Source organism: Nyctereutes procyonoides, unplaced genomic scaffold, assembly GCF_905146905.1.
Source record: "Nyctereutes procyonoides isolate TBG_1078 unplaced genomic scaffold, NYPRO_anot_genome, whole genome shotgun sequence".
Classification (NCBI taxonomy): domain Eukaryota; kingdom Metazoa; phylum Chordata; class Mammalia; order Carnivora; family Canidae; genus Nyctereutes; species Nyctereutes procyonoides.
The window spans coordinates 17,398,020-17,542,198 of NW_026575126.1; the positions used below are offsets into that span (position 1 = coordinate 17,398,020).

Below are 144,179 nucleotides of genomic sequence, written 5' to 3' on the forward strand. Positions count from 1 at the left end.
GAGGGTTTGCCAAAGGTCCCCTTGTCTTTTGGCTACACGTTCCATCTGATGGGCTGTCACCACGAGGAATTTAACACTGTCTTTACCTTGAGATAGCCAAGAACTAAGAGGATAGCTTTTAAGTACAAACTTTAAAAAATATATTAAATTCCAAAAACATGTTTCTTCCTTTCTCTTAGACCCTAATCACAAGGCCATAATAATACTTTGGTAATAGTTTTCCTGGAAAAGGCTCCTTAATTGTCCACTAACACGATCTTCAAAGTCCTCATCAATGTAAGTGAACATGTCTTCCTACTTTTCTAGAATTAGAGAGCCTATAGTTTCTGAGAAGGAACGATGAGGTGAAGGACCAGTTTGGCCAATGGGCAAAAAAATGGACTTTTGGGCATCTCATTTCCAAATTTCTATTCTCAGGGGAAAAACAAAACAAAACCTAAAAAACATTCCAGATTCTAAAGTATTCAGTCCTGCCATCAACCTTGCGTTGTGTTCATAGTCTTGCTTCTTCAGAAGCCCGTTCATCTAAACAGGGCCTTTCAACATCGTATTTCTCGAAATGCTTGACCTGATGAGCAGAGGCCCCAGGATATTAGCAGCTTGTGAGGGGAAATTCATGCAAAGAAAGAGCCAGGGATAAACGAAGCAGAGGTCTAAAATTTAGGTTCAGTGAGAAAAGTATTCAAGGGCTCTCAGGTGCCTATATTGATTTTTCAATTTTACCCAACATTTTATTGTCCTCTCAATTGTTACACAATAATTGATGGTGACCGCTTAATTAAATACTTAAGCTAATTTTTGTTATAGAGAAAACATAAAATATGAGGTTTGACTTTTAGAGTGTTCCTCCTCTGTTACTCATGTCCCGGTACCTGCCGCTATCAACAGTATAGCCATCAGGTAAGATGACAACACTCACCAGGCAGCAACTACTTAAATCTTTGGGTACTGTGTTGATGGCAGAAAGGAGAGAAGAGAACAGAGCACACCCAGCACCCCAAATGGAAACCTATAAAGAGACAGCAGATGCCACAAAGTGCAGTCCCCGAGCTTCTCTCTTGCCAAGGCTTCTGCTGTGTTCTGGATAAATACTGCCAGGTCCAGATAATGTGCCTTTGTTCGGGCCCAGACTCCAGGGCCTCTCCCGGAGAGCAGAGAACCCAGGCCTCCTCCGAGGTTGCCTGGGCAGCACAGACCCTGTGTTTTCCCATCCTGCCTGTCAACCAGAATGCTTGGGCCTCTGCGCAAATGTCCTGAGGCCCTGTGGAGACAGTGACTTTAAAAGATTTAAGCTTGTCTGAAAGAGAATAGCATATTTTCCAGGTTAAAAAAAAAAAAAAAAGCAACAACTAAAGGAATGGTACAGGTGAGAGAATCAAGGTTTAGAGAAGGTAAGTGCTTTAAGATCACACATTTAACTCGCAGCAGCATTAGAGCTAGAAATTGTAGGGAAATGGAAGTAAGGAAAGGAAATTGAAGTATATACCATGTGAGGAGCAGCTTGTGGCTCTCGTGTTTTCTTTTGTGATTTAGATCATCTGGTGCCTTCATTGTATAATGAAAATAAACCGCTTCTTGCTGACTCTCAAATGGTTCTGTGGCTGGGAGTGGTTAGAATTTTTCTGTCTTTCAATACATGGGAGAAATCTGTATCACAAATAGAGATGTGAACCCTGCTTTTTCTTGTCATGCTCAACTTCAGGAGAGCAGAGAATGTACCCCTTTCAAATGCTGCCGGACCCTAGTTCCTAGCCCAGTGCCTTTATGGAGACTCGATAAATAGGTTGCGAATGAAAAAATGGATACACGAACGAATAAGCCCGTGGAAGGGAAGCTCTTTACAGCAGAGATGTGCCTTACTTTACATATTTATTACATTCCTGTAAATGTATGTGCACGCCTGATTTTGGTAACTCACGTGATGGACTCTTTGTGTGATGCGTCAAGTTTGCATCTAAATTAGCGGTCTCCGTTCTTTTAAGTCATTAATGATTTGCACCAAACACATACAACCAGGAGGAGGGCTGTATTTAGGGGAACTTTCTAAAAGGAAAATCGGCTTCATGTGTTAGGGAGGACTCACAGCCCCTGGCCTATTTGTTTTGTGAGCTTGGAGATGTGTATGCAGCTTTGTTATTGTGGTCTGAAGAGCTGGACTCCTCTGTTCCAGGGAAAGGGAGAATGGACAGCAGAGAACAAAACGCCGCCCCTCTGGATGCTCTGAGGCCCTTCCAGGAGTCGTGACAAGTGATTAAGAGCAGAAGGGGGCTCCGCCTCAAGACCTCTTGCTCTCCGCTGCTCCCCTTGAACCCTGGGAGGCTTGGTTCGCCATCAATTCTGCACAAAGTGAGGCTGTATTTTTCAGCTGAGAGGCATTCGGGGGGACAGAGACGAACACCTTGGTACGTCAACCTTGAAGTACCACCTGGAGGGCGAGGGCCTCTCACAGTTTAATAGTGGACAGAATGTTATGGTGATGATCTGGGTCAGGTGGTGACTGAAGCAGTCACGGATCCTGAAACAACAGATGTCACAGTGACAGCTGTAATATCCAAGACTTATTTTTCTCCTTCAGCAGCAGAACCAAGTAATGGGTAACAGATCTGATCCTACAGAGGAAGCACCGCCTTTTCCTTTATGAGTTTGCTCACTTTGGCTGTACAATATTAACTCCTTATACCATATGTGCTAAATCTTAAGCAACCAAATGTTTCCTTAAGATATGAAATAAAGCCCATGATGCTGAAGGTAGGCTTTTAATAGATTTTTTTTTTTTTTAAGAATTTTATCCTGGCATTCCCATCACCAAATTCTCCTTGGGTTCCCCTGAGAAAAAGTAGCTGGCTTTTTTAGAAGCCTACTGGCAAATTGGTAGATCATTACTGACCAAAGTAGCTCTCTATCATCAGTATGAAGTTCAGAATTCCATGCTTCTACTTTTATTTATTTATTTTTTAAGATTTTATTTATTTATTCATGAGAGACACACAGAGAGAGGCAGAGACCTAGGCAGAGGGAGAAGCAGGCCTCCCGCAGGGAGCCTGATGCGGGACTCGATCCTGGGACTATCACGTGCTGAGCCAAAGGCAGATGCCCAACCACTGAGCCACACGGGCATCCCTGGAATATCATAGTTTTAAAGATGCCACTGAATGTTTTAAGCAGCTCAATACACTGGGCAGTCTATGAGACCATAAATTTCATTGATTTATAATGGATAGAGAGTAGCTTTACAATATTAAACAATAAACAGATAAAACCAAGTTAGCGTAACACCTGGCATAGTACACATTAAACAAGTGAAGGATGAGTGAGCCAGAACTGTTTCTGGAGCTTTAGGTAACTGTATCGTTACTCTTAAGTACTTATTACTTGCACCCCTCTTTTTCTACCTTTCTCTGTATACGCTTCCTAATTAATCTTGCTCTAAATAATATGACACACTGTGTTTTTTAATTTGTTTAGGTTTAAAATATACAGGGTGCAATAAAAGTAAATTAAATAGCCCAAATTAAAAGAATTATCAAAGAGAAGCTACAGAAAACAACATCTTTTAAACTAGACTTCCAAATGCCTTTCCCATTGGAAAAACAGCTCTGTGTTTCTTAATTCGTGTAGAATGGAGTGACTGTCCACTGCTGAGCATTTCTGTAGTTCCCAGTGTGAGGTCTAATACCTTCTTCTTGGGGCTGACCTACGAGCTCCTCTGTAACTTGCTGTCGCATTGTCACCTCATTCTCAAATTGCCCAGGGAGAGAGATGCATCTCGGCATTTCTCCTGCTACCTCATCTTACCTAGCTTAGGTAAGCTCTCTCCACAGCTACCCTCCCTATCAGTTCCAGACAAATTGGGCTATAGATCTGAATTATGATCAAGGGCTCCTGGTCATCCTAGAGTGGGTCACTCCCTGTGGTGGGAGTGAGGAGCAAATTGATGAAGACATAGCTTTCTGACAGTGATCATCATTCTCATGAGAACATTAATTTGAGCATCCGTTCTTTGTTGACCCCGGAACAGAGACAAGTAGAAAACACACGATGCTTCCTTAGAAAACTTAGATATGTACCAAGGAAGAGAACTAGCAACACAATTCAAGAAAACCCCCCAAATGGATGATCTGGAAGGTAACTGTTGGAACTGGGCACACATATAGGGGGATGGAGCAGCTGAGCACCTCTGGAAGATAGAGAAGAAAGTCAAGGAAGCTGAGGTCAGAATTCTATAGAAACTAAGCCATGAAATTCCAAAAGGGTTAATTCCATTTCAAACCACAGGAAAAATCCTGAAAGCAGGAGAAAAGATTTTTATATCCATACTCGGCCTATTCTAAACCAAGCAGTATGAGGAACTTCACAAGAGCAAGGTTGATCGCATATGATTGACAGAGTCGAAACTTTCAAATAATGTTGAAAAAATACCCGAACTTCTGGGAGTCTCTGACACCAGCCCCTCCTGCCTATCTGTGGGTGCCCCAATCTAATCATATGAGCGATTAGAACTAATGTGGCAGGTCACAGCCTAGGTGAGTCCTAGAAATATAACCAAACATGTAGTGTTAAGAAGACAGAAGGAGAAGTAAAAAAAAAAAAAAAAATCCTCAGTGGGATGAAACCCAATTTTAAGCCTCTAGAGCATAGAAAAGCCCCACTATTCATTAAGGGAGGTCCCACCAGCTATTTTCTCAGGCAGCTTGTATTCACATTAATGAATGAAAGAGAGAATTTTAATGTGCACCTCTGAGAGAAATAAGACCCCCAAAAAGTTCATTCCCCAGATCCCTCTGGGTTTTTTTTTTCCTTTTCCCTTTTCTAGTGCATAGTAATGAGGTTTCGTGGTTCTGTCAAGGTGGGGCAGGAGAGAGGTAGAGCAGGCTAGTCAGGTCTGCATTCACGGAGGCTCAACATCAGAGAGCTTCCCTTTATCTGTAACCTGGCCCTTTCTCCAGGGCTTCTAACTCAGACCAGCCTGGCCTCGGGCTCCGTCCAAGGGGACAGGGGAGGTGGAACCACAGCCCAAGCTTGATGGGCCAGAGGGAGCCCAGCCCACGTGGGGGAACAGCCTTATCACCCCTTTGGAAGAAATCTCCAAACACACCCCGACTTTGACTCTAGTCTCCCACTGCTTGATCCTGGTTTCCTTAACCTCCTTTCCTCCCCGCTCCAAAGCAGAGAATAAACTTCTTCGAGACATTCTAAGAAGGGCTTAATGCAGAGAGCCACAGGTCAGGATGTCAATCTTATTTGCCCTGAAATATCCCTGAACTTGTAGAAATTTATATTTGTTTACATTACAAATGCACTAAATGAGCTAATTATAGTGATCATAACTCACAATTAAAAACAAACACAGTTAGAAATTTCAAAGACTTTCAATATCTTTTCTTTAATCATTCACCTAGGCTCAAAATATGCATTTTTTAGATTAAAGCATTAAAGTCGCTAATTATATTCTCAGAACTAACAATTATTTCTTTACCCTTTTACTACCTTCTTCTGGCAACAAAAAAATGTCAGCACTGATTTAATTTTTTTGTTATTATAGGATTAAAAGAAGTTTCTAAAAACGCAATTAAATTCGCCCTATAGCTAGAGTAACTTGCCTATCAGCATCCGAAACCTCTTCTCTAAAACAACAGCATAAAAACTGATTCAGACTTTCTTGACTTTTGTGATACATTCCTTCGGTGATTATCTCCAATAACAACTCAACCGTTTTAATGAAACTCCCTGCACATCACGTCCTGGTGAAAGGTAGAACATATTAGATTAATAAAGAAAATGAAAGTTAAATTGGCTGTCGGAGTGTGAAGCCCTGCCCGTGTCATGCATGGGTTCTTCACCTTTGGGAGCCTAGTTCAACTTCAGCCCCAGGCCCTAAGTGAAAAGTTCAGTAGTCTTGAGTACGTCCCCACTTAATATATCACAAAATCAATTATTTTATGGTGGTACACTTGGTAACCTATGCTCAGATAGAATCAAGTTTTGTTCCCACTGGGGATTCACCAATTATCTATTCAGTGAATTATTTTCAGATAAAGCAGAAACACCTGCTGTCAGCAGAGGGAGTATCTGCCTAATATGGGTATCATTCTGAGCCTGACGTGTTATTGCATTTGTCACGTGCAGGATGGCACTGTGAGACTTTGGATGAATTTATCACATTACCGAGATGCTTGATGGGACATCGGAGCATGATTCAGTGCCCAAAGTTAGAGCTAAAATGCTGTAGCAAAGAGATCCAAAATGAAACCACAGAAAAATTGGGGAAGGGGGTAATCAAGTGTGCAGATACTGCACCTCATCTGTCTTGCCTGATTTCCAATAAGTCAGCACAAATAAAAATTGTGATAATTCAGCACAATTTCCTTTTACTGGCTATTGACCTGGGCCAGATTCAAAGTAGGAACCAAAGAAAGGCTCCACGGACTTTGATTCTGAGATTGGGGCAAAGGTCAGGCTTGAGACAGACGTAGTTTATGAGGGCTGCTACCCCTAACCATCCATTCAGGTTGGATTTAAATTCTTTAAAGGTCTCTCTTTTCTCTTTCTCAGAAGTCAGTCAACCTCAAAACACCAGTGACATTTATTTTTCACTTTTGCCCAATTAATAACAATATCTGAAAGTGAAACAAACCGCAAATACAACAAATAAAGTTTGTTGAGCTCTACAAGCTCACTTGCGTGTCAATTCCCAAAGAATTAGCACACAAAGGACCCATGATGAGGTCCACAGGCATGTATGGAACATCTACCCCCACAGGCAGCGCATGTTCTGGGTTGATAGGAAAAAAAGGACAGTGTGCTTCTGGCATGTTGCTGGTACCTTTCTGTGACCGTTATGGGCTTTACTGGAATAACCGCCTATCAGAAGCGCTACATTAGGAGCCATGAAGGCAAGTATAATTCCTTGGCTATGAACAAAGTTTCCAGAACCAGAGAGACTTGGATTCAAATCCTAGATCTACCCGATTATCAGCTGTGCTACATCAAGCATTTATTAAACTGTTTAAGCCTTAGTTCCCTTATCTCCAAAAGGAGAGTAATGGCCCATAGGGTTGTCATGAGGAGGATTATTATCAATATATGTAAAAGCTTTGCATGGTACCTGTCACATAGCAAGTGCTCTGAAATTTTTACTTGTTGCTGTGGTGGGGTGATTACTGTTACTGTCATTATGTTGCTGTTATATTATTAATATAGAAGAATACTGAATGATTCCCAGGACCAGTCTTTAAAATTCTTAGTTGGGAGGAGCAGTGAAAGGAACTGATAGTGACTCAGTTTTAAGCTGAAAGGAAAACAGACAATGGGTTTACAACGGGCATCAGCCTTGCTGCACAGATTCCTAAATCAGCTCTCAGTGAGCTTTGCTACTAGGAGGGAGAAAATAATCCAAAACGACAGTTGATGCAACAAGCTCTCATCTTTTAAAATGGAAGCCCCACCAGAGATGTAGACATACAACCCATCAGCTTTTGCTCTCTTGCTCTCTGTCCTGGCTCTGTTCTTGATTCCAGTTGCTGGCAAACACCTGAAATGCTATTGCATCTTTGAGAGAGAACTTGGCCTTCCTGATGACCTGGTACCTGCCATGCTCCCAGCACCCCATGGGCTTGGGGCATGGAAGAGCTTCACTGGGCCTCAACCCCACATGCATTGCTCAACCACCTCCTACCCTGTACCCCTTCCCATTTCAGCTTCCTAACTTTTTTTTTTTTGAGGCCAGAAAGTCTACTCATCCAAGAACAAGCCCTACTCTGAAACACCTCACCATGTCCTAGAGATGACTTGTGTAGAGAAAAATGAATTTGCTCTAGCAGATATAGTCATTCCCCAGGCCTTGACTTTCTTCTGAATCTCTGATTCTCAAACTACAGGCTTTTCCCTTCTGCTCTTCCCCTGCACCACTGCTGTCATTCTTTGATACTGTTCTCCGCCCTGGCTAATAACACCATGCGAAGGCACTGTCTCTTGGAGAGAGGGCCAATTTCCTTCCACTACATGGATAGACAATTAGAAAAGAGGCAAGTGTTAGTATAGACCTGATAGAAAATCATAGGACAAGCACAAGATGCTTATTCCTCAGAATAGAGTCAAGCAGAGTGTAAGTTTAAGAGGAACTTTAGGTAAATATCAATCCTGCCAAGTGGCCTTCCTGGCTGACCACCAGAAATGTTTGCCTCTCCCTTTAATTCGAGACTTAATAGAAAAGATAGTTGGATTGTTCTGATGTGACAAAATCTATTCATTATACAAATAATTATTCAACAATTATTTATTAATTTGTTCTTCTATAAATATTTATGCTACTGGTACTGAGCTAAATCCTGTGGGGGACGAGAAGCTAAGACATATACATGAGTATCTAGACTAGTGGTTCTTACCTGGGTGAGATTGTACCCCAAGGGGAGATTTGGCAACTTCCAGAGAAAAGTTTCGGGGTGGTGGGGGGCTGCTACAGGCTTCTGGAGAGTAGAGGCCAGAGATGCAACTAAACATCTTATAAGGCAGAGGAGAAGAATGCACCCACAGGAAAGGAACATCTGGCCTCAAATACCACAGCGCTGAGGTCTAGAAACCTGAGTTTTACGACAAGGCATTGCAAACTACATTCCTCGGAGAGCTGGAAGGAAAAGACTGTGAAGGAGTGAGGCCCTTCTGTCCAGGGGTCTAATCTAATCAGTCTGAAGATCTAAAGAAGAAAGTAACATTTGACTGTGCCATGAAATTTGGATGAGATTTTGAAAGGTGGAGATTATGGAGTTCCAGAAGATGAAAAATAGATTCCTAGCAAAGGGAAGAACAAGTATATTTTCAAAAATGTGTTAAGGTCTAAGGGGAGTTCTAATGGTAAAAAGCAGCTAGAACCATATGGAGAGTCAGATGGAAAGGCCAGAAGAAGAAGGTGACAACATTCTCAGTCTCAAATATCAGGAAGAGAGGATTTGCTTCTTGTCATCAGAGACGATCCACCTGAAGCCCCAAACTTGGCAAAAGTTAGAGCTGATATTAGGTCCTGGTGGGCACGTTGTTCTGTTATTTCAGAGTCAAATATATTTGGAGTTGAAACCTCCTTGTAGACAAGTTTTTCTCAGATGTCCATGTCTGACAGGAGGGGAAGCTGCAGCCCAGGGAGGCTCCATGAGCTGAGGACACTCGCAGCCAGTTATGCCACAGTCAAGCTGCCATTGACTCTTTGCCTAATTCTTCACCATGTCTCCATGTTGACTCCAGAAGGTGCATTTATAAGGCTGTGGATTGGGCTGGGTTGCCTGGTTATAGTCAGTCCTAGCACATAGGACTCCACATAGGCTACATGGAGAGGAAGGACAGCTAATGACTGGGGAGCAGAGTGCAGTGGTTCTCCACTGGGCTCTGAATGCAGTGGATCAGGATGTAGGGAGCAACCACCTCACTCCGATGTCTAGTTGCAGGCATTTCAGAATCACTCGAAAGTTTTTCTTCAGATTCAGCATATTCCCTTAGAGATTCTAACATACCACCTAAGGAATGTAGAGATTCTAACATTCCAAGTTGTTGAGTGGGGAAAAGACGTTGATAAACAGTACTATAGGTATTTTTTTTTAAGATTGTATTTATTTATTCATGAGAGACACAGAGAGAGAGAGAGAGAGAGAGAGAGAGAGAGAGAGAGGCAGAGACACAGGCAGAGGGAAAAGCAGGCTCCATGCAGGGAGCCTGACGTGGGACTCGATCTCAAGACTCCAGGATCACACCCTGGGCTGAGGGCGTCACTAAGCCACTGAGCCACCCGGGCTGCCCAGTACTATAGGTTTTAACAGAGAACCTAATATATTAGACTCCAAAGTGACTTTATAGTTCAACTTACCTGGATTCGTAAATTTGAGGACAATTTTAGTTCTGTATTATTTTTTTATAGTAAGCTTTATGCCCCAAGTGGGGGCTTGAACTCATAACCCTGAGATCAAGAGTTGCAAGCTCTACTGACTGAGACAGCCTGACCCGCTCCAGTTCTGTATTATTATTATTAATATAATTATTTCTGATCATATATTCTTCCAGAATCTTCAAAAATTCTACATGGTGTATTTATTTTAAAATGGATTGAACTTAATTTCCTTTTGAGCTCTCCCTTCTTTTATGAGGTAGTAGTCAATATCTTTCAAAGCATAGGAGTCCCTTTAGGGAAATAAAATAAAGAAAAGAAAAAAAGAAAAGAAAAGAAGAAAAGATAAAGAAGAGAAGAGAAAAGAAATAGGAAAAGAAGAAAAGAAAAGAAGAAAAGAAAGAAGTCCTTGGTGCTGAAAAAGTTTGGAACTGCTGAGTTTAGTGTGCTACCTATTTTTTTTCTCTATTAGGCCACATATAGTAACTGTCTTCTTTGTGCAAACTTAACCACAAAATTAAGAGCCAGATTACACGACCTCAAATATTGGTTCTGGCACTAGTTAGCTGTGTGACCTCAGGCCTACCATGTAACTTCTCTGTGCCTTATTAGAATGCCAAGATAATAAAATTAGCTAATATATGTAAACTGCTCATAGCAGTGCCTAGTTCACAGCAAGTGCTATTAAAGTATTAACTATCTTTATTTCTTTTAAAATAATTTGAGGCACCATTTGAGACAAAAATGGATTTTTCTTTATGTGTTACTAGTCCCTGCCTCTAGGGTTTTAGCTGAAGTCATCTTCCCTTCCTGTCCACACTGATAGTCTTCTCATTGGCAAGTGAGCAGTCGCTACAGTTCCAGGATACAGTTTCCCAGCCAGGGGCTCTAGAGTCCCCAAGATCCATGAGTTTATTACATCTCAAATCCTAATAGAGATGGTCTGCTTACTTACCACAAGGCTACACATATAGCGCCTGACACAGAGCAGGATGCCATTAATGACATGAATGGATTACAAATTCAGATTTTGTTTTTTCTGCTTTTGGATATAATTAGATCAGCAGTATGGTTATCCCGTTCTGCAAAGATCACTTTGTGTTAATGCATGTCTCATGAATAAAAACAAGCAAGTAAATTCATCATATCTCTAATAATATAGACCATTCAGTGGGCTAAATGTGATAAAGTAAGGATTCCATGTTGATAGGAGGGGCTAATCCAAAGGGTCCTCACTAACATAAAGCTTGGAAACTTCTGGAGTCTAATGTATTCTCTGAATTTCTTTCTCTGCCTCTAACTCTCTCTCTGTTTCTCTCTGTCTCTCTGTATTTGATTAAGTATCTCCATGAAATAACAAAAGCACGAAAGTCTCCAAAAAAGCAAGCCCAAGAGTGGAATGGGAAGCACTATGCCTGGCTGGTGCAGAACGCATGGTTGAGATGTAATCTCCTATGTGCAAACTTAACGTGCCAGTTGTTTTATTTAGGGAGGGAAAGGAGGGGGATGCATTAGAGAGAAAGTCCACAGCATAATTAGGAAACAATCAACACGTTTTTCTTGCTGTCCTAATTTTTTCTTCACTTTAAAATGCTCCATTGAGTTTAATTAAACTTGCCCTAGGCTTATAAGCCTAGCAAACTGGGGAACATTTTTTTTGAAACTCGCTTTCCTGTCAGAAAGGTTTTCTTCAAGCTGGCCCAGTACTGCTGAACTTCAAGGTTTCAGGGGATGTTAAAACAACTGCAACCAAATTAATGTAGATTATCTTTATTTTTTCCTATTGATTTGAGCAGAGGGGACGGGAAGCTGGGCACCGCCAAATAAAAGACTTCTACAAGGTTATTAAGGATGCTTGGTTTGGGAAGCAGGGGGTAGAAAGGTGATTTAATGTGGTTATGAAGAAGAGAGAAGGAGAGAGAAGGAGATGGAGACAGGGGGCCTGCCAATAGTGAATAATTACTGTTATTTCAATGGATTGCTATTAGAGATGCCATTTCTTCCCCTCTTTTGGATGTCAGCATCCAATTTGCTTTGGGGAGTCCATTCCATGTGGTCCCAGTGGGATAGATGGCCAGCTGTTTTGGTTTGCTCTCCACCAGAACCTGCTCTCCTTGGCAGGGGGTAGATGGGCATGTGATCATTCTGGACCAGTAAGACTGTCACCCTCTCTCCCTTTGGAATGTGGGTCTTGGTCAGAGATACACATAATCAGAAGGAGTTTTTGACATAAATCATTCTACTTCAAGGCCATGTAGAGTTTATCCATGGGCCTTTACTGAAATTCTTTATATTCACTTAGATTCCAGCCCTTATGACTCCTGAATGCTCAGTTTGGGGTAGGATTTTGAGTGGAGTATTTGCATTAGTTAAATTTTACTAGTTTATGCTAAGGTAATGAAAAACCTCCAAATCTCTCGGGCTTACAACAACACAAATTTATATTTCACTCATGTTAAGTGTTGCCTGCAGGTTGCCTGAAGCTCTGCTCCACATATTCTTCATTCCAGGTTGAAGGTACAGCTCCTGTTTGGGAAAGTGCCATTCTTGTAGCAGACAGAGGAGCACAAGGAGGATCGCAGGGTACCCACTAGACCTTCCACTTGGGAGTGGCATGTACGATTTTCACTTACTCTCACTTGGTTCAGGCACGCCTGACACTGGAAAACCTAGAAGCCTAATTCTCCTCCAGGGAGGGACCTGATAGGGAGAAACCAAAAGAAGAACAATAGATACTTTTGAACAATAATGAAATTTGAATCCCAGTTCTGCCAAGTATTACTGTGCAAATGTGGGGAAATTACTTAACCTCTCTGAGCTTCAGCTTTTCCATACCGATGTCTAGTCCCCTTTATTCCTGGCACATGAAAAACTGTGTATCCTGGTGCCCTTTTAGGTGAAAGGGATCAGCCAATAAAATGAGCAGAAGTGATCAGTGTTATTCTCAGGGTATGAGAGTGATAAGCCATAAAAAATTCTCCAGGTTCTTCATCTGCTGAGGCAAATGAGAAGACCACAAGTTCCGATTAGCACAAGTATAAGGTATTTGAGTCCCTGTCAGCTTGAGTGTATAAGTGAGTATGTAAAGCAGAATAGATTCCCAGCTATTGATTCAAGTTAGCCATGGTTGTGATACAAAAATGGCAATATTTTGTTATACCAAGCCATGGGTTTTGAGGTTAACTTGTGTCTTCAATAATACCTAGATTTTCCTAATTGGCACAGAAATTGATAGTGTCATTAAAATCATCAAATTTCCAGTATTAAATTTCTTCCTGCTTGAAATACCTAGAGTGCCTTCTGTTTCCTGCTTTGATCTAAATGGCGTAGGCACATAACCCAATCAGGAGATGATGGGAAGGATTTATCGCACAAAGTGATGCCTGAACTATGTCTGGAAGAATGAGTAGAACAACAGAAGAAAAGGAGAAAGGACATGCAAGACAGAGTTTATAGCATGAGCAAAGGCCAGATATAAGGTATAGCACAATAGGGATGTATATACAATTCCATCTGCTGATGTTATACTAAATGAAGTTGGAAGATAAATTAGAAATTGTGTACTCAGTTAAACCAATCAGAAAGAGAAGATCTTGTGTCTAAAATTAAGGTGCATGAAGTTAGATTACACAAAAACAATGGGAAAAGTCACTGAAGGAGACTAAGGGGGAAAGAGGACATGATCAAACATGAATTTTAGATAAATCCCTCCATCTGCTATATGAAAGCTACATTTGGGAGATTAGTTAGTGGAAAAAATGAAGACTAGGAAGCCATTTAAAAGACTATTTTGGTAGTACTGGGGAAACTTAATGAAAACCTCAATAAGAGAGTAGGGGACATCAGATTAGGGAACAAATCCCTGGATTCTGAAAATGTTCTGGATATTCAGCTAATAATACTTGTTAAACAATTGAATATGGTAGACAAAAAAGGCAGGGATTCAAGAATTATTCTCAGGTTTCTAATTTGGATGACAGGATCAGAGAGATCCCTGAAGCTGAGGGATACTATTGGAAAAGCAGATTTAGGTAATCAATTCAGTTTTGGATTTATTGATGTTGAAGCAATAATGGCATATTCAGATAGATATTGGTGGGAAAAAACCTGATATCTAAGTTTACACTTGGAAGAGTTTTAGACTGCAGATACAGATTGGTAGTTTTCAGAATCATCAGCCTGTAAGTGGCTGACACCATGGAAGCAGATGAGATCACTCAGGGAATTTTGGAAGAGTCATAGCCTGGAGGAAAACCAAAATTAAGAAAAGAATTAAGAAATTTCTCTAAAAGGAAAAGAAAGGGTCATGGAAAACCGGAGAGTATGGTGGCACAGAGTGATATGCTCTGGAACATTTCCACTGGAATTGACTATAAGGAAGATTGCAGTAGGATCTAGGAGGGTTAAGAAATTAAGAATGGAAAATATTTATTTCTTAAAAGTATAATAACAAGAGAGATATGCAATGGAAGAAAATTGTAAACAAGTTTATGAGATACAAAGAAGACATCCTTCTCCCACCCCCAAAAGTAGAATGTCCTTTAGGCAAAAGTGAGGAGAGATTGATTAAAGTCTCAGAGGATCAAGGGTCAAGGATAAAGGGGAAGGGTTGGCTTAGAACAGAAGAGACACCCATCCTATACAAATGTAGAAAGGGAGATGAGTCAATTGTGGCTAGAGAAAAATCCGCTGAGAAGGCTTAAGATACAACCTCACTGATTTTAAGACTATTAATGGCATAGTCCATCCTGGGTGGCTGCAAGTTTAGAGAGTGCCCATTGTAATGGGGAGGGGTAAAATAAAAGACAAAGTCTTTAGAGGTGAACAAGACAAGAAAGCACAAGTTTAGAATTTTTGCATGGATACCACACCTGGGCTTATGATGTCACTGAACTTGGTTGGGATGGAAAAGAGGACTATAGGGACTATTTCAAGTTCTTCAGTGACCCAAAGCTAGGGAAAAGTGAGTTAGTAAAAAGACAGCAGTGGTCTAACATCATGAATCTCAAAAAACTAGTGAATTTTACTGGAAAGTAAAAGAATGATGATTTAGAAGTCACATGAAAAATGAAAAAAAAAAAAAAAAAAAGCTGAGTCCTCTCCCAGTTTAACCAGAAGCATCCCAGCCTGGATGATAAAGCATGGTCACACTAGTGAAGGGGAAATGGATCTTTAAGGAACACCCAAGTGTCAGCTAAGAAAAGAGATGGGGGAAAAATTTTGTGTCTCGGTACAGGATTTAGCAAAGAAGTTTAATGGAGATATGTTTGTACAAGTGGTTCCTGGAGTCCTTCCATAACTGACCACTTCCTTTCCTTTTGCTCTAGAAATCTCAGTAGCTCATCATGGTCATTCCCTCCCTTCTCACTGTCTCCACCTCAAAGGCCTTCACTAATCTCTATACCTACCTGTCAATCTTTCAGAACCCAGTTTGAATCCTGCTACCCTTTATGAAACTTTCTCTGAATATAACAGCTTTTCTAGACTTCTTAATTCTGCAAACCACTATGCATTTTTTGGATATGTCAATGTGGAGTACATCTTTATATGCTGCTTATGAATCACTGTGTTGGCTTTGTTCCTCTAAATAGCTTGCAGGCTCTTTGAGTGCATGGTATGTATGGTGGCTATTTATTGTGTTGTTTGCTCTTGAGCATTCCATTCCTATTTCTTTTGAGGAACTGCTTTCTGCCAATCTTAATAATATAGTATGTTTCTATTGGGGATCAAAATTGTTACTCCAAGTGCAAAACATTCCATCCTATCTTTCCAATCACAGAAATAGCCAGGTGACCAAGGTTGGACCATTTACAATACTACATCCTTGTAGTCATAGTAATTTGTCTATAGGGCAACTAATAGAAAGTCTTCTTAAGGATTTTCCCAGTGGGAGCTTAAAGGAAAAAGAAGATCTCGTGTTTATTTGATATGTAAACCATTAGAGTCAACCTTCCTACATGATGGCAAGTATGCTTTGTGATGGTTAAGTTTACTTGCCAACTTGACGAGGCCACAAGGCACCCAGATATTTAATCAAACATTACTCTAGGTATCTCTGTGAGGTTGTTTTTGGATGAGAATAATATTTAAATCTATAGACTAAGTAAAGCAGACTGCCCTCCCTAATGTGGGTGGGTCGTTGTCCAATTAGTTAAAGACTCGCATAAAACAAAAAGGTTGACCCTTCTCCAAATAGAGAATTCTTCCTGCCTGACTGCCTTCAAAATGGTATTCCGGGTTTTTTTTTTCCTGCCTCCAAACTCCAACAGAAACCTTGGGTTTTCCTGGGACTTGAACCTATAGTCCATTGGAGTAGAACTACATCATCAGCTCTCCTGGTTCTCAGGACGTTGGACTCTGACCAGAACTAACATCAGCTTTCCTGAATCTCCACTTTGCCAATTCACCCAGCAGATCTTGGGTCTTGCCAGCTTCCATAATCCTGTGAGCCAATTCCTTACAATAAATCTTTTCACATATATATGTATGTCCATACATATTTATACATATATACACATATATTTGCATATCCATTTTATTGGTTCTGTTTCTCTAGAGAACTCTAATACACATTCCGTGGTAGGTGGAGAAAGAGAACCAAAACTGACATTCAGAAACAAGAGGCACAGAAAAAGAGAGATGTGATTTCAAAGCATCAAGACTCAAGTTTTCATTTCATTTCTAGTGTTACTGGTTCATGGCTATAGCATTGTTTCCTTTCATTCTGTGAGGTAACCCAGAATCTTCCAAAAAGTTTCCTTTGATGCTTTAACTAGCTTGAGTTGTGCTTCTGTGTCTTACAACCAGAAGAACCCTGACTAAAGCAATCTACGTTTTATAGTCTATATCCCTTTTAGCATCCAGGACTGTGCACATGGTTGTTTCAATAAAAGCTTGTTGATTGATCAGTTGATATTAGAATTATATTACTCTTTGCTCAGTTGGTAACTGCTGAGCTCCTGTTCTTCTCAATATTTCATTCTGAGCCCTATAATGAAGAAAATTTATCCAGACTGCTCCTAAGAGATAATCCAACTCTGAGAGAACAGGGCCACTGGCAATAAATAGCCTAGATTCACAAAGAATAAAACAGATTAGACTAACTAGAAACTTTTTGGCTGAAATCACAAAGATTATATTAGCTAAAGGGAATGTGGTAGATGATTATTTGATCTTGTATCTTGATAGTGCACATAGTAAAGTGCTGGGTACAGCATCTCATGAAATCTTGATAGCTAAATTAATTTAAATTGGCTGAATATGTAGATCTTAAATATCTGAATACAGCAAACATGGGATGAATATAATATAGGAAGGTGTCAGGTTAGAATGTGCAGACTGGCTAATCAGATAATGGAGGAATCAGTTTAACTCTGTTTTATTGGACCATCATCACTAATAGCATCTGAAGGGGTAAACAGCATGTTAATGAAATCTTCAAAGCATTGGTGAGAACATTAATAAATTAAACAAAGAACTTAAAGAGATATGAGAGATATACTAACAGAATAAAAGTTAGAACATTAGAGAGGAAAATATTCCTCAGATCACTTAGATCCCAAATGCTTAATTAGAAATAAAAAGGAAAGTGACTAAGTAAGATAAAGTTGTCTGATTTTAAAAAGAAGCTAGAGATCAGTGCTAAATACTTTGGAATGCAAGGTGATACCATAGCCCAGAAAGCAAATGTGGGTAGTGTAGTGTGCATTCAGCCTCATGATTTTATTAATAGGGAAAATATATATCTAATTTTAGGGTTAGAAATGAGTTTTAAAATACAGAATCAAAAGAACCCATAAAGAAGAGATTGGTCAGCTTAATAACTATAAATCACTAAGAGTTTATTATTAAAAACAAAATATAACAAGGGGATAATAATGATTACATCTAAAAATTTTCAAATCCCAAAAGAATAAGATAAATCACCCAAAGGAAAATGAAAAAAATTCTATGACAAAGAATACTCCAAAGACAAAAAATAAATGATAAATGTAATTTTTATCTTTATTATTGAAAAAAAGTCTGACATTTTTGAAAATCAACAGGTCTAGAAATCAAATACTTTTATTTACTGCTAGTAGGAATAGTATTAAGAGCTAACATGCATTCAGTGCTTAATATCACAGAGTAAATTTTACCCATGAGAATTTGGAGGGTAGGACAGGAAGTGTATATTAAAATAGAGTAAGTTAGTCTGCAATAACAAAGAGATCCTAGACTTCTGGTGGCTGATGAAAAGGAAGTTTATTTATTTATTTATTTATTTATTTATTTATTTATTTATTATAAGACTCTTGGGCAGATGTTTGGGTTGGTAAAGCAGCTTTTATCTGGTCATCCAAGAAACCACTCTCCCTGTCATCTTGCTCCACCATCCCCATGTTCACAGTCACTAGCTTCATCCAGTGGAAAGGAAACGGCATGGCGGGGAATGAATGAAAAGTCTTTATAGGAATTCCTGAAAGGAGCATGCAGCATTTCTGTTCACATTCCAGTGGAGAAACTGCAGTCATTCGACATCACTGAGTATAAGGGAGCTTAAGGAAACATAGTCTATGTGTTCCAAGGAGAGCAGAATTGGGCAGTTGACCGGTAGTCTCTGCCATAAGAACTGAAGAGTCAAGGTAATGAGCTAAAATGGAATTCATTCATGTGGTTCAAGGAGTGATCAGCTCGAGAAATAAATTAACAAGGTCACATTTATTAACTCATCAGGAAATCTCTCACAACACTGCCATTTGGTCCTCATAACACCTCTGTGAGATAAGTATTAATGTTTCCATAGGAAAATACAGGTCTGAAAGTCTTTTAAAAACTATCTTTAAGTCAGGCAGCTAGCAAATGGTGGAGCTGAACTCAGTCTGCCTGATTACATAGCCAGCTTCTTTGTTCTTAGTCTATACCACAAGGACAGAGTTAGCTGTTCTGACTTTCTCTACATTAACCACATAGAATCCATCAAAAACTTTATACTCAGGCATTCATTTTCAAGTCAACATGTAGTAAGAACTTGCTATTTGCTGGGCTCTGAACTAGTCAAATTAATATGCATTATCTCTCAAGCAACTTAATCACCCATGAGGAAGACACTTTTACCTCCCACTCTGTGTAAACTTGGCAAAAGTCACACAGCAAGTGGGCAGCAAATCCAGATTGCAAAAAGTGTAGACTCCTCACCATTAACACCACGCAACATCCACTCTCACACACATCCACTTCCCCGGTGAGACTTCATGGAGGTCAACTGTGTACACAGCACTGTGAAACTCTTCAAGAGATGGCCCAATGTACAAAACCTACTCTCTGATCCCAGCAACTTATAATTAGTTGGAGGAGACAAAACATATACATTCATGTGCACACACTGACTACACACACATAAAAAGCAGTGAATATGCTAAAGTGGTGAAAAGGGTACCAACAGTTCATTTTTCACAGAAGGACAAATTTGAACATACGTTGGAGATATAAGTGAAAGCTTTTTGGATTGAGGAAGAGATGGAATGGGTGGATTGAAAGAGACAGGGAGGCCCCAGAAGAAGACAGAGAATTCCAACACAGAAGGACATAAGAGCCTAGCCAAGGAGGCTGGTAACAGAGCCACTTTCAAGTCCCCTGGGTCACTATCTGGTCAGTAATGTTAGTTAAAACAAACAAGCAAAACACTTAACAATTACCAGTTAACAAGGTCTTGGCTCTGTTATTTTCCCTTCCAGGGTGAATGATCTAAATCCTAACTCAAAGCCTCCTCTGAAGGGCTCCAATTCTTGGTTTGAACTATCTTCCCCTCCCCCTTTTATATGAATGTGCAAATGTTATAATGCAAAGGTGAACTGAAAGCTCTTTGTCTTCAGAGACTAAAATATATTGCCCTAATATTAGTTGGTGATATTGCTCTTGCAATAGCTCAACAGCTGTTTTCCTATTAATATATGTGCAGTTTACTTTGTTTAGCCAGGCTTATACCAAGAGATCTAACTGGAAGGGAGAGTAGAGACCTCAGGGAGAAGGGAAGAAGAGAGTTCCCTGGCTCCAAAAAATCTTATTTTAGTGTGTCATCAAATTGCTTCCTGTCCCAGAAATGGCATGAATACATTAAAAAAAAAAAAACTTTGTCAGCCTTTTGGGGGTAGGATATGGGGATCCTTTTTCTTTACAAAAATGATCCTAAAAACTACTCTTGACTGAAAAGAGCATGGCTTTAGGAGGAAATGTCTCATAAGGTATTGACATTTTTAAACCATAAGGCAGTTTAGTTTAAATCAGATGTTTATTAGAGCCTTATTAGGCATGGATACTATCTTAAGCAGTTCCTGCCCAAGTTAGCTTTGGTTCCAACTATCCCAGCCAAGAATTGGAAGAGACCCTTTTCCCTGGTGGGATAGAACTGCCCTCTTCTATTCTATCTAACTCCAGGAATTCACTCATCTAATAAATACTTATTTCTCTCTAACCATGAACCAGGGACTTTTCTAGGTATAGGTAATAGCATAATAAACCAAAAAAGGCAAAGTAATTAACTATTTAAAATAGGCTACATTCTGAGAAACAAAGTAACTCAAGATAAGGAGGTAAAGGCATGGAGGGGGCGCTACTTAGAATGAACTGGACCGTGGAATCCTCCAGGATGATGTGTCATTTGAGTGAAAGTGACCTGAACGAAGTAAACAGGCAAGTCCTCTGGCTATCTGGGGGAATGCCATTCTAGGCAGAGCTACAGATAAGTTCAAAGGGCCCGAGGAAGGAAGATGCTTGGAGTGTCTGAAGAACAAGAAGGAAGGCAATGTGGCTGGTAAACAGTATCCAAAGAGAAGGACAGAGTGTGAGTCAGATAGCAAGTGGAGGGCTGAGTGGGTCAATTTAACTCTAGGTGATGTTGAACATCTTAAACTGTTCTGACCAGAAAAGTGATATTATATCATTTATTTTTTTAAGAAAGGATTTATTTATTTATTGATTTATTTATTTATTTATTTATTTTTTTATGATAGTCACAGAGAGAGAGAGAGGCAGAGACACAGGCAGAGGGAGAAGCAGGCTCCATGCACCGGAAGCCCGACGTGGGATTCGATCCCGGGTCTCCAGGATCGCGCCCTGGGCCAAAGGCAGGCGCCAAACCGCTGCGCCACCCAGGGATCCCTATCATTTATTTTTTAAAGGTAGTTCCAGTTGCTATTTTGAGAACAGACGGTGGAGGCACAAGGGTTGTAGCAAGGAAACCACTTAGGTGGTTATCCAGTAAGGAAGAGAAAGGAAGAGAGAAATGGTGATGTCTCAGACTCAAGGAAGAGAGGGTTTAGAGTGTGTAGAAGTCTGAAAAACGTCATATTGTAAATATATTTGAACACAGAACTGATAGTGAACATTTTGGTGGACTGGACTTAGGGTATTAGGGAAAAAGTACAAATTGAGGAAGAATCCATGTTTTAGGACCTGGGTAATTGAAAAGTGGAGTTGAAATTTGGTGAGCTGAAGAAGGCAGGAGGGTGGAACTGTGTTTTTTTGTGTTAGGTTTGAGATGCTGATTGGATGGATATACAAGTGGAAATGAGGAATAGATGAAATACAGGAAACGAGTTCAGGGGATAAGTCAAGGCTGGGATCACAGTTTATATTTGGAAAATGTGCCTTTACAAGCTCACCTAGGGAGTGCCTGCAGGAAGAAGAAAGGAAGAATTCCAAGTAAGGTATGCCATCACTTAGAGTTTGGGAGTATAAAAAATAATCATGCAAAGGATACTGAGAAATGGCAGTCAGTGAGACAAGAGGAGAAGCAAGAGAGAAAAGTGTCCTGGAGACCAAGTGGATATATTATTTCTGGGAGGATGGAAGATTCTGAAGCAGGTGAACAGTAGGGGTAATTTCAAGAACAGATATGAAGAGGAAACTTCCCAGATTTGACAGCCCATAATTCAGCTTCTTGCTCTGGGTTCTGACTGCCTAACAGGGGTGCGAATGAAAGTCACTTAATGTTGGGGGCTCATCCTAGCCTTACCCTTGCTCTTACTAAATACGATGACCATCTGGCTACCATCTCCAGGTTGACACCTTCTAGCTTCTAATTATTTCCAACTCAAAGAGAATACCACGAAACTACTTAAAAAGAAGGGTGATTATGCAGTTCCACTTATTTGAGGCTTCCTTCCTACATCATTATTGCTATCATGTAGTTATGGTTGGTGTCTCCATTATTTGATCATTTTCGTGGGATCCACATGTGCCACTGAGTGAAGATCTTTACATACACTCTGTAATTAACCCTGACAACAAATCTGAGAGTTAAATATTTTTGTTTGTATCTTAACACCTGAGAAAACTGAGACAGATGGAGAAAATGCTTGCTTGTAAATGACAGAGTTAGGACTTCAGGGTCTTCCAGAGTTCATGCTCTTAACTACCCCTCTGCTCCTGATCTAGTGACTACCATGTGTCCAGTTTACTCTCAGGGAAAAAAAAAACATTATTTCATATACAGAAAAATAAATACCAGGACCATACAAAAATTCTGAGGAAAAGTATTTGCAAATTTCCCACAAACCGTTATCCCAAACATCTCTCAGAACAATATTTTATCCAGTTCCAAAATTTTTAAAAGCCCTCTTTAGATGTTAGCATACTTTGCATGGCTCCACTTCGATTCCCAGAATTTCTCTCCTTAAGGTAGGCTTTTGTTGAGGCTTTTGTTGTTTTGGTTTTGGTTTCTCCTCCATTTGGTGGAGGGTGGGAATGTAAGAGGGTGTATCTATACTTTTCATTACATAAGTAACATACATTATCTTGTTTATGTCACTTTTCTGCAGTCAGGCCTTCAATTATTTATGTGTATGGGCTTACTTTTATGCTGAAGAACATTTATTTTGAAAATATATGAAAGGAAGAAGTTGATCATTTGCTCATGTTGAATCCCTAAGATGTTAGGGTCCATCATTTCTAACCTTGTTAAATTATTGCATTTATAGAATACTTATGTATATTGTGTTATATTTGGACTTTACCAATCATTTTTCCTTTTCCTATATCACATTTATAAAGCAAATACTCTTACTAGAGTTTTATCTCATAGGTTTGAAATTCAAATAGCTTATCATTTTTGATGATAGAAAGTGAAAAAGAGGGGATCCTGGGTGGCCCAGCAGTTTGACGCCTGGCTTCTGCCCAGGGCGTGATCCTGGAGACCGGGGATCAAGTCCCACATCTGGCTCCTTGCAAGGAGCCTGCTTCTCCCTCTGTGTCTCTGCCTCTCTCTGTGTGTCTCTCATGAATAAATAAATAAAAATCTTAAAAAAAAAGTGAAAAAGTGTGATTTGTGCTTCTTCTCAATGAATGTATCTGGGCTAAACTCAATTTACCTCCTTTCAAGATAACCATTTTACTTTTCAGCTTAATGAAAACCAAAATAATATTTTAGTAGCCATAGAAATTGTATCCTACAGTTATTTTTGGCTAATGCATGGTTTTTGTTTTAGTTTTTGAATTTTTATCTCATCATAAAACTTTCATTAATATTCCAATGGTTTCTTCAGAGGCCATCCCTCAAAAACTAACAGGAACATGTTAATAACTCGATGGGGGGTTGAGCTCCACTGAGCTTCTCATCATTTCCAACAGCTCAACAAACATAAATCCAGAGCTTCCGTCTTAAAATTTCCTTTTCAACAAAAGCATGTACTTTAAGAAGCTAAATTCTTATTTTAAATTTCACAATAACATAACAGCAAAGTTTCAGTGCTCTATGTGTCTGCTTTAAACATCACATGCTAATACACATGGATAGATACACAAAGACACAGCCAGCAAAAGCTCTATAAACTAAAAATGGAAATTCTATGAGTTAAAAGCAAAAGTCCAGAGCAGAGTCAAGTTCTATAAAGTAACCAAGGGATAGCTCTTTGGCCTTATTTCCCAACCCTCCTTCTTTTTAAATAAGTCATTTTCATTTTTCCCATCAGAAATGATAGATATTCTGATTACCCAGCCATACTCACCTTCTTTCAATTTCTTACTCCTCACCTTTCAGATCTGCCCCCCACTAAATCTCCAGTCTGTAGTGCCTGCCCTGATGGCCCAAAAATACACAGCCCTTTTCTGATTTCCTAGCATGTTATAATTCTCATAATATTTAATATACTTTAGCGTTACGGCTCCTTTGAATCTCTTCAACATTAGATCTTGGGCAATGAGGGCAAGGAGTCACCATTTTACAAAAAAAATGTGTATCACATGTTATGTACTTCATAACTATAAACTGAAAAGAAGAAGTGCAACGTTAGAGAAGGTAGATAGATAAGATATTCTCATGATGGTATTGTGTGGTTTTTAGGAGTTTAGGCTTCCTTAGACCAAGAGTGCTGCATTCAAATCTCAGCTTGGGAACCACCAGCTTAATTTGCTGACCTTAGATAAATTGCCTAATTTATTTGAATTGCACGTCCTTCTCTATTGAAAACGGAGATAAAAACAAATACTTCCTTAGAGACATATGGCAAATATGCAATGAAATAGGTCATATAGCACTGTATCTGGTACATAAAAGTATTCAAAATATATATATATTTCTTGTTGATACTAAACAATATTATTACTAAATGAGAAAATGTGCTTACAGATATGGCTATGAATTGCATTTGTAGCACTGGTTGAGTTTCAATGGCAAACCCAAAAACAATAACTGGAAAAAGTTTATAGGGTAAAAATAGTGATTGTAAAATAATGTATTGATTCTACAACCACAATTAATGAAGACTAAGATATGGCAAGACATTGGCCAACATATTAAATTCTCTATTAGGCATCAAGGACAATGAGTGTTATACCTTTGTGCTTATCTCTGAAAATGAAAGAAATACAAATTGAATTATCTATGTCATAAACTAAAAGTCAACCATTGGCAGGATTCAAAATAAAAATTCTATCTTCTAAATAAGTATAAAAAATAAGTAAGTATAGAAGCTTAAAAAATCAAAGTATAGTCTCTACAGTAAAACACAGAAAACTAAGGAAACAGTAGAGTAGGAAAAATAAAACCAAATAAAAATAAAAATTCATAAGACATGGCAAAAACAAGACCAAATCTATTAGTTATAAAAATATACAAAATAAATAAATACATGTGCATTTTAAAAAAAACAAGGCCTCTCAGATGACATCATTAAAAATAAAAATTTGGTGTAATCCTCCAAGGACAAAATGACTTTTTAAGTATAAAATGATTCATTAAGTATAATCAGAAATTCAGTTCTTTATAATTTCAAGTTTTCTATAATAAGTAGGTATTACTTCTTTAATTAGGGGGAAAAAGGATTAGGTTAATATACGTTAAGATCTCAGAAGACTGCCTGGCACAGAGTAAGCTTTAGTTAAGGGTTTGTTAAGAGTATGAATTGTTAGGATGGTTATGCCAGTGCTATCTAAGAAATATATCAAAACAAAGACATAGCATTTGTATCACAATCACATAGCTTCCTTAGCTTTAAAGTGTGTAGATGGTCACATTTATGGAAGGTCCCAAGGTGAAATGTCTTGTGGGTTTCAGTTCTTTGTGGTATAGCTTATTTATCATCATCATAACCCTTATTTGTAAATTAATGAGTGGCAAATAGTAATAGTTTCATTATTTTCACCAAAACAGTAATTATGATATTAAATTGACCTGTAGTTTACAAAGTGGCTCCTCTCTATTTTCTGAGATAATAGGAGAATTAGCAAAATTTCCTTCAAAAGTCTTTGCTTCCCCCACATTGTAAATTCAGCTATTGTTTTCATTTATTTCATTCATTCATCAGTTATTTAGCAGGCGTTGTGAATACATAAAGGTGAATGAAAACACGTGGTTCCTGACCTTGTAAAACTTATTATTTTCTACTAGGAAACAACAATTAATTCATTATCCAACCTGAAAAACAACAACAACAAAACAGTTCCATGAGACGTTGTAAGCATATAACCAAGAAGTCTATCCCCTGTTGACAGGGGCAGGTAGGCCAGAGTTTTCACAGAAGAACCATTACAGAGAAGGGTTTTTACTAACATGTATTTTTTGCCATTTCCATGATTTATGAATCAAAGGATCCATCTTTCTATCATCCAAAATGCTGATTCACTAGAATAAGGACATTTATATTCAATGGATCCTTTGTTCCAATCTCCCAAATTAGCTCTGTAATGTATCAGTTTATACCTTGTTTTATTAAACCCTATATTTCTTCTGAAAAAATATATGTTTTGCATTCATTAGTCAGTAAGAACCACATGTAACTTCTGGGGCAGGAAAAAAAGAAGAGATACTCCCAAATGGGCTGTTATATATCCAGAGTGGGAACACTTTCAGACAGGTTTATATTTGGGAAAGAAGCATATTGTTCCTTGCTTCTGCTCCAGCAATTGAGAGGAGGGTTTGGCATTAGGTCAGTTACCTTGTAACATTCCTAGAGACTGGGCCATTTCTGAGGCTTATTACCTGGGCATTAAGGAGAAAAGCCACATAGCACACTGGCATATATCTGCCCCCATCTAACTCTTTTCAATACCCCTAGCAAGTTCATAAAATATTTTTAAGTTAATCAAACAATAGCATGCATTCCTTTTATAGAAACCAAGACACTGGATATAAGATTAACATCACTTGCGACAACTGGCCCTCCTCGTAGCATGTATCATCATGAGAGATAATCACTGTCATTGATTTGATGTTCTTTCTCTAGGTCTTTTTTTCTCTGAATTTACATATATACATGATGGTACCAGTTTTTCTGTTTTTGTTTTTGTTTTACACAAATAATATTATTCTGTAGATATTTTTGGTAACTTGTTTTTCAATAGAGACTACATCTTATAGATTTTACATGAGAATGCCGATACATCTATCTCATTTATTTTTATTGTTGTACAGTATACCAAAGTGAGGACATAGCAGGATTTATTGATTCCCCTACCGGTGGGCATTTAGGTTGTTCTCATTTTTTCCCATTATAAAGAATGCTGCAATGAATATTTTTGTGAATATGCCAGTAGATCTTCTACTAGCTCTCATACATGTAAGTTTGTGAATGCTTCTGAAATGTTGTCTGTCACTTTGTAATTGTACATATTATCATGAATTACATCAAAAAATGTCAAACATCAGCATGACATCAGCATGGCATTGACTAATTAGAAAGAATGCACAAAAGAGCCAGGGCAGATGCCAACAAGAAGCAATCAGTATGCTGTACTTGTTTCTTTTGCTCACATGCCTATACTAGAATTTGGGTCTGAAGTATTAACATTTAAGAAACATTTCTACCCTCTTACATATTTTCTTGTGATCATATTTGGGTATTCATGCTAGCAGTGGTGCTTATCCATGGCCAAAGAGTATAAGCCAAAGACTCTGTGTGTGTGTGTGTGTGTGTGTGTGTGTATGTACTTGTGTATGTATGTGTACTTGTCCTTGCCATGATTCATTATAGCTGATATGAACATAAATACTAATTATTATTACTTTTAAGAGATGTTACATATCCATTTAAATATCTAAATGAGGTAAATAAGAGTAAAGAACGTAATTTTAAAGGAAAGTTTTTAAAGGATGTGATACCCAAAAATGGGTTGGTACTTTGTCAGTAAATATTACATATTTTTATACATTCCAGTCCTAATGTTACATACAAAGTTTGATCAGGTATTTCTTTCTTAATAATTCACATTTTTAGTTTTGACCTTTTCTGGAATGTTATATGCTTATAGTGCTTCAGGTGAGTTCCCTGCAAAAGTTCCTCTAGCTTTTTAAGTTGTAACTATATGTTCTTAAGGAACTAATCTTGTGACTACTCAGCTTTCATATTTGCTTAAAAAATGTCAAAAGTTTCAGTAGTCTTCTTAAGGTGTTTCTTTCATCCTTTCTATGACATAGAATCAAAAAAGAAGGGAAAGAAACACATGGGGCATTCCCTTTGCTGAGATTTCAAAAACTCCTTGTGATTACTTCAAAAGAATCTGAAAGAAGTTCTTTTCTGTTTAATTATTAAACAAGAATGAAGCCTATCTCTTCCATAGTTTTTCTTGTAGAATAACAGGAAATGGGAATAGCAAGGCATGTTGCAGTCTGTAAAATATATTCTCATCCCCAAATGGAAGTGCCTAGCAAAGCAACATAATACATCTCAGAATATCATTTCTTTTAGCAACACCCTAGTGATGATCCCGACCCTTATACATGGATCTTCTCTTGCCAACACTTACATGCTATTAGAAAAAATTAAAATAAATTATATGAGGATTTTGAAAACTGGTTATCTGATGGCAGCCAAGAGAGAGGACTGTGGGTCAATCCTATTTTCCATTCCCCTTTCCCCAATCACTCAGAAATATAATTGTTTTGTACCTTTGTGATCCAAAAGCAAATCAAAGCCATATTTCATTCAAAGTGCTCATGGCAGAGGGATCTTGGGAAGCAATTTCCAACCCTATGATTTTAGAATCTATTAAACCTCTTGTTCTTATAATTATCTTCACATTTTCTCCATTACTTTACATAGATACCAGAATAAAGAAGCTGCAATTTTGATTACAGGATTGTTTTAATCTCATTACTTCTACATATCCACTTTTTCTCTTTAATTTCTAATTTGAAACATATTAAAATAATAAAAAAATTCAATGATTCTAACACTAATTATTTGACAGGTCTAAGATCCTAATCTCTCAAAACATCTTACTTATTTCAATGAAGCACATACAATTTTAAGCATTAAGAAAAAAACCCTTAATTTTAATTTATTCTGTAAATGAAGAACATTATATTTAATTTGATAACATATCTGTCTATTCAAACTGAAATTGAAGGGGAGAAATAGTATGCTGTTGCAAACCTAAAATCAAGGTTGCATACTTTATGCTGTATGGATCAACCTGATGTTTTCATTCAAAACACATTTATTCACAACCTTGAGATCGATATGTTCACTGGTCACTCAGCTCTGATCGAGACACTGTATTAAGTCCTGGATACAATGATAGAGGATTCTGGCTTAGGAAGCTCACAATTTAACAAAATACATCATGGATAGCACTAACAGATGTAGGAATTACATGCTGGTGGAACATTATAGGTGGCAATGATTCCTTCCCTTAAGGAAAATACTGGGAAGGGCTTCACAGGACACTGTTTTATTGTAATGAGCAGAAATCAGAATGAGCAGATATTGAAATATATTTTAAATGAGCTCAGTATTCAGGTACTAAAAACCACTTTGAGGACTGTTTTTCCTGGATAGGTATATCTACTATTCCCTTCTACTTAAGTAATTTGCAAGCTGAATTTACAGGAGGTTGCCACAATGGGCAAATATGCAAGCCAAGAAAGTTTCTACTTTCCTCCCCAACCCTCCCATCAACACTTGCTCTCTTTTCAACCAGAAATGCTCTAAAAGCTCTCCTTTTATCTATTTTACGTTTACATGATTCTGCTACAAAAAGAAATGGTTTTACCGATTTATGTTTTGTAAATTTAGACTTTTGTGTTTATATGTATATTTTAGATATTAAGCCCACCTATATAATATTCAGATATACATACATAAAAAAGCTTAGGCCTTGAAAATAAGAAGAGAGGATTCTCCAACAAACATGTTTGTATTATTAACCCAACTTCAATCAGAGAATTTGCATATAGTGAAAACAATGAGGTCAAGTATAAGTGGAGTGCACATTATCCTTCACACTTACTAAGAGAGTGACTTGCTAAGATGGCAGTGTTTCACAGTGGGAGTTGTTCTGTCAAATTTCTGTCTTAGGTTTAGCTACTTTTTATTTTTTCATGACTTCTTCAGCATAGCACATTATTTTAAAAACAAATTCCTAGACCTATGCCAGCCTTTAGAATACATTTTTAAACTTTGAAATCTATCAGTGCTCAGTCATTTTCATTTGCCATGAAAACCCTGTTCTTAGCATAAGACAGAAGAGTGAAACAGTTCCTATGGATCTACCACATACAAATTCTCTTTGGGGGAATGAGGTGTAAGGATAAAGAAAGGGGACTCTTTATCCTTTATTCTTTGACTGCAAGGTTTTCACATTGAAATACAGAGTGGTCTATGGGTTCTGTATAATCAAAATTTTAGAAAGTTGTTTTTATAGATTGACATATCAGAGCTTCCCTAATTTATGTCATACTGACCCTTCCAAATTGAATTACATTTTCACTATATGCACGCACACACACACACCCACACACACACCCCTTTACCATTCAAGCTCCTGATATGTCTTGACAAATGAGAGACACAACCAAGAAGTGGTGACAACGAATTTTCTGTACTGAGGAGAAGAGAAATAAGTTTAAGAGCTGGCTGCAGAAACCCCCAGAGGAGAGAACTCTGGTAAAATACTCTCATGTGTGTTTTTTTTTTTTAAGATTTTGTTTATTTATTCGTGAGAGACACAGAGCGAGAGAGAGAGGCAGAGACACAGGCAGAGGGAAAAGCAAGCTCCATGCAGGGAGCCAGACGTGGGACTCAATCCCAGGCCTCCAAGATCACACCTTGGGCTGAAGGTAGCGCTAAACCGCTGAGCCACCCAGGCTGCCCTCTCAGGTCTTTTGATTCTGTATAGTGAGATGATTCATTTTTTTAAACATTTTTTAAATATTTATTTATTTATTTATTTATTTATTTATTTATTTATTTATGAGAGAGAGAGAGAGAGAGGCAGAGACACAGGAGGAGGGAGAAGCAGGCTCCATGCCAGGAGCCCGACATGGGACTCTATCCCGGGACTCCAGGATTGCGCCCTGCACCAAAGGCAGGCGCTAAACCGCTGTGCCACCCAGGGATCCCCTCATTTTATATATCAATTTGATTGGACCACAGTACCCAGATATTTGGTCAGACATTATTCTGAATGTTCTATAAAACTGTGTTTTTTTGGACGAGATTTACCTGTTTTAAATCAGTAGACTTTGAGTAAAGCAAATAATGTGGGTAGACCTCATCCAGTAAGTTGAAAGCCTGAGTAAAACAAAAGTTTGACCTCCCCCAAACGAGAGGGAATTCTCCAGCCAAATGCCTCAGACGTCATTTCAAACACTGGTTTTTCCTTATTCTTCAGCAGACTGCCTTTGGACTTGAACTGTAATTCCTTCCTGAGTCTCCAGCCTGCTGGCCTCCCCACCAGATTTTGGACTCACCAAATCTCCACAATCACATGACCCAATTCTTTAAAAAACAATCTCTTTCTATATATGTATCCCATTGATTCTGTTTCTCTAGAGGACCATGACTTAGGACAGTTCTTAGAGTTTGCCCTGTTTGGATTGGGAATAAGTCAGTTGATAGATAAATAACTCTGCCTTTGGAGGAAGGGACAAGCAACTTTGGGGGAAGGGTGTGAAAGCAGAAAGGAAGGGCATCTTCAATGTTGTGAAGGGATGAAACTGGATTGAGAAAACAAATGGAAATTTTCCAGAGTTGGTAATGACTGAGGCTTTTAAGAAATAAGTCATCTAATTTTCTTTTGTAGCTTGGCTGTACCACATCATGGTTTATCCATGTTTCAATCACTCTCTCATTCATTGATTCCAAATACTCTATAAAATCTACTACATACTTAGCTTTCAGTAAGTGGTATTTTTTGGAATGTAAACAGATTACATCAGTGTCCAGCAGTGTGATATGACAGGAAAACTGAACAGTGTATACAGGTGATTGCATTGAGAATTCAGAAGCAGCAGTAATGTCTAGGGAAAAGATAAACCTAAGATTCTTCAGGGGTGTTGGAAGAGGGAGAAACTAAGTGTCCCATTTTTAGTGGGAAAAGGATAAGGTGATCCTTGCAAATTGGGGACTTGAAGACATTCAAAAGTTTTATCCATGCATTAATTATTTCTCATTACACCACATGGTTCACTAAAGCCTACACTTAGAATGTAATAGAAAAGAAGAAATAGAAAGAGAAGGGGGTGGAGGTTAAAGCAAAGAAAAGGGAAAATAATGTAGAAAAGCTGTGTTTCAATATAGCTCTTCTACATTATTTTCAATAATGTTTCAATCCCTATCATTGACTTAGTCTCTGATATTTTGGTAACTTCTCTAAAATCAAAGGCTCAATATATCATAAAAGAATTTCAATCTAAATGGAACCAGAGGATATAAAATGGAAAATCACACATGTGCCCTCAGGAAACAAAACTTAAGGATTGAGACTGATTTCCCATAAATGTGTGATTTACACAACATTCAGCACCAGCCAAGGTCTCCCCTAACCCCATTGCTCCACCTCTTCTAGATCCAACCCTGTCCTCTTCTAACCCTTTCATTTATCTGAACTGCCTTTCCTCTATAATGCTGAAATCTTACCAATTGAGACTGATAAAACTCTCCCTTTTAAAATTAAAATCCCTTCTAAAGGCACCTGGGTACTGCAGTTGGTTCAGCATCTTACTCTTGATTTCAGCTCATGTCCTGATCTCAGGGTTATGAAATTGAACCCCATGTTGGGCTCCTGGCTCAGTGCAGTCTGCTTGGGACTCTTTCCCTCTCCCTTTGCCTCCCATCCCCACATACATGCTTTCTCTCTAAAATAAATACATCTTTTTAAAAAGTAACATAAAATAAAGCCTTCAGAAGAACCTGATAAATCTTTAATTTCCTACATCCTATGGGCCACAGCTGAACTTAGTGCTATAGTAAAAGATTTTCCCAAAGTAAATATGAGGATTCTCATAGATTTTTTTTTAAGAATTCAACATTTTAATTCAAATTTATCCACCTAGTTTCTCTGATCTTTATCAATTATTTACATGCTTGTTGGAGAAGGTCAAACGCAGCATTGGATGAAAACTGGTAATTGGGGGTATCCCTGGGTGGCTCAGCAGTTTCGCGCCTGCCTTTGGCCCAGGGCGTGATCCTGGAGTCCCGGGATCGAGTCCTGCGTCGGGCTCCCGGCATGGAACCTGCTTCTCCCTCTGCCTGTGTCTCTGCCTCTCTCTCTCTCTCTCTCTCTCTCGTTCTCTATGTCTATTATAAATAAATAAAAATAAATCTTAAAAAAATAAAAAACCAAATAGTTTAAAAAAAAAGAAAGAAAACTGGTAATTGGGAAAGCCTTGAAAAAAATCTTTAGAATTCCAAGTAACTCAACCCCCAGAGTTTTCATATTTTATGGCCTTGCTTGTGCCATAGCCAAAAGGCTACATCTTGCCATCCCAAGGGCTTTCCCTACATCAGTAGACTGGAACAAAATTCAAACATGCATTCAGAAGTAAACCAGATCTGTTCATGATTACTATAGCAGACTCCATGCTGTTTTCAGAGAGAATTCAGGACTCCCTATAAATGTTGAATCCACCAGGGTGGGCTCTAATTCAATGTTTATAAATGGTTTAAACAGAGATCTGTTAGTCTAGAGAATCTGCATAGAATGGAGAACACTGTCTACTCCTGATCTTGTCAATGTAATCAATCAGTTAGTCTGCATTCTAGAAGATGAATCCAAAAGAAAGGCAACTAAAATTTTAAATCTTCAATTTCAACAGATGGATCTCTTAAGCAAATTCTCCCCATTGGACTCTGTCATAATTGTAAAAAGCCTGGCCTTTGGAGAAAGGACTGCTACAAATAAAAAGGGTCTAGACAATTACAGCTTTCCAAGAGCTAAGGATCAGACTCATCCCAATGATGGAACTTTGAGAAAACACAAGGTCTATTTCCCATTCTACCATTAAATAGGCTGAGGGAAACTACTCTCTACATTGGGGACCAATCCCTTAAAATATGGACACAGGAGCTACTCTATTAGTGGTCAATTCCACTACAGTTAAACAATCCCTTCCTCAAATTAATGCATTTATTCAATATTAGGAGTCTCAAATAAACCACAGTGAATTCCTATTGCTAAACCTTTATACTTTTGCTTGGGACTGTGGCAAAATAAACATCCATTTCTCCTCAGTGAGTCAGCTCCTATTCACTCACTAGGATGAGATTTCCTTAAAAAATATGCTACCATTTTTTTTTTCTCAGAAGACAATAACCCTTAAAAAAATTGAGAATTACCCTTAAGTTTGAATACCCTGAATTTAAATCCCTTGTATGTAATCACCAAGAAAATCCAAACTCTTTTTCTTTCACATATACTTTACAAACCAGGGAAGATCAAACTTCAGGCTCATTCTCATTATTAGATTTAATGTTCCCTACTTTGTGGGCAAAATCCTCCACTGACACAGGCAGAACTCATCGTGCTCTCCACCTCCCATTAAGATCCAAACATATCCCTCAAAACATCTCCTTGTAATTAAATACCCTATAAACAAAGAGGATTTACAGAGCATTAGACCTATCATAGAAGACTATACAGTATAGAGTAATTTCTTGCACCAGTCCTTGTAATACCCCTATTTTACCTATAAGAAAAACCTAAAGGTTGCAGATACTGTCCAAGATCTTCAAGCAATAAAAAAAAAACACTATTATTCCTCGCTACCCTGTTGTTTCTAATTCCCATACAACATGATCATCTATCCCTACCGAAAGCAAATTTTTCATTGTGATCAATTTATGCAGTGCATTCAGTTGATAAGGCTGAACTTGTTAATGTTAATAAATCTTTTTGCTTTTATCTGGGAAGGGCAACAATATACATTGACAGTAATGCCCAGAGGTTTTACTGAAAGTTCTCACAACTTTTAAAACCTGACCTAGATGTTGTACAAATTTCTGGAGGCTCCATCTTACTACAATATGTAGGTGATTTTCTTCTCTGCTTATTTTCCCAAGCCTCCTCACAAGAAGACAGTATTTGCCTGTTAAAACTCTTAGCCCTAAGGGATATGAGATCTCAAAAGAAAAGTTGCAGTTTGTTCAAACTGAAGCTGGATATTTAGTACATTTAATCTCAGAACAAGAGGTATACGTAGATCCCTACAAGCTTCATGGCATCTTGAGCTTTCCTAAATCTAAAGCTAAATGTCAATTACAGGCTTTTCTTGGGCTAGCTGAGTTATTGTCACAATTGGATTCCAAACTTCTCCTTACTGGCACAACCCCTATATGCCTTATTAAAAACCACTAAACCTAATCCTATTATCTGGGAAAACCAAGATAACTTGACATTTAAAACCATGAAGGGAAGCTTAATAAATTCACATATCCCTGAACATCCAACCTATCAGCTACTTCTTTTCCTTTTTGTATATGAAAAAGGGAAATTCCCTCAAAGTACTTATCCAGAAACATGGGAGCTACAACCAACCTCTAGGTTATGACAGACAAAAATTAGATCCTATTGACTGAGGATATCCTCCATGCCTTAATGTATTTCTATTACTGCCCTTCTGGTAAAGTCCACTGAAGAAATAGTTTTAAGATCATCCTTGACCATCTTTGTACCTCATGCTCTCATAGCTCTCTTGAACTCAAACCACACCCAACATCTTTTAGGAAGCCATTTTACTTCTTATGAAATTCCCTGTGAACTGCCCCTCAGAACAGTCTTATTTATGCTAACAATCTCAGTCTTATTCTTCCTCTTCTTTCATGAATGAATCCCCATAACTGTTTGACTTTGACTAATTACCTATTAATCCCTCATGATGACTTTTGGGCACTTCAGCCCAACAAGCCAACTTATATGCTCTTACTCAAACATATTCTTGCTAAAGAGAAGGCCACAAATATCTAAGCTAATAGTTAATATGCCTTTGAAATAACCCATGATTTTGAGATGTTATGGAAGCAAAAAGGCTTCCCTACTTGCTGTGGAAACAAAATTTAAAATGGTTCTTATGCCCAAAGTTTATTAGATGCTACACTCCCATCAACAGCTCTTAAAGCTTATTAAAGTCTTTGGACATTCTAAGTCTGACTATCTGGAAGCCAAAGGAAACTACTCACTGATATCTCCACAAAAAATGCTGCTCCTATGGAATCCATAAACCAAATCTGTCATGGTTCAGAAAACTACTTCCGCTGGTGATGACCTAAGAGAATTATCCAGGCAAATACAAGAATTGGCCTCTGAAAAAGAAAAAGAAAATTGAAGGTTTAAATGCTATTGGTATCATGAAGAAATGAAAATTTGGTTCTGACCCAGTAACAAACTAGTCCTGCCAAAAAAAAATCTAAAATTTCCACTCTTAACTACCATTCATAAATTAAATCACTGGTCAACTGATAAAATGATAATGTTCATGAATCAACATTGGTAGGAAACATATGCAAGGCCAAAAAAAGCAGTTATCTTACTAGTTTCACCATCCTAAATTTAACCCCGGAAAGACTATCCATACTGCTGCTGGGCATTTTAGTTTACCCAGGGGACCACTTGAGGTTTGGCAAATGGATTTCATACAATTGTCTCCATTTCATGGATATAAATACGTTCTAAGTAATGGTCTGCATGTTTTCACATTGGACTGAAGCTTTCCTGTGTAGACAGGGAACTGCCTCTTCTATAGCTAAAATCCTATTAGGAAAGATTATTCCCCCTTAAACTTCATAGTGAACAGGGAACTCAGTTTCCTGGCCAAATATTTAGACAAATCTATGCTGTCTGACCTGTTTTGTGGCACTCGCATTGTGCTTGTTATCCTCAGGACTGGCCTAACCTACAAATGGAATATTAAGACTCAGCTAAAATAGTCAAAATCCTACAAAAACCCTGGCCAAAAGAATTACCACTGGTTCTTCTAAATCTTAGATCTATTCCCTTTGGAATCCATGAACTTTCACCTTTGGAAATAATTACACAATGGCTGATATGCTTAGCCCCCATTTCTTTTGACCCACAACAAATAAAGGGAGATATACTTCAATTTTGCAAAGGCAAATCTACAGAAATCTACAAAAAATAATTACCATCTGGTAGAACAATCTTTATACAGAACATCTCTGGAGACAGAGGCATCAAACATCAAACCTTATAGCCTGGAGAGTTCTCCTATTGGAAAAGACATCTCCAAAATTACTCTTTTCAACATCACTGGAAAGTCCTTTACTGGGTGTTGTTACCTAACCCCTGTACAGCCAAACTTCAAGGAATAAACTTCTAGATTCATGTGTCACATCTAAAAAAAGTCCCCAAATCTGAATGAACCTGTATACCAACTGGTGACCTGAAATTGAAAATTTCTAGGGACTGAAGCAGATGGCATCTGATGTAGACAGTTTACCCAAAATATCTAGACCAGATCTATATAACTTTCCTGTGTTGTTGTTGGTTTTTGTTTCTTAATTACTGTTTAGCTAAATTAGGTCACTTAGCCCTTCAGTTGTTCTTTTTCTAGTTTTGCTACAGTTCTCTACTTTATTTTTTATTTTATTTTATTTTATTTTATTTTTTTTATTTATGATAGTCACAGAGAGAGAGAGGCAGAGACACAGGCAGAGGGAGAAGCTGGCTCCATGCACCGGGAGCCTGATGTGGGATTCGATCCCAGGTCTCCAGGATCGCGCCCTGGGCCAAAGGCAGGCGCCAAACCGCGGCACCACCCAGGGATCCCTGTTCTCTACTTTAGTTTTAACACATCCTTTTACCCCCACCTCACAAAACCTCTGATTCTGCTAAAGATACTGATTGCCAGATTTGTGCTAGAGCAAATATTACTCACAATGAACCTGAATTGGTGGCCTAGCCACTATCCTTAGAAGGATGACAAAACCTATCTAATAAAGATGTAGGATTTTCCTCTGGTAACTTTGGATGTGTCCTTCCTTCTGGAAGACTGGTACCAAAATTATGGCTTTCCATTGGGTATCTCTTACTCATAAATGGATATCTCTCACTCAGGTCTGGAACCTTATCCCAAATTTCTCTTTATGTCTCAAAATCAATGATGGGAATGTCAAAACTCTAGCATATCTCCCACTCAATATTTGTAACTATATTAATTTTATATGACCCAGATGAACATGAATTCACTTCCCATTGAAATTCAGACTATATCATTTTACCCACTAATGTATCTCTACAGTGGAGCAATGAAAACCATAACACCAGGAAATGAAAAGCTTATGTGCTCCCACTCAATGGTACTTCATTAGGAATTGACCAAAAATATTGTGAATGATGGAAAATCTTCACTTGCTTTTTCTCCAGAGAGTTTCCATACTTCCACCAAAATCTTACTGACACTAGATCGGCTCGCTTGTACAAGTGAGATTTACAAGTATTTCTACTCAGAAATTTTAGGTGCTCACACAACCATCTCCACAATGCTAGTGCAACAGATTATCATGTGCTCTGTATAAAAGATTATATTTCCAATTATGACATCCCCTCTTTCATTCCAGAGAAAATAATCTGAGCAAATTGTGTTTACCCCTAGAAGACACTAAGCATTTCAAGTAGAAAATACATATATCCTATATTTCCCCTTAATTAGAAGGAATATTATGGTATCATTGTCCTTACCCCTGACACCAAAATTAGAAAAACTCTTCCTTCTACTGCTTAAATACCTACTCTGGGGTCTTTATCCTATCAACTTAAAAGGACATGTTAGAATTGGGAAAGCTATAAATTTTGAGTGGCTACATATAACCTCCATATATCCCTATAGTAGATAGAAAGGGTTTGGGGCATGCTTTCACCAGAGATTTTTTTCCCTTGGTTTGGAGTAGCAGACCTTGAAAAAGCAATTCACAATCTTTCTATAGTCATGTCTACCACTTTCAATACTTCTGTCAGAGCTTTTGGATATCAACAAATCCAAATAGATAACCTTGCAAAAATAATCCTACAAAACCACAGAGCCCTGAAACTCCTCCCTGCTCTGCAGGGGGAAACCTATAGCTTACTTGCAAAGGAATGTTGTCTTTATGTCAATAAGTCAGGGAAAATAACATAAGAACTAAAAATAATGAAGGACAATAACAAGCTGCTAACAGAAGTTGGCCAAGATCCCAGAACTTGGGACATTTTCTATCTACTTAACATAGGCAATTGGGGAAACTGGTTGAGAGGTGTATTTCAATCAATAGCTATCATTGGGCTTTTGGTCCTCATTTTAATCATTTTAATTAAATTTCTACTGTTTTGTATTAGTACACAAATGCCTTCTTTCCAAATATATGTACAAATAAAATTATTTTCCTTTCCGAGATTTTTCCTGAGACCCAACTGACCATGGAAACTAAATGGTCCACCTTATAGAGACATAACAGAGTTTTCATTTTCATTTGTGGCCCAAATGAGGTCACTGAAATTCCATATTATTTCCTTCCCTTCTGGTACAAGGCTTCCAAGGATGGCCTTCCTCTGCTTCATGGAAAAAGACACCTGATGGTCCTCCTGAGCTTCATAGAATATACAACACAATCCACCTATAAAAAACTATACCTTTGACAAAAATTAATGAACAATATCTGAGTACCATAATTGATCAGCCATGCTTTCTGCAGAGGATCCTGACCAAAAGGAGGAAATGTGAAAGAATTTCAGTCTAAAATGGAACCAGAGGATATAAAATGTAACATCATCTCACATGTGTGCTCTCAGGAAAACAAAATTTAAGAACTGAGAGACTGATTTCTCATAAATGTTGGATTTGTAGAAAACTGATAGTATTAGAATTTTCTTAAATAATAGGAAGATGGTCAAGGAGTTCATATCAACCCGGGAAATTTCTGCTTATGGCTGTTAGAGACATGAATAAGAAATGATGCAGTTTGGGCTGGTCTCACAAAATAAGCTGAATTGAGCTTTGTATGACTGGACTGATTCTGTCTGCTTGGGGAATTTTCAAAGCTGGTCGCAATTTTTTTTTTAACAGACTCTAACTAAACTCTCCCCTCTTTATACTCCCTGCCCATAAATGTACCATGCCCCGAAACCTTAACAGACTCGTCTGTAGCTTGCTACAGTTTGCATGCCATGAACTGCAATTCCTCTATTTCTGAATAAGCTCATATTTTTGACGATTTTGAACTTGCCTTATTTTACCTCTTTAGGTTGACAACATCATCTAACATTATTTTCAAGATCCATCCCTATCTGACTCCAAAATGTCTTTTGAGCCACATCTCTCACTAAGTCTATGTGTTATATCTCAGGCCACTGGCTGGTGACCATTGGACTAGCAGATTAGCGATCCAATTTAAGCTGGGAAGACCTTGACTTCCTGGTGAAGGAGTACAGCATGGAGGAAAGTTTTGACAGAGTGCCTGCAGCTCCAAAGATGGTAGCTGGTCAGGTCAGGCATCTATCTCCTCTTTTCTGGATTTGGTGTAGGTTGGAAAGGGGGCAAGTAGAATGCAGAAATCTTCCATTTAACTAAGAGGATCCTGATATGATCCGGAGGATAAGATCCAAGAATGTGCTTTATTACATATTATCTTAATTATGTTATGCCTTTCACTGAATTGGAAAAAAAAAAAAAAACAAGAAAGGCCCATCTTTGTTCTCTGAGGTTTCTCCTTATTGGTACACTGAAGACTTACAGCTACTGGCCTGTGTAGGGAATGGTTACAGGTTTAAAAGTAAATGTGTGCAAAGGGGAGATGCATTGGTCACAACTGAACAAACTCATCCTGTTCTTACCAGTAATGGAGAATTGCAATGATTTAGTCACTGGGATGAAACTTCCCTTTATTAACTAGGAAAAGTCCAATAAGCAAAAGAAAGAAACAATGGAGTAAAACACTAAGTCCCTGGTCAGACTTAATGCTTTACTCCTACCACTCTTTTCGTTTTTCACTAGGCTACAGACACATAAGATTTCAACACACTGAGCTTGTTCCCACCTCAGGGCCCTTAGACCTTGCTTATCTACCTCCTTGAAATGCTCAGATCTTAACACAATGATTCCTTCTCAATATTTGGTCTCTGCTGTATTGTCACCTTCCCTAAAGGCTTTTCCTCACCCCTCCAAAAATAGCATCCAACATACACCAAAACATATTCAATCACTTTCTATTTTCTGCCTAGCACTTGTCATTATGTGACATCCATCCATTTTTACCTATCTATCTGTCTATCTAATCATCTAACAATTATCTTTATCTATATAAAATACTGCCACTAGAATCTAAATTCCATGAAAGCAAGGACCTTTTGTGTCAGTTGCCTCTTATATCACTTGCATGTAGAACACTGCATCCTACACATAGTAGGTGGTCATGGATGAATAATAGTATTTAAAGGGATTTTAGGGAGAGTATTCATCTCTTACTCTTTGTTTCAATACATGCATTAATAACAAATGATTCTTATCTATTCCTCAAAATTAGACCAGTGAGACCTCTAGCTAAGATATTTTCGTTCACTGTCTAATAAGATTCTGCCTAGAATGTAATAAATTTATATATAATTTTTAAAAGTTGCGACCATTCAGGCTCTTTCCCTGAATGTGATCAGCCCTTCCTCAAATTAATACGAGTTATTAAGATTTTAGTAACGTATGGTTTACCAAATATCTCAAAATCCTTTTTTTCCTTTGTTAAATAAAATCTAAAGGAAATGACTAATTAGTCAATTTGAATGATTTCCAAATAACACCACCAGCCTGTGTTTGTCTATACTACCAAGGTGAATTATTCATTAGCATTTATGAGAAGTGCCTGAAGAACACTAGCAGTGGGAGTAAAACAACCTGGAATGGTTTTTAAATGACCTTCCAAGCAACTTGGATTAACACTGGCATTATTCTCCCTGTACAAATCGAGTTAAAATTTTCCATGTGTCAGGTCTCAGAAGAAGGCAGTGAAGGAGTGCTGTCTTCGAGAGGAAATGACCTTCTGCACCTCCTACAATTAGATTCTGCTGCTTTCTCTGTGTGGAGTGTCCGTGCGTGTCTCCATGTGTCTGTGGGAGGAGAGAGAAGGAGAGACAGCAAGCAGGGAAGGAAGCAGCGAAGAGAAAGGAGAGTCAGAGAGGGAGAGGAGAGGAAGGGAGAAGAAGACCGAGATGAGAGAGAACTAAATGGGAACAAACAAAAGGAGAGGCATGATGGAAGAAAGAGAAAAGGAAAACACGAACTCTAAGAAATAAAATGGAGCCGGCAAGGGGGGGGGGGGGTGGAGGGAGGAAACTGGTGATAGAAACGACAGATTCAGAGGCAGGCTTTCCCCTGGGTTGGCACACCAGGTTTCCAGGCTCCCAGGAGCTCTCCTAGGTGTGCAGGGTCACCTGACTTAATACTGATTAAAAGTGTAAATTGCAACACAAAAAGAGAAAAAGTAATTGTCATGTTTCTTCTCTCCTGTGAGGTCACACTCCCTGGTTGTAGCTGAGCCTGCTGCTAGGCACACCCCTCCTGTTTAATAAAATTGTATTAACTTTATCCCTGCCCTTGATTTGTGGCTTTCTCACGTTGTGAGGAATAAATAATAAATGATTGTAAAGCACTTGTACATATGAAATGCCACATAAATGCTTAATAATAATCAGCTTAGGCCAGGAAGCCAGGGGGGTTGAATAGAAATCATTGCACACGGCCATTCTTGTTTATGTGGCTAAAATCGTCCTGTGTGCTGTCTCCACGTCAAATCATCCCGCAGATTTAATTTTCACCCATTCAAGAATCCACTTCTCTGCAAACTAAACAACCTTTGTTCCCCCATGCCTCCAGTAATGTTATTTACAATCATGGAATATAACTGCAACAACCCATCTTTGCCTTTTCATTTCAGCTTGGTTTTTGCAGCACCCCTTCCCTCCTTGTTAGCCCTTCCACATCCCCACAAGTGGTATTTTGCATCTTGGTTTCTTATCCCTTGGAAACGCCTATTCTATTCTGTTATCTTTGGAAAATATTCATTCCCCAGACTTGGATTTCACTGCATTTGCTTTTGGGGAATCCAACAGAGTGAAGTTGGTAGTTCCTTGCTGCCCTTCATTCATCTATTCCTTTTATCATGTATTCACTCAGCACTTACTGATGGAGTGTTGTGCTAGGCACTGCGGGTACAGTGGAAACCAAGACACAGAGTGTGTTCATCCTGTAAGGCAGACAGACAGATAATTCCAGCCTTGTTTGGAAGATGCTATGATCAGAGTAAGCACAGGCACCGAAGGGAAGTCAGCACGTAAGCAGCATGAAGTTGGAAGTTCTGGTAGGGACAGAGATGACTTTTTTTTTTTTTAATCCAAATGTCTTTAAAAGCCTTTCCACATGCTATTTAACATAGCTGAGACTCTCTTGGTGTGACCTGGCTGTGGACAGAAAGGAGTGGTTCAGATCCACAGAAAAAGCCCAGGCTGGCCTCTCCTGGTTTGGAAGGAGGAAGGGCATTCTTCATCACTATCTGCTTCAGCTTCTGAGGGCTGGGACCCAATCTTTGAAAGTTGGCAAGAGTTGGTCCTTTGCTAATACGATCACCTATTTTCAACCTGGAGTCTGTATTTTCAAAAGAAGATATTGTCTAAATTTGTATCTTACATTTAATGGCAAACAAAAAAGAAAAACCAAAACCAAAAACAAAACAAAAAAACAAAACCATGCTTATTACAGAAAATGAAATGAAAATGAAGATAAGCAAAAATAAATTAACTGCAATCACAGCACCCAATGGGGACCATTTTATCCTACCAGACTTTTTCCATGTTGATATTATATAAAAATATGCCTTAAGGAACATATTCCTCAGTATCATAGTATTACATTTCTCATCAATGTGTATTACATTATACTATGTACACATACATATTGGCTTATTGACTTTTTTCCACAAAATATCAAAAACATAGTTTCATATAAAAATGTATTTCATCATGATTTCTAATGACTCCTCCATATTCTATTATGTATATGAATTATTTTAAAATTTTAGATACATGCATTGCTGAAACTGGAATTACTGGGTAGAAACATGCCTGTGTTAAAGTTTTCGTTCCCTTGCCCAAATGCCCTCCAGAGAGGCTGAACTGGTTTGTGCTCTCATCTCCCATACATCAGACCCCTGCCCACACCACTTATCCTCCCTTATCCCCCCATACACCCCTTAGCCAAAATGAAGTAGTCTCAAGGAAGATATGTTTGAAGCTCCACAATTTTAATTTTTCCTCTACTTTCCCATCCATTCCCTTGTGGCATGAGAATTAGTGGGCCTTGGGTTTTCAAACAGGTGGAGAAGGCTGTAGGGTGTATAATTGCTTTTGGTGAAACCATCAACGTCCACGTTTAGTTTTTCCTGCTCCACTTCCTCCAATTCAATTAGGCTGTTCTTACCAGGGGGAGAGTTTTCAAAGCATCAGATGAAGTGTTACCTCATGATTAATAATTCATGACAAGAAATGAAGATTGGGAAAGGTAATAATGCCCTCCAAGCTGTTTTTCTCCACCACTCCCTTGTTCTCATTCACATAAAATGCTGTGTCTCAATCGTTAAAGCAAACATACAACGTTTCACTGCCCCATAAACCAAAGATCCAAAGCAGGGATTCACAAGCTTTTTGAAGTCCTAAGCCCCTTTGAGAATCTTGTGAAAGCCACAGACTCTCCTAATAGAAAAAAACAAAAAAGGGACGTGATAGCATGCACAGATACTGTGCTTCTAATTCCCCTGGGTCAGGCACCCCTGGAAGGTCATCCAAGGATTCCCTAGGTAATAATCTCTGGACAAACAAACAAACAAACAAAAAGAACAAGCCCAGAAGAAATCAAAGTAGAATGGACAAGAAGTTTCAGATGCATTGCCTCGACTTTCTGTGCCCAAATTTGCAATGAAACAAAGAAACGTCTTCAAGTATGATTTATTTAGTTATTTAGGTATTTTTGTGAGAGGACTAGTGAGTTAGCTGACAATTAGAAGAGTGGATTTTAGCAAATGAGTACATTATAGGGTAAATCAAATACGGGTGAGGGTGAGGGCATAGTTAATGTTGAGATCTATTTGCAAGACTACTATAGAGGCTGCAGTTTTTTCTTGCCAAATGCTATCAGCCATAAAATGTCCAAGGCAGTGGGTCACACCCACTGCTTCATGCTCTGCTACTTGGCATTCCTCTAAGTTCTTCCTCAATTGTCATATCTCCACAGGCCATAACAAGGGACAACAGTCAGCAGCAATTCAATTTCGACCTCCATCTGCTGGCAATAACAACATAAGGGGGAAATTAATGTACACTCACACACTTGTCATTATAATAGCCCAAATTTGTTTTTATAGAATGACTTTCTTCCAAGGAAGTCAAAAAACAATTTATATTCGAATTTCCAAATAGCAACTCACCTGGTAGGTAGATAGCTAAAATCCTCTCCATTTTTGAAGGCACAGAGATGCTAAAAATTTATCAAAGGCCACCTAGCACTTTCATGGTGAAGTACGGTTATCAGAAAAGCTCTCTGGAAACCATTTTGGTGTTTCTTAAAAATCTGATATCCAATATGCAAACCAGAGAGCAGGTTATATTAACAGTTAATCAATTATATAAACATACAGCAAAATATTTGTGTTCTACTAGCTAACATAGTATTTCTTCATCAATTTTTCTCCCTTAATTTGTTCTCCCTCCCTAAACCTAAAACCCATAATTTTTCATTTACCAGTTCTGTGATTTTGGACAAGTTACTTAATCTCCCTCTACCTCTACTTCTTCCTCTATAAAATGTAAGGAATAATAGAAGCCAACTCGTAGATTTACAAGGAGGATTACATGAAAAAAGAAGATTCCTCAATATAAGCAGGGTATCCATAAAAGCTGGAAACATAAATACCAAAATTTTATATATTTTTTAAAAGACTGATGAAAGATGAATGTGTTGAGCTGATACTGCTGAGTAGATGAAGGGCTGATCCTAACAATGAACAATAGAATATTTTCATATGTACCACCCTAAAAGAGTTGCCATTCCTCAGAGCACAGTTAGAAAACTGGTTTAAAAATTCAAGGTGCAGAGGCACCTGGGTGGCTCAGTAGTTGAATGTCTGCCTTTGGCTCAGGTCGTGATCCCAGGGTCCTGGGATGGAGTCCTGCATCAGGCTCCCCACAGGGAGCCTGCTTCTCCCTCTGCCTATGTCTCTCCCTCTCTTTCTGTGTCTCTCATAAATAAATAAATAAATAAATAAATAAATAAATAAACAAACAAACAAATAAATAAATAAATAAAATCTTTTAAAAAATATTCAAGGTATAGTCAGTCTGTTGGCAAACTCTTTTGTGGACTAGCATTCATTTCCAATAATATGAAGGAAACAGTTATAGCCAGTGGTGTTGCTGATACAAACTGGCCAACTTGCCAAGCATCCAAGGGAATAGAGGTGCCTTGCAGAACTGTTCAAAAGATTCCAAACTGTGTGCCTTTTAACTGTACAAGATGTGAGTTCTACAAAGCTTATCTGAGGATGATGAACAGTATGATGAAGGGCAATACGCTGAATATACCAGAAAGCCTACTGAACAAATCATACATTATAATATCATTAACTATTTATTGTGCATATTTGTCTAGATTTCCAAGCTTTTGGTCATCTACAGTAAGCATTTATTAAATGTTTATTATTATTATTATTAATCTATTATCTAAGGGAAAAGATTTACAAAGTATTTCATAATCCACTATGTCATCATTTTTTATACAATTACATTTTGGCACCAACAAGTAAGGGTAGAGGAATCACTAGTTGGAACTAATGATGCTCTTCTCTTCAGTGGTGGTCCTCTAACGCTCTCTTGTTACTAGCTTACCAACATGCCTCAATTCTTTAAGAAAATACAAGCAGTGAAATGAGCCTGCATATGTTTCTTGGTCCTTTCTTCCATAGAATCTATGTATTTTTTTCTCTGCTTCCTGCTGTCAGGTTCTTTCTGATAAAGAGATATTAGTCCTTTTTTTTTAAGATTTTATTTATTTATTTGACAGAGAGAGAGAGAGAGAGAGAGAGAGAGAGAGAGAGCAGCACAAGCAAGGAGAGCAGAACGCAGACAGAGAGGGAGAGGCAGGCTCCTCACTGAGCAGAGAGCCTGACATGGGGCTTGATCATAGGACTCTGGGATCATAACCTGAGTTGAAGGCAGAGGCTTAATAGACTGAGCCAACCAGGTGGCCCAAGAGTTATTAGACTTAAAGCTGATTTGATTCACGAAAATATTGTATTCAGAAACCAAAAATAATTAAACAAAGAACAATACCTTCATATACACATAATACAACAGCAATTTATTTCTGATCACTTGTGCTGTGCTTTCTGGAGAAGATTTAATAACAGATTTCTGATAAACAATTCCATAAAAGAAATTATGAGCAAATTATATATGGAGAAATTTTGAAAAACCTTTGTTTATGCTCATCACCAATAAAGATTAGAGAATTTCCCAAACAGGAGATATTCATGTGTTATATAATTTAAATACTATATAGCATGATGTCATGTCAAATGGACCTGTTTCATCAGGAACCTCACACTGATCTTAATTCTCTAGCTTAGGGTACTCGGTGTGATGTAGTCTGGCCAAATGGAGAAATTCAAGAAATGTCTGTTGTTAAAACACTGATGAACCTCAATGTCAAGAAGTGTGATCAAGCGTAAGGAGCCAAGTGTCACAAGAACATCAACAGACATAGAGCAAATGCTTCCTATAGGATTTCTTAAAGGAAAGCCAAGTTTGAATAAACTAAAATACTTCATTAAACTGCCATTTGTTACATATATCTGAATTTCTGTCTCCTGTAAGAAACTGAAGATTTGAGACTGGAGAGAGAACAGATATGTATAATCATTGAAATCATGTACTTCCTATGAATATGAGACTTTGGAGGAATCAGAGGGCATGGATGTCAAAGAATGGACAAAATGAAGGCATTAGGACTAAAGATGTTTAAAACAGATTAGTAACTGGTTGAATATCACCAAAAAATGTTATAAATGGATTCAATCAGGAAGGGGCATTCTAATAACTGTCCACAGATACTATTCTTAGCCCTAAATAGTTTATAATTTTATTAACAACTTGATTAAAGAAATAGAAGGTAGGATTTTTAAATTTAAAATAACATGAAACCAACAGGGAAAGAGAATATTTTTGAAGACAGGAGTTCAATATGGAGAAAAGATGGGATGAAGTTTTTATCTAAAAAAAGAAGAGTTGGGATGCCTGTGTGGCTCAGCAGTTAAGCCTCTGCCTTCGGCTCAGTACATGATCCTGGAGTCCCAGGATGGAGTCCCACGTCAGGTCCCTGCATGGAGCCTGCTTCTCCCTCTGCCTATGTTTATGTTTCTGCCTCTCTCTCTCTCTCTCTCTCTCTCTCTCTCTCTCTCTCTCTGTCTCTCTCTCTCTCTGTCTCTCTCATGAATAAATAAATAAAATCTTTTTAAAAAAATAAAATTTAAATTTAAAAAATTTAAAAAAGAAGAGTAGAAAATTTGCAGTATGAGATTTCCAGCTTGAAAGGGAAGGCAAATTAAAGGAATTACTTACCAAAGAGTGGATACAGATTAAGGAGACTATAAAGGATTATTAAATCTGCCCCCCCCAAAGGTAAGTGCTCAAATATTCCCTCTACAACCTGAAGGTATGGAGGAGTTGATTATGAAGCCACTGATGTACAAGGATAGATCAAGAGAGCCATTTAAATGAGAGAAGCCAGGAAGGAAGAAACAAGGGAAATAAACACCTTGACCTCACTTTTCTTCCTCCATCTAATAGTCTCCCAGCAGTGTTCCCCATCTACCAAACTCAACTGAAAATCAGAGAACAAGTAACTCATTGACGTTGGGATACTTAAGATAGAACCTAGAAATCTATACTTATTCAAAATATGGTTAGTAATTTGAATACATCCCAAGAACTGCTAATGTCCAGTGAAAACGACTTCAAAACCAGACAACTTTTTATGTGAAGGGATATTAAACATTTTAGGCTTTCTGGGGTATACAGTCTCTATACAACTACTCAACTTTGTCTTTGTAGTATTAAAGCAGCTTGAACAAATGGGTTTGGCTAGACGTGGCCCTCAGCAGGCTAGATTTGGCTAACACACTGTAGTTTGCTGATTCCTGATCTACTCTGTGAGCGCCAAATAATCTATGGGGTATTATTAAAGCCCTTGCTTTCAAAAAAGAGCATTCCTGAATAACCCTCTGATGTTTGAATGTTTAAACATATACTTCTTCTAAAACTTAAATTAAAACCTTTTAAAATATACTGATAACATGATCAATAGAACTTATAAGCCCTGATAAATCATTTTGCATCAGCAGTAAAATTTTACAAAAGTCTCCAAAAAACAGCTCATATCTCATTAGAACTTTTATTTATATTTACTTTTCATTACATTTGTTTTATATTTCTATTTTTAAGTAATTTATAATGTACTTAAAAATCAGTACTGTAGTACATGTAAATATTTATGATTTAAAGAAATTATTCAGTTTATTAGAAAGCAATATTGGCAAAGTAAAGACCTTCAAAAATCCACTCTTCCATAAAAGCATTGAGAACACGGGTAAATAATTGTCAAGTCATCGTTTTAAGGGCTCCTGAAATTAACCAAAGGATTGGTTATTCAAGAGAGTTTATTCAAATAGTTGAATTAGTTGAGTGAGAATATTAAACTTTGTGGCATTTTAAGTTGCCCTACTCCCATCCCATTTCTTCAATCACCACTTTGGAATGATAGTAACTATGAAAAAGTAGTCTAGAAGACACAGGAATGAGTAGAATGGGTTTGTAATTCCCCTAAAAATCTATCCCCAGAGAATTGTCGTTATCTGACCTATCTTGGAACTTCCTGGAAAAATTCCATTCTCATGTTTTGTCATTATTTCAACTGATTCAGAGCTCACTGGACAAGGAAGGCAGTATCTACAGGGCATTTGACAAAAAAGATCAGAGGCAGTGGCTTAATATCATAGCTATTGAGGGTATTATTGCCAGTTGGAGTAATTAAATGGCACAAAAATTAAAGGAAAATAAGGATAATTAGATCTCCAAAGGGGTTTTTAAAAGATCTAACACATTTCTGGGGATCTAGAAGGCTAACTGCATGTGCAGAGTGGTGCATATACCACAAAAAGACTTGAAAAGGCTCTACTCTCTATCCATAGCTGACCATGAGACTCTGTGCATGCAAGAAGTAAAGACTAAGGCACAACTGTAAACTACTAAAGCATTGAAAGCCTACTCCAAACCTCACATTACATCGTTCAGCAAAGAGTGAGAGATTTATTGGCTTAAGACCTTTAAGGAAATCTCTGTCCCATCATTGTCTGACCACTAAGATTATTAAGCAGAGATGAAACTTTAGTGGCTGCACGAAAAAAAAAAAAAAAACATAGAATACAGATATTATACAATTTTTCCAGGAAAGTAATTGAACACATAAAAAACAACAACAATATCAAAGTCGGGGGGGGGGGGGAAGAAGAGATCTTTTCCTAGAGTTACTGTGCTATATTATTTAAAATGTCCAAGCTTCAACAAAACAATTACAAGACACAAGAAGAAACAGAAAATTATCTAATACATAATAAATAGACAACAGAAACTGTTTCTGAGAGCCCAGATGTTGTACTTATAAGACAAAAATTTAAAATTAGATATCATACATATGTTCAAATAATAAAATAAAATTACACTTAAGAAAATTAAAGGGAAGTATAATGATGCCACACCAAATAGAAAATATGAATAAAGGATTAAAATTATAAAATGAAGCCAAATAAAATACTGGAGATGAAAAAGATGATACATTCATTAAAGGATAATAATATAAGAGCTGATAGAAGAAAAATAAGCAAACTTGAAGAAAGGTCATTTAATATTATCCAGTCTGACCAATAGAGGGAAAAAAAATAGGAAAAATGACCAGAGATTCAGAGACTGTGGGATACCAACAATTATACCAACATATGTATAATGGGAGTCCCAGAAGATGAAAAAAAGGAAAGATGCAGAAAGAATATTTGAAAAATGGTTGAAGATTCCCAAATTTGATGAACAATATTAACTTACACAGCCAAGAATCTCAAAACACTCATAGGATAAACTAAAAGAGATCCACACTTAGACACATCATAGTCAAACTGTCAAAATACAATACAAAATACAACTAAAAGAGTTCCAGACTTAGACACATCATAGTCAAACTGTCAAAATACAAAATACAAAATACGAGACTCTTGAGAAAAATAAGAGAAAGAGAAATAAATAAATCATCACATATAAAAAGTCTTTAATAAGAGGTACAACTGACGTACCAGAAAACAAGAAGGGCAGAAGGCTATGGGCTAATGTACTCAAAGTGCTGAAAGAAAAAGACTATAAATCAAGAATTCTATATCCAGCAAAATGATAATTCAAAAAAGGGCAATTCTAGAGTTAAAAATACCAGATTTATAAATATTTAATTTACAAAATATATGAGTTTAATGGGAGGATGGAGAAGACAGAGAAAATATTTAATAAACTAGAGGAGAGATCAAATGTAAATATCTAGCCTATGGAAAAGAATAAATATTTAAAAATAAATCAGAAGAGCTCTACTGGCTTATGAAATAATATCAAAAGATCCATTTGTGTAATTGGGAGTCTCAAAAGAAAAAAGAAAGAACAGAACAAAACATATTTTGAAGAAATAATGGCTGATTTTCCCCCCAAAATATGGTGAAAGACATAAATTTAAAGATTTAAGGATCTTCACAATTTCCAAGTTGGGAAAATATATGAAGAGAACCATACCTAGGTATATCAAGATAAAACTGCATAAAACCAAAGACAAAAAGAAAAATTTCAAAATAAATAAAAGAAAAAGGAGTTATTACATAAAGAGAGAAAAATAAATCATTATATAGTTTACTTTTCAGAAACTGTGGATCCCAGAAGACAGTGGGAAAAAAATATTAAGGTGATGAACAAAATGTCAAATAAAAACTGTCAAACAATAATTCTATATCCAGTAACAATGTCCTTCTAGAATTTGGGGAACATACATTTTCAGACACAAACAGTATAAGAGAATGTGTTGCTAATAGACATAAATTAGAAGAGTTGCCAAAAGAAGTTCTGAGACTGAAGAAAAATTATACCAATTGGAAATTCAGATCCTTAGGAAGAATGAAGAGTACTGAAATGGGAAATATAAATTAAAGATAAATGACTATTCTCTTTTCTTTTAAGTGTTTTTAAGTTTCATATGACTATTTAAAGTAAAAATTAGGGATCTCTGGGTGGCTCAGCAGTTTAGCACCTGCCTTTGGCCCAGGGCACGATCCTGGAGTCCCTGAATCGAGTCCTGTGTCGGGCTCCCAGCATGGAGCCTGCTTCTCCCTCTGCCTGTGTCTCTGCCTCTCTCTCTCTCTTTCTATGTCTATCATGAATAAATAAATAAAATCTTTAAATTTTTTTTAAATTAAAAAAAAAAATAAAGTAAAAATTATAGGGGCACCTGGCTGGCTTACGTGTCTAACTCTTGGTTTCAGTAGGTCATGATTTCATGGGTCATGAGATCAATCCCTGCATTGGGCTCTGCACTTAGAGGGGGGTCTGCTTGAAGAGTCTTTCCCTCTGTCCCACCTTCCACTTGCACACACTCCCTCCCTCCTCTCTTTTTCTAAAATAAATAAATAAAACTTGAAAAAAATAAAATGAAGTAAAAATTATAATACTGTCTCATAGGGTTTGTAATGAGTATAGGAAAAGAATATATCCATGACAGCATAAATTGAGGGACATTATATGGATATACATAGTTGCAAGATTCTGCATTTTTTTGTGAAATGACACAATGTTAACTCTAAGTTCACTATGAGAAGTTAGAGATGTATGTTTTAATCCCTAGAGCAACTACTAAAAAAAAAAAAAAAAGGAAGAGAGGTATATTTTTAAAAAACAAAATAAGGTAGAATTGGAAAATATTCAAAAGCCCAAAAGAGGATAGAAATGTATAAACAGAAAAACAAAACACAAGAGGAGATAAATAGAAAACACATTATAAAATGTGTATATATTATCTTTAAGAAATTCACTTTAAATATAAAAAGACAGATAGATTGAAAGTAATTAATGGAAAAGATACACCATATAAACAGTAAGCATAAGAAGACTGGAACAGTTAAACTAACATTAGATAAAATACTGCTAAAGTACTTAGGAAGAAAGGGAAATCTATAATTTTTAAAAGATGAGTTTATGAATAGTCAAAGGGATGACAAATGATTATATATGTGATAAAACAAGTAGAGTAAAATATGATTTTCAAATATACAGCAAATTTAAATATTTCAATCTTACTTTATATTTGTTATTTTTCATAATAAAGTGATAGAAAATATTTTGGAACTCCAAACTATTAGGCTATGGGAAATTTCTCACATAAAGGTTTGAAGAACCAGTAAGAAATAGAATCTTAATATAATTATGAAACTACTGGAAAAGAAATTATATTCAGCGTAATTCCACAACTAAAGTCCACTATGAAATGAGAAACCAGTATTTTGGTTCTGGAAGTAATGTTTCCAAACTTCTAATGGGTCAGGACTAAGAACTGATTCTATTCAGAGTCCCCTTCATTTTTCTCACTAACTTCTTCCTCTCTGAGCCACAAATCCAGGGTGTGCCTTCTGTGCCAGCATCACAAACTTCCTTATGCAAATGCCCATTTTTAGTTTTTGGTGTTTTTTTTTTTCTTTTTTAGAGAAAAACAGTATGAGTGGGGAGAGCGGCAGATGGAGGAGAGAGAGAATCTCAAGCGGGCTCCACATTCAATAGGGAGCCCAATGTGGGGGGCTCTATCTCACATCCCTGAGATCATGATCTGGCTATCCCCAAACTGACAGACAAAATAGAAATCTTTTTGTTCAAAATTAAGTAAACATAAAATGTCAACAGGTAAGCCATGAAAAAGAAATATGCAGTACAGAAGTGTAAATTATTCCCATGATTAGATTTAGACCATCACAGAAAATGAAAATAGTTTTAATTTTTTTTTGCTTTTATTGTCACTATAAGAGCATATTGCTCTGAGTATTATCATCTTAACATTCTTTTGCAGCTGGAACAAAATAAATTTAAATAGTTTTTGAGTGGATGGATGAATGCATGAGCGAAATTCTCTTATTTAAAAAGGTGACTTTAATATGGTATGAGAATGAACATTAGAAATTAAATAACCATTTGAATCTAGAAGTCATTAATTGATACTGCATAAAATAAAATAAATAACTCAAGGGGCATTCTTAAAAACTGCAAAATAAAGAAAAATGGACAGAAATTTAAAATTAAAGAGAGGATATAATGGATTAGAGTTTCTAGAGTTTATAAAAGACATTAGAGTTAAAGCAAAAAGTGGCATTAAAGGTAGGTCAATGAGAGGGGATTTATGCTTAGAAATATCCTAGTAAGATATTTAAATTTAGTATGTGCATCCTCAGCATTTATATTACATTATATTAAATATATTTATAGATTTTATATTGCTTTCTTTCACTTTATTAGAAGTTAAGCTCCAGGAATGCTGGAATTTTTAAATTTTTTATTTACTGCTATATCCCCCCACCACCCAAAATCCTGTCTGGTGGATAGGACAAATATAAATATAAATATACAATATACAATATACAATATTTATTTATGGAATGAATGATCTAATTTTTAATTAATTAAAAAAATCCAACCTAGGATTGAGACATAATGGTGGTAGTGCGTGGATCAGGAGGGAGACAAGTGTATATTCAACAAAGCAATTAAAACCAAGCTGGTCTCAGGTTCTTCTTTGCAACAAACACTATCATTTGTTTTTAAAAAGCAATATAGCTTAGAAAACATTTTATGATCCTAAGATTGCACTAATAAGCCACCTTTTATATACAAAGGTAACAGAAACAAATCTCAGGATTTTGCAATGTCTAAGAAATTATAGCTCATAAAAATTGTTTAAAGGAGTCCTTTTGATAACTTAAACATTTTCTCAAAACTAGAGCTCAGGAAAGAAAACAAGGCAGTTAAAAAATAAATAAAACCTTACTGGTAATTTAAAAATCAACCAAAGTCATAGAATTATGTGAATCAGAGGATAACCACCATGGAGAAAAAGAGGTGAGGCTAAGAAATCAAAATTGTATTGAAACTCACTAGGTGAAATATTAAATGTGACAGTAGCGTTGAATAAGGAATATAAGATATATATATATTTATAGATAGATGGAGTGTGTGTTATTTCTTTTAGTTACAAAATACTCAAAACTGTTGTAAGTGGAGAAAGAGTAGCAAGAGGCGGAAGGGAGAAAACAGCAGTTTTCTGAAGCCCATTAGCAGCTCTCTTGCTACCCATAAGAAAGGTATCTGGCAACCTGGAAAGGTTCTATTGGGTCCCATTTTCTCTATACTATTCCAAACCTACCAATGCCTTTTGTTTTTTACCTAATGTCTAATTAGGCATTTCTTCTTTTTGTCCAGATGCCTCAAATTGGTGTGTAGCTAGATATTGATTATGAATTGCCCTGTAACTTATCTTGGGTTTCCTGGAAAGCCACATCTGAAACAACGAGCTATGTGTAGGTAGTTTATTTATGAGGTAATCTCAGAGAGTAGAATGAGAGATGAGGGAGAAAAAAATAAAAACAGGAAAAAAAGCAATATAAGGATGCAATGTTTGCTCCCACCCACTTCCCCACCCCTCAACCCCCCCCCCCCCCGCCAGTCTATGAAGGACAGATGGAGCTCAGTTCTGAACAGAACTTCCAGGGGAGCACAGAAAATAACTCACAGTAGCATTACAGAGGATAGACCAGAATTATCTATATATCAGCCCTGTTTGCTATTGCTCAGGAGTTGCCCTTGGGGGCATTAATTAACTCCTTGACATCTCTTGGTTTCACAGGCTGGTTGCTCCTACGAGCTTCTGTAAAATGAGAGAAGCTGAGGCAGAAAGTGGAAGACATGGAGATGCCAGGTCTTCATTTGAGCAAGTTATTGTCAGCCTGGGGTGGGTGGAAGGCTCAAGGAACTGTCCATCACGACCATGGTTGCAATCAGAGGTAAGACCAAGGAGATGTTATTCAGGATGTAGAGGAACCTGCTATTCCTTTGATAGATCATTCAAGATCCACAAGCTCTGCAGCCCATGATTAATTCTCTTCCACCCTTCTACCTAGCCCAAGTGACTAGGGCCTCCTTTGGAAAGAGTGATTTATGTTTCTGCTTATGTAAAAGGACAGTTTACGCAAAGCAAAGCAATTATTGATGAGGGCAATAAGGGTATTAAGGATCAATAAATTTGTGGGTGTGTGTGATTTGCATCCTTTGTACACCACAGGCAAAATTTTTTTTAAAAGATACTAGTTCTTTTTAAGAATATATAGGAATTCATATGCTAAAGCTCAAAACAATCCCATTATTAAAGAAAATAGAAATTATAGGAAGAAACCTTATTATAATATGAGAGAAGTAGGAATTTTCATGTAGTTTAAAGTGTCACTTCTGTTTTATGCTGTAACTTGCATCTTCTTGAGTTCACTGACTCAATGTATGCTGGCATATTGCTTTGCCAATCATTTGCCTATGTGCCCACAGCCCCTCTTCCCACCCTTCTGTGCTTTACTATGTATTAAAGAAGCCTAAAAGTCCATAAGCTACATTTCTCAGCCTTCTTGCCATCTGTCTTCCTGATGAGCTCTACTAATAGAAGATACTAGTAGGAGATAAAGCAGCAGGAAAGGCAAGTTTCTTCCTGGTTCCAACACTGGCAGTTGTTGGCAATTGCCATCAGTAGGTACAGTAACAGCAGGGTTGGGTTCATTCTAGATTCAAGCAGACTGGGCACAGGTAGCCTCTTTTCCTTGTTTTCAGCCTTGGTCCAGATAGCACTCCTTTGACAACACTCCTTTGGCCAAGTGCAACAGCTTCTCCAACAGACAGCAGGAGGGACAGGCTCATTGACTCCAGCTTTCAATCTCTCAGGTTCATCCCTTTTATATCTTTGTTCCTCTAAACTGCTTTCCTTCTCCTGCTTGCTATTTATTCCAGCCCTTCCAATACTCATCAACAGTTCTTTATATAAAATTCTGTTGGATGTATTTATAGTGAATTTTTGTTTTCCCAAATGGATTCTCATTAATACATATATCTTTGACTAGTTCATAGCTTGAATAGGGTTGTTTTTTTTCCCCCTAGAACACTAGATATTATCCCAGAATATTTTGTCATTTTGTTTAATGGAAGCAAAAACCTGGGATTAGCATGACTTACTACACTGCATGTATTGTTTATTTTGTTTGCATTTTTGCAGTGTGTAGTCTAAGATCTCCCCTAGCCACTCCCCTTGTGTCCCTGCTCTCCTTTCACTAGTGTCAGACCTGCTTCTCAGTCTGAAGACTCTCACGGCCTTCTCCAGTACCACCCTCCACTTCATCTTTATAGGCACACAGGAAATAGCCCTAATAATTCTCTTGCACTTGTAATTCTAGTTGCCGTTGCTTATCTAAGGACCTTACCCCATGCAGTAGGAAATGAAGTTTAGATAGATAACTCCAGTGGCTGATTGGAAACTGAATTCAACAGAAACACACTGGGGCCAGGGAGACCAATAAGAAGACTTTTCTTAAAAATGTGTTCTAAATAGTCATTTACTAAATTTAGAAATTATTTGTAAGGCTTTTATTTTCAGAATTTAAAAAGCAAATTTATTTTAAAAAATAGGGATATGGACATAACTAGTGCATGTTCAGAATAGAGCAATCAGGATAATGAAGTGATGAAAGCACATTATGAGCAAGTGAATAGAATGAAGGAAATACTGAGAAGGACCTTAGTAGTTAAAGAGCTGGTATACAAAAAGGGGACTTGGCTTCATTGTACTAGGGTCAATAAATATTAAGCCACAAAGAGACAAATTTCAACTTGCTTAAAAGATAAGCTTTTACAATATATTTACAGAGCAAAGAGCTCTTTTGTGGGATATTCAAATGAGGACTTGACCACCTGGTAAGGATGGGAGGAGCACTTGGTGGATAGCTGGAGTCTAAAACTTTTGAGAAAAAAAAAAAAAAAGAAAACTTTTGATATTGCTCTAATGCTGAGTTAGTTGAATCTATAACAACTTCAATAGAACAGAATAATGCACTCTTCAATCTCCTACTTTTTTTTTCTTTTCTTAAAATCATTCTAACATGCATGGTGCTGTCAACAGGACAGGCCTGCAAGAAAGCACACTCAATGAATACGCCTGTTTACTGTGTCTCTGTGAGGGTATAAATCCACACCTCAGTGGAGAAGAACATATGGAGCCCAAAGAAAGGAAGAAAATGTATTTGTTTAAAAACAACTAATTAAAACTGGTGATTGGACCAGAAATATCTCCCACCTTTATACTAAAACATTTCAAATTAGTTTCTAATTGATATAAAGTAGAAAACTTAAAAACAGTCTTATTTCGCTAGGAGTTGCTTTTGTTGTTGTTGCTATGAAAATGATGAGTTAGAAGAAAGTCGTACAGAACATATTGGCATAAGTTTTATTAACGCATCTTTAAAGTTCAGTACACATGTCTTGTGCCTGATTTATAGGTCTCCTTTTATATTTCTCAAAACTGCTTGAAGCAAAAGGTAAATACGAATTAATCCAAATTCAGGTTCCTTTAAAGAAGACATAAATGTAGCCTAATTAGTCAATGAGTTCATATTTATTAAAAGCCCAGTGTGTGGTGACATTGTGGATAAGCATTTGATAGCTTATCTCGGGTGATGGGTCACCTTCTATAGTTAACCTAACCTAGAAAATTCAGTTAATTTAACTTTTTTCTCTCCTTTTCAACACAATTAATCTGACTCTAACATGTTAATTCTATTTCCTAAATAGATTCCCGAACTCATCTGCTCTCCAGCCCCACATCTACTTTCCCAATTCAATGTTTATTACTTCCTTTCTGCATTATTAAAGTAGCTTTCTATCTGGATATCCTGTCCTTCAACTATTACCTTGCCAGTCAACTATCCACATTATTACCAAAATTATCTAATTATCTCACTATTGCATTTGAAAGCTTTCAATGGCTTCCCAGTGTCTCACAATGAAAGCAAATTTTCACAAAGTCCACTTGCAAAATGAGGGTTTGGACTAAATAATTTCTCAGTCCCTCCATCTCTGATATGCTATGAATTTATGCTTTTCAGTAAATGCTGACTAAATGATGAGCAATTCCTAGACAACACTGTACTTAAATAAACATGTCTATAGCCATGTGGTAATTTTCCCAAATTACTGAACTGCTTTTGATATCTGTGCCTGTTATCTATTTATGCATATACTACGTATACAAAGAAAAAATAGCAGGTGAATTTAAAAGATGTTCAACATCACTGAAATTATATTAGAAATGGATTGCTTTTAATAATTACCTCTGATTTTAAAATCTTCATGCTTCATTTTACAAACTTAGAATACTGATAGTAAAAATTACCAATAATACCACCATTCAGAGATAATCAATGCTGATTTTTCAGATTATTCTTTTCCATCTCCTTTTTCTTAATGCACAAATTCTTTCAAATAAAAAGTCTATAGCATATAATGTGTGTTACTTACATAGTATGACTATTATCCTATGTCATTAAACATTTTTTTTTGAAAATGTGCTTTTAGGATATGTACAATTTATTTAGCCATTATCTTATTGCTGTTCATTTTAAATATTAATTAATTTTTAACTATAGCCTGAATTCTCTCATGTAGTGATAAATTCTTCCAAAAGTATACTAATCATATAAGGAAATGTTTGTCTCACCAACACCTTGCCACCACTGTACATTATTATCTTTCTAAGAGATTTTTTAAGATATTATTTTTGTCATTTTGAAAGTAGGTTTAATTTTCATTACTTGGGTAATTGGACATTTTTTCTTATGGATACTTGTCATTTGTTTTGCTTCTATTATAAATTGTCTATTCATGTACTTGGCCCATTTTTCCATAAGGGTATGAAATATTTGCCAGCAGGTTTCAACACACATGGGGAAAAAGATATATTCATGGAATGTGCCTTTGAACCTGCATTCAAAAGAACTCAGACAGAGGTTAGTGGTGAATAAAGCAATTGCTTTTGCTTAATGACACAGGTGGGGAAAGAGTTTGTAGAACATGTTTTTCTTGAAAATAAGATATCTGTGGCTCACAATGTACGTGTACATACAAATCAGCTTCAAAAGTGCTTTCATAGAGGAGCTGCTGGAAACGTAGTATAAATATCTGCCTTTTGTATCACAACATTTCTTTAGAAGGGCATATATAATAGTTCTTTCAGACCTAAATTTAGGAGCTGATAAGTAAAATATCAGAGAAGCTAGAAACTTCAGAGTCATCCTTGACATGTCCCCTATCTAATTGCTAACCAATTCCTGTTCATTTTTCCTGAGCGTCAATCCAATAGAGCCTGCTGAATCTATCCCCTTTGCCACTGTCTTACTTAACTCAAGCCTTGTCATATCTCACCAGGATGGTTGCAGCACCTTCTAAGTGTCTAAAGTCTGTCTAAAATTGCTCTCAATTAGTATCTAGTCTTGGAGTTCTATCAAAGTTAAATCAATAGTTAAGTACCAGTTTTTTCTTCTTAAAGTATTGAAAGCACATCAGGAAAAAATGTATATGATTTTTAAAAAGCAGAAAGAAAATTGTATTATCCTATCCTATGCAACCCTCAGAGATAAAAACTAAAATTTCTGACTTCCAGGGAAGATGGCAGAGTAAGAAGATCCCAAGCTCACCTCCTTCCAGACACAACAAGATAGCATCTACACCAGTGTAAATAACCCAAAAAATGACTGAAGACTTGAAGAACAGATTCTTCACAGCTAAATGTAGAGAAGTGGCCACTTTGAAGAGTGTAGGAAGGACAGAAATACAGTCAAGAACTAAATAGACCCGCATGACTATCCACGGGAGGGAGGGATATCTCAGGCCTGAAGAGATGAAAAAACAGACTCTCATACCAAGCACCCCAGGCCAGAGAACCCACATGGAAAAGACAATTCCTCATAACAATTGCCTTTGAAAACCAAAGAGGCCAGCTCTGGGAGAGTCAAGAGGGCAATGGGAAACTGAGTTCCTGCCCTGGAAGAAAGAAAATAACAAATAGCCCTGTGGAGACATAGCATAGAAGCAGCAGTTAAAAAATGCCTGGGATATGTGGGAAGGAGATTTATTTACTAATCTGAGAGCCTGTGCTAAAGGGGCTGGGATATTTAGGAGACTTCTTCAGGAAAAAGGGCCTGGCAAGTACCATTTCTCTCCTCTGCCCTCCAGCTAAGACACATGAATACCTACAGGAACCAGCACCGGTGCCAACATGCCACCTAACTTGCTAACGATGTGCCAAACTCTCACATTCTCCTATGGACAAAGCCCTTCTGGCCAGGTCTTGGCTGTAGATCCTCTCTCACAGAAAACCTGTTCAAATCTTGCTGGCATTGAGAGCCCCGCCCCCACATCTTCCTGTGCACCTATTCCCTCCAACCCTGTGACAGTTTTCTAAAGTAGCTCTAGATGCCTTCTCACAACAGACCTGCATTAACCATGCACCCCAGCCCTGTGTCCTCTGCAGACTCTGCCACCTTGGACAGAGCTCATCCAAGGTGGCACCACAAGCCTAGCAGTGTGCAAGCATATCCAACAGGGGCCAGCACCACTCCAAAGTGACTCTTGTCTGGGGGAGAGACAGGAAGATAACCACACACACACCACTCCAACTGCAGCTCCAACATTTGGTCTGGCATAGGTCCCAGCTACCAACAAGAACTTCTCAGGGGACAGTGCAGGAAAAGTGCCCTGCAGTTTGGTACTACTGTATCTCTGGCAAATGCCTAGTCTGACTTAATCCAAGCCCAAAGTGGCTTCAGATTGGCCCATTAACCACACAGGGACCAAACCCTGCTCATAAGAGAGAAAGAAATCCATTGCAGATGACTGGACAAAAGGCAAATGTGGCTCAGCCATAACAGTAGGGCACATACAACACACAGAAGATACCCCTAAAGTGGCAGGTTCTGGTGAACAGAGGAGATTGCGCTGCAGGGGCACTACAGGACCTTTTCTTCTTAAGAACACTACTTTCAAGAGCACAATATGTAGCTGAATTTCCTAACACATAAAAACAGACACAGAGAGATAGACAAAATGAGGAGGCAGAGGAATATGTACCAAATGAAAGAACAGGACAAAATCACAGCAAGAGAGCTAATTGAAACAGAAATAAGTAATATGCCTGATAGAGTATTTCAAGTAATGGTCATAAATATACTCACTGGACTTGAGAAAAGAGTGTTAAGACCTAAGTGAGACTCTCAACAAAGAGATGGAAAAACATAAAAAATAACCAATCAGAGATGAAGAACTCAATAACTGAAATTAAAAATACACTAAATAGAATAAAAAGTAAACTAGAAGAAGCAGAAGAACAGACCAGAAACCTGGAGGACAGAGTAAAGGAAAGCAATCAAGTCGAATACCAGAGAAAAAGAATAATAAAAAATGAAAATAGACATAGAGAACTCAGTGATATCATCAAGCATAATAACATTTGCATCATAGGGATTCCAGAAATAGGAGAGAGAGAAAATGGGACAGAAAAACTTATCTGAAGAAATAATAGCCGAAAACTTCATGAAACTGGGAGAGGAAACAGATACCCAGATCTAGAAGGCATAGAGATCCCCCAACAATATTAACCCAAGACATATAGTAATTAAAATGGCAAAAGTTAATGATAAAGAGAGAAATTTAAAAACAATTACATACAAAGGACCCCATATGGCTATTAGCTGATTTTTTAGCAGAAAATTTGCAGGCCAGGGGGAGTGGCATGTTATAGTCAAAGTGCTGAAAGAAAACTCACAATCAAGGATAACCAGCAGGGCTATTATTCAGGATAGAAGATAGTTAAAGAGTTTCCCAGACAAACAAAAGTTAAAGGAGTTCACCATTAAACCAGCCCTATGAGAAATGTTAAAAGGGGACTCTGAGTGGAAAAGAAAGACCATAAGCAAGAGTAAAAAAGTAGGAAAAACAAAAGCAGTAAAAGTAAGTATATCTATAAAAATCAGTCAAGAGACTCACAAAAGAAAAGGATATAATAATGTATGACACCATATACCTAAAAACAGGGGAGGGCATAAAGAATGGGTTTTTACTTAAGTGACCATCAACTTAATATAGACAACTATATGCATAAGATGTTATATATAAACTTAATGGTAATCACAAATCAAAAACCAGCGATACACAAAAAAAAAAAAATGAAAGAAAGGAATCTAAAAATATCACTACAGAAAGCCAGCAACCCATGAGAAAAGACAGCAAAAGAAGAACAGAATCAAGAAGAACTACAAAAACAACCATAAAACAAGTAATAAAATGACCATAAATTCATACCTCTCAATAAATACTTTTGATATAAATGGACTAAATACTCCAAAGACATACGGTTACAGAAAGGATAAAAATGCAAGACCCATGTATATGGTGTCTAGAAGATACTTATTTCAGACCTAAAAACACATGCAAATTGAAAGTGAAGGGATGAAAAAGCACTATCATGCAAATGGAAGTGAAGGAGAAGCCATGGTGGAAACACTTATATCAGACAAGATAGATTTTAAAACAAAGGCTGTAATAAGAGACAAAGAAGAATACTACATAACCATAAGAGAACAATCTAGCAAGAAGATACGTTTGTAAATATTCATGCACCCAACATGGGAGCACTCAAATACATGGGGCAGCTAAAAAAAATATGAAGGAAATAATCAATAATAATACAAAAATAGCAGGGGAACTTTAAACCCCACTTACATCCAAACAGAAAACCAAGTAAACAGTGGTTTTGAATGACACATTGGGCCAGATGAATCCAACAGATATATTCAGAACATTCCATCCTAAAACAGCAGAATACACATTCTTTTCATGGAATGAAATGTACATGGAATATTCTCCAGAAAAAAACTGTACATGGAATATTCTCCAGAAAAGAGACCACATGTTAGGCCATGAAACAAGTCTCAACAGATTTTAAAAATTGGGGTCATATTATGCACCTTTACTGACCACAATGCTCTAAAACAAGAAATCAACCATAAGAGAAAATCTGAAAAGAACACAAATATATAAGTTAAGAACACAAATACAAGAGTTAAATAACATGTTACTAAACAATGAATGGGTCAACCAAGAAATCAAGGAGGAAATATGCATGGGGACAAATGAAAATGCAGTGCTCCAAAACCTTTGGGATACAGCAAAAGCTGCTCTAAGAGGGAAGTTTATAGTAATACAGGCCTACCTCAAGAAGGAATAAAAATATCAAATAAAAAACTTGCTCTACATCTAAAGGAGTTAGAAAAAGATGAAAAAAGAAAACACAAACCGGTAGAAGGAAGGAAATAATATTACAACAGAAATAAACAAAATAGAAACTAAGAAAACCATAGAGGAGAACAATGAAACCAGGAGCTGGTTCTTTGAAAAGATCAACAAAGTTAATAAACCTTTAACCAGACTCTTGAGAGAGAGAGAGAAAGAGACAGAGACTGAGAGAAAGAGTACTCAAATAAAAAGAGAAATGAAAGAGGAAAAATAACAACCAACATCACAGAAATTCAAAGGATTATAAGAGAATATTATGAGAGATTACATGTCAACAAACTGAACCACCTAGAAGAAATGGAAAAATTCCTAGAAACATATAACCTACCAAAACTGAAACAGAAAGAAATAGAAAATTTGAACAGACTGATTCCTAGAAATAAAATTGAATCAGTAATAAAAAAAACTCCCAAAAAACAAAAGTATAGGACCAGATGACTTCACAGGTAAATTATACCAAACATTTACAGAAGAGTTAACACCCATTCACTTATTCTTCTCAAATCATTCCATAAAATAAAAGAGAAAGGAAAGCTTTCAAATTCATTCTGAGGCAGCATTATGTGAACAACAGATAAAAACACTACCAAAAAAGAAAACTACAGGCCAATATCTCTGATAAACATAGATGCAAAATTCTTCAACAAAATATTAACAAACCACATACAGCACCACTTAAAAAAAATCATTCACTACAATTAAGTGGGATTTATTCTTGGGATGCCATGGTGGTTCAATATTCACAAATCAATCATCATGATACATCACATCAACAAGAGAAAGAATAAAAACCATATGATCATTTCAGTAGATGCAGAAAAAGCATCTGACAAAGTACAGCATTCTTTCATAATAAAAACCCTCAACAAAGTAGGTTTAGAGAGGCATATTAAAGGCCATATGTGAAAAACCCATAGCTAACATCATACTCAATGGGGAAAACCTGAGAGCTTTCCCCCTAAGGTTAGGAGTAAGACAAGGAGGTCCATTCTCACCATTTTTATTCAATATAGTACTCGAAGTCCTAGCCACAACAATCAGACAAGAGAAAGAAATAAAAGGCATCCAGATTGGCAAGGAAGAAGCAAAACTCTCACTACTTGAGGATGACATGACACTGTATATAGAAAACCCCTAAAGACTCTACTAAAAACTACTAGAACTGATAAATGAATTCAATAAGGTTGCATGATACAAAATCAGTATATATAAATCTACTGCATTTCTATACACTAATAATAAAATAACAGCAAGAGAAATTTTAAAAAAAACCCTCATTTACAATCACACCAAAAATAATAAAATACATAGGAATAAACTTAACCAAGGATGTGAAGGACCTGTACCCCTGAAAACTATAAAACATTGAAGAAAGAAATTGAAGATAACACAAATGGAAAGATATTTCATGCTCATGGATTAGAAGAACAAATATTGTTAAAATGTCCACACTATCCAAAGCAATCTAGACATTTAATGCTATCTCTATCAAAATACCAAGTGTTTTTCACAGAAATAGAACAAATAATCCTAAAACTTGTATGGGACCATGAAAGATCCCAAATAGCCAATGCCATCTTGGAAAAGAAGAACAAAACTGGAGGTATCACAACCTCAGATTTCAAGATACACTACAAATCTGCAGTAATCAAAACAGTATGATACTGGCACAAAAACAGACCTGCAGATCAATGGAACAGAATGAAGTGCTCAGAAATAAATCCACGATTTTATTCTCAGTTGATCTACAACAAAGGGGGCAAGAAGACACAATGGAAAAGTCTTTTCAACACATGGTGTTGGGAAAACTGGACAGCAACATGCAAAAGAATGAAACTGGGCCCCTTTCTTTTACCATATACAAAAATAAACTAAAAAATGACTAAAGACCTAAATGTGAAACCCGAAACCACAAAAATCCTAGAAGAGAGCACAGGCAGAATTTCTCTGACATTGGCCATACCAACATTTTTCTAGATATATCTTCTGAGACAAGGGACATAAAAGCAAAAATAAACTATTGAGACTACATTAAAACAAAGAGCTTCTGCACAGCAAAGGAAACAAAACTAAAAAGACAACTACTGAATGGGAGAAGATATTTGCAAGTGACATATCTGATAAAGGGTTACTATCTGATATATGCAAAGGACTTATACAAACCAACACCAAAAAAATCCTCAAGTAATCCAGTTAAAAATGGGCAGAAAACACAGACTTTCTCCAAATAAGGTATACAGATGGCCAACAGACACATATAAAGATGCTCACCATCACTAATCATCAGGGAAATTAAATGAAAATCAAAACCACAATGAGATATCACTGCAGAATGAGTAGAATAAAACACACACACACACACACACACACACACACACAAGAAACAACAAGTGTTGGTGAGGATATAGAGAAAAAAGAACTCTCGTGCACTGTAGGTGGGAATGCAAACCGGTGCAGCCATGGTGGAAAAAAGTATGAAGGTTTCTCAAAAAATTAAAAATAGAATTATCTTATGATCCAGCAATTACACAAGTGGGTATTTACCCAAGAATACGAGAACACTAATTCAAAAAGACATATGTACCCAAATGTTTACTGCAGCAATACTTACGATAGGCAAGATATAGAAGCAGCCCAAGTGTCCATTGATAGATTGATGGATAAAGTAGTTGTTGGATACACACACACACACACACACACACACTGAAATATTACTCAGTCACTAAAAAGAATGAAATCTTGCCATTTGAGACAAAAGGGATGGATCTAGGGAATATAATGCTAAATTAAATAAGTCATTCAGAGAAAGACAAATGCCATATGATTTCACTCATATGTGGAATTTAACAGAACAAATGAACAAAGAAAAAAAGATAAACCAAATAAAACTCAGACTCAACTATAGATAACAAACTGATGGTTACCAGAGAGAAGGTTGGGGGGGGGGGCGGTAGTTAAATAGGTGATGGGGATTCAGAAGTGCACTTGTCATGATAAGTACTGAGGGATATATGGAATTGTTGAATCACCATATTGTACACCTGAAACTAATATAGCATTGTATGTTAACTCTGCTGGAATTTTTTTAAAAAACTAAAATTTCTGCATATATTCTTTCAGTCTTTCCACTTAAACAAAAGTGGAATCACATGTGTATAATCTTTTATTCACAGAGACATTTTTCATTGCAAATGCCTTTTTATGTTTTTTTATACATTTTTCTGCAACATAATTTTTAAGTGGCTTCATGGTGTGCCATTGTATGGTCATTCAGGTCTCTTTCAATATTTCATTATTACAAGCAATACCACAGTAAACATCATTGTAATTAAATCTTTTAATACTTTAAAATATCGCTTTACTGTTTTCTTCCATGTAATGTTGCTGTGGAGAAATCTGATATTGACTTTATTCTTCTTTCCCTGTAGGTGAATTGCTGTTCCTTTCTGGAAGGTAGTAGAATTCCCTTTTTGCTTTTGATATTCCCTCTATGGGGTTTTCCTTATTTCTCTTGCTTGTTTCTCTATAAGTCCTTCCGGATTCTAAGGTCTTTCATTTTTCAAAGATCCTGAGACATTTTTCTCCATTACTTCTTTAAATACTTCATCCTATTTTTTTCTTTTTCTCTAAGATTTCTCATATCCAGAAAATGGCACTTCTACTTCTACCCTGTTTCACTTTTAGCTTTACTATGTTCTTTTTCATCTTCATTCTTTACTTCTGCCTTCTGGTAGGGCTTCTCAACCTGATCTTTTAACCCATTCCTGGTTCTATTTCCCAATTAAATAAGTATCTTTAATCATACTTATTTCAAATTATTCATCCATATATTCTAAAAATTTACTTTCAGAGGATCTATGTTGTCCAGTTTAGTCTGTGCCCTGCTAAGAGAAGTTGAACAATACAGGAACCTATATCTTGGTCACTTGTATCATTTAATCCTTGTAATTAAATCTTTTAATACTTTAAAACATTACTGTTTCTTCCATGCAATGTTACTGTGGAGAAATCTGATCAAGACAAAGACAGTGGGAGAAAAGATTCAGAACAAAAATTAAACCTTTCTTCTGTTTGTGTGTTCGCTGTCACATTCAGTTCATATGTTGTTTCTACAGTTATAGTAGCTCATCCTTCACTGTGTCCAGCTACTACCACACACTAAAAGGTCAACAATCCTCTGTGGTTTCATTGATTTCTTACAGTTCCGTGGCATTGTATATTCCTAAATATACAATGTCTGTTTCCCATTTATTCGGAATGTCTAGGATTCAGTTGAGGCAAGGAAATCTGACTGTTTGTCTCTAGTTTGCCATCTTGGTAGGAACCAAAGGGTCATATCAAAATATTTATTCATAGTCATACCAATTCCCTTCAGATAAATCCCTAGAAATAGGAATGCCGTGGTATAGCATACCTAGAAATTTAAGGCTTTTGATACGTTTGCCAAACTGCCCAGAGTTATAAATAGAAAAAAATACAATTTTAGTAATTTACATCCAATATTGCTTGAACAATCTTTTTTATTCCCCTCACAAAAAGTCTGTTATGGACCCGCATATATTACACTCAACCACATGGGATAGCTTGCAATATAATGAACCAATCTCTTCCCTGTATCTGCCTCTGTTTCTTAGTATGAGGTCGCCTTTATTCTTTGCTGGGCTCCAACTCAAATATCACCTTTTGTTTGGATCCCTCCCCAAAATCCCCAGGGTTAATGTCTCCTTTTTTTTTTATAGTATTTTGTTCATACCTCTATTATACCACAGTGTATTTTAATTATTGACTTTTGTTCCTGTGTGTACCTCTAAACTGTAAAGTTCTTTTGGATAGACATTTTACTTTAATCATCTTTGTATGGGCAGAGGCTTGTGACTGGCACCATGTTAGGTAATTAGTCAATGTTTGCAGGACCAAATGAATGAGTTTTCAAATTATCAGCAGAACCAGAACTAGATGTGCGAAACACTTTAAGAACGTTCTTTCAGTCTTCAAAACTATTTGTATTATCATTTCTACTTTATAGATGAGAAAACTACAGCTCATGGCAAGTAGCCTGTCCAAGATAGAGCTGGGAATTGAATCCCTACCTAATTCCAGAGCCAAGGATCAAGGTAGCATGGCAGATGTGTAAACAGGTTCCTACCCATCAGGTTAAGTTAAGACTTAATCACTAGGATCTTATGGTTCTTGCTGATTCTCTGTTTCAGTGAATGTACATGAAAAAAATCAGAAAGATTATTCACTAAAGAGGCTGTTTTTTTCTTTATGAAGTCATAGGCATCATCTTTACCATTCAGTTATTTCAAAATAAACCTGAAACTAGAAGGATTAAAGTACGTCAACTGTGAGAAATAACCCAAATAGTTTCCTCTTCTAATAATCTTGCTGAGAGACTATTAAAAGAACAGCCATGAGGGTGCCTGGGTGGTTCAGTCGGTTAAGCGTCTGACTTCAGTTCCGGTCATGATCTCAGGGTCCTGGGATAGAGCCCCATGTTGAGCTCCATGCTCAGTGGGGAGTCTGTTTGAGATTCTCTCTCTCCCTCTGTCTCCTCTCATGTTTTCTTTCTCAAAATAAATAAAGTCTTAAAAAACATACAAAAAAAGAAATAAAAGAACAACCACGAAAACGTTCATCAGCCTTCACTGTGGCACAACCCTCACCTCTGTAAAACAGTTCCATCTCAGGAGCTCCTAAGCTTGCATAGGCTTTTACTAGTGCTTCCTGATAACAGAATGGTGCAGGGAGAGAGAGAAGGGTAATACTACAAGAGGCAAGCAAACACACAAACATGACTTGAGGTACTGGGCTAAGGTATGAAGACATGCTATTTAATTTCTAGAATTATCTTAATAAATTTCAAGCATATAATTAATGACATACATGGTGAAAAGTTCACTGATTCTTCCATTTTTATGAAAAACGCTATAGGTATGCCCCAGGAACCCATGTTGGATTATATAATTTTATGCCTCTGGTAGATATACATGGTTGAAGAATGACTATATGATGCCAAGTAGCTCTGAGAGGTCAAGTTTTCAACTGTCTTCATCATCTACTCCCTGGCAGTCAACCAGGCTTATGAAGTGGAATAGATCACCCATGCCCCCCGTCTGCTCTGACATGCTCTGGTTATTTGGGCACGGAGACATAGTCCAAGGTAAATGTCACTGATATGTATTCCCCTAAAGCTGAATAAAAACAAAGGCAGAGCTTATTGATTTTTAAAAATTAATTTCTTTCTGCCAGACTTCATTTAGGCCCATTGCCTACTTTCTTTGAGAACACCTGGGCAAGCAGAAATTTCCATTGCTGATTTAGAACATGGGAAAACTAAACTATAAAGAGCCAATTTTTTCTTGTCATTCATTACAAGGGGGAAAGGATCTTTAAGAGGGGCACAGTGAGAACACAAATTGCTAAGAGGAGTAAGGAACATATTCAGGAAAATACCCCAGAGACACAAGAATTTTGACCACATTCTGATGTTATCCCTTCTGAAATTAGAGATTCTTCATGTTGGAAGATGATTTGTTTTGTTAGTAAATTTCCATATCCACTGCTACACTGTAATTGGCCATTTTATTAAATATGCTTTTCACGACACTAGTAAAGTACATTTCAGGATTCCCAAATATGAGAAGTGAGAATCCCATGTCACAGTGGATGGGTGGAAACTCTTTGCCAAAAAGAGAGTAAATTTAAGATGAAGCCCTGAAGGAATCTGCCCCAATATGCTCTCTTGCCATCAAAAGACTTTTTTAAGAATAAAATACTTAGGATTTTATGAAAATATTTAGTCAGGGATGTTCTGATTTAGAAACAAAATGTTTGACAGATCTTGCATGATCTAGATACCAAGTGTGTCTCAACATGAAAGGCACACACAAAGGGTCGCTTAAGAAAGTAGTTGTAATTGAGGAACTACTGTCACGTTTCTTTCTTCAGTGAGCATTGTAAAATTAACCTTCTGAGCCCTCTCTCTTCCTGATACTGAAAGGAGCATCTCCTTATTAGAAGCAATGAAAATGAAATGTAACAGGTGCACATCATGTCACTTTTGAATATGGGATGATGTGATTTAGGTTTGTTCATGAACAAATGACCCTGGAGATACTACAATTCTTCTAACTCCTGGGTCATGACCCCAAGAATGGAAAATAAACTGAATTATATGCAACTGGATAGACTAAGCCTGATGACTTATGCCATGCATCTGATAAAACTGAGCATATAACTTTATTTAAGTCAGAGCATTTTATTTTACTAAAGTGTTGGACTCCTCCTCTCTCTCATATTCAGACACACATGTACTACGCACCCCTGCGCGCGCACACACACACACACACAGACCCTGTTTTCAACAACTGACATACAAATTCAAAATTCAAGCCTATTTCACAATACCCTAAAAATGACCCAGGTCTGGTTGCTATGCAGACATCCCTATTGCCATACAAACGTATGGTAGACTGGTATTGTTTTATGCTGGGAAACAGATAAATGACATGGATTGAAATTATGGTAAATTTAAATTGATGGCCTAATTAGTATTATCTCTTTTTGTATTCATTGTAAGAAAAATTATCCAGGAGGAACTCATTTTGCATTAATGTTGATATAAAGTGTAATTCTCCAGGATTTTCATTGTAATTTGGCATTAATTAATGCATCATTATTTTAAAGTGTTAATTAAATTGTTACAGAAAGGGACATCTGCAGTGGCACAGAAAGGAAATCACATGAACAATTAGTTTTGTATAGGTTTGTGGTGCAGAATCCGAGATCGTGTGCATGGCAGCAGCAAGGAGGCCAACATAGAGATGGCACGCAGAACTCTGCTCTGCCCCGCTCGGTGCATTGTTGGCAGTACAGGACCACTTCTCTTACCTTTTCCATTGTGTTCCAGTGAAGAATGAGCAGTCTCTAGAACGCTGGATATTTGTTCCATGCCTAGATAGAAGGCACATCAGCAGGACTATGGCTCTTCATTTTTCTGGGAGCTTGGCAGTCGTCACTGACCACTCCTATGTTAGAAAAAGAAAAATAACAGACGTCTTTTTTTGTAATATTGTCTAAAGATCTCAGAAATAGGCTGCTGTAGAAGGCTAGGTTAATATTTCTACTGGTAATAAACTCCATACAAAACTGTGACAAATCAAAGGGGAGATAATCTGTGGTAATTCCTTACTCAGTGGACCATCATTGTTAAGGCATCTGGAAGTCATTGAATGCTATCATGGCTTAAGATATATAATTCCAAGGAAATTCCACCATGATTTCATATATCAGGGAATTGTGGCAATCAGATAGCAATGTGGGTTGGCAAGTCAAAGGAGCTTGGGATTTGGAGGGAATATATAAAGTAGGCTTTAAACACTCTGTCATCATGGTCTCACAAGACACAGAAATTTGGGGAATCTTGTTCTGTCAGCAACATTATCTTATATTTAGCCCTGAGGGGCTCTACTGAATGAGTATTCTCTGTCAAGAGTTGTAAACCAAGATCCCCATAAGAAGAGTATAAACAGATACTACAGCGTCATAACATGTAAAACCATGAAGTCTTTAAATTGGTTATATATATTTTTTTTCTGGATCCCAGTTTAATATTAAGGTTACAACCTTTCCTTTAGCAGCCACAGTAAGAGTTCTAATTTCCTGGGTTCTGTGAACTTTTGCTTACAGGTAATCCTGTTTTATGGACATATGCGGCAAAGTCCAAATTCCTATCATCAAATTGAAGCCAAATTTTCCCTCTTTGCATCAAATGATACAGTGGACAGAAAAGATCGAACCACTCCATACTATTTTGACAGTTCTCCTTCGATAAACAGTCATTTACTTGCCTCCTCGTGAAGTTGCAAACTCCCTACAGATGTGTGTCTTTCTCCGGCTATTTGTCCAGCTTGTGGCCTGGTGCCAGGATCTCTTCATGAATAGTTAATTAAGAGATTCCTGTAGTGCATGCATAACTGCTTTCTTAATAAGAGGTGTCCACAAAGCTTCTATAAGTTCAATAGGTTCTATCTGAGAGCAACTGGTTTTACGAAAGACCAGTATTCTCAAACCCATGGTCCCAAATATTTTCATTGCCTATAGTGCTAATTACTAAGAAAAGGCTATGAAATGAAGCCAACTGAGAATCGAATCCAATGACAACTAAAGAGGAAGATTTAGTCATTGGAAAAAAATCCCTCCTGGCAGAGAAATAATTTTTTTTTTGGGGGGGGGAGTAATAATAATAGCAGGGGGTAAGAGGGGAGAGTAAAACCAGACTCCCATCGAAGTATGAAAATAACTTACTCATCCCCTGGGAAAATGCTACATGACCCTTAGGCTGGGCTTCATCCTGTCTCAGGGATGAAATTATCCCAAGGGAAGCCCTCAGCTCTCAGTGAGGATTCCTCTCAATCTCTCCAGAGCTTCCTGAAGTTAGGGTGTCAGTTAAACAATTTTAGTTCCCTCTGACTCTGCATTCCTGTTTTGACCAAATTATTTCTGCTTACTGACTACCACTATGTGCTTTTATAAAACAGCTTAATTTAGTTTGGACTCCCCTACCTCTTAAAACACTGACCTGGGGACAGGCAATAGGCCTCCATTACAACACAGCGACCATTTCTAACCTGAATATGACACACGCCTGCACTCAGAGATCATTTCCCGGCCTCACCAGCACACAGGTTTTCCCCAAATTCGCTCCCCCCCCCATTGTTCAGCCCCCTTTCTCCTACAGCCCAAACTTTTCCCCTCTCCCTTCTACAGTGAATGTCAGCCCGAAATTCCCGCTAACTTCTTCTGCAGAACAGTTTAGCTACCTCTTTGTTTTACTGTCTACTTTCCTGCCATGCCCTGAGGCCCTACTCTCTGAACCAAAGTGGGTCTGCCCTTTTGCCAAACAAAGGACTTTTTAGTCTTTCTTAGGAAACAGAAGTTGCGTTCAATTGTGGTTTGAAACAACCTTTGTTTTGCTTTGGTTTGTTTCCTTGAGTTTGTCATCTTGCAGTTTCAATAGTTACCCTGGACTCTTTAGAAAATTCTGGTTTCTTTGTTAACACTGCTTCAGCCCCTCACATCAGATGCCAATTCCTTCCAGGCAAGTCACGTGTGTCTGGTTTCCTTTGTAGGTGTTTACAGATGCCAACTAGACTCTTCTGCCCACAGTGGGCACGAAGTAAACGTTGCTGAGGAGCAATAGCTGACAGAAATTCAAAATGACGAGAGGGAAAGCATTTCTCAGCCCAACGTCTGGACGTGAGAAAGGAAATGTGCAGATGAGCTTGCTACCTTTCCAGTAGCAAGGAAACTTCAGAAAGGACACAAAACTAGCTTGACTTTTTAACCATAAGATGCCCCACATTTCTTCCTCTAAAATTTAGTGCTGTGGCATTCAGTTAAAACCACCTTGTGTCCAATAATATACTTCCTGGTCTGCCCTGAGGTCTTCAGGAAGCATTTTATCTTTCATATAATTGCCAGGGTGAATCCCTAGTTATAACATACTCTACAGCACATAAAATAATTGTTGCGACTGAACCCATCACATAAATATTAGTGATTGAAGAGATTGGTTGGGATAAATCAATGTGGGTGACATATTTAATAAACTTTGTATAAACATTGTTTGCAACAGCTATAAATAACATTGTCTTTAGGAATTTTACATATTGCACATCCCTCTATTCATGGAGAGGCACAGGCATGATTTCTAGCTGCACTAAATGACAAGCAGTGCCTTCTCCCACCTGCCCAGATGAGCCCAGGCGAGCAGAGTCCGCAGCGTGCCCATACGGGCCCTGGCCTGCGCCAAGGCCTGCCGCACTGTCCCGGCTCGCCACCCCGCTCACTCACCAGGGCCATGAGGTGCAGTCTGAGAAGAACTTCAAGCCAACGTGCTTCTTCTTTCTCTTTTTTCCCCCCAGAGAAAAAGCCACACCATAAATAAAGCATGATCGAGATGGCATTTTACATTCACACAGATTTTGGCATAAATAAATAAAAGGGATTTTGTTCAAATTCTGTCATCCTTACGTGCCATTTTCAAATTATCTTTCCCTACCAGTTCAGCATATTCGACTGAACTGTGAGAGTCATATTGGCTCCCTCCAGTGGCTGACTTAGTTGTGATGAAACCACAGGGGTATATCTCAAGGCCCTACAGACTGGTGGTTCAATGTGGAACCACTTCCTTCTGACAAAATGAGCTCAAATCCCTTCAGGAATTCTGCTTCTGTCTTAACACCTCTTATCCTTCCCAGGAAGGTTTAAGGGAGATGTTGATTTTACTTAGTCCACCTCATGATCTCGCATCCAAAGTGTTCTATTTTACTGTTGCCATTTGATGGATGAAAGAACCCACTGGAAGGCAGTAGAGGGATTGGTAATACAGGGAGGGCAGGGCGATGCCTCACATCTGAGCACAGGACCAGAGAGGGGCTTCCTCCTGGCTTAGGAGGGACCTTTTTACATTCTCTGCCTTATTATTGTTAGATTCCAAAGGATGACAAATTGTGGAAATATTTAGGCCCCTTTTTTAAAGAGGTCAGACATAATACAGCGTGTCTTCAGCTTTAAGCTTAATGAAATGTCACATACACATTTGGAAATTCAGGTATGAACTATGGGTCTTACATTGTTTGAAATTTACAACTTTCACATTTATTTTTATTAGTAATATTTTAGTCGCTCAATATATTTCCCTGGCATTAATGGAAAAAACATGGTGTCTTCAAGCAGCCAAAATAATCTCTCTCAATTCCCACCAAGTTTAAACAAAGGCCACATAATTTAACGGCTAAAGTTACCGCTGTATATTTCCGGTGTGCTGGGTTCAAATCCCATCAAATTAGGCTCTAATTAAAATTCACCTGAGCTATTTTTTCATCGTGTAATTATTTTTTAATTCTTAATGGCTCATATTAACCTCTTTTACTCAAGGTTAAAAAAAGGGGGGGGAATTAAAAAAAAAAAGAAAGCAAGGCAAGAAAAAGAGCAGATAAATGAGAGGATGTTATGATGCCTTTTTAAAACGCAGCCTGAGAATTGGGTGTGCAGTACCAGAGATCAAGAGGAGACTTAATTAGGGCTCAACTGCTCAGTTCATAGTCCTTGGGTCTTTATAAAAGCTAAGAGCAAAGCTAAATCATGTGTAATTTGCCATTATTTTCTCAGATAGCTCTTCCTGAAATGTTATTTTTCACTTGCCTTTTCATTTTTTTTTTTCATCTTGAAAGCATGGTATCAGACCTTGTATACACAGCGCGCCACTTGCCTGCTGTCAGAGAGAGAAGTGACAACACTTGTCACTACCAATCTCTTCATGTCTGGTCTCATCTGAGCAATACATACAGCCTGATTTCCAGGTGTTTGTTGAAACTCCAAGTTATGTAACATGTCTTGGCTGTGCTCAGAACTGAAAAAGCAGCATCACAGGGGGAATGCATTCTTAACTTTCTAAGAACTCTGAGAGTACACAATACTGATTGGAGCCCAATTTCACATTATTGAAGGAACAACTTTGGGACAGAGAGGGGAAACATCACCAAGTTGATAAGGGAACCAATGGATTGAGTAGTGGTCAAGGAGCAATGATGGGAAATTTTTACAAACTTTTAAAAAATCATAGCAATATGAGTATACAGTTCATAGGGAATTCAACCATTACTAAAAATACTATATATAAAAAAATATATATTAGTCTCTCTGTTCACTTCCCTACTCATATACCATCCAAGGACAACTACTTTTTCAATGCTTTGCACTGGGTCTACTGCTATGCAGCTGTATTGTGATTTATCAATTTAAAACATTATCTACAAATCTCTTATTTTAGCTCTTTTACACACACTCCACCCTCTTGTTTTCCCTTCCCCTGATCCTTATAATAGAGTTTTATCAATTTGGAGTTAAAGCCATATCTACAATTTTTACTGCTGTTACTATGTATGTAAATTTCTTTTGTGGACCAAGTAGTTTAATTTACTTTGTTGTACAACTACTCATTTTCTAAAATTAATAATTTCATTTCTTCTTTGACTCCGCTTTTTTTCCATCTAATTATTGACTCACACCCCCAAAGTGCTCCTCTTAATGAAGTTTCTCACCTAGTCAAATAGAAGAAATATATCTGTTTCTCACCAAGCCTCTGTAAATTCTGTATCTGGACTGGCAACTCGTAGGCCTGCTACACAGGGATTGCCTCCTGTACTTCCTTTTGAGTCATTCTAAGAATTACTTTATCCTTTCTCCAACATTAGATCTGTTTTTACAACAATATTTTAGTGAAGCACATTCTCCAGTAACTTCCAGAGAAAAAGTGAATTTAGAATATTTCTCTCCTCAGAACGTTATAGCTATTGCTCTACTCTTCTGTCTTGAAATTTTATAGTCTAGAAGTTCAATGCCATCTCTTTGTGGCTAGCATTCCAAAATTTCATTACAATTCATTTTGGCATGGTCTTTTGTTTAATCAGTTTGCTAGGTACACAGAGGGCCTTTTCATTTTGAAAGTATGTTCTTCAATTTTTTGAAAATTTTTATATTCCTTAAAAAAATAACATCCTTGCCATCATTTTCTCTGTTCTTTCCCTCTAGAATGCCTATTAATTATATGTTAGACCCCCATTTTTGGTTCATGAAATGTTCCAAACCATCTCATCTGTTCATCTCTTTCTATTTTTGTCCTTTCTGGGATATTTTTTGCTTGCATCTTCTAACACTTCGATTAAAATTTTGGCTGTCATATATTAATTTTAAAAACACTTTATTTTTTCAGATTGTTTTATTTTTTCATAGCATTCTGTTGATTTATTGGCAAAAATATCTTCTCTATCTCTCTAAAGATATTCATTCTTTCCACAGTCCAGATTTCCTATCAGGTCTGTTCTTTTGTTTGTTTCTCTTTATTAAAGTGTCTGATATTCTTAGCTCTCGGTTCATAGTTAGGTATTAAAGAGTTGATAGAAAATCATATACCCATGCATCTGTGAAGTAATGGATGCCTCTGTAGCATCAAAGAATGACCAGCGGGCTTTTTCACTGGGTCATCCAACTACTGTTATCTGTAGGTCTACACTGGTTTGATTTTGTTTGAGAAGGATCTTCCAACTGCCTCCTCTGCTGCTAATATTTTGGGGTTGGGCATAGGAGTAGAGCTGGTATGGGGGTGTTCTCAATATTATCGGACTTTCCCTTAATTCCTAAATTTGCAGTTCTTGCCACATCCCAATTTATTTTGTGCTGTCGTATATTATTCCTGGCATCCCCAAATCGTCTCAATGGGTATTTTTTGTTTAGGTGGTTTTGATTTAAAAAAAGAAACAGTGAGAGAGAAAAAGTTCTGTTATCACTGTGGCTGTTGTTTCAGGTCAGAAATAGCTGTTGGCCACAGAACTAGTATAAAGGAAATTCTTATTCCTTTATTCTTCATTTAACACATAGCGAATGCCACATCACTTCTTCTGGTCAACTATAGATCTGTTTGCTCTCTCTTCCTTTCCTAACCAACTTGAGTTATCATGTGATACTGAATACAGGGAGTTTTTGAATTTTGTTTTCTTTTTTAAAAGATTTTATTTATTTATTGATGAGAGACAGAGAGAGAGAGTGGGAGAGGCAGAGACACAGGCAGAGGGAGAAGCAGGCTCCATGCCGGGAGCCCGATGTGGGACTCGATCCAGGGTCTCCAGGATCACACCCTGGGCTGAAGGCAGCGCTAAACTGCTGAGCCATCCAGGCTACCCAAATTTTGTTTTTATATTCTAAAGAAATATGGTATAATTACAAGCAAGGGATCTGGAACTAAGGCAATATGGTATAATTATAAGCAAGACCTGTGCTTAACCTATATTTACTATCTGCATGATGCTAAATCTTTCTGGATTCCAAAGTCCTCATAATTAAAGTAAGACAACTTCTTTGAGACTCTTTTTTTTCTCAACTGTGACATGGTATACAATATCTTTTCCAGGTATAAGAAGTACATGAGTTATTATATGTCAATTGCCTAGCACATAAACTTGCCTTAATTCTCTTTTTCCTTAGAATCTTAATAAGTCAGTATATCAGTTAGGATTAAGCTTAGCTGTAAATGAAGAAAAACCTAACACAACTATGGCTTAAGCAAGATGTAGGTGGCCAATCCTATTTATGGTAGGAACTTAAGCTCTTATTAGTTTTCTGTTCCAACGCTTAAAAAATAGGGATGGTAATTGCATTGCCATCATTTGGATATTAGAAGAATGAAATATGTATGAAGTGCTTAGCATAGTACTTGTATACAAAAAAAGCACAATAACTTTAAAAAGAGAGAAAATTCAAACAGGTTAGTTGTAACAAATTACTTGATAAAAGAATCTAGAAATATAGACTATTTATCACAAAGCATGAGCAATACAGCCACTAGAAATCTGACAGTAAATTCTGACTCACCTACAATTGTTTAGAATGAAAACAAACAAGTAGGAAATTCAAATTGTACCTCCAATAAGAAATCTGCTGCTGTTCCCTTTTAGAGCATGTAATACCACTCTCCTGGGCTTATTTTCCCCCTCATGGCTCATATTCTCTATCACCTGGACAGTAATTGTGATTGTAACTACCACCACCACCACCCCATCATCATCAATATCATCTTTCCACATAATCTACATGAGGTCATCTGTTCAGACAATTCCATTCATCTTGTCACATTAACATCAGTTACATTAGCTTTGCCCCATTCTTAAAAGACAGTTTCTGTTAAATTGGTAATAATCTCAGTAAATTCTAAATCTAACTTTTATAAGCATTCCATTGTTCTTTCAGTATCTTCCCTCTAGGGCCTGGCAGAAATATTAAATTCCTTCTAAGACAAAATTATGAGAGCTTGATGAATAAAAATGTTTTACCTTTCCCACTAAATCTTCTCTAATAATTATCTGGAATGCTATAATTATTATCTTCTAAATAGTAAGAGAAAGAATTGTCCTGAAAAAAAAATACCTTAGAGTACTTTTTATTTTTGCTTATTGTTCAGGAAATTTTTATTTCTCAAAATCTTTCCAGAACCTTTGGGAGCCAAATAATTTATTAATGTGCACCAATTCAACTTTGTAAATTGCAAAAAGCAAGATTTTCTACCTGAATCATTAATTGTGTTGATAAACAAAAGGGCATATCTCCTCACCTCTCATCATGAGAGAGACGGCATGTTCCTTCCCACTCTCAACCAAAGATAGCAGATCCAAACAATCTGAGAAGTCCAGGTGGATTTCCACCATTGAGCAGTCTATTTCCCAGTGGCTCTGTACTCTTTCCCTCAAATGATGAACAGGTAGTGAAAAGCGTTACACACAGAAGATGGTGGCCACTCCAGGACTGGGCTTCCTCTGAAATTATGCCAAAATGAATCATGGACTAAGTCTATTTTGTTAGCCTGAAATTTCCTTTGTGTGCTAGTGGTCATGAAAATGTTTTATTGCCAAATCTAGATCGCTTCACCCCCAATGAAACTGTGATTCTTAAAACACAAAATCTAAGAAAGATACACACTGGGCAGCACCAGCAAGGTCAGCTAATTCATCAAGAGCCAGGCATAAAAGTCCACATGTTTCACTTTGCCAGTAAGCTTGTCTGCTTCATCTAGTGCCAACGACTCAATCCTCTGAACAGATGATATATTGAATAAAGGAATCTTTTCAAATTCATGGAGTACTTCAAGTCTCATCTTTCCAATGTATCATTTGCTACAAGGATTCATTCTATCATTTTAGCGTCAGCACATGGATTATGGTGCCAAGTCAATATTCTTGGAGGTGCTGAAGTAAAAACGGCATTCTCCTCCTAAATATCCCAGGAGGACAATGGTAATTTTTTGGAACCAATTCACTGTGTACCCTGGGGTTTCTAGAAGTTCTCTTACATAGAAACTGAATACAACATTCTCCAGTGAGGTTTTAACTTTCCATTCTTTGTCAACAATTGCTAATAAAATTGACAATAGACTTGTAATTGGGCAGAAGGAAAATAACTCAATTTAAGCAATTACATCTGGGAAATTCCATTCTGTATTCACCAGAATTTTGGCTGGGAAGCCCTCGAGAGAATCCACTCCTCTTGGTTTAATACTCAATAAAAATCTATAGGACTACCCTAACAGTCACATTCCATACTGGGAGTTTGTTTTTTTCATAGGTCTAAATTTGCTCGTGAGCTATTTGTGGAGGCTAATCAACCTTTACCAAACGTTTTGGGTTTACTTTTTTCTCCTTTGCACTGGATCAAGAGGATCATCACATGTTTCTGAAGGTCATCACAGAATCTTCACAGTTTAGAAGAAGGGGAAACTTGTTTTTTTGTACTGTGCACAAGCAGAGAGAAACTGAAAAGTGGTCCACAAGGAAGGTCTGGTGACCAGGCCATAGCCAAGGGTGACATATAAGTGAAAAAATCCTACCATTTGCTTGATGACCCTTGTTCTCTTCTGATGTACAGATGTGAGCCAAGATGGTGAGAACATTTGTAGAACAGGCCAACAACAAAATGAGGAGGAGAGACAGAGTTTCACCTGAGTGGAAGCATAGAGGTGGGCAACGTGAGGTCTCTGAGTGAGAGGTGTTGGAAGACTGAAGGCATTGTGAAAGGGGCTGATATGTTTGCATTGTTTTACATGTCACTTTTTGGTGCAAGGCCCTTCCCATGTGTTAAGGGAGTGATAATGCCACTTGTCTGAAAGTCCTATTCATAGGAGAATGTACCAGATGATCCATCGAGTACATATTCTATATGCTCAATAACAGTTTGCTGCTCTAAGTCTTTATAAGCAAAACTGTGTGATGCATTCTCTGCTCTCTGGGAGCTCACGATGATAGGAAGAGTTTAGACAGGAAACACCTTAAGAACAATAGGTGTCATTATGAATGAGGACCCAAATACATGGCACAGAGATGTTTGTCAGTTTGGTTCATCATTGTATGTCCAGGCTCTCAAACCGTACTGGGATCCTGTAGGCAGCCTACAAATATTTCTAACTAAATGAATGTATTAATTACTTCACACAAAATGGACTCCAGTCAAGAATAGAAGTTGCAAAACCGAATAGGTTTATTCTCAAAATGTTATACACTGTATGATTTCATTTATAGAAAATTCTTGAAATGACAGAATCAGGGAAGTGGAGGCCATCAGCAATGGCCAGGGATTGGTAAGAATAGGCCGGGAGGTGGCTGTGACTCTGTGAGGGTAGTACGAGGGATCCAGACGGAGCTGTCCTATATCTGAATTGTGCTGATAATCATATGAATCTGCACATGTGACACAATTGCATAAAGCTCAATACACACATACACAAATGAGTACATGTAAGACTGGTGAGATCTCAATAAGGTTGGTGGAGTGCATCGGAGTCAATATCCTGTTTGTGACATTATGCTATGGTGATGTAAATTGTTACAGCTGAGCAAAACTGGATCTCTCTGCATTTCATTTCTTACAATTGCATGTGAATCTATCGTTATCACAAAATAAAACGTTTAGAAAAAATATCCAAAAAACCTGAACAGGCAGGCTCATTAGAGAAGGGTTCACAGAGAAGTAGGGCCAAGATAGGACTTGGATCAGAAGAGACAAGAGTGCATGGATGATGGGGTGAATGGGCTGGAAAGTAGGCCTCTGAGAATCTCTAAGGAAACAGAGGTCATGGTAAAACAAAAGAAGCAAGCAGCTTGGTTTGGCAATTTGGTGGCATGGTTTTCAGTAGAGCAAGTATGAATTTTGGAGTCTGCCCTCCCTCACTCTGTAGGCCAGTTTCCACACTGTCATTTGTATGATGGCAGCCACCCCCCTAATCTCTGAATGCAGGGCTCCTTGTTCGTATCAAGGAAGGCATGATACCTTCCTTGTAGAGTTAATGAGCATTAAATGAGCTAACATATATGGAAAGCCTAGCTCAGATTTTGGCACACCGTAGATATTTAGCAAATGGAGATTCCTTTCCTTTGCCCTTGGATGCCAGATAAACCAGGGATTCTTGAGTTAAGTTCAAGGCAGGTTAGTGCACATTCTTACCAATGCTCAATGCTGGGGAAGCTGAGGAAGAGGGCAGGGCTGAGGCAGAGACCTGTCACCTCAGTCCTTAGCTACGGCCTAAGAAGAGAGGAGAGACAGAGAGACAAAGTTTTCAGAGCAGCCTGTCACAGCCCACAGTCTGAAGCACTGTGGCCTCCTGGGCTTGCTGCCTCTGCTTACACTTGGACAAGGCAAGGGGGACAGAGCCAGGGTGCCTTCTGGGCAGTGCCTGCCGGTATGGTCACGCTGAGCCCAAGCAGAGCGTCAGCCAGAATCGGAGCCTCCAGGGAAACCAGCCGGCCTCCTAGGAACAATCTCCCCACAGCAACAACTGTGGCAGCCGCAGGAACAAAACAGAAAACTTTTTAAATAAAATGTTTGCTCACATACCACCAATTTTCTTAAATCTACATTGAAAATTAGTACCAATTTGCAGACACATGAAAGATCTACAATAATAACTTTCCAAGGAGTGTTTCTCCCTCATTTCCTCTAATTTCAAAATTCAAAATGATTACGATTTTGAAATCTTGGTCTGTGTGTGTGTGTCTGCATGTGAGTGTGTGCGTATGTGTGTGTTTTGTCTACAGTGGGTATTAGAACATTTTCTGCTATATTCCTTCAAAGAAGAAAAACAGATTGGAGAAACAAAATCCTAGGCTGACAATATATAGTTCTGTAAATACAGCATGTAACGATACAAGCATTTACCAACAGGCATTAGCTGTAACAATATGAATTCCACGGCTGAGCAGTAGAAAGCATATTTAGAGCCCCTGCTGTACAGCATGCTACTGATGTCGTGGCATCGTGTTTATTGAGATGTACAGTGAAACCTAAGAAGCTGATTGTGTGCAAGAAGGGAATCTAAATTGAATTCTCCAAATTTCAGATTGCTTTCCGGTCATAAAAACCTAACACTCTGGACTCTAAACAAAATCTGTCAAAATGGACAGTTAGTTTGAGATTCAGTCCAAAGTGTCAGGCTGGGCAAAGAAGTCAACATTTTTTTTTGTTTGTTACAGTGGTAGGGTTTTTGTCTTGTGTGTGTATGTGTGTGTCTGGGGGGGGTGTGAGTTTGTGTGTGTGTGTAGTTCTGTTTGTTTTCTGTTTCTGCTGCTACTGATACATCAGGCATCCAATCATGAAAAACAATGTCCATGTCACTGAAATGGCCTCCGGGCATCCAGTGTATCCACGTTGGGGTTAAACATCTGTGTGAAGGTGTGACAGCACGGCCTATAAGAGGTATTATTGAGTAATATAGACTTTCTGTAATAACCAAACAGTAAAGAATATAGCTTTTTAAAGGTCTCCCCATGGCTGATCTCATGACTCAAAGATAAGACACTGTGCTGCAAGCGAAGTAATAAAATCTGGTGGATACTCTGGGCTAGCTTGTGACAAATCATATCAAAGTATTATTAAAGAAAGAAGTTGAGACCCAAGACTATTATTGATTCTTGACAGAATTTCTTATAAATAAAGTGTTGCAATCAGGTCGTGGACTTGCCAAGGTCCTGGTAGAGTTCTTCCTATTATAGGGGAAGCTGCAAAACAGTAACGCTCCATTAGCGAGAGCCGAGAGCCTCTGTGTGCAGCGCCACGAGGTGGGTCATGGTCCAAAGAGAGCCACTGACAACACAATTTCCAAAGGCCTTTTAAGGTACTCCTGGCTTATCCTTTTTTGAAATGGGTAAAGCTGCCTCTGCGTTTCCCCAGGAAGCAGTGTGTGCCCTGACTGTGTTAGCGGAATGAATCTGTGACCCTTCAGAGCACTAAGGACACACCTCCATTAGTGTCCATATTCTTACAGGGAAGAGGCTGATACAGTCAACTGCAGTGACAGGGTGATAAATATAAAACCACTATCATCAATAAGACTGGAATGTAAAAGCACTTAGTTTCAGCCTAAGTAACTCGCAGAAAGTTTGGTTTCAAGAACCAATGCGTCATCCATCACTACTCTACCTTCTGTTGACAAAGTAATTGTAAGATATCTAGAATGGAGGTTCAATACGAGCTGACATTTTTGAAAGGAGGAATTGTGTGCCGTACTTACTCATTAAATGTATTTTTCCTCCACTAAAGATGTTTCCTTTTTTAGTTTATGTATGAATAACTTTAACTAAAGTTCCCCTGACACCCTGACTTTGCTCTGAATAGCACCTATGTTCATTAACATAAAACCTGAAAGAAAATAATTTTAATGTAGTTTTTTTTAACACTTCAAAAGCCTCTAACAAATTGATCGAGCACAATTATGCATTCTAAAGGGAATTATAAAGAGATCACAGAAGGTTGAAAAGTTCTAGTTAAAAAAAAAAAGGAAAAAACTTTGGGGTGAAAAAGAAAAAGAAAAATAGGCAGTAAATGTGAAACTTTGATGCACACTGAATAAAAGTAAACTAAGCCTTTTTAGGCATTTAAAAATATTTTCCTATAAATGCAGTGTTCACAGAGAAGAAAAAATAAGAGTCCCAGTAAAAGGCTCAGATAAAGTGCCAGAATGTGAGGTCTAGTTCATGGTGTGTATAGACCTGGGAATCAGACAGGGCTGGGTTTGAATGTCTGCTCTGCCTCTGACTACCTGCATGACGATCAACAAGTTACTTTTACTTTTCTAAGACTCAGTTTCCCCATCTGCAGCTGATGTGAGAATCAATCAGTTTTTCAAAGCATTCACCGTTCTGTTCTAGACAAGGCATTTAAGAACACAGTCTTCCCAAACCCCATTCCAAGCAAATCATGAGATGATCAGTTCTCCCTTTCTTAAATCCTACAGAACTTTTTTGGAAGATCTAACTATCCTCTTTAAGTTCCAGAGGATAAATTTTCTCTTAAGATGAGTGCTTCAACTCAGGCTGAAATTTCTCTCTTTATTCATCTGTAGGGAAGCAGTCCTAGAATTTCTTTGTTCCATGGATTGTTCTCAACCCCATTGTTTTTTGCAAAGTTCAGTTAAGTCCTACTTTCTCCAAAGAGCTATTCCGGATTCTTCCAGGCAGATTCCCACTCCTCTAGTGGCATATTGTTTAACTTAATTCGCACCACACTGTGAGTTCCTGGAGGACAGCAACTGTGTCCTTTTGTGTTTGTGTGCCGCATGACGTAGCACTATCTTCTCTGATGGTGAACTCACAAGCCATGTACATTGAATGTCTGCTGGTTTGCTGTCTTGTACAACCTGGCTAGGGGGTAAGTCTCAGAACCTGGAGTAAAATCCTTAAGTAGCTGAACCACAGCACTAGCCCTTTTATATTTTGCAAATGTAATCACTGTGATCACCATGCAGAGTTGCTGAAATGCAGGCAGTCAATCAAAACCACTTACTGAGCCCCAAAGCATTGTGAATGAGGGGTATGCAAGAGAAATAAAAAGCTACACAAAAACCTTCGAGAAACTTACTATCTCACCAAGAAAATATCCATGAGGGGGATGTTAAAAACACACCACCACCATATGTAGGTTATAAATCTTAGACTGCCAGGCAATAAACCTCAGCGGATATGTTCCTGGTTGCCCCAAGCCATTGTATATAAGTTATAGTGCAGAGAGCATATCAGTAAAACTATATTGGACCTGTTGCTCTGCATGAGGCTAGATTTATATTTAGCTAGAAAGTCCAGGCGACCAGGACAAATCTCCTCTCTTTGTTTCAATGACAGCACTTCCTAGTGGTTAAGTATGTGAGCTCCAGACACAGTTAGCCTTGATCCACTGGCTGGTCTCTCTCTTTTCACCTGTGTGACCCTGGACAAGTCACTCAATCTCTTTGGGTCTCAATTTCCTCATCTGTAAAATGAGAGTAAAAATAAGATGTTTCTCATAGCATTTGGGGAGGCGGAGGAAATTAGTAAATTCAAGACAAGCACTTGGAATAGTACCTGGCCCAAAGTGAGCACTCAGTAAACACAATTTATCATTAATCGTTTCCTGGAAAGCAGCACGTTTTGGCAAGAATACCATTCACTAAGGCTCTCGACTCCTTGGCAAAATTCATCCCCATATTTATGAGCTCACCTTACGCCTTACTGCTGGTTGGATTTTCCCTGTACTCTAAATTACACTGGCCTCATGGATTACAGTTGCAAGGACATAAAGGAGAACAAGGGAGCGAGGGCTAGGAGTGGTATCTAAAGCAATTCTTTTTTTTTTTTTTTTAAAGCAATTCTTACTTAGAAATGTGGTGAGAATTCTGAAATGAAGATAGTGAAGGGAGTGATATCATAGAGGATGTCAATCATGTAACTGAGAAGGTAGGGCAGGGAACTGCAGATCTTCCATGTGTATTAATCTTGTAACAGAAACAATGTGCCCCATATTTTACACACATATCTATATACTTCCAAAAACTCTCCACCACAGATTTTATTATCCCAGCTCTTAGAGTTAAGAAAACCAAGGCTGTGGGATGTGAAATGACTTATCTAGGGATAGACAGCAGCATGTGTGGAATTCAGGAATGGAACCCAATTCTGATTTCAAATTCATTAGTCTTTGAAAGGCACCCTTCTCCCCATGAAATAGTTCTCAAAGAAGAAGAAAAATTGCTTCACCAGGAGTCAAATTTAGGGCCTTTCTTTCACCATGCCCACAGGTTAGAGCCACTAGTAAATCTCTAAATTCTAAAGAGCAACTGGTTTTAACCAGAATCCAGTCTATGCATCATATGCACCAAGGAGAGAATCTCTGATTCTCCACCTTGATACTTTCTCTGTCCCATTGCAGAATTTAAAAGACAAAAATCAAATACTCTTTCGTATTTAGATGCTCTGTTTCTGCCTTCTGCAGCAGCATTTGGGTCCCTGAAGCACCTGAACCCATTTATTTTCCATCTGTTTCTTGCCTTCCTAAAGCAGCTTTATTGCACCCCAGAAGGCTTTCTCTCAATTAGAGAGGGGAGAAGCACTCAAAGACATACAGGATGCACCAGAGATTTTGCAGGTAGGCAAGGAGGATAAACAGGCTCAAGAGTCCACAAATGTAGATATCTGATCCCACAGCACATAGACACACATTGGCCTGGCTGACTCTTGTTTGCAGGATTACAATTCAAGAGGACCTGTGCCTAGAAGTCCATTTTGTGGGGTGAAAGCTGACTTTGCTATACAGGGGGTGGAGCTTAGGTGTTACTAAGAAATGGGAAAGGCATGCAGATAGGTGGGAGGATAGATTTTCATGCAGGTTGTTAAAACATAAAGAAGAGCTTGGAATGCTACAGGGCTGCAGAGTAGGCAAGAGGCTTGGTGAATCAATTTTCTCCCTAAGGAAGGCCTCAGGCTTATCCCTCTGTAGGAAAAACATCTAAAGCCCATCATTTTGTACCACTGACTGGCTGCTCCTGGGGAAAGATTCCCCTATGAAATCCTGGAAGGTGTTTCCCCTGAGCCATGCCAGGTTTAATGGCTCCTGTTTGGATCCAATTAGGACTGGCTTGGGAACCTGGGAGAAAACGGAATCAGCAGGGGTGGAGAGATGCAATAGAGGGCAGAGGGGACTCGTTCATAGCTTTTCAGAGGGCAAAGGGGACTCATTCATAGCTTTTTGGGTATCTGGAAACAGTGCTCGCTCATGACTTCTCTTTCTCCAAATTGTTATGAGAGCCAATTATTCCACCTATTAAGGTTTTAATGTGGCACCAATAAGTCAAAACCGGTTTAACAACTAAGAATTATAGTTGGTATAAAATGTTTGAATTTGGGCTAATAACATATACTAAGTTATTAGACAGATGAGATTTAAAATGACTAAGGCAAGAAATTGGGTTCATAATGGACACATTAATAGACCACTAAACTGACTTTAAAGGCTCTGGCAGGCACAGTCAAGACACCAAATATATAACAACTCCATCCATCTTCAGCTTCCTCATCATGTCACCTAATAGAATTTCAAACACTATTAGAACACTGATAAATGCTTATTATATATTATCCATGCATACTATCCTTTGGATTAAAAGACAAGAATGGCATCTGCTACTTGGTTGAATTGGTTCATCTTTCTTTATCTTAATGCTGAAATGCTGAGTTTACTTCTCTAGGTTGCTTGAAGAGCCATGAACTTCCTACTAATTTCAGAAAGACCCTTTTATAACCAGAGTGACCACACCTCTGATTGGATAAACACCCAGGACAACTTGAGAAAAAGCACCAGGACAGCTTCCCTGAGACTGAACTGGCCAATAAGTTAGAAATCAGACCTAATTTGTCACTGTCATCTCTGCCTGGCCAAACACCATCATTGTTCATTTACTCACCAAATTTTTTTTGAGCAACTGCTTTAAGTTGAGCACTGTTCCAGTTACTGACAATATGATAACAAACAAAATGTATATGATCTGTCCCATCATGGGGCTTAAGGTTTTGTGGGAGAGATATCCATTAAACTAATAACAACAGCAAAAAAAGAGTTAATTATAAATATACTATGGAAGAGGAAGAGAGTCTAGTAATATTTCTCTGAGGAATGACTGTTAATCAGAAATCTGAATCATAGACAGGATCTATTCAGGCAAAAAAAAATAAAGAAAAAATGTGTACAAAGGTCCTAAAGCAGAAAAGAACTCTTCTACTCACTAAAAGAAAAAGTATGGTTAACAGAGACCACTTAATGGAGAGTATGATAAAAATTGAGGGTTTTGGTTTAAGAGCAATGGGAGCTATTGAAGACATTTAAGCAGAACCATGTAGTTAAATTTGAGTTTTTAAAAACACTTCTATTATGGCTATTTGGAATGGATTGAAGGAATCAACGAAGACAGCTAGGAGTGTAATTAGGAAGCAATTTCAGTGATCCACATGTGAGATGATCAAGGTTTAAGTCAGGATCAGAATGCTGACAGTGGAAATAAAGAGCACTGGAAGGAATCAAGATACATCTTGAAAGTGGGATCAATAAGACCTGTGATGTATAATAGATAGGGATGGAGACAGAGGCAGGTGTCCATAATAACTCCCAGATTTCTGGTATGAACAATTGAATAGATAGAGATACTATTTAACCACCTGAGCTTATGGTGGAGGCATAAATCCATATGGAAATTCCATTAAAAGTACATCAATCCTGGAGCATCTGGGTGGCTCATTCGGTTAAGCGTCAGCTTTCAGCTTAGGTCATGAACCCAGGGTCATAGGATCAAGCCCCACATTGGGCTCCCAGCTCCGCAGGGAGTCTACTTCTCCCTCTCCTTCTACTGCTCCCCCTGCTTATGCTCTCTCACTCTCTTTCTGAAAAAAAAAAAAAAAAAAAAAAAAAAGGTTACACCATTTGTCTTTTGCAATAGCTGAATTTTCTGGAAGCCTCATTGATGGAGAACTTAGTTAAGTAAGAGATAACACTTTCATGGAAGCCAAAATAGATATCATAAAATCCATGAGATAAGATTATGAACTTTCATATAGAAAAACCCCTTAAATTCTTTTATTTATTTATTTATTTATATTGTTTTAACCCCTTAAATTCTTAATCAAAACCACCTTTTAATTTTCCTTTAAACAAAATGTATTAGACATTTTTATATAGCACCTAGGTAGCCACAGAAATAATGACACAAAGCAATATATAGAAACAAGTGAATAACCCCACAAAGTAAATAGCAACATTTACTATTTACTATATTTGCATATTCCATAAGAATATGTGAATGAAAAGACAGTAATACAGAACTTGCAATGTGAAAAAGCATGTATAAAAAATAGGCAGCTCTCTCTCTCTCTCTCTCTCTCTCTGTGTGACTATCATAAATAAATAAAAATTAAAAAAAATTTTAAAAAAAATAGGCAGCTTTAACTGTTTTGACCATATTTGCCCAGGAAAGATACTCTTTCTTTCAATTGTCCTTATATGCCTTGACTCATTAAAATAATCTCTATGGGAAGCCCCGGTGGCTCAGTGGTTGCACATCTGCCTTTGGCCCAGGTCATGATCCTGGGGTTCTGGGATGGAGCCCTGCATTGGGCTCACTGAAGGGAGCCTGCTTCTCTCTCTGCCTATGTCTCTGCCTCTCTCTCTCTCTCTCATGAATAAATAAAATATAAAATAAAAATAAAAATAAAAATAAAATAATCTCTATGACTGCTTTTATTTCTCTCTTTTCTTTTTGCCCCTTTTTTTGTTCCCCTCTCTGTTTTTCTTATCTTTACCTTGCACTTTTTTCCTTGGAAATTACAAATTAAACTCAATAATTATAATCAGATCCATGAGAAAAGGTACAGTGAAGGTAGGAAAGTTTCTTAAAAGTCAGTGAATATACAAAGAAGACTGTAAGAACCTCTGAATCTCCACTGAAGCATCACTCGGCTATGATCTTAAAACATACAGATGCTTATTTATCTTTGTATCCCCAGATTTTAGCACAATATCCAGAAAAAATTGACTTAAAATTGTTTAGTGAAGGATACAATGATTATCTAAACAGATAATACTGTATCATTAGAAAGGGCGGTGTGGGGGCAGCCCAGTGGCTCAGCGGTTTGGCGCCACCTTCAGCCTGGGGTGTGATCCTGGAGACCTGGGATCTGGTCTCACGTCCGGCTCCCTGTGTGGAGCCTGCTTCTCCCTCTGCCTGTGTCTCTGGTTCTCTCTCTCTCTCTCTGTGTGTGTTTCTCATGGGGAAATAAATAAATCTTAAAAAAAAAAAAAAAAGAAAGGGTGGTGTGGTCATACAGCAAGGACAGCTGTAAAGGCTATGGATGGGAGGGAGGTTTTATATTAGATATTAGAAGGCTTTTTTAATTGTTAGAGTAAAATATTTTTTATATTACATCACCCAGAAAGATGTTGGCATCGCTTTCCTTTAGCATTTAATCTAATTTCATATTTTTATTATCACACAAATATTGCTACCACAAATTGAAATAAAAAGAAAACATAAACCTAAGTATCTTAAAGTCGAACAAATGAAACACTCATTTATATATTTTTTCTAGTCCCTGTGTATAAGCACATATAAAAACACACAAGCTGAGTAACAGATAAAAAGTGATAATCATGGTATATATACAAATAAGCATTTTGATTATGTTATGTAATAGATCATAAACCTTGTACATAATGCTCACAATTATAAGTTTAATGATTCATTAAAATTCCATCAATTTGAAAATGATAATCTGAGTAACCATCCACAATTCAAAAAATTCACTGAAATAACAATGAAAATATATCAAAAGGAATATATCAAAATCCATCAATATATTTGTTCATTCATTCATTTATTCAACAAATATTTATTGGTGCCAGTTATATGCCAGATACTTTTGTAGACTCATAGTACCTAGTAGGAAATAAGAATTGATCTCTGATTTCATATACTAATTATAATCTAATGAGGTGGATGACATTCTTTCTAGGCAATCTCAGAAAGATTCAATTCTGGAGTTGGCAGGCATAAAGATCAGAAGTGGGCTTTGGTACATGGTTCAGAACAGTTAAATGAAGGAATGTTTATTAAAGAGCTGGGACTAGACTACGATACCACAACTTCCCACCAGGGTACACAGTAGCACTTGTTTTCATCTTAATTAAGTTCTTGGTAACTGATTTCCAAGCAAAATGTTAGATTAACCTTAGAGGCTCCTTATTAGGGGACTGGAATTGAAGAAACAGACCAGAGCTGCAGATAACTCTAGAGCCACACAATAGTCTAAAGCATGGGCAGATTTGAGGCATGGGGAGGAAAAACAGCTCCAGACTGGCACAGGACTGAAGTAGAGAAATCCCTTGTCTCTGCCTCCGGAGAAAAGTCTCCCTTTCAGTGGTATTGTTAAGAGTATTGAAACTACCTGCCTATTTTCTGTTCATACACTCCACAGGGAAGCCTGATTGTCAGAAGCACAGCCCCCTGTTGGCCTTATCAGAAAGAGGAGGAGTCCTTTGGTAAATTAAGTAAAGGAATGACAACAAAAACCTTGCCACCATTTATGCTAGATACCTGGTCCTCGTTTAGCCATGTTAATAGCCACCTATACAATAGCATAACAGAAAGTTACCAAAAGTAAACAAATAGAACACTAAGTAAATAGAACTAGTGTAAGTAACAAAAGAGAACATAAAAAAAATCCAATTGGTATCTTGAGAGATATTCCAAAAAATAGTACATCCCAGAATACAATTAAACCACTCTAAAAAAAAGGAGTCATCAAGAAGTTAGACAGATTTTTCAGAAACTAAATGCAATTTCTAAAATTAAAAAAAATTAATGGAAGAATTCAATAACAAATGAAATAGCTACAAATGAATTTGGGAGATAAAGTTGAGAAAAATCTCTCAGACCTAAATCATAAAAGAATGGAAACCATGAGACAATGTAAAAGATAGGAAAGGTCAATCCAGAATAGACCAAAATAACTAATTAGAATTCCTGATAAAAAATATTCGTTCTTTCCCAAAGGTAGGAGATATAATCAACAAAATTACAGGAGAAATTTTATCCAAGCTAAAAACATAAAGGAGTAGACAAAATGAAACAAAAAATTTTCATGAAACTTTAATCAGCAGTGAAAGCCAGCAAGCACCTATCAATTTTATTGGAGAGCCCACACAAACTTGAGGATATACTCCAGCAAAACAAAACAGGAAACCTGAAAAGTAGAAGAGACGGAATTGAAGCACAACAGCACCAATGTAGGGCAATGCAAAAAGAAGATAAATATGCATCTAGCCTAATGAGCAATAAGTTAAATCAGTGAGAGTGCTATGTAAAGACTACTTTTAATAAGCAAGTCAATTCTATTATAAATCGCATGTTTCAGAAATTGGTAAGATCAAATCATTCGTCTTTTCCTTCTCTTGGTAAAGAAAGCACATTAATCTGTTATAGGATAAAACAGATGCAGTGAAATCCATAGTCCAAATAACAAACACACAATATGGAAGCACAGCTAGAAAAATAAGAATCCATTTGCTCTTGGTGCCTAGAATAACCATTCTCTTTGAAGAGGCAGAAATTAACTGACATAGGTTAACATATCCTTCTCTGTAGATCCAATCACTTCACGTAGATCTTTGGAGAATTATATTTACTCTACAATTATATTATATATTTATTTATCTTCAGTTCATAGAATTAACTTGTAGACAAAGCAGGGGAGACAATTATAGTCTATGTAAAAGCAATAGAATAGTTGATAGGAGTTGAGATGTGGAGGTAGAAGGAGAGGAAAATAATTTTTTTTTAATTTATTTATGACAGTCACACACACGAGAGACAGAGAGAGGCAGAGACACAGGCAGAGGGAGAAGCAGGCTCCATGCACCGGGAGCCCGACGTGGGATTCGATCCCGGGTCTCCAGGATCGCGCCCTGGGCCAAAGGCAGGCGCCAAACCGCTGCGCCACCCAGGCCCGAAGGAGAGGAAAATAGATGGAAAAGAGAAGGTTCACTAATTGTTTCCCTTATCAAGTGAGGAATCAATAGATACTCTCTAAATTGTTGGGTAAAGAATAAATGGAGGCCAAAATATATCATTTAGTTATAAATGAAACTATTAAAAATACTAATGGCATAAATAATAAAACAGAGATAAGAAGTTCATCAAAATACTAATGTATAATAGTTTGGCATAATAAGTAGATGGAATCCAAAGTTGATAAATCAAGAAATTATATTTAAGTATATTATTTACACATAGCAATTCATGGTGGATGAACCTTGACTATCATTACAGCCTCATTATATCATTCATTCTCATGACTCAGGAACATAATTCTCAGTATTAAGTGATTAAAGGACTCCTAACTATGATTCAATTTTTTGTTTAATATCTCAAGGAGGAGAAGATTGCTTGTGGTTTTGTGTGTTAGCCTGATGTTAATTCCCATAAGCAGCAGGAACTGACAAAATGCCCAGCTTGAATACAATGAAAACCAAAAAGAACCATCTTAAGAAGAAGAAATAACTGGTGAACTAGGAATTTTTAAAAGGAAAATTAACTACCTTGAGTACATAACGCACTATGAAGAAAATGAATCAAAGTTCTTGATTCTTGGTAATGTGTTCTGGATATGGCAAAGAAGGAAGAGTCTTGCTAGGATCTTTCAAAGTTCAGGCATCCCTCCCATGTTCTGGGACTTGAGTTTTGCTAGTTAGGCCATTTTTTTATTCAAACACATTTAACTAATTTTGAAAAAAATATTTCATTTGAGACAATTAATGATATTCATCAATCAAATGCAATGTTGGTCCACTCTGGATAATTCAAATGCCACTAAAAAAAAAAAAAAAAAAAAAACTAAGTCTGCTACTAGGGACCTTTCTCTTAAGAATATTTGGCAAAGAAAGGCTTAAAAGGAGACTGTGCTCAGGGCATAGTATATTAAGCATATATCAGAAGCACCTGCAAATCCCTATGGCTATGATCTCTCTTGTTACCATGTATGGCATCAATGTCTAGCAATGTGAAGCCAGACAGACCAGAGACCTAGTCATGCTTCCCTCGGTGACTTTGTGAGCTTTGGCAATTATAAACCTCTTCAAGTCTCACTTTCCTCATCTGTAAACTGGACATATTGAAGATAATTAGACATAAACTGCCTACTTCACTGATTTGTTATGGTAATTAAATGAGATCATTTGTTTGAAACTTCTTTGTAAATTTTAATGTGCTCTATTTATTATTACTACTATTATTACCTTCCACTCCATTGTGGCATAGACTTTAACAAAACTCTTCTATTTGGCCTGTTCTCTCTTTTGTTCATGTCCAGCACTGAGTATTTTGATAGTATAAGATTTCAAAAGGTTATGCTAGCTTATTGGCTTTCCTGCTCCCAGATCAAAGAGGCTCTTCAAATTGACCACAGCAACAAGATGGAATTTATGTTTCCTTGCTAACCCATACCATCAGAGTTCCAATTCAGAATCTTTGAGTTTGGCTATCTCCACAACTAGATGCATTTGGTGGTTCTTTTTCCACCCTTCATTTCCAAGTCTTTCAGCTTGTATTATTTCTAAACATGTCTCCTCAGTCAATGGCTTAAAAATCTCTATTTCTCTTTGATTTACTGGTCCCTCTGGCTCTTGTCTCCTACCTGTCCTCCTGCATCATCAATGAATTATCATTAGATCCCCAGTAAATTACCAAAATCCCTTTCATGCAAAGAAATTACTGATTGGTACATACAGGGAAATTAAACTTTGAATAAAATGGGTTTACGGTTACAGATAGGAAAAGCACCTTATGTGATAGGCAGATCTCCAAGTCTGATGGAGAATGAATGCATCTCAAGGCATTTGCTCATCTCATTAGCCATTCAGAACTATGAATTTTATAATAATTTTATATGTATTTTTTTAGTAAATAAATGAAGTAAATTGAGAATTTGTGGTCTATGACTTTTATTAGGTTGTAACACAGCCAAGCACTGTAGAGAGCATTAAAGAATATGAAGTATTTTAAAAGGTAATTAAAGAAGAACCCAAGTACCCTGATCCCCCCCGTCACTGATTCATCTTATGCAATGTAACTTGTGAAAATAACATATGAAACAAAGCGAGTTAGTTTTGTGTGTGGGGGGGTATGTGTTTTTCAAAGAAGAATGTGGAAATTTTGATACACTTATGACAATGTATTGATTGCACAAATTATTACTTTTGGATGCTATATATTGTATAAACAAATAATTACAAGAGTGTTTGGGACTCAGCCAGCAATTATCTTGTTTATCTACATCCAATCCCTGAATGATCCTATCTCAACTTACGTTACATATACTCTTTCTATACTCCTGATGTTTTTTTTATATATATATATTTATATTTCTTGCTCCAACCAGTCCACAATGAATATGTCCAAATATCTACTCAACTTTACACGTGGGAATTTTAATAGTCACGTCAAACTTAATCTTTATCAATGGACTAAATTCCTGGTTTCCCCCTCCAACTGCTGTTCTCACAATGTTCCTCATTTCTACATGGTGCCAACATTCATCCAGAGGCTCAAAGGAAAACCTTGAATTTATCCTTTACCCTTCTTATTCTTCACATTCAAATCATTGACATACCTATCAGATATGCGCTTAACACATTTCCCAAACTGGACCACTTCTCACCACATCTATACATTTTATCCTCAAGCTGAACACCATCACCTTCCACCTGAAAATAGCAATGGCCTCCTGACAGGTTCACCTATCTCTGTGCTTATCCTATACAGTCTGTCCTTCACACAGCAGCAGGTTACCTTTTCAGCAAGTCAATGTCTTCCAAAGGCTTCTTGGATTAAATAAAGTAGATCCTGAAATCTTTGCCATAGCCTACAAGGCTCTTATGAACTATGTCAACTGTGCCCTATGTAGGCTGGTTTTATTCCTAAATTTGTACTTGCTGCTCCCTCTGCCTATGGTGACCAGGCATTCTGGCTTTCCCTGGGGCCTGATTCATGTCAGCTGATCTGAGTTTCTAGAGTATTATGAGTCCTTGACTGCAGTTTCCTTGAAATAAGCCAGATTAGGTTTGGTAGGCCTCCACTTTATAATAATGACAGTTCCTGGCATGGTCTTGTACAGCAGTGTGGGAGCACTGTGTGCAGTGAACCAACTTCCCACTTTAACACAGGGCAAAATATGAAAAATGACAAGGAACATTCTGTCACTCTCCTTTCCAAATGCAGTAGAACAAAGGCCTCCATTTCAAAGGGGCCTGCAAGCACAAAGCTAGGGATAGCTCACTTCTAGTCTCAGGTGGTGATGGGAAAAGCATACAAGGTCCCTTACTCTGCCAACCACTTGATATACAGGAGCTGCAGCTCCAGTCCCAGTCTGTGAGATGGGTAAAGTCACCAGGTTGCCAGCGAAGACTCAATGAAAAATGAAAGAAATTATGGTGTAAGTATACACAAAATATATGCAGAAAAGGAGACTAAGTAGTTCTCCTCCTGAGCACAGAATGTGTAAGCTGAATGGCCTTGGTATAGAAGTTTGGTTATTTTTTGGTATTGACATATTTAATTAATTTTTGATATTTTTTTCTGTTTTTGAAATACTGTATTTTCATAGCAAAGAGCTAAAAAATGTATATTTAATAAAAATGAAAATGCGGATTTTCCAATTCTCATGTTGGCTTCAATACTTAATTTCCCCATTAAGCTTCTCAACGTTTGCTGCTTAATTTTGAGACCATAAATTATATCACTGACATGTGAAAACTAGAAGATATAAATCTGCTGAAAAAACATTGGGATCTATTTCAAAAGTTGCTATTTTAAGGCCTGAGCCCCCACAGAACTTAACTGATACAGCTACAGAATGTATGTTTATAAATCACTCCAAGAACCATGACTTTTCATTTAGATCAAAGGATTGTAGTTTTAAATTAATTGTGCTTTTTTTCCATTTTTTTTAAATGAATGGAAAGTGAAACAGTAGCTGTTAACATGTTGGGTTTATTTGGAGAAAAAAATGAAGCCAGTTTTCTATCAGTGTGATCAGGGGCTTCAGTTTAAGACAAAACATTTGAAAGTATTGAATGCTACTGGGAAAAAAAAATTAAAGTAAAACATAGAAGCCACAATAACTTCTTTGGTTTAGTACTAAAAATATAAATTCAGTGTAATACAGTATCTTGGTAAAAACATAGTTTTCACCAAATTAAGAAACCAATGAATCAGATATATCCCAGGAATGGATTTTTGTGTATACATAATTCATAATTGTATCTAAATAAATTGGGATATTCCATCAAGAAAAATAGACACTATAGTTGCACACACACACACACACACACACACACACAAAGTAGCTGAACAATAAAATGTGCTGATACTGATAAGGAATACAAACAAAACTTCAACACAGCAATATAAGTTTTGTCTCTTCTCTATTATGAAATGGCTTTTAGAAATATTTGCACTTTTGAAAAATTGTTTTTTTAAATCAATCTTCTTGTTCCATAAAGATGGTGTACTTTTTTAAATAAATGATATCAAATTTTGAATGTATTTTGTGCAAAATTAGTTGAAAATATTTAACCAAATTATTAAACAAATGGAGTGCCAAAAGATTTCAGCTTTTTCATCTTTTAGCAAATTGCAGTTACAAACACAGAGTGTGGAAATAAGATGATAAAATTTATTCCTACAACAGCAAGGGAGGAACTGAATAAAAGGAACAAGAATTCAAACACTGTGTGAGAATTAAGATTCTGAAACTTTGTAGTTGTGCCTGGGAATAGTTAAATTTTGGGGAAGAATCTTATAATAAAGTTCCTTCTTTTAATTGGATAGATCTGTGTTATATGCTGGAATTGGATAAATTGATAAAGTTTATGATTTTACAGCATCTATACCTGGTAAATCATTCAAAAAGCCATAGGGACCACTTATTTCAAGAGTTTTGTCTTATGAAAAAATATTTGTCAAAGAACAGAGGTGAAAAGACAGTCTCTGTGAAAATATTTGGTCTGAAACATTTAAGTGTTTCAATATAAAAAATAGATTTAAGAGTATTCTCCATTTGGCAGAATATGTTCTGAGGTTACCGGGTACCTCAACATTTATAGAAAAAATATTTTTCTCATTTCAAAATATTGTGGTGTAGATAGAAAAATTAATTGAAGATGTCAAAGATTTTACTTGTATTAAATTTAAAATGCAAATTGGGAGAAGACTGTGGGGAATTTATGAAACAAAACAATTAAAAGGCCACACTGAAAAAATAAAATTCTTCTAAAAAAATATTGTATTAGAATTCTCCACAGAAACAGGACCAATACAATGGATATACTATCTACATCTATCCATCTATGTACATTAGATAGATAGATAGATAGATAGATAGATAGATAGATATAGATAGATCGATCTCTATACATCTACAGGAAAAAAAAAAACCTTCTAAGGAACTGACTCATGCAATTATGGAGGCTGAGAAGCCCCACCATTTGTCATCTGCAAGATAGAGAACCACAAGACTCAGTAGTACAGTCCAAGGGCAGGAGAATATTGATGTCCCAATTTAAAAAGTCAGGCAGAGATATGGAATCCTAGGCCTCCAACAGATTGGATGAAGTCCACTCACATGGAGGAAGGCAATCATTTTACTCTACCAATTCAAATATTAAGCTCAACCAGAATACCCTTACAGACATACCCAGAATGAGATTTAACAAAATATCTGGGTAGTTAACTTGTGGCCCAGTCAAGCTGACACAAAAAATTAACCGCCACACAGATATAACGTGGTGCTAGCTAAGAGAGATACGGCTAAGAAACTGATTAAATATATTAATATAAATTCAGAATAATACTCTGCTGATGTCATTTTTAAATGTTCAGAAAGTTAATATATTTTTATTTTGCTGATTTTAAATGTTTGAGTAATCGATATCAACACATTTTTTTTTCTTGATTTTCTAGATACATGAACCAAATGAACTCATTCTTTTCTTCTGTTTGCCTTTGGTTAAAACAGTTTAAGTTGGGGATACCTGGGTGGCTCAGTGGTTAGGCATCTGCCTTCGGTTCAGGGTATGATCCTGGAGTCCCAGGATCAAGTCCCACATCAGGCTCCCTGTGTGGAGCCTGCTTCTCTATGTCTCTGCCTCTCTCTCTCTCTCTCTCTCTCTATCTCTCTCTCTCTCTCTCTCTCTCTGTGTGTGTGTGTGTGTGTGTGTGTCTCATGAATAAATAAATAAAATCCTTAAAAAAATTAAAAAAAAATAAAACAGTTTAGGTTGGATTGTCTGCCACTTGTAAGCCAGTGAATCTTGACACCACACATAATGGGATTCTTCTGAAGAAGAAGGGAGATAATGTTTGTGAAACATAGCATCATGTGCAAGACATCATAAATTCTCCATAATGCTAGCTATTTCTGTAAGTTTAGAAAATAATTTTCAATGGAAATATGAACAAAATGCCAAGTAGCATGAGGTTCCTAACAATATCTTCAATACAAGTAGGATAATGCTAATTCTGGTTTTCACTCATTCTGCTTTTTCCCTATGGTTTACTACTTTCTCTGAGTCCTCTGCCCTTAGTACAACAGCAATCAGTATTCATGTTAAAGAGTGTGAAACATCTGGCTGGAGGAGTAGGCTGAGAGTTAATAATCTTTGTAGCATAATTTAAGCCTCACCTAGAATACCTACTATTCAAATATATTTTCTGAATCATATGTGAATTAATGATAATCTAAATAATAAGTGAATTTTTGCTTTCTTAACTATTGCTTCCTCTAATCTTTCTTAGATTTAAATGCAAGTGTTTGTGAGAAAGGAAATGTCATATGTAATTAGACATTTACTCTTTCATCCAACAAAGGTTTGTTGAACACTTACTATATGCCAGGTTCTGTTCTAGTTACCTGTATGTTTCAGCCTAAAAAAACCAAATTCCAGGGGATCTCTGGGTGGCTTAGTGGTTTAGCATCTGCCTTTGGCCGGGGGCGCAATCCTGGAGTCCCGAGATCGAGTCCCGTGTCGGGCTCCCGGCATGGGGCCTGCTTCACCCTCTGCCTGTGTCTCTGCCTCTCTCTCTCTCTCTCTCTCTCATAAATAAATAAATAAATAAATAAATAAATAAATAAATAAATAAATAAATCTTAAAAAAAAATTCCAACTTTCATGGAACTTATACACCGTTGGGGATTAATAGAAAATTAACACAAATATTTTTAAGTAAATTAAATAGCATCTTAGGAGAAAATAAGTGCTATGGGGAAAAATATATATATGATCATTTCAGAATTAAATAAGGTAGTGAGGAAAGGCCTCTGGAAGAAGGTGGGATTTAAGCAAAGATATGAAATGGAAATCTGGGAAGAGTGTTCCAAACAGAGAAAAGGGTTAACAAGGAGGCCAATGTGGTGGGCTTGAATGAGCAAGAAGCAGAATAGAGGTGATGATGTCACAAGACCTTTGGCTTCAACTCGGAATTAAGTGAATTGATTTTCAAATTTCTCTTCTTCCGGGCAAGAAAGATGCCCGACACTTAGGAGGGAATCAGAAACCTTGCCATCCTATATTAAAAAGGGGAAAGCACATATTTGATGGTAAAAGATAAAATAAAAACTCATTGTTTTCCCTGGGAACACTATTGTAAGTATACATTTAAGAAAAACAAACTGAAATGAAACAAAGGGATTCTAGCTTGAGGAAGAGAAGTGGCAGTTCTTAACAGGCAAGTGACTGAACATCAAAGCCGTAGATGGTGTGATTTGATTGAATGAGTCTTAGTCCATTTCCATGGAAGCCTTTGCAAAAAAGTGATTGATTCTCATCACTTTAAGCTGGTGTACTTTCCACACTGCCAGAGGCTAACAGAAAGTCAGCCTACACATAGTGCTTCTTAATATGGAGTCCATGGACCTCCAGTAGAGTAATACCTGGGACCCCTGTGAAGATGCAGATCCCTGCACCTTCCCCAGGCATACTGAACCATGCTGTCTAGGTACCTTTTATGCATCGAAAGTTTAGAACACTGAACAGAAAAGACAACTTCTTAAGGGTCTCTCTGACTCTGGATTTCTGTTGAGTGTCCCATGCCAGGTCCCCAAAATGTTCAATCCTGCAGTGTTTTATTTATGGTTATCAGGTCCACTAACCTTTGGATTAGATGAAGAAGAGTAGGAAAATGCCTTAAGCCATTGTCACAGTGAAAGGGAGATGATTTAAATGATTTTTAAATCATTGCTCATTTCTATAGCTGTATAATCATTAAAAAACGTGGTGTACCGTTAGTGGGTGAAGGTCACCTTTTCATAGTGATATTTAGATTCGAGGGTGTATTAATTCCTCTGAGTGCGCAGTTGTTGATTCTGATGATTTGAGCCAATGAGAAGTAATGATGGCTAAATACCTGAGATCTATTGCCTTGTTAGCTATGTTAACAGCCAATGACAACATAATCTAAAGAGATTTACTGTTTGGCTTTAGAAAAAGTACCAAGCTAAAAGTATAATTAAAACGTTTATTAACCTGCCAAGTTGAAAAGGATACGTTAAGACTTATGGTGTCTGAGGGGTAGCAATGACTTGTTTTCCATTTTGTCTTCTGCCCATCTTGCCCCATGGAATATCCCCACCTACTCTATAGGAACTGAGGAAATGGGCTCACTAATTTTCCTTAATTTCTAGTTTGAGCTCCAAAAAAGACTTGAAAAAAATCCTTTATTGCAAAGCCAACAATTATTGAAATTCTCTAATTACCCTGTCTGAGACCTTTCTTCATACCAGGGTGATGCAGACAGTCTCTCGATTTTTTTAAAGGTCAAATTACCTTGTTTCAGTATCTTCTGGTGATGGGCCAAATGGGACTAGCTTAATTTAATATGTCTCTGCTGCTTTTCTTTCAATCCAAAGGGGCATCCATCATGGGCTTCTCATTCTGACTGATATTGATCAGGTAATTGCCCTCAGCTTGTCAAACTATCATGATTTTTATAAGAATGAGTCTTTTCTAGAAGAAAGTAGACTCAGAGAGAGATACAAAGATTTCGATTAGAAGTTTGCCCAAAAGCAAGTCAGAGTAGAAATCAAGAATGTAAAAGAGAGAAAAAGGGAGCTGAGGGAAGGAAGAGGGGAAGGGGAAAAAGTAAAGATGGGTTGTGTCCTTCTAAAATGTAGTAAATGTGAATTAAAATTATCCACTTGGTACAATTCAGAAAAAAAAGATCCAGCCTAGCAATAGCACAATTCAGTGCAAGCCAGTTTTGACAGTAGCTGTGTGGTTACTCAGAGTAAGCATTAAAAAAAAAAAAAAAAAAAAAAAAAACCTGCCAACCTTATTTAATTTTGTCTCAGGATCAAGTGGATACTATTATTCTTGTGGCTCAGACCATCATTTTCTTTTTCTTTGCTAGTCTGATGTAAATAAACATTAGCTAACTCTTCGAATTACCCTAGATTATTAGGGTGAAGACGAAACCCAAAATAAAGGGAGAAACTCCTGCCAGGAAAGGAGTTCCTCCAGAAAATTGTCTAATGTTGATTTGGGGAATGTCTTCTTAATGTGCTGCCGTGCCATGCCCAGGGACAGCCCAGAGAGAGAGAGATTTTCTTCAAAACATGCTGAGGAGTATATGAGACAAATTCAGCTGTATGACTTTATGTGAAATAGAGCAAGGTTACAAAAGCTCATGTGAAGAGTCTAGAAAGTCAAAGTGAGCCCATATGTAGGGTATCATTATAGTTAACAACCAGGTAGTGCTAGGTGTCCAAGAGCTGTATCAAGGCAGCAGGGAGAGCCATCCTGCTATAAGGGCTTCATATAAGCATTCACCATCCCCGCAGATATTCAAGAATACCTTGATGCCCTTCAATTTAAGAATAAATAATGCAGCTTTGTCACCTTCAGAGAATTCTAGAAACAGTCCCTTAAAACACCAGTATCTTCAATGAAGCTGCTTTAAAACAACTGACTCTTTTTCCAGGTTTTTTTCAGATCACCATTAGCCTTAGGTCCTCCCCCAACATGTCAACACTGATTAAAAGTATATCTATGACCCACATTAAACCTAATATTGCTATAATTGTTTTTCCAAAAAAAAATTTGTAAATTTGCTTTTGAAATTATTTGGCTACAAATAACTGACTTAACTCACAACATGTTATGAGCTTTCAGCAATCATCATACCTAGATGAAAATTTTACAAAGTGAGAAAATTTAAACCTACACATTATTTTCAAATGCAGTGAAAAATTTTAATGAATACTAAATTTTATAATTAAGTTGGCACAATATCACATCATGTAGGTATTTAATATAACATTTATTAAAACATTCTGAGATTTTCTTTTTGGTATTTTGGATGCAATTTTTTGAGCAAAATACACAATCTTATATCACACTTTGAATGAATATGTATTCCAATATCGGGTTCTCTCAATGATAGCAACAAGAGCTATATAATGAAAAATATTGTTTGTTGGATCTTTATAGATTTGCAGTAGAATTTTCTTAAAGCTTCTCCTTGCAAAGTCAATCTCATATAGAAATTCATCCCCTATTAGAGGCCAGAAATATCCTGAATAACTGGCCAACTGTCTCACTAGTTACATGGTACTGAATGTTACATTACCCTAGGAGAGCATAACCCAAGGACAAGTACAATTCTGGGCTTCACCTGAAACGACTTATCTGTTCTCCCGAGAGAGAGAGCATCATAAGCTGAAGTTGCTGAGAAAGAAAAAGAAGATGCAGGGAAAATAAAGAAAATGGAAAGTGTTTTTTCGGTTTTTGTTTCTGGATTTCAAGCTTTCCCTTTCTATTTTAATTTCTTTCTTATACACTCTCCTTTTTCTTACCTGTGTCTCAAGAGAATTGCCGGTAGCATAATGGGCTCACACAGGCAACTCACACAGATGCAGCAGATCAAAGATCTGTTGTGTTGTCTCACTCTCTCAGTTTGCCTTCCCCCAGGAAAACGCCAATTACAGATTCCGATGACTGGTGCGCGTATGCACGTCTGCACGCGCTCTGAGTGTGTATGCATGTACAGCCACGAGTGGGTGCTTTAAGTGTTTTCCTGTGGGATTCACCTTCCCTGGATGGCGGGCAAGGCTGTAAACTTGCATCATGCTCACCAAAGGACCTCCCCACATCGCACCTTCTCCTTTCCTGGCTTCCAGCTCCAGCCCTCTGGGGTTATTCAAGCAAATGTAACACCTCCAGTAGTTGTGCAATCTTAGTTGGTGAACACTACCCGTGAATCCAGACAAACACCACGACTCAGGGTGAATGTTGTTTATTATATTCATATTTCTTGCACTTACATAACATCAAAATTCTTCTCTGATGTTCAGTGTTTGTGTGTGTGTGTGTGTGTGTGTGTGTGTGTGAAAGAGAGAGAGAGAGAGAGAGAGAGACAGATAGACAGACAGAGAGACACAAACTGCCTGGCCAATTTAACATATCTATTCTTCCACATTTTCAGTATTAACCACATTGCAGAAAGGATAAACCCTCTATTAAACTCCTTTTCTTTCTTAAGTTGTGTGTGGAATGTGCCTTTTGTTCTTCCCTGTGTAAAAATGTATAAAATAATCAAAGCACCATCACGACCTGACAGCTCAGGCCTTTGATGAATAGGGCTTTATGCTGGATTATCATATGACATTTCCAAACTAAATTATATTTATGGGTCATATAGGGTACTATCGCATTATCATCCCTCCACGTGAAGTTTGTACATTTTGCAAGAAGTAGAAGAGAGCAAGGGACCTGGAATTAGATGTCTTTATTTTTGAACATGAAAAAAATATTAAAAAGCCATCCATTTAACATTCCCTGACTGCTCATTTGAGGTTTCTGAACTTTTGAAGGGAATCTTATTCCTTAGATTCTACTACTTCATATACTTAATGTGTTTAGAAATCCTTAGAAATGAGCAAATCTAACACATTCTCTTTACAGATGAGAGAACTGAGCAGAGCTAGAAACAGAATTGAGCCCCAGTCTCTTACTTTCCCACCTAACCTCACAACTTGTTTAGACAATGATATATACAGACAAGACTTGGTAAAACCATCAAGGTGACAACATTTCACCTTCAGAGCAAAGTAAAGCAAAGCAAAGATATTCTAAATATGAAATATTAGTTCCAAAAAGAGTTATTTGCACTTTGTCAGACATTTTAGAAAACACTCCCATTCAAGTTTGATGATTATTTTTTTCTTGTTAAATTCAAAAGGACTTTTCCCTTTGAATACAATGTGATTCAATAATTTCTTAAGAATAGTAAGAGAAAGATACATATTGTCAGATACTATATTTCCTAAATGAGAGTCCTCAGAAAAGAGTGGCATGAGTCATATTTTCTTCCAGTGGCCCAAAGAGTACTGAGCTACATCTGACAAAACTCTAGCCCTGTTCTACTTGATACTGAGAGTGGCACTGGGGAATTCACCATCTTCTCAGGGAATGGAGGATTCATGGTCAGCTACGTGCACTGAATTTTGTATATTACATCACATTTTCTTTCAAGTCCACATTCTAGTTGGATATTTCTTGTGTACCATTCTTCTGCTATATATTGGTACAATTGTTAGGTACAATTGTTCCCTTCTAACAAGAAACACTGTAAAAAAAAAATCACAGAAACCTGTGAGTCACAAGGAAAAAAATGTAATACAGATGTGAAGCTGCTACCCTATATGCAGAATACAAGAGTATCCTTTACCCAAACTCACTTTAAATAAATGTGTAGTTCATCCGATTCCATAGCTGACCTACATGGAATTCTTTGTAACATTGATGTAAGATAATGAGACCTAAAATAAATTAAAATATCCAAAAGGGAGATAGTCATTATTAGTCCCATAAAAAGAATTATCTTAAGATAGAGTCTTTCAAGAAAGTACTTTTAAAAGTCCCTTCAGTTATGAAGCTGAAATTCTTAGCAAATTGCTGGGATACTTCTTAAATTCCTCCACCATGGGCTAATATTCCAAGGAGCAAAGTGATTATAAGACAAAATATTAATAAAAAAGCTATAACTTCTCTCCTTGATATTTCATAAATACTGGCATTGACATTTCTGAATTCTTTTTTTTAATTTTTTATTTATTTATGATAGTCAGAGAGAGAGAGAGAGAGAGAGAGAGAGAGAGAGAGAGGCAGAGACACAGGCAGAGGGAGAAGCAGGCTCCATGCACCGGGAGCCCGACGTGGGATTCAATCCCGGGTCTCCAGGATCGCGCCCTGAGCCAAAGGCAGGCGCCAAACCGCTGCGCCACCCAGGGATCCCCATTTCTGAATTCTTAAAGCTCTCCTTCTTACTCTGAATCATAGAGTTATACCTCTTTACAACAAATGGCAAAATCACCAAACCAGAGATCCACTGTAAAAACAAACTTACATGATCTCATGTAATAAAACAGGCACCGTGATAACTTGAAGAAGTGAAAACACACAAAAAAACCTGATTATCCTATCTTTTCCCTTTTATATACTTCTACATATGCAAAACAGCCAATTATGGTAGGTGTTTGTCCAATTCACTGGTATTGAAGTAGCCAAATCTGATTAAATGATGGGCCTCCAATCTTATGAGACTTAACATTAATATCTCAGATTATTTTGTTAAACAGTTAAACTAAATGATCTAGATTTTATCTACGTCATTTACATAGCAATAACTGTAACTTGCCAAATGGTGAATTTCACCTGAATCAGCTCAGAGTATGGATATTCATCCAGAGAAACTCTGTCTTGTAATTAATTATTTTCAAAGAATCAAAAATCATTTAGGGGACAGAACCAGAGCTTTCTTCCAGTGTTCTTTTAAACAAAATTGAATTGCTCCAGCATGGGACAGGAGCAAGCAGAAAACCACCTCATGTTCACAACCACGTCCAAATGCAAATATATCTCTCACTCTAAATGAAATAATGATACCCTATTTTCTGCAGTTTCATTGACAAATAATAAGAAAGATGTCTAAATGGGTGTGGTAGGGTGAGGGTTAAATCTGATTGTAATTAGATTGCAGTATGCATGGTCATGTGGTTAATAGTAAATTTTCCTTGATTAACTGGTCCTGTTTGTTAAGAGCTCCTATTAACATTAGTGCTCTCCGTGTTGGCTGTAGAGACACACCATGGACCAGTGCAAAATTAATGAAGGCAGGTACGCATGCTGATTAGAATGTGGCAGTTTAATAAACTCTTCTAACATTAAATTATTTAATGCATTCATGCTCATGCAGGCTATTCGATGGTCAGCTTGACCACCTATGTGTTAATATTGGGAATTGAAATGCAGAGAATGGAAGAGATATAGTGGTGTATGAGGTAATTAGCTCTCATGTCTGATAAATGGGGCAATACCTATGTGTGCGCATGTTTTAGCACACCACAAATGGTGCTTTCATTAGCTGGAATCTTCTGCAGAAATTTTTATAAATGGTTAGTTTGATTTTTGTACCATAAACAGTGGGTCTGATAGCTGTAGTCACTGTTAGTTGAATATTTGAGACAAATTCCAAGTCAGCTATAAAGTAAGCTGTCTTGTTAAAATAAATAGGTCACAAAAATTAGATAGGAAGCCTATCAATAAATATCTTCAATCTGGACATAATCCCTATCTATCATATAGAAAATACTTTATATAAATATAAATGATTTCCATATATAAATGCAAATATCTATTAGATTTTGAGCAAAATAATAAGCTCTTATATTTGTACAATGCTTTATAGTTTATACAATGTTTGCACATATGTTATTTTATTTAATCCCAATCAAGGCCATTTTAGGTGGATAGTGTTTGCTAATATGTAGCTGATCAGAGTCTTAAAATTTCAGTTCTTGTAACTCAAAGTCCAGAGCTTTTAGCACAATTGTACAACTGCCTACAAAACTAGTATTTGTAAGAATAAAGTATTATTTATAAAACAAGTTAATTTTTAGAAGTACATGAGCATTCTAGGAACTTTAGCTCTGTGGGAACAGGATACTACTTAGATTTGGTAGAAACACAAAAGAGGAAATGTCTATATTTTAACACATTCTAAATATGTACAAGTATTTTAAATGACTTACATTTTCCTAGATCCCAGGATACTTTCTGGCTGTATTTTAGGCCTTCACAGAAACTTTCATAGCGCTTACATGGAAATAAGTATGTTAACACAGAGCAATCCAGACTCCGGACCTTGGAGACAGTGTGGAAAGCATGAGCTGTACCTTTGGGAGGGCACTGATAAGCCTCATTATGGAATCACAATACCACCCACTGTGAAGGGAAGCTCTGAGAGAGTGGTTGAATGAATTTACCAGTCTGGGGACTTCTCTGATTTTGCCATTCCTGTCTTCAGTTCCTCTCCCATTCCTGGGATGCCAACTAAAATGAAAAGCAGAAAATCATTCTTGCCCTAACAAAATCAAAGCAGAGTAGCAAGAAAGCCTGGAAAGACTAAAGCACAGAATCCAGCCTCATAGATCTGTCTTCTTGTTTCAGACTTCTCAGGAATTGGCCATCTGACTCTGAGCAATTAGTTAACTTGCCTGAACTTCAGTCTTGTTAGAGGTAATTGAGGGAACTGGAGAGAGTCAACTTTCAAGTTCCTCAGATCTCTAGAAGGACCTTCCAAATGTTTCTTAACAGGAGAAAGCATGCCAATGATCTTTTTTGGCACAACCTCCCAAGAATAAAAAAGAACTACGGAATCCTGTGACAGAAAGTACTACCTTTGAACAGTGTACTCTGCAATCCTCCTCTTCCTAGAGGTCTAAATGGGTAATTGGGGGCACGAGCTGACCTTTGATTGCTCTATGGGCCTTAGCCAGCGGGATGGCTTGACTGAATTCCTGCTTTGTGTTTTTTGTTTTTGTGTTTGGGTTTTTTTGTTTTTGTTTTTGTTTTCTTTTTGGTTTTGGGGGAGGTTTTTTGGTCTCTGGCTAGCTTCAAAGGATTCCTCAGTCATGAATTAATATTGTCCTCTTGGTTAGCTGTATCACTGGTGCTTGTCCTTACTGCCTCCCTTTGACAATGGGGACAGTTATTGATGTCTGGCACTTGTTATAGGTGGTTGGCAGCTATGTGAATATTGTAACTTATGATAGGCTTTTTACAACATTGCCATGGTGTCCATGAATTCTGACAGCTATCTGAAGAGTGTAAGTGTTGCCAGTCATGGTGTATGCTGACAAAATGGGTTTCATTTTCCTCCAAATCTAGCAGAAAATTTGTACAAACAGGAGAGTAAACAATTGCCATTTGTTTGCATATTTTCAGTCAATGAAAAATCACTGCATTCTATCCACCTAAGTTATTTACCCTAATGAAAAACTATCTTAAACCAGGCTAAGTCTGTACTTCTTACTTTCAAGCCTTTGGCTTCTTAGAAAACATATGTGAGAAAGAATTTTATCTTAATACCTGAAGTAGAAGAAGGCTACTCCCAAAATAAGACGAGTTCACGCTCAAAACGGCAATAAAAATTAATCACAGAATGACACGATTAGATGGTTGAGGTAATGATAACATGGTGAGCATGGAAATACAACTTTGATATAATGGATTTTTTTAAAATCCCTTATAGGCTCAGGTGATTTTTACAGTACTATCATTCCTTTTGCATTGTCTAGAGCAGTACATTTACTATTCACCAGGTATTTTGAATTCATTTAACTCTTATAACAAACCAATGAGATCAAAATAATTTTTACCTGGTTTATGTATTAGGAAACTGAGTCTCAGAAAACTTAATTAACTTGCCCATGGTCACAGACAGACTGAGGCAGAAGCAAGATTCAAACCCAGAGAGTTTAAGAGTCCCTAACCCCTACAAATGGTACATCTAAATCTGAATAGTCCAATATGGCAGCCTTAACCACATGTACCTATTGAAGAGTTTAGAGAAAGTATTGAGAAGAAGCTACTAAAGAAACTATTATTGAGAAACATGTCTAATCTGAATCAAGATGTACCACTAAGTGTGAAATATACCAGATTTGAAGACTTAACATGAAAAAATACAAAACAAAACAAAACAAAAAAAAGAAAAAATACAAAACATCTCATTAGTAGTTTTGTTATATTGATTACATGTTGAAATGATAAGATTTTGAATATTTGGAGTTAAAATATTAAAATTAATTGCAATTTCTTTTTACCTTTTAAGGTACCTACTAGAAACATTTCTATATTTATATAAGTACTACATGTATACTATCTCTACTGATCGACATAGATTCTTGAGCAAGTGGATCCAATTTTATATGCTTTCCATATTTTCCATCATGAGAATATTTCATGTGTACTAAGAATCCCTTTGGAGGGAAAAAAAATGATGGAAAATCATCTTTAGACCAAAACACACAATGTTCCCAGTATTGACCATCTCATGGTATGCTTCATGTTCATAATGTGATGTGGGACTTAGAATTGTTGTCCATCAACAGTAACCATAAAGTTGCTTTTCTCTGTTTGTCATGGAATACTTCTGATTTATAACAAACTATACTGGAATCATTCCAATGATGGGAATTCCTGGCCATTTGTTAGCCAAATATCAGCATCCACCAATGCAATTATTTCTCTATGTTGAGGTTTTTATTTTGTATAAGAGCTCCGTAAGAGAGTCTTTGGACAATATAGTGATAGACAAAGAATCTGGCCTAACAGCACCACTGAAATCATATCTATCGGGGGGGGGGGGGGAGAAGAAGAAATCCCTCCCAAAGTTTGAAAAAATAGCTTATTTCATTCACAATTGTACAGATATCTGAGAACCAATATTATCAACCAAAACATTGAGGCTGCTTTTCACACAGAACTTTTCCTATGAGGAAAAAATAGTTAAAATTAAGTTTTCTGTAAGTATTTGTTGCTGACTGACCAAATTTATCTTCTAAATTAGATTAGTAAGTCAGCAAGGGTCATGAGGTGCACGCACTAGATAGAAAACTCTAAAAAATACTATGAGAAGCTACATCAAAAGCAAAATCCATAAATTATACACGTACGTATTTATACCCTCATGATGAAGAGATAACACATTTGAAAAGCCACAAGGTAAAGTCTCATACATGCTAATGAACATGGTAGGAATTAGTTAAATATATTGGACTTCAGAACAGCCTATGTCAACACATTAAAGAAGACAAATAGGTAGATAGAGGAGGAGAGGTGCTGAACTTCAACTTACAAGTTTCAACTTGATTTGAGAGGCAATTGCATGCTATTTTCAAAATAACTGACCAAATAGAAAAATCCAAGTTTCAACTTTTTTTTTTAAACAGTTAAAACAACAACAAAATCTTTAATGTTTTTTCCCCCCTCACCTCTAGCTAAAAGCCAGCTAAATTTTTAAAATTAAATTTGGCAGGCACTTGACGGCATGCTTTCAGCATGATGTTTTAAAGACTAAACTATGGAGCAATCTTTAAACATTAGTGGAGGTCATATGGCAAACTCCACTCATACAACAGAATCATCACGTCCATCTCTCCAAATATATCTGGGGCTTTAAGCTAGAATACAAAGAGATATTCCTATCTTTCTCTTCTTCTTGGGGCTCTAAGAACACCCTTTAAATGCTTCTGTAGCTCACCTAATTCCTCCCTAATACATTTTGCTGGCTTTGATGTTCAATTTAATTTAAATCAGCAGAATGATCCAAGTGAATCTAGGTTGCTGTAATGTTACATTAGGAAGATCTGATCCATTTGCAGCTAAGGTACACTCAAATTCATTAACATTTACTCAATAGGCTTCCAGCAGGTGACTTTATGAGAGGAAACAGATGCATCTGAATGTCACCTTACCACACATGTGAGTATTAATAGATTTTTGTTCTGTCCATATACTATTACTGCATCCCATTCTAAGTGAATATAGATAACGGCATTAGTTTATTTTAAAATACACAGAATTATACAGAAATGTTCTCTGAGAGAGGCTTTGACAATTAAATGAGTTCAAACTTTACACAGGCGCAATGGGGATTGACCTCAATGGCTTTCTAAGTGCTAATTACTAAACTTAAATGCAGCATGGCTCAGAGGGCTAAACCTCAGAAAGGGCGAACAGAGGTTGTGGGTTCTAATCCCCATGTCAGCATTATGACCTAAGGCAAGACTTCCTAGAACAGAAAAGTAGGAACAAGCAGTCCCACTATCTAGCTTCTGTACCAGGACAAAGAAACTGGTTGGCCTCACACACAGGCTCTGCGCATCCTGAGGAAGGTCAGCACCTTGCCAAAAGGAACTTTTATAATTGAGCTGGAAAGCTAAATAAACCTGAAACAATTAGTACACAAATAAAGGAAAACTATGGAATCCTGAGAAAAATGCAGAAGGAATTCTAGAATCCCAGAGAATAGAGAGATCATATGCGCCCATTAGACCTTTTAGAAACACTCAGGGTAGAATGAATACAAAGCAATAGTCATAGGCCTTATCAGTGCTAGGACCAGCACATCTCTGAGTCATGTCCTTCCTCCTGCATAAAATAAGAATGACAGTACCTGACCCGCAAATGTGCAAAATTACTGTGGGGAAAACAAATGAGACCATGAGGACAGAAGCATTTTCAACACTATAAAGATCTAAAGTCTATGTAGAGTGGTATGTATTATTGGGTTGCTACATTAAAGTGAGGAGAAATCTTTCCAAAACATATTCATTAAAAAAGACAGCTTGGAAACAGCATATTCACCATGGGATTAATATTGTTGGGAGGCGGGAGTGGTATGTGCCACACACAAGCCTCTATGGAAAGCCCCACAAGCCACTGAGGGGACAATGTTGCTGATATGTATGCCTACAGAGTGGCCCTGATGAGAAGGAAAAATGGTACTGTGCTTATTCTTTATTTATTTATTTATTTATTTATTTATTTATTTATTTATTTATGATAGTCACAGAGAGAGAGAGAGGGAGGGGCAGAGACACAGGCAGAGGGAGAAGCAGGCTCCATGCACCGGGAGCCCGACGTGGGATTCGATCCTGGATCTCCAGGATCGCGCCCTGGGCCAAAGGCAGGCGCCAAACCGCTGCGCCACCCAGGGATCCTGGTACTGTGCTTATTAATCCATCCCCAAAAGTAAATAACATAAATGCCATGTTAAAGTAAAAGGAAAAGAAAGGACAAAGGGCAGGGTGGCAGGGAGGGAGAGAGATGAGGGAGGGAGAGATGAAAAAAAAAAAAAGAAAGAATGTAAACCTTTTTTACTGAAGTCTCTCCATGATGTCAGAGAGTGAACAGCACTGCTTGGCAATCTCTGTTCACACATGTGGAGGCTCTGCTCCAGCTTGACACCATCTTCTCCTCCTGTCCCTTCCTGCACTCCTCCTCCTCCTCCTCTCTCCTGCCCTCAGCTCCCCAGCACCCCAGAAATTCTCTACCTAAATCTGGCCTCTGCACCCTCTTCTCTTACTCTTTCTTCCCATGTTCTGCATTGCTGCCTGTCCTTTCTCACACGTGGTGGACTGCTTTCTTGGGTCTTTCCCATTCTTTGCTTGCCCATTAAGGCCAAATAGCAAAATAAGGACCTAAGCCCTAAGGAGACAAAATAAGATCATTATATAAATACAAGAAGGTGCTATACAAAGATCTATGGGATTGCAATACGCCTACCGTATGCTAGGTGGCCTTTCAGAAAGGAGCTTTATATTTCTTAACTGCTTTAATTCCCTCAACCACCCTATGAGATAGTGGCTGCCCCACTTTACAGAGGAGGGCAATGAAATCCAGAGAGGATAACTAATTTGCCCAAAGTCTCAAAGCTTTAAGTCTGACTAAGAAGCCTGCACTCAGCCGCTAGAAGAGATGGTTGTCTGGTAAAAGAAAATGAATCAATGTTCAAAGTATTGAAGTGGATTTTGTAGGGCCGGGAGCAGGGGTGGGGAGTGGAATTTCATGGGTAGGGAGGGTAATGCCTGCTGAAGGGGTCATAGCCAATCTCAAGAGCGCTTATCATAAGCTTATGACAAGGTACAATACAGTCTAAAGCCAAATCCTCTCTAGGCAATGCATTCTCAAAGGTTGAATTTGTAGGGTGAGGTATTTTTGACAAATTAAATTTATATTGGCTAATAATTTTATTAAACTCAGGGAACACAAGAGTCAAATGAAACAGAATGAGAACCAAACTAAACTCAATGAAGGCTCATATATTAAATTTAGTCTAGACTTTCCCTCCCAAAATGATTAGATCTAGGAAGAGCCTGCTAATTAGGGAGAACAAAGCATCACACGTTCCCAAAGCTTGCATGTGGAAATGGCGTGGCTTTGTCACTAGGCATTGCATGAAGGTTGATATGTCATCTATTTTGGCTTTTGCAATGTTTTCCCACCAATTCTGTGTATGTTTGATAAGATGTGAAAGCAATATGAATTTGTTCTATGAGCTGAAGTAATCTTTTTTTAAAGTTGTGATTCTTTTTAATTTTTTAAACTAATATTCTCATCTTTTCTCGTTGGTCCCATGAAGGTATGATATTGGGTGTGATTAAGAGATTGTTTTCATGTATTTAGACTTCAGGTGAAATTCTTCAGGTACATTCCAGAGTCTAGTAATTGACTGTTATTAGTATTAATAAGAATTACCCAGCTAAATCCCACTGCCATGCCCTGAAAATTTACCCCTTAGGATCAGTAATAATTTCAGTGTGTTGAGATGTAATTTTCAGTTCACAGACCTCTCAAAAAGGCAAAAACAGACATGGGAGTTTAAAGTTTGAGATAACAGAAAGGAAATTTCTTTAGTTTGTGCTGCTTGGAATTAGAGATGCATAATAAGTAATCATTTCTCTTCAAAATGCAGGGATCCGCTTGCTATAATTCATAGGATGGGGCTGATACACAGGACAAGCAATCATTCCTATAAGGGACTCTTAACAGTGGATCCTTTCTATGCATTTCTTCAAATGAAGGGTACCTTTGGCTGTATTTCTTTTTGTGAGAGCCGTTTTCTTTGCCTTCAAATCTCTGTAATACGTATTATTTGAATATCTGGAAAATGTATTATTGCCTTGTAAGTGGGTTGTGAAAATTACCAGCCCACAGAAACTGTATCAATATGCTTCATGCTAGGGTTTACTCTGATGAAAAATAAAAGAAACTGGCCTTCTTTCCTTTTCATCTGATATAATTTGTTGCTTACCTTGGAAGAAAAAAAAAACTTAACTCTGCTGATAAACAACTACTGGTATATGTTTTAAAATATGGGTAAATTCCAAGAAAAGGCAATCTAGGTTTTCCTGATTCTCCTGTTTAGGCAAGAAATAGGCTAAGGCTTCTGTGTGTATATTCTCTTTCCACAACAATGCCACGACAAAACCCGTCCCAATTATTCCACCTCTCTATGTTAGAATTCCATATTTTTAAACTTGATTCAACAACCATTCCACACCAGAGGATATATCATTACTTGTGAAATGCTCAGTGCCTTTTAATAAAAAAAGATGAAATAATTTTACATAAACAAGTTTAAAATGTCAAGAGAACCAAAATGGATCTATTTGAAATCGTTTCTGAAACAAAATTTGATTTTTGTCAATAGTGCATAAAAAACAATGAAATAGCCAAGAAAAAATTTTCATATTATACAGTCCTTTGGACAGAGGGTCAGTTCTAGACTTTTAAAACTTGGTGTCCTAAAATATTACCAACATGTTTAGTTCAAAATAGAATATTTTCAACAGGTTTGCTTTCAGTAAAACCGAAAGGGTGATTACTTGCAATAAAATATATTAATAAACTATAGCATGTGCTATTTTACTGATGTGCCTAATGGTGGGAAGATGTTAATTATTTGATAATCATCACTTTTTAAAATTTCTGCATAAGAAGTTTCAGCCATATTTCCATTGTGAAATATACAGCCATCTAAATCTCTATCCCCAAATCTTTAAACAGATCTAGGTAAAGATAGGTACTTTCTCTATCCAAAACCTGAAAGTGATTTTACTAATGCATCCTTATAAACAGAAGCTAGGTCAAAATATCGTAAATATGGCACATTTCATATGTTTCTTGAGAAATTTAAAAGTGATGCCTATCTTCAAGGGGTTTATAGGAAGGAACATTATATAAACAAAGCCAGCTTTGGGTAGAGAATAATTTTCTCTTTAATGTGCTTGTCCTCATCTGGAAAAATTGCTCTATTTTTATACAACATCAAATTTTTGAGTGTTTCTTCCTGGGCTGTGAGTGGATTTATGAAGGCTTTTTTCTTTTAAGAACTTAGAGAAACAATCCTTTTCATTCTCTAAGAGGAGTACCCATTTATAATTGTGGTGATTTGTATTTACACAGTAATATTACCTAAAAGACCAGGATGTTCTACCTCTGGTAAAGTGACTCTTGTTTCAAGAATCTCCAGAGAACTTATCCCTGAACCTTCACATTGCATGGGTTTTAATATGTTGACATTTCCAAGAATAACATGGTCTGTAAAGAGCCCAAGAGTGAAGTGGGAGCACTTCTATCAATGATACTTTTGAAAATGAAATATGTTTCCCAGGTTCCTTGAGATAGAAATCAGCAGTGGGGAAAGGTGACTGCTCCATCTGCTTCTAATGAGTTGGAGGAGGTGACCTCTGACCAAGGAACTAGGGACATGAGGACACAGTACTAAAACCATCTTCTCTTGTGACATAAACGGAAATTCACTTTCTAAATAGTTTTGGTTTTTCAAAAGGTAATGGTAATTTAGCTTGATCAGACATCTTTCACATCTGTCATCTCCTCATTGATATTCACTGGTATTCCCATATTTTCTTTCCATTTTATAGCCTCTTAAACATTTCTATTTATGTGCTGTGTGTATGGAGCGTAGACTAAGTACATACTTTATAGTAGCTCCCCTGGCCACAGCTTTGGCACTTGGTGCCTCCATACATTTGTAAAGAGAGTCCCTGGGCTGAGAATGCTCCCCCTCCAGATTAGAATCCTCCCTTCCTCCTGGGCCTAATTCAAAGACCTCTGCAGTTGGAGTTCATCTTTTATCTCTTGACACATTACATACTCGGATGTGCCAAGTGTGCCATGTAGTGTATATACTTCTGAATAAATGCATATCCCACTGGTTATTTAGCCACTCACATGCCATTGTGTTTAAATGTTGGATCTTTCCAACTAGACTTTAAGTTCCTACATGAATAGAAGACATCTTTCACTTTGGGATATCTTGAGTATGTATGGCAAAGATCTTTTTATATAATAAGTTAATAATTCTTTTTTGAGTGAAAAGTAGGCAAAAGATAATATTAGAAAATATGAAGTGTATTAAGATATAATTGACACATAATATTACATTAGCTTAAGTGTACAACATAATGATTTGATTATATATGTATATATATATATATATATATATATATCAAAATGATCACCATGTTAAACCTACATCTATCACCATACATACTTATGAACTTTTCTTCTTGTGATGAGAACCTGAAGATCTATTCTTTTGGCAAGTTTCAAATCTAAAATACAGTATTATTAACTATAGTCACCATGAAGACTCTTAACCATAAAAAGCTCCTCACATTTTAAAGTATATTTACACTTGGAAAACAGCACTGTAAGACTAAAGAAATCTCAACTAAGGAAGCACCTCAAAGATTTTACTAAAGTAGACATTTAAAATTGAATCATATTAAATTAAACTACCAAATTCAATAAGCAGAACTCTAAATCTTTCAAAAGAGGAAATCTTTGAAGGATACTAACAAATGACACACAAATAAAGAAAAGGTAAACTAATGTTTCAAAGGTCAATAATGTATGAGTTTTTATTCAAATGCAAGCTGCCGTCCTCCCTTTGGGGGTTGGTGTGAACAAAAAATTTAGTCATGGATATTAAAAAGAATTCCTTTAATTCCAGAGTCTTTCACATAGGAAGCTTAAAACATGTTTAAAGTCTTATCTAGTAGTTAGATCACCTGCTATGGTCACTTTGCATCTAAGGCAGGGAAGCCAGAAGGTATAGGAAATCCAAAATCATACAGAGCTTCAGTAATTTGATCAAGAAAATAATGCATGCCTTCCAAATCCCTGACTAATTCTTTGGCCATGGGATTACATTTTCCATACTCCTGACATAAGGAAAAATAATGAGAAACATAATTTTTAAAGAGCTACTAGTGACCACTAAATTTAAAATTTTCTAGAAACCACATTTCTAGTCTATTCCCACTGTCCTGCACTAACCTAAACCTTTTAAATTTATCATATTACTGCCATAGCTTCCAGTAGACTCTCCAATCCCAACCTCTCCCCTTACTAAAGGCCCCTCAGTATGTAAGTCTCCCCACATCATACAGCTCAAGGACAGTACTGCTCCCAACTTCATTTCCCCAGTTACTAAAATCTTATAAAATCTGATCACACTCTGACTAGACAACCTTGTTTTCCTTCTGCTAAATAGTTTAATATGTAAAATTGTTTCCTAGATGGATCTAGTAAATTAATCTTCACTTTTCAGATATATTTTAATTGTCTGAAGGTTCACCACAATGCCAGGTACCAGTTGGATGCTCTATATATGTATATGCTAATTGATTAATAATTGAAGAGATTTTTAAAAAGTGCTTGTGAAGTACTGGCCAATTGATGCATGTCCTATAAGCTGCTTTGTAATGTTACCATCTAATCCCCTACATGGAAATATTAATAGGTTCAACAGTTCTGGGAAAAAAAGTCAACTTCCCTTTCCCCTCAAAACTAGTGTGCTCTAAAACATTCTCCTAACAAGATTTGCCTGGTTTCATCATCATTCTTAGAATCCTAAAGATGCTTCCATATTTAGAGATGCTGAATACCAAAAGCCTAAAAAAGCAGAACTTATCTACCCTTTTATAAGCACTTCAGTAAGTTAGACCCAATAGTTATCAATGCAAAAGTAACATTTTTATCTCTCATACAATAGGTGCAGAGTTCTCTACTCAAGAATTTTAAGACAATGCATAAGAAAAAGGATGCAAAGCGAGCAAATTCTATATACCACAGAATAAAAGACAGCTCATTTTTCCACAATTAAGAGGAATTGTGAATATTCACGTAATAGCTCCTATCCCAATTACTTGGAAAATTCATCCATCTTGAGCATTTGTCTGCAGGCCAGATATTTATATAATTCTACTTCTCTGGTTTAATTTTGATCCCAGGTGGGCAAACAAACTTGTATTTCACAATGGGGCCCTTCTTGTCAACCCTAGATGATCAGCTCCTTTGCAGCTTGATGGTGGTCAAACTCAATGAGTGCTACTACAGTTGGAACAGTCACGGGTCACTTCCTTGTGGATGAGATTCCCCAACCTGCTCTATCTGCATCCAGCAAGGAGACAGCATTTCTTGGTCGATTATAATTATCAGACCATTTCTTAGGCAAAGGTCAAGAGGAAAATGTACAATTCCCAATAAACTCATTATTAGTAAGGGTGACTCCTGGTCATCTATTGCTGTTTAATGACCGAAATTCACAATGGCACAAGTAGACAACTGACATTTTGCCTGAGCACACATCTCTGGCCAGTGATAATTAACCTGAAGGTAAAGAACCAGTCATTTTCTTAATTCAACAAGGCACCTCTTTCAAAGTTGGGGCTCTTCCTGTTTTAATAATCAAAAGGAAAAGACCTTTGGTACTTAATATTTAAACAAAATGTTTAATATTTACACAGTAAAGTTCTTCTTCTGATATTAAACCAGCATTAAAGCAGGGATGGAAATTGGTTTATAATCTCTGACACTAGGCCCGGAGCCTTGTAGTGTAGTAAACAATGTCACTCTTCAGATGGGCACCACCTGCAATGGGTTCAGAAATGTCAACTGTAATTAAACATTTTATTTCAAGGATAATTCATAGGTTATGTACATGAAGGACTGCTTTCTGCCATGAGAAATTTCAAAGTACTGGGCTGTGTAAATAAGAAGCAGGTCTCTCTCTCTCTTTCTCTTTTTTTTTTTTATTATTGTATGTTTTTTTAAAGCACATGCAAACTGAGACCTAATTAATATTATTCTTAAACATATGCTTCATATTTTACAAAGATTTTTAAAGTCAATTTCATGAAGCTTGTCTGGTAATGATACATTTCTACCTAACCAATTATTTCTTCTAGCTACAAGTTAAGAATACTGCAGGGGGGAAGAAAGGGTATGATTTGCTACAAGCGAACATGGTACAGTAATGGCAACGTTGGGATTTGCTCTCATCAGTGCCAAATTTCTCTTTTGGGGCTTTAGTTTTAAGTTACAGTTTGAGTGAAAACCTGGAGAAAATTGATTACTTTTAAAAAGATATGCTATTCAAAGGTGTAGGGGTCACCTAGCACCTCCAATAATGCTTCTAATCCTAATGAGAATTTAGGAATGAAATTATTCAATTAAGAAGTGTGTGTGTCTATGTGTGTGTGTGTGTGTGTGTGAGAGAGAGAGAGAGAGAGAGAGAGAGAGAGAGAGAGAAAGCAATACTCAGTTTTCCCAATAAAAATTTATTCACTCTTCCTTGGTAGCAATTTTTACAACTAACATAATGAATCAGAGACTTAAAATACACCTTCCCTGGCCCTCCACCCTAACATTCTACATCATTTTTTCCTAGGGGAAAGACCTTAAGTAAAAATGCTATTAAACTCATGAAAAAAAAATTTGGGTAAAAGTGGCACCTTTTTGTGCACTTAACACAGTTCGTTATAAGAGTATTCTTTTCTCTAACTACATATGGCAACTAGGAAAAGGGATGCTCTGCTTGTCTGCCTCTCATTTGCTCTCCCTGCTCTTTTTAAATTTACTTCATAATTGTGTATTATTTTGACACATGTTGTCTACCAAATAGAAGGACATATGTACAAGAACAGGCTCAAACACAAGGGGAGGGGGCACTGACTAGAGAGTACAGAGCCACACCCCTCCCAGGTGGGTGCCCTACAGAAAGGCCTGGCACTGAACACACAGAGATGTACCCATGGTAGCACTGTTTCTGAGATATAGTGGTGGTTCCTTCCCACTGGTGAAAATATGTTTATAATATCAAATGGCAACAGACATAAACTACTATTCACAAATAAGTATAGTATAGGATACTTGTTAAAGGAATCCTGATGGTGTTTCCTTTAATTGCCTTTTCTTTTGGAAATAGGATAACCATAAAAGCTATGGGAAATATGAGGAAAGGAGATGACACACTAAGAGAAAAAGGCTATCTATATAAATCCTATGTATACTACTTAAAATTACATAGAATTAAAAAGCTGATATAGAAAAAAAATAATTGAAGGAAATATGACAGCAGTGTGAGTAATTTTCTTCCCACCTCTCAAATGTCTGTAATGTGATCATGTGAGTCCAGCTATTAAACATCTATGTCAAGTAAGAACATGATCATCTTAAGGAATTAAAAAGTCCACAGAGCATCCACGCATTGAACGAGGTAGAGAAGAAATTTGGCAAAGGCTTGGACTAAACACAATTTGAGCTTCTTTGTCTCAACATCTCCCACTCAACTAAGAGAGAATAGACCAAAAAGAGCGTTGGCAGACTAGGAATGAAGGAAGAAGGTAGAGGAACACAGTGCCAGAATGGTTAGTTGGTACCGGAGCTTCTGTTAAACTAATCTCAGATCCTAAGTACTACAGATTCGCTTTGTCTTCCTGTTCAAATGCTGCTATCTCGGCTGCAAGACAGAAGAAAGACCAAGCCTTCCCAGCCCAGCTATACCCGATCCTGGTTAGGAGAGGGATAAAGCCTGTTGCTATGACAAAATAGGATTACAGCATAGGGGACATATTCAGCTGTAGAAACCCCCACTGAATCAGCCCAGACACAGATATTAAACTCTGAGGCCACAAAGCCAGTAAACAACACAACTGGTAAGATGGCACAAGTGACTGACTTGACTGCTCCACAAGTTTCTGTATTCAAGCCACATACATGCGTTCACAGGTTGTCATCTCAATAAGCCCCTTTGACCGTTCGGTGAATACTTGTCTCGTGGCTTGGCAAGGTCTCCCATTTTCTCCTTCAACCTAATGTGATTCTCCACTGCATCTCCCAGCCTTAATTTCCTCTCTGCAAAAAAAGTGCATGATTGCAATGAGCCTCTTACAGTGGCAATGCCCAAAGGCCTCCATGCGATAAACCCCACTAATCAGCCTTGCAGTCTTTGGGGGTGAAGAGGTACAGGGTTCCAGCTTGGGAATTTTCGCCAAAGAATTGGGTAAAGTGCATGGCAGCCACAGAAGAGTAACTGGAGTAAAGACTCTTCCCCTAGAGCCTCCTCCTTTGCCTATGGAAAAGGCTCGGGAAGAGGAATCCTAAATCATTACACCTGGTCAAATAATAAGAATTCATTTAGAACAAATACAATATTAAAAGCTAATTTTTTCCCCACAAAATTAATTAACTTTTCCCTCTACAAATATATTACTAAAACTTTCTCACTGCACAAACTCTCCAAACAAAATTAATGGTTTTGTTTTGAAAATTAATTTAGATATTAAAAAATTATATTTTTCCACCAAGATCTCAGTTACTCAGATTAAATATTAACCAAAAGCTGTCTTCTGCTTAAATAGAATTTAGCCTTTGAAGTGTTTTTATTAATCTCTTCTGATGTAGGTGCTTGAAATTCTATGAAAGTGCGGCTGCTACCCGTTCTGTGCATCACTTACTGTAATTTATTTTCAGAACATAATTCTATTTATAAATGAAAATCCTATTAAAAGAAGACAAGAAAAATTAGTCCTAGACTTTGCATGGGTAGAGTAGAAACAAAATGAGCGGCCTAACCTGAAGTGACATTTACAAATTACCTGTTAATTTAAACCGGGTTGAGGGATGACAGAGTTTAGTCAGACTGACAGGAAGTACCGGAGGAATGACAGTTGGGTCTGGAGTGGCCATAAAGCTCTTACTGCCAGCACATTTCTCTGTGCTCCACCACCACCCCACTGCCTCCCCAAAAGCTTCCTGCCCGGTAAATAATGTATTTATAAAAATATTTACATTTTTGGCAGATTAGTGAGTAAAGGTATTACGCAGCTGGAAGCTAGCCTCCTGTTTAAAGGGAGGAAATAATTGATTTAAAAAAGCTTCAGGCTTTAGTCATTGAGTGACACCCCCTCCCCGCCAGCCCCCTCCACACCATCCCTACCATTTAGGCCCAAATAACCAGTTGGTGTTCTCCCATGAGCCTCTTTGAACACAGGGGCCTGTATATTGGCATATAGATACGCACAACCTTCTCTCTCTCTCCACCACGGTGTTTCGGAGGACAAGCCATCGGAAACAGCTGGTGCTCCTTCTACGCTTTCTACCCCATTTTATTTTTTTTTTAAGATTGTATTTATTTACTCATGAGAGACACAGAACGAGCGAGCGAGCGAGTGAGAGAGAGGCAGAGACACAGGCAGGGGGAGAGCAGGCTCCACGCAGGGAGCCTGACTTGGGACTCAATCCCGGGGTCCAGAATCAGGCCCTGGGCCAAAGGTGGCACGAAACCACTGAGCCACCCAGGCTGCCCTTCTACCCAATTTTTGAAATGTAACAACAAAAATGAGTCCTAAATAATAATCTTTTGAGAGGAAGCCAAAAAAGGGGGAAATAATTGTTACACCCTTGAATATTTTGTTATAGACTTGAATATTTTTCATTCGATTTAAAGGACTACCAACCCGATTAAGAATCCACAGATACCACCTATATCGAAGTAGATTTCAGTATGTAGCAATTAAAACTCATTTTTATCAAACATTTATTCCACATCCAACTTACAAAAGATGTATGTTTTTTATCTGATGGGCATATTCTCAGTTGCACTAATAAAAGTTACACACATGCATGGAGTAGAAATACAGGCACACAACCCCGCACACAACACATACATAACATACAACACACGTGTGATATATACCCAGTCATCTGGTTTTTATGAGCAAGTCTCTTTGTATCTTAAGAAAAAAAAACCAGTGGGTATTTTAATTTTTTGAAACAATTTATTTGAGAGAGAGAGAAAAAAAAATAAGCAGGGGGAGGGCAGAGGGACAGGAAGAGAGAATCTCCAAAACTGTCGTCTATTAAGTAGAAGACCATCCCTATATTCATAAATTAATAACAATAAGTACATTTAGGTTAACAAAGTAGAAATAAAAAATCAAAATACATTTAACTAAAAAGATGCATTGAACTCAAATGAAATGAACTAAATAAAATCAAATTAAAATGATAAAATAAAAATAGGAGACCATCTCTGTATTCTTAAATTAGTGACAATAAAAACATCCTGGTGTTTTATCTGCCTGCATCCTGATTAAGGCTCCTGCTCCTTTTGCCACCTTTAAATGCTTTTGTCCATTGGAGAATTCTGGAATTTTCAAGGAATTGTTACACTTTCTTCTTGTTTACCCATTCTGGAATTCTATGGACAGTACAGGGATAATTCTGTAGCACAAAATAATTGCTATGAATTATTCACATCCTGAAATCTTCACACAACTTTCAGTAACTGTTCTGAGCTGGAAAATTATTGTGTGTAGCTTACTTCTCTAAACAAATGTCTCTATATTCGTGGTAAGACTGTCTACCAGAGACTATGAACCATGAGTACATTGTTTTAGAAGAGCAATTTTACCAAGTAAGAACCAATTTTATCTTGAAATTTTGATCCAATGATCCTTCTTTTCTATTATCTAGCAATAAGGAATAATGCAATCCCGTGATACGCAGATAATCAGAATAGTCACATGAATAATTGGCATTTCTAAATAAAAAACTAGTTGCAAAGAGGTTAAAATATTAACTTAGAGCAAAAAAGTCTGAAATCTGAGACGCTGATAACGAGAATCTGCTGGAAAAAAGGATCCTTTTCCTTGCAGTTCCTCAGTTGAGCTGGATGAGGGCCAGTCCCATTTAAAGCCCTCTCCACAATATGCCAGGACTCTGATTATCAAGTCATTTTAAGCTCACACCAAATTCAAAACAATGTTCAGAAAGGATAGCCAAGAGAAATTTTTCCATTCTTCCTCCATCCCTTTACCCCAAAAGTGCCACAGAAGCCTTCCTCCTCATACCATCTACTATTAAAAAAAAAAATCAAAAGCCTCTCTTGTCTTCTTTGGCATATAAAGAAATACTTTTTATACTAAATCCTAATTTTGAGTCTTTCTTCAATCTGAGTTTAGAGATAAATTATAAATTATCTGTGTCTTAGACTCCTCTGTCACACTGCTGTCAAGAAGCATATGCCTGTTTGGAAAATCCTGGTTATTTCTACAAGATTTATGAAATGTTACTTTGCTCCAAGATTGATATCCACGTCCTTATTCAGTATATCAAGGGCATATGATAATGATAGCGATCAATGTTATTTTAACACTGCACAAAGGCCAGGGTGTCAAGGCCATCACTTCATTAGACAACAGAACTATTGATTATTAACTAGAGACTAGCTAAAATCGAAATACCTGTACAATATCCCCATGCCAAAAAATCATCAGTGGGCGGGCAAGCAGATTACATAATCTGTCAACCACTATGAAACTTTCTCAAAACTAAACAGACAGTATGAGGAGCATTTCAAAGGGTGTTTCACCGTGAGAGATTTCTCCTTTATATACCTTGACCCTCTGCCATCTTCCCTCCTAAAGCTCAAATAATTTTAGCCTCATAACACTCTTTGAGTCTGCCCTTATGATGTAAATGCTCATTAAAAATTGAGGGGAAAGGGGTTTTGAAAACTGTTAAGGTTTGGGTGGGAATGAAAGGAACATAAAGAAAGCAAGAGGCAACAGGTGTAAAGGGAAATAATTAAGGACTACTGATGCCCTTACTCCAATCTTCCTATTTTTGCCTTTTTAAAAATAGTAAATGTTTTCTAAATATCATAGGGCTAAAGGAAACTACATACTCTCCCCTCCCTGATAAGAGACATATTATTATTTAGCTGGATCCCATCATTTTTTATATGCAAATTGATCAGACACCCATTCTCTTAAGCTCTGAGCTCTGAAATCTGTACACTCATTGCAGGTGTTAAAGTGGCCTCTCTATCCTGAAGTCATATATTTGGACTCTCAGGCAATTTCCCCATCATGTGGGCTTTAATTGGACCATGTTTCCTAATCAGCGTAATTTCCCCCTTGACCAGCCCTCTATGTGCATACACTTAGAAAAAAGGAAGTGGGTTAAAAGGAGGGCATTGAAAAAAAAAATCAGCCTTCTCAAAACAGCAGTTAGAACACTTCCTAATGGAGCTCTAAGAACTCATCCTAAGTAAAGCAAATGGCATGAGGCATGTGGAAAACTGATTAGTGAGGACCAAAGCAGACATTTATTGCCCAGAGGTAGAAAGTCCACTAATCTTCCTGTTAAACCTCTGTTTTCATTTCCTTCTCAACTAACCTCACTCTGGACCAAATTCATCACCTGTCCTAAGCCTCCAATCGCTACTGAAATTAACGAAGTCAAGGGAACAGTAGAGGGAACCTCATGGGAATTTATTCCTCCCATTCCTCCCAGCATTTCCAAAGATAGTGCTGAAGCCCTGAAACACCAGGGCCTTGGTCTTTTGCAACTTTCACTACATTTTTGCTTTTCAGAAGAGGCCATCAGAACCTGCACCCTGGTTTTGAAATTATCACCAGCGATCTTGAGGAAAAGTGATGGGATTGACATTGGTGAACTGAGCACACAGGGAAGAAAATCTGTAATTGATGGCAACACAATCACATACCAGGATCCTCTGATGTCATGAGTCTAAGTCCCACGCCAAGCATTTTTGGTGATTCTAGGCTTATATGGCAGAGCTCCTTCGATAGGTGAGACATTCTAAAGATGCAAAACTTAAAAAAGACCATCAAAGCTGGAACAATTTGAGCAAAAAAAATATATAACAGTATTTGAGTATAGCCCAAAGTATAAAATAAATATGTGAGTCCATACTCCTATACATTAAGGAGTAAATAAATGAGAAAAAGATAAAGATCTTCCTCACAGAAGAATTCTGAATAATTTATATCAATCCTCTTCCCTCCAGAAGGTGGTTCTGAGTGCTCTCCCCCAACTGCCCCATCCATCTTTCCTGTCCTTGAACTGAACTGGATTTAGTGACTTGCTCCTAAAGAACTGAGTATATACAGGGGGAGCGAGGGCAAGTTAACAGTGGAGAAATCTGCCAAATGTTACCTGGGCCAGGTGATCAAGATTAATATCACCAGTGATAAGTCATGTGGATAACATGCACCCCCTAATAGGATGTGACAAAAGGGGCACTTCACCTCTGTGGTACTCTTCCCCAAAACATATAACTCCAGTCTAGTCAGAAGGAAAACATCAGATAGACCCAAATTAAAAGACATTCTAGAAAATAAATGGCCAGTAATCTTCAAAACTGCCAAGGTCATGAAGACAAGACTGGGAACCTGTCCACAGATCAGAGGAGACTAAGATGTGATGTTTAAATGTGATGTGGTGTTTAAATGTAATGTGCTGTCCTGAATTTGATCCAGGAGTGGAAAAAGGACATTAGTGGAAAACCTAGCAAAATCTGAATAAAGTGTGTTGGTTTACTACTAATATCCCAATGTTGGCTTCTTAACTTTGGCAATGTATGTAGAATGTAAACATTAGGGGAAGCTGCGTGAGGGATATGCAGAAATCTTTAATTCTCTCTGCAATTTCTCTGCAAATCTATAATTATTCTAAAGTACAAAGTTTATCTTAAAAATCCAAAAAAATGTCCCTATAATGACCAGCCTAGAATTTTTTCACTGTGTAAAGAAAAGGAATAAAAATGTAAATGATAGCATTTTTGCCAAGATAAAAAATGAGAAAGGATAATCTATTTGTACAAAACAGAACGAAATAAAACAAATACACTGTCATAGACATATGAGTACATAAGTGTATGTATAAGATACACTTATGTGTAGATATTAAATATACAGAAATGTACATAGATCAATACTATAACTGCTATTCTAGTATTCATTCATTTATTTTATTCATTTACTCATCCACTATTTTGAAATAGTAACTGCTACACATGAGACACTTTGCTATGGGCTGGGAATCCAACCATGGAAAAGATGAATACAAAACCTTACCCCCAGGGAGCTCTTTTATAAGCTCATTCTTCAGTGCTCCAAAACTTTTAAATCTTCACAAATTTCATGTATCCTTCAGAGGTATTTAGTTTAGTTTAGGTTTTGCTTGTTTGTTTTGTTTTGAGTAAAATTCTTAGGTTCCAGATCCAGACATACCATTTAATTGAATACATGGTTCTGTGCAAGATTCTTAACAGCTACCCGTGTCTCAGTTTCCTGGCCTGGAAAATGTGGATCATAATAATTACTTCTTCACAAAGCTGTTGTAAGGGTAAAATAAATCCTCACATATGTTATAAAATGCTATGCAAATGTTACCTATAACTCAAAGAATAGTTACTGTGCTATCTGGCAGGGCCCAGTAGGAATAGGAACCCCAGCAGAATGAGGAAACGGAAAGGAGGATGGAGTTCAAACTTTGGACATGGGAAGGTACCAAGAAAAAAACCTTCTCTACTTCCTAATCTTGCCTGGAGTCAGCTTTGAAAGTGGATATGTAAATGTATAGAGGAAAAGTGCAAAACAATCTTGTGAAGTAAGGAGTCACACATTACTATCCCCATAAATGGATGTGGCACCTGAGGCCCAAAGATATTGAATAACTTGTTTGAAATTCCACACTGAGCCAGTAACACATGAAAATTAAGAATTTACTCCCCTTGGCATTGAGACCGTACCACAAAGATTTGCCATTTAGCATACCCTTTGTGCTTAGGCCCATGTTAGCAGGACTAAAACTGCTTCTTGGATTTATCAATGGTTATGATCGGCAGGATTCATGTACGATTGTTTTGCCAGATGGGGAACCAAGGCCCTCACGCTGCCATTTCAATGCAATCCTAGTTAACGCCAGGCAATCCCTCCCTGCCTTTTCCTGCACTGTTTATCATCTCTAACCCCATACCACTGGCTCTCTGTGAGAGGCTTCTACTGCAAGCAATATGCCAGTCTTCACTCTCTCCCTTCCCTTGTATTGTATGATACAATTAAATTATGATGTATACTTGTATTTTAATGTTATATTTATAACTGTACATATGCCCAAAGGCTTTAGCAGGAGTTACATTTTTATATCTTGAAAAAATACATATTCAAAACATCAGTTTTTGAAAAGCAAGAAAATTTCTTTAGTAGTTTTCCTCTTTTTGCAAGAGAAAAGTTGAAGTTCTCCTTTGGCTACTTTATGAAGCATTAGATAACTTTGAAAAGGGTTTTTTTAGTTTTATTGAAAAGATTCTAGAGGTTCTTTTAAGCTGTTTTCTTGCATACATGGCATAGAAGTGACAATCTATTTCAACTCAGTATTTCAAGTCCATGACCATTTATGGAGTTCTAAGTTCTTGAGACTGAAAAAAAAAAAGAAGAAGAAGAAGAACTAGAATTCCTCAAGGAATTTACTAACTGGTGAATGTAGAAAGCAAAACAGAAAATAATATAACAATTTTGTATTACATATAGATTGCTCTTGAAGTTTAGTTGCAATTGTTGGGCAGATAGTCATGAGAAAAAAAAGGTAGAGGAGAAGTATTTGAATTGGATCTTCAAGAAAAGGTATGAGTTTAACAGAACAAGAAGAAGTCTAGGAAAAGAGAATCACATGAACAGAGACCTTGAATCATCGAAGAGATTAACCATGTTAGTGATTCACTGACAAGACCAGAGATGATAAGACAAAATATGGTGGGGAACAGTTCCTGAAGGCCCTTTTAATCCAAATTAAAAAGATGAGGATTTGTGATTTACAGGTTATGTAGATCTATTTATGGTTGGTAATGGAGGGGTGTGAGAGGTCATGAACAGAATATTCAAGAAAAGACTAATAAAAAAAAAGAAGACTAATAAAATTATCCAGGCTAGTTAAACAGTATTCTTGGAAGACACATGTCAGTTCACTAAACAAATTTAATTCAGTTTTACGAACGGGAACTGACTGATAATGGTGTGTATCAATCAGAATTCAGTTAGAAAAACAGAACCACTCTAGTTATATCATGCAGAAATGGATCCAACAGAAGGAGCTAGAAACTTAAGATCCATTAGACAGGCTGAGGGAAAAAAGATTGGAAAAACCACCACTATCATCCAGGAAATCAGGAAATGCCTCAATTTAATATATAATGGCACTGATGGTCTCAGTTTTCTAGCACCTGAGCAGTACAGAGGAACTGCAGAGCACCCAGAAACCTGTAGCAAAACCTACTTGCCATCTGCTATTGGCCAAACACCTTCCCAGTGTTGCCCAGAGGCAATAATGGTTCTGATTCTCTTTTACCTTCTGTCTCTTATATAAGTGTCTTTCCCTGGTGGAATGTAAAGCAGAATTCTTCTGACAGAGATTCTAAGAAATGTGTTCTTATGCCTCAAAATCCCCACACCACTGATAGTGCAAAGATGGGAAATGGTATCAAGTTGCCCATAGGCAGTCCAGCATATTGTGCAAGGGAAGTCAAGATCTGGAGCAAATATTATTTAAAATATATTAATAGTAAAACTTAAATTTCTCAGATACATTGTAAACACAAAATCACCACCAAAAAGCTAGAGGACTAGTTCCCAAGAATTCATGGACTCTGCTCTTTACTTTTCTAATTCCTCAAAGTTTTTCACAATTCAAACGTACTAAAAGTCAATGAGTCAAGCCTCCCCACTCACTGGATCTTCTGAATTCAGTTCCAGCTAACTCAGTCTTAAAAATTACTCATGATGATTCACAAGACTTTTGAAGATTTGAGAGATACAGAAAATGTTTAGTTTTGATATAGTGAAATGGGATTAGGTACTTATGGATAAAATCTCATATGAGAATGATTGTGGATTCCCATGGAATTTTGTATGAGATTTTCAAATACATAGAAAGATCCATTAAATTTTGTAATTCTGACCATCTACAAAAACACAAATATACACATAGTAAGGTCCTTATATCTTCTAGCTGCTTTCCCTTGCTCTTAGGATAAAGTCCAAACTTATAAATTAGGTCTATCAGGCACTGGTGGTTATGGTTCTTGACTACCTCCCTAGGTTCATTTCACACTCCTCTTTCATTCTTCCCTACACAAGACCTTCTTCTGCCAGGAATGTGCTTGCCCCTAATTTTTCTGCCTCCTCCCATTCATCTCTCAAGGGTCAGTTCACATGGCATTTCCCTTGGGGGGTGGGGGTCTTCTCTGCTCATTAGTCTAAGATCTCCATTATTCTCTCCCACTCTGTCATGTTCTATGCTTTTTCTACACAGAATTTACCTAGTGTAATCACATAATTATGTGCATAATTTATTATTAATTATTTGTTATATTTCTGTCTCTTCCAGTAAATTTTACAAAGACTATGACCTCCATTTGCCTTATTTATAATTGTATCTTCAGGGTCTAGTGCAGTCTGTCATGTAGGCACTCAATATCTAAGATAGATATTGAGCACCTGTGGTCCCTCTCACCATCTATATAATAAATACCTACTGTCTTACAAACAAATCCTTTGAGGTTATTTCCCAAATTACTCCTTTAAAGTATGAGAACATTAGAAACTGGTTAGTTCATTTATTTCAACTTGTTTAATGTATACATGGTAAACCAGGACCATTTAATTTCTGTGCTTAGGCCAACTGAAGTCTCACAGTCTTTGAAGACCTGGACAGTGGACCACTGCCTTGGGAATGGATATTGTGTGTAAGAGAGTGACAAGTTTCAACAAAGAGAAATAAGAAGAAGACACATCCATGTGCCCTAGATCAGATTCTTGCCATTGGACAAGCACTAGTGGTTCTGGGTATCTAGTCCAGGAACAAGAAAGCTTTTTCAGCAGCCACAACACCCTCTTTTCTTGAAACTTTTGATCTGTGGCAGCTGCATCTTCAGAGTGGCAGTTACCCAAAAATGAGTGAAATTAGCAGGAAAAACACTTATTTGCATGTTATCATCTAAAATAGGCCATGAGATGGGGAAAGGGAGGAACATTTTGATTCGAAATTACTGTAGACTGTAGCCAGAAGAAGTTGGCTGGTTCTTTTCAAATGTGTTATCAATAGGTGATTGTCAGATGACTCATGCTTTTACACGTAAGCTATATAAGAGATCCAAATGCAAAACCCCAGCACTCAGGGACACCATTTGGATTTTTAATGCTCCCTTGAGAGCCTAGAGCCCTCAAAGCAATGAATAGATTACAATGAAGCATAATACAGTATTTTCATTTCTGACAGTCTTATTCTAAAATGGCCTGTTATTTAAAGAAAAATGATATCCATTTTTAGTAGCCCAACACTGAAATTTAAAGAGTTAAGAGCCCCTCAGCTTGGATAAACTCATAAACATATGAAAATTAATTTTGCATTATTCTTTGAGACTTCGCACTTACAAGACAAGTGGCAAAACTGGCACTGTCTTTCTGTTATTCTGTCGACGTAAAAGGAAAGAACACAATTAGGGATGTGGCAATTTTCCACTCTTTTTTCTGCCCCTCGGCAGCTGAATGGCATCACTGTGCAGAAGCAACTGAAACAGCAGAGATGTTGATGATCAATGTATTGAACAATCTCACAAGAGTAGGTTCAAAGCCAAGTTTAGGAATTTGTTGATGGGAGAAGTCACATGCAGCATCTAGCAAAGAAACTATTCAGAAATTGCCTGGATAAAAGAAAAGCACAGAAATGAACAGCATGAGCTCTCAAGCCAGTCTGCCTATATTTGCATCCCTGGCTCTGCTACTTTCCAACAGTGAAACTCTGAGCAGGTCATACACCCCTCTGTACCTCACTTTTCTTATCTGTAAAACAGGAGTAAGAGTATTATCTCTTGAATGATTGTTCTGAGGCTTAAATGAGCTAGTAAATGTGATGTGGTTAGGACAGTCACCTGAAGCATAGTAAAAGTATAGATAAATGGTACTATTATAATGATGTCACTTTCTGAAGGAAGTGTTCCAGAACCTGGACCCTTCCTCCAAAATAAACATATTCATGAGTACCTTTGGGTATCTTCATTCATTGCTAGGTGCCATATACTTTCATACATACACCCTGAATGAAAATAACTGTGTTTATGACAGTAAGCCACACATAAATGTTCATCTAAGGCAATTTCTATAAAGAGCTAGAGAGTAAACATCTTAGGCTTTGCAAATGCTCAACTATGTTGTTGTAGCCTGAAAGCAGCTATAGACAATATTTAATGAGTTCATGAGCATGGCTGTGTTTCAATAAAACTTTATTTACAAAAACAAAAGGTGGGCTAAGTTTGGTCCCCAGGGTATAGTTACCTACTCCTGACCTAATGGATTCTTCAACTCAGAAATCTTTTTATAAGTAGTTTCTTAAATGAAAGAACTAAGAAAAGTAAGATCCAAATCTCCTTAGATACTTAGTCCAAAGCTTCACAAGGCATTCCATGCATGTGAGTGAAGTCCTTCTTGACATCATACTTAAGTCCCCCTAGGCATTGAAGAAGTCTCCGTTTCCTCCCAAACTTGCAAAGAAAACCTCAGACTAATACCAGTTTACTTTTAATAACAATAGTCTACCATTTAACAAATATTTACTCTGCAGCAATGTTCCATCTCACTTGATGATGGCAAATTCCAACAGCACCACTTTCAGAATATACCCACATTCTGCTCACTTCTCCCACCACCACCAGTATTATCATAATCCCACTTACCTTCACCCTCGTCTGGTTTATAGTTATAATTCATCCTCAACTTAGCAGCCAAGGTGTTCCTCACAAAATGTGTCAGGTCATGTCACTTTTCTGCCTGAAACTTCAACGACTCTCCATCTTACTCAGAGTATAAGCTCAACTCCTAAGAGTACCTGGTCAGACCCTCTGAGTTGGTCCTTATCTTCTTTCTGGCCTCCTCTCTTACTACTGCCACCCTCTACTTATTCTGAGTTTCCTGCCACACAGGCTTTGTGTTTACTCATTCTTTCCTCAACCACATGGCTTAATCATCTCCATCTTCCAAGTAAGCCTACCCTGACAGTCCCATTTCAGATTGCAACCCGGACTATCACCCTCCTTATTATCCTTGTCTACTTCATTTTTCTCCATAGCCCTTATTATATATGTATTTGTTGTGTGTGTGTGTGTGTGTGTGTGTGTGTGTTTTGTTTTGTCTACTTCTACCCACTAGAGTGAGGGCTTCAAAGGGATTTTTGCTCATTTATGTCTCCAGCATCTAAAATAATACTTGCCAGATAGTAGGTGCCTCATGAATATTTGTTGGGTGAATGACCCTATTAGACCCTTACCTATGCAGTATGTATAGTTATAAGTGCATTAAAGGTATTATCTGCTTTAGTCCTCACAAGCTTATGAAACGATGCTGCTATAATTCACATTCTCAAGAAGAAACCAAAGCTTTGAAAGATTACATGAATTTCCCACAATCACATGGCAAGTAGTGGAGACATGCCCAGCCTCTATGATTCCAACCACCACACTCCACTTCCTTTATTTAATCCTCACTTCTTGAGCAAAGGACTGTGATTTTCCTGATTTTACACATGAGGAAAGTGAAATTTGGTGGCACTAAAAAACTTGCCCAAGGCCACACGCCTGTAAATTGAGCAGCTACAACTTTAATTTCCATTTGCCTATCTCAAAAAAAAAAATTCTTTTAGATCATCATACTTTTTAATGCTATGAGATTTAATGAGCTTTGACAAAGCAAGACCAATAAAATTTTACAAACACACCTTTCACACATTGATGTGCTTAAGGCAACCATCCAGAAATCCCTTGTCCAACATCTCACCAAATATGGCCAGTTATCTGTAGTTCCTTCCAGAACTAAGGTAGTTGCCATACATCAATAAGCCTGGGTAAAGACACTGCCATCATTCCCACTGCATTAAGGAGAAAGATGAAAAGAATGATAAACACCCTAGTATAAGGTGACAGATCTGCTTATAATGAAGGGGAAAATAAATCCAAGGATTTTACATTTCAAATTTGACCAGTTAGCTCATCCTGATGCTCCCAAATTAAATCCTAACCACCTAAAGTTCAGATATGTAAAAGTTGGGATACAAGAACTCAAAGATGGTGACAATGTGCACTGAAAAGTTAATTACTCCACTTGGAACACAAATGAAAGCAATGCCTACTACTGAGCCCATGTTGAACCAGGACCCCTTTTACATGAAGGGAAATGATTTAACAAAGATCAGGAGCAGCAGCAATGGCTGAATTAGACCCCTCATCAGTAAGAAGGAAGGGCTGAGCAAATCTAAACAAAGGTGGCAAACACATGCAGGAACTGTTGTTTTGATTTCAGAAAAGCATAAAAAAGAAGGGACCATCTGGAAATTCTAATTTTTAAAAGGACATGGATAAACACAAATGCTTTATTTTATATTTTATTTAAAAAAATGGTAGATACATAAGGAGGCTATAAATACTAAGGACGTGCTCTTGCTTGCATTTTAAAGCATGGTAAAAATTGCAACAATGCATCAAGAGGTATCACAAAAGACCCGGAATTTTAATAATTTGGAGAGGGCCACTGATGCACAAAGGCAGGGGGAGGGATTAGATTCTTGATATCCAGTTCTCATCACACCAGGAATCTCATATTAATGTTTGTTAGGAAAAGGAATCCACCATAATTCCTGCAGCCTTAATGTTGAACAGAAATGTCAATATGTTTTATTCAACCTTTTATTTTTCTTCATAAGGTAAAATCTGGCTCATATATCTAAGTGCATAATAACCCTCAAAAACTCTAAAAAATGACAAAAATATTGCCTATATTTTATAATTCTTTGATAATTACTAAGTTTATATCATTATCCGGAGTGCCCATCTACAATTATAGAAATACTTTATGTATATATATGTGTGTGTGTCTATGGGTGTGTGTGTGTGTGTGTGTGTGTGTGTGTGTGTATGTATATACACATAAAATCTTTTAAAATATTTCTTGAAAGGTTAAGGAAATAAAATACTATAAGAAAAAATCTAATATGATTTTAAATGTTACATATGAAAGAACACTTTAAGTAGGTTCCACTGTGTCTGGATATATATATATATATATATATATATATATATATATATCTGCACACAATCAGGATACATATAATAAAAGGCAATCACAAAATCTCAGAAACTCGACAATGATGAATAGAAATAATTTGATTAGAGAATGTAACCTTTGAGGCCAAAGAAAACTACATAAAATCCTCAAAGCCGAACTCAATACTTGGGGGTTGGAGGGGAGGAGGAGAAATGAGATTTTAAAAATATTTTACTGAAGTTTCAATTCAGAATGCTGCTCTGGAACTGTTCAGAAAATATGGGCCATATCTTTACTATTATCTATGGCCACAGCCATGGGTGCATGCGTGCACGCGCACACACGCACGCGCGCACACACACACACACACACCCCTAAATGGAATTTGTCACTATAGGATATTTAAAAGCCAGACTTGCTGCATTTAAAATGTATGGAATTTATTTTTAAACCAGCCATATCTGAATTCAATGCCTTATATTTTGAGTTTTAATTCCAATCATGCTAATTTTAAGTCACAAACATATATCTGCCGGTAATGAAGGTTGTTTAATTAGGTCCAGATAAAATAGCTCCAATTCTGTTTCTGATCCACCTGTCAAAGCAAATCAGTCTTTTACATGGCTAAAAAAAAAACAAATTAGACTAGCTGATGACTTTTTGAATATTCAAGTAGACACACCGAGGATAAATCCAAACAGAACTTGTGACTGAACAAAAGCCTGAAACGTGACCTCAGAGATGAAGATATCTTACTCTGCTGAAAGCAGGTTTGCAAGTGGGGTCCTCCCAGGGTTATGAAGTCAAGGACAGGGTGCTAAGAAGTAATGAGAAGGATAACAAAAAAGGAACCAGCACTACAAGAAATCAAATCTGCCATAGCTTAGGGCAACATACCAGCTCACTGCAGTGCAAGACAAACACAAACAATGGTGAAAACCATGACAGAAAGAATCAGGCAAACATTCTGTCTGCCAGAGTAACTGCAGAACCAGAGACATCCTAACTCAAGGAGTATGCATTATCCAAAATTACATACACATTATTGTCAAGGCTCCTAAAGATACAAAACCTGTCTCCCTAACAGTCTAGTATGAATACTTTTAGAGTATGCTAGTCTTCAAATCAAGTTTACTTGTGTATAAAGCACTATACACTTGGGGATAGATCCACAGAACAGAGGGGTAAAGTGTTTTGAAATTGGTATGGTGGCCATATAAATAGGAAGCTTTAGATGGGAAGATACAGAAGAAAGGAGAGAAAGAATAACCAGAAATCCAAATCCTTGGAGTCTAACAGGTACTATCTTCTAGATAAGACCCTTCTTTCCATGGCTGACTCCTGAGCAAAGATATGAGACGGGGTCAGTAGTCAAGATTCAAGACATAGAACTATCCTCCTAATTTAACACCATTGCTTGCAGAAAAGAGACTCAGGCTCAGTTGTCTCATTCCCAAGTTGCTTTAAACAAGGGACACAAAAATAACAACGATCCATGGTTTAAACATTTCATAGAAGTAATATATAGATTATACAAATGCTTATTATATTATACACATTACTGCTTATATATATCATATATATAATACACATAAATAATTCAATGGAAAAAAGATAAAAAAAAACAATGAAACAACTGGATATACATTTGGAATAAAGTGAATCTCCATCTTTGCCTCATATGCAAAATTAACTCAAAATGGATAGATCTAAATGTAAGAAATGAAACTAAAATTTCTAGACATACATAGGATAAGATCATCCTTGGGATAGATGAAGATTTCTTAGATTAGGACACAAAATACATGAATCATAAGAGAAAAGACTGATAAATTGGATTTAAAAGTATTTGCTCTTCTAAGCATGACATTAAGAAAATAAAATACAAGGTACAGACTAAAAGAATAATTCCTATACCTATAGCTGACAAATAATAAGACAAACAACTTTTTTAAAATGGGCAAAAGATTTGAACCAACACTTCAGAAAAGCTGATGTGCAAATGGATAAGCACACAGAAAGATGACTTGTCATTAAGTCATCAGGGAAATGCAAGTTAAAACAATACTGCAACATCACTACATACACATTGGAGTGGTTAAAATTAGAAAGACTGACAATAACAAGTCTTGGCAAGGATATGAAGCAACTAGAGTTTTCATATTTTTGTTTGTTTGTTTTATAAAGTGGTATCAACCCTTGGAAAACAGTTTGGCAGCTTAGGTTAAATACATACTTGACTATAGAACACAGAAAATTCATCCGAACCCATTTCGGCTCTGACTTCAACCATGCCTGTAAGTTACTTGATCCAGAAACTAGAAAACATCAAAGTATCATTAACAGAATATCGCCTGAGAAGTAGTACAAGGTAATGTTTTGAGGGGACGGAAATGTTTTCCATATGTTGAGTGTGCAGGTAGTTACAAGTGTATTAAATTTGTCAAAACTTCTTGAAATACACATCAAAATGGGTACATTTTATTATATGTAATTATACATCAATGAAGTTTATTTTAATAATATTAGAGTAAAAAAAAACTTTAGAAAACACCTATTCAAACTCATTTATATTATAGATGAAGAATGAAAACCACGGAACTTTGTCCACCTCAACAACCAGAAGAGCTAACATAGATGGGCCAAAAATCCCATGTCCTAAATCCCAGTCTAGCACTTTCTCTCTGCATCTGCTACAGTTTCAGTGAACTACAGAATTCATTTAAATAGAATTTAGCCAAAAATGGCCTGGAGATTAGTAAGAGATTAGTAATTTTAATTCCTTAAAAACTAAGAGATTTTGTGAAACAATATTTTTGTCTCCACAAATTCCATTCTCTGTTATCTAAGCAATCAGTCTCAATTCCTACTAACTTGTTCCCCACTCTAAATTCATGTATTCTGGGGACTGAGCCCCAACCACTGCCCTAAGGATGTGACCCAGGTGTCAAACTGACATTGTCCAGTACAATTGCCACTAGCTACATGTGGCTACTTAAAGTGTGGCTGGTTTGAGATGTACTACAAATGTAAAATAGTCTTTTGCATTCTTTTTTATTTAAAAAAGCTATTAAGATTTATATTGATAATATGTTAAAATAATATTTAAGATACATGGTGGAATAAAATATATCTTCAATTCCACCTTTCTTTTTTTAATATCTCCATAGAAAATTTTTAATTACATATGTAGCCAGTTTTGGTCAGCATATTATTTCTATTAGACAGTGCTGGTTTAGGCAATTAGTATATCCATAATCTTCATCATATATACTCGCTTTTAGAAATGCATATGTCAGGTTATAGCAGGACTAGCTGTACTTAATTCAGTACATCATCATATATTAGCCAGTTTGTGTTGGGCTATCACTTGCAATTAAAAATGTACTACATTTTATGGTTCCCAAACTGGTATAAACCAAAATATTGAACTACCTTGTATATGTTGTCATACAATTCTCAGGTGCCTTCACATCCATTGTTTTTTTTTTGTTTGTTTGTTTGTTTTATAAGGTATTCATTATAATCATAAGGAAACTGGGATTCAAAGAGAGTAAGTGAGATGACCAAGGTCAAGCTAAGAAATGAACAGAGAGGAGTTGCTAAACTCAGGTCTTTGGAATCCAGACCCTATTTTTTGCTGCTTTGGCACCACACTTTGCTGACCAACCTAGAAGATTATTTTTTGAATTTGAAGGTAATGGAATCAATGTAAATGAAGGGGAGTTGTCATTAGTGGGTCCCTGTCTGGGAATTGATTCACTTAAAAGATGATTTGTGACATGCTTCTAAGATTAATACGCATTCCAAATAGTATCAGGTCATATAAAGTGCATGGGGACTTATAGTACTATCAGAGAAACACTATCCTAAACTCAAGGAACAGAAAATAAGGGATGGTTTATTGGTGAAATGACTGAGACTTTTTTAGAAGTCTCTGATAACACTATAAAAAAGGGGAAGGTTGGATAATAAAGAGTTTATATCACTTCAGGGCTGTTCATTGGAGAGTTAGACTCTACACTCTGCCCCAGAATGCAAGCCACCAGGAAGATTTTTTTTTTTAAGTAAGCTCCATATATGGAGCCCAACACAAGGCTTGAATTCATGACTGAGATCAAGACCTGAGCTGAGATCAAGAGTCAGACACTTAACTAACTGAGCCACCCAGGCACCCCAGGAAGATATTTTCTATAGATTAAAAGACCAAGAATAATTCTGTTACTTCAATAATAGTCGTGGTGTCCACCTCACTACATGGTCTTTCAGCTCCTCAGATTGCTTCTTTGGTTTCCTAGATGCCCTGATTCACATAAAAAGCATTTCATAGAGCTAAAATTCTAAAAGTATATTTTTGAATGAAAATAAATAATTTCTACATTTTGGATTTTGTATTAGTGTAAACAAATTCCCTAAAGCATGACTGTCCAATAAAGAGTAATAATACTGATATTTTGAATATATAATATAGAGTACGAGGCCCCAATTCTCCAACAAAATGCACACACCCTATAAAACTGAGACTAAAAATGACAGCGGACTGTTCTCCCCTTTGTCTTTTCTATAGAAGAAAGCACAATAGTTACAGTGATATATGTCCTGGGTTTGTCAGAATGGCCCTGATTTCAAAATCCTTTATCATTGTCCCCGTGAGAAAATAGCTTATGCCCTGATTAAAACATATGTTCTCGTTTTAAGTTCCCAAAACCTGAGCTAAATTTTATAAACCCAACATCAAATCCTCATCCTCATGGAGCCTGGAATCTAGTTGGGGAAGTGAGGAAAGTAAGTGTATCAAAGGAATAGAATGTACAAGAATTTACATTAAGTGCCAAAAACGTGCAGCAACAGTTGACCAAGTTTTCCTATTTTCGGCAGGCTGGAACTCAAGGATCACAGATAGGAACATTTCTTAGCAGGGTCTAGGCAAGTGGGGATAGTCACCTAGCATCTCTGTGCTCCAGTCACCCCATATATAAAATAATTACAATAACACCTATTTCACAGGGATGTAGTGGAAATTAAATGTGTGCATATAAGTAATTAAAACAATGCCATGTGCACAATAAAGTGATCTGCCAATGGCAGCTAACAAGATCATAACAAAATCAGCTCTTGTTACCACTGTTTCTCAAGTGGGCTAGTTTAACTTCACACTATAAGAAATACTTATATGTTGCTCCTTCAAACAGACAAAACAAAAAATTTCACTTTGTTTTCCAGTGGAATCTGTAAGTCCAGGAATCTCTGGCTACTGAAATTCTCTGAGGTGAAGGTCATTAGCTTTGTAGCCGGACTCCAGCCTCTAGCATGGTGGAGGGGCAGCAGCAAGTCTAAAAAGTTATGAGCCAGTAATTTTACCCCAAGTATGTCTTTAAAGCTTCCTTTCCAACTCAGTTTCCTCCAATGAAAGTTGCTGTATAAGCAAAAAGTATTATTAGTATTAATAAAAATATTTCAGCCATGCTGCTTCTTGCATCATATGTAATTCATTAGCGGCAGCTCGTAGGCGAGGCAAAATTTTCTTGTCAAATAATGTTTTATGGGTCTTTAGAAACATTATACTCACTGGGTGTCCCCACATCATGATGAGACCTCCCTAGGAGGGAAGACAGGCAGCAAAGGCTTTTTGAAGCCCTTTCTTTTTCAGATCTGCTTGGGGAAAAGGTTAGTTTCAGCTTTTTGTTCAACAGCCACACAGTGCAGGGAAGTTTAGATGCATCTTGAAAGGGCGCATGTTGTGTTGTTCATGGAAACAGGATTAGCAATGGTGCTAGCTCAAAACAAGAAATTAAATATAAAAACAGTTAATGAAAGGTTTCATGATCAGAGTGACCATGATCAATCAAAGACCGAGAAATAGCCATTCTATAATTAAAATATCCCAATACTTTGTTATTTATCACCATTGCCGTATTGCAGCAGGCCACAATTAATCATATAAATCACCTGGTAAACTAAATTCTGAGATTCCCTTTTTGTCATATAAGATGGCTGTGTTATTGTTAAAACTTATGAAAAGACATTTTTCTGATATCCTTATATAAAATACTCCTGTTAAAAAGATCTCTTAGGTAGAGATTATAGGAAAAACTCTAGGCAGGAAATTTTAGTGGTTTTTTTAAAGCTCATTTGATTTCAAAGGTGGATAAATACCTCCCATTCAAATGCATAATAGTGTTTTCACACAGGTTTATCAAAAGGTAAATGAGTGGGTCTTATGCTTGGTAGTCACTCATTCATTCACACGTTAACCAGTACTTATTAAGGGCCTAGTATATGCCAGGCACTCAGGTGGGCCCAGAGCTCCCTCAGCCATGGTCTTGATCTCCCATAACAGTCTAGTGGGGAAGAAGGCCATTGCACTAGTAATCATAAAACTGGGGAATGGTATGAAAGACAGAGTATAGAAGACCCCAGAAACTTACAAGAATTTGGGTTGGGAGGGTGAAGAAGGGGCATTTTAACTAGGACCTGAATGATAA

The 144,179-nt window shown here is 37.2% G+C and overlaps 1 long non-coding RNA gene across 1 annotated transcript; it reads right to left on the reverse strand.

The window, feature by feature from the left end:
- Positions 1-44,778: 44,778 nt before the first annotated feature.
- LOC129520063 (uncharacterized) lies at positions 44,779-105,502 on the reverse strand. The gene is made up of 3 exons (XR_008666471.1): positions 105,430-105,502; positions 72,026-72,162; positions 44,779-44,873 (listed from the first exon to the last, which is right to left on the reverse strand). It is a non-coding gene; the product is annotated as an uncharacterized LOC129520063 (long non-coding RNA).
- Between the last annotated feature and the right edge of the window lie 38,677 nt (positions 105,503-144,179).